The sequence below is a fragment of the Paroedura picta genome, chromosome 16 (assembly GCF_049243985.1).
Source record: "Paroedura picta isolate Pp20150507F chromosome 16, Ppicta_v3.0, whole genome shotgun sequence".
NCBI classification, from domain to species: Eukaryota; Metazoa; Chordata; class Lepidosauria; order Squamata; family Gekkonidae; genus Paroedura; species Paroedura picta.
The window spans coordinates 27,829,154-27,952,365 of record NC_135384.1 but is presented as its reverse complement, the minus strand read 5'-3'; the positions used below and the strand labels follow the sequence as shown (position 1 = coordinate 27,952,365).

Genomic DNA, 123,212 nt, shown 5'->3' with positions numbered 1-123,212 from the left:
GCACGCCTCTTGCGCGAGAAAAAAAAAGGGGGGGGGGCGATCCTGTCTTTTGCAAGGCGTCAAAGGCGCGTTGTCAATTTCACACGAGCTCCCCGTGTCCCAGCCCTTCGTCTATGCGAAAGGCCATCGGGCGATCCTAAGGAGGACGCAGAGCCCATCCAAGGGGCCCGGGGATCCGGCTTGTCGCAGGGGGTGGCCAAAGGAAGGAAAATATAACTACAGGGAGCACAAACACGCAAAACATATGTGTATAATTTAGTCGTGTCCAAAGGCACCTTTCGGACCAACAGGGTTACCCACCTGAACCCCCCCTTGGAGAGCCCCTCCATGGCCTGGACCAGTCTGACCTCTCTAAGGGCCTTCGCCTGTTATATTGTTTAAGATCACTGAAATTGTGTTATTTAAACTGTTGTTATTGTTCTATTTGTTTATGTTATATATTAATTTGTTCCATGTATCCCCCCATGTTGTTGTATGTAAACCGCCCTGAGCCATATGGAAGGGTGGTATAGAAATACAATAAAATCAATCAATAAATATAATTTAACAATACAGTCACAAGTGCTACAATATTTAATAACAACCAATGCCCATGAATGTACAGACAAGTTAAAAAGAGAACATAATGTCTCCCGCTGCTTATGCATCTTGGGTCTGGCTAGCCCCTCCTCGCAATTGATCCCCCCACCTATATGTAATGGTTGAGGCTATTCTGTTTCACTGTATCTAATAAACCAAATTTGGGTTCAGGGACGCCTTTATGACCAACAGTTTTATTCAAGGTGGGAGGTTTCATGCGCATGCATAGTTCCTCAGATGCAGCGTTGTGGAATGGGAGTCATCCATTCATACTTAGGCAAAGGTTCAAGTGGGTAACCCTGTAGCACAACAAAAATTGAGCCCAACATCACCTTGAAGACCAACAAAGCTTTATTCAAGGTGTGAGCTTTCGGGTGCAACTAATCTCCTTTAATTGTTTCTTTTCACAGCTGTGAAAATATCTGCACTTAATCACTTACCTTCCCCTTTGGGGAAAGGAAGACATAAAATGGTGAAGCCTTACACCAGCCCTGTGAGGTAGGCTAGCCTCAGCTTGGCCAGGTCACCCAACGAAGGTGGAATTTAAACCTGTGTTTCCCAGACGTCTTCGTTCCACTACAATAGCTTGGCATCAAAACCATGTCCCCAAAATGCGTAGCAAGTTCACTCCTCTGACCCAACTGCCCCTTTCAGTTCTCCAGGGCTGCACATTTTGCGTTTCCCTTGAGTATGAAAACTGAAGCCTCCATCCCAACCAAGAGGGACACCGAGACCCACTGAGAACATGGGCTCAAGCTTGGGAAAGAATCTGACCCATAGCTCCTGCCTGCTGCACAACTCTGGAGCAAACAAGGAGCGTGGCCCTTAGGTTGTGTGCGCATGCCTTTCTAGGCATCAAAAATTGTTGGTCTTAATATGCCGCTGGACTTAATGCATCTTGACGCTCATAAGACCCCCTTGAGGAAGTCCGTTTCAATGAATCTGAGGAAGAGTCCACGCACTTGAATGCTTCTCCCCAGAATCAAGCTTTGTTGGGCTCAAAGATGCCCTTGGACTCCCGCCTTTGTTCTGTTGCTTCAGACCAAACCGGGACCCACCTGAGTCCTGCCTCTTCCCTGTTCAACTTGAAAGCAAATTCACTTTTTCCAAATTGGGTGCGTTTCTGTTCCCTCTTGCAAATTTGCCCCTGCCCCCCCACTGGCAAGCCACAAGACCCTCCCCAAAAATTAGAAAGTAGGTCTTTTTCTTAGCAACCAACCATGTCCCTGATGGGGGCCTTCCCCCTTCTGGAGGGAGGAAAGGGGGGGCAGATCACCTGCTTTTTGAACAGCTGGTTTAATTTCCCCGGAGAGGAGGCGGAACCCAGGGGGAGGGGAAGGGTGCTCCAGCACCCGCCACAAGGTCACTGGGGAAGCCAATGGCTCATTCCCACCCCCACGCGCACCCTTCCTTCTCACCCCCTTCCTCAAAAAACATCTCCATCGGCTGAGGATAATTTATGGCTGTCTTCCCCCACAATTACAATGAAAAAAACAACTTTTTGGCTGTTCCTCTCAGCCTCCCAATGACTCTTCCCATCGCCCCTGTTTACTCACCCAGCAGAGTCACCGCGCCAGACGGACGGCTCTTCCAGGCAGGCATCAGCACCCCTCCTGCCGCTCTTCCCCATCCCTCCTCTGACCTTCACTCCACACACCCCACAGAGCCTGCCAGCCAGCCTGCCAGCCTCTCCAAGGGAGGGTCCGTTCCTGAAACCCCTGGCCAAAAAGAAAGGAGGGTGTGTGTTTGTGTGTGGAGGGGGGGGGAATCTTTGGCCAACTGCAATCAGAGACCCCCTCAAAGGCTTAGCAAGGTCAGAGTTTCCTTGTTCTCTTTTGGGGCTCGGTCTTTTCACCTTGAGCCTGGTTTGGAGCCAGAGGTTCCTCTTCTCTGCCGGTGCGGGTCTTTCTGGCTCACCGCCGGGCTGAACGGAACCGGGGCTGCTTCTTCAGCGCAGCCTCCAAAGGGACGGCTCAGGGCGGTTTGCAGAGGAGGGTGGGAATGCTCCACGGAGGCCCTGTTCGTTCTCTGACATCTTCTCCTCCGCCTGGCCAGCAAACACGGCAAGGACTTGTCCAGGTAGAGATGTGGCAGACCCAGGAGGGGACCTGAAGCGCCTTGCTGGAGGTGACAAGTTGAACTTATTGAGATATATTGTTCATGGAGAAGAGTTTCGCTCAGTTACAGAAGGATGAGTGCAGTAAACAAGTCTCCCAAGACGTACGTTGCCCCAACGTATATTATTCAGGTAGTACATTGATTCGTTTATTCAGGTACATCTAGTTCACATTCAGGCTTCTGTCAAAGGAGCAGAAGGAGGAGGTAGAAGAAGAGGAAGAGTTGGTTTTTATACCCCACTTTTCACTCCCTGAAGGAGCCTCCAAGTGGCACCAAACTGCCTTCCCTTCCTCTCCCCACAACAGACACCCTGTGAGGTAGGTAGGGCTGAGAGAACTCAGACAAAACTGCTCTGTGAGAACAGCTCTAACAGAACTCTCACTAGCCCAAGGTTACCTAGTTGGTTGCATAACCATTGCACCAAGAGAGAGATGCCTAATCTAAAAACTTTCCCCATCACAAATGGCCCTATGAGGGTATTGCCCCTACAGGACAAACCTGCAGTGATGTGTCTCCATGGAAGGCCATGTGCAGCAAGGGAGAGGGCAAGCACATCCACTTCGCGCTTAAAATTTAATTTCTGGTTCTCGCTTATGGGCTCCATAGGTGTACCAAAACATGTCGTATTCCTCACAGAATTCGTCTTCCTGAGGATCTCGACTTATTCTTTTGTGTACACCAAAAAGGTTCTAGTCCTCATGGCCAAAAAGACAGGCCTGAAAAGGGGCAGGCCGTGATTACTGTCCCGTAAGATCCCTGTGGCGGCAGATGGATGGCCATGTTTTGACTTGGCTCGCTGCCCCTCCCCACAAGGACTGGAGCCAGAATGCAAAACAGCAATAAAACTGCAGAATAATTTATGCAGAACAAGAGAAGTGATGCAGTTGCTCAATTTGCATTATGCATAGAGGTCACGAAAGCCAGCTTTTCTTGGCACAGAATTTGGATTGCCTGGATACAGAATTTAATTTTTCCCCCGCATATGCAGCCCTGACTCTGGCTTGGTGCCTTTGAGAAGGAAGCATCTCGGGGCCTCATTAACGGCCTTCTTGCAGAGGTTGGATCTACCTGTGCATTTTCTGGGAATGCGGGAGGAAGGGCAGATCTGCACAATCCGCCTAGCCTCAACCAAAGGCCAGGGAGACCTACAGAGCTCCGACAGGACCCTCAGTTCTTCTGGGAGCTCCTTCCACCAGGCTGGGGCTTGGCCAGTGTCACGGGGGCAGGGATCTCTGCAGTTCCCTGCACAGGGAGTCAAACGGTCCCTCAGGTGTACAGAATCATAGAATCATAGAATAAGTTGGAAGGGACCTCCTGGGTCATCTAGTCCAACCCCCTGCACTATGCAGGACACTCACATCCCAATCGCTCATCCACTGTCACCCGCTACCCCCTTGAGCCTTCACAGAATCTGCCACTCCGTCAGATGGCTCTCCATTTCCAAATTTCCGAAGATGGTGAACCCACCACCTCCCGAGGAAGCCTGTTCCACTGAGAAACCGCTCTGTCAGGAACTTCTTCCGGATGTTTACATCATAAGAATGTAAAAAACATCCCCCAAACTGTACATAGCCTGATTTCAAAGGGACAAGTGTCTCTTCAATGCTTCTGCTTCATAGGTTGATTGATAAAGAACGGCATCCAAAATGGAAAAGGGCAAAGATGGACTTCCGGGTGGCGTTTTGATACCCCTCCCTAGCTTGTTGCCAATTTTCGTCTTCAAACGAAGCATTGCAGGGTGTTGAAACCATTTCCTCACCTTCGTCTTCTGCAGGTTGTCCCCGCCTTCCAGCCGATGGGAGGGGATTCTGTCCCGGCATTTTATCCACTGCCTGGCAGGCGACGATAACACTCCCAAGAGTCCAGAGCAGCTGCAACATCCCCGTCGATCACCAGCGAAGTGATGCCTGAGGCAGGACGACATTCTGAGGTCTAGCAAAGACCGTTCTGTTCCCTCCAGAAGGCACAGTCTGTTTCCGGGGCTGCCCGGAGCCAAGCACCACTTACTCTGGAGGGTCAACAACTGGGCATAGAGGCCACGGCTTTCAGTAGAACATCAGATGGGCCCTGCTGGATCGGACCAGGGAAGGTCCATCTAGTCCAGCCTCCTGTCCCACACAGTGGCCAACCAGTTCCTCTGGAGGGCCAACAACAAGGCAGAGAGGCCTTCTCCGGATATCGCCTCCTGGCTCTAGAATTCAGAACATTTTAGTACCTCTGAGCACATTAGCCTCTTGTAACCCTGAAGGGCGAGGGACTTCTCAGTCCTAGAATGTGCCTTTCAGAAATGTTCATCTCTTATTCTCACTTTTGAAGTTAAACCTCAGCTTAAACGAGTGTTAAGCAGTCCCTGTTAAAAACGCACACCACCTGTGGGTCTGATTTGGGGCTGGGACATGTCACCTTTGCCCGGCAGGGGGCTGGTTCTTGCAGCTTCCTGAGACCAAAGGTGGGAAATCCTGTCAGGTTGAAACCATTCCACATGGATTGGATAATGCACCTTCAGAGTGCTTTGTGTCTCGATTTCCCTGCGCAAACTAGGAAAATCTGCTTCTAAAATACACTGAGAGTGTGTAATCCAACAGGTGCGGAACGAAAAGGTGCTCACGGGCTGTTTTCTGAGTCCGCCTTGGATCCTCCAAAACGGGCCGCTTCCATCTTGCATTGATTGCGAGGGAAGGAACACAGTCTAGAACAGAAAATGCACAATTCCCTTGCGATGCTATATTAATAGGCGGCAGAACGGGAGAGAAGGATTGGCTTTAAGTGTAAATTGAGGTTTTAAATTTCATGTTTAATGATTGATGGAACCCGCTCGGAGCCTCACGGACAGGGTGGGATAGAAAAACAAAGTTGTTATTGTTAACAGGCACAAGTGGGATTCCTGACCTGCAGTCTGAAGTGGTACGGTCCCTCCTACCACACAAGGGCTGTACCACCTCATTTCCATTCCAGAACGAGGGCAGAGATAATATCATTGGAAAAAGAGGGCTATCGAAACTCAGTGTGATTCTTCTGCGCTGCGGGTCTGAAAGGCATCCCTTTCCGGAGTGAATGAAAATTGGGGGGAATAAAATGGAAGTGGGGAATTCAACCGGAAAGGTCCCCCGCCCCCCACCAGCTGCATCCTGGCGTCTGGTTTGGAGCCTTTGAGATCTCTCTCCACAGACAAAAAAACCAGCTGGCTGGTGTGCGTTTGGTTTCCTAGCGTGTGCCATTTCATTTAATATGGATGAGGCTCCTCTTTAACCGCACGCAGCAGCGGTTCAATGGATAGAGAGGCCCAGCCCGGCATGGAGAGATAGAAAGGCAAAGGCGGGTGAAGGGAATGAAGATTGACGGGCAGCCCGAGAGACGAAGAGGGGCAGAGGGAAGAGATAAATACAGACATAGAGACAGCAGAGAGCAACAGGAAGGAGGAGGAAAAGTGGGGAAATGGGAAGGGAAAAGAGACAGAGGCAGAAGGGAAGGCTGGCAGGGGAGGGGAGGGAGGGAAGGAGGGAAGGAGGGCTTGCCGTGAGCTGCCAAAGCAGCTTCTGTGAAAAAAGACCAAATGGGGCACCCTGCGCATTGCAATTGTACAAAAGAAGGGAACCCGCTGCGTAGCAACAACACAACCAAGTAAGAGTTTATACGACACGGGGAAAGTTTACCCAGGGCTTTCAAAGCACAGGCACAACATTGTAATACTCCCAGGAGTGTGTAACTGTGGGAATGACACTGGGCATTCCCAATCCGAAGGAGGAACCGGTAAAGCCCGCCTTTCTCTTAGGGCTGCTTCCTTGGTGGACCCTAACGATGATGCAGAAAGGACAGACATGTTCACCCGGGCATCCCAGATCCAAAGGAAACATGTCTGCTTGTAGAATCACGGAGGTGGTCATTAGGACTTGAATGCCGACTTAGAGGCCTTTCGGGATTTGTGCAGTAAAGTTTCGGGTTGGGTAAGCTGCATTTCTGCATCTTTCCTTGCCCATAACGTTTGGCTACAACCCCCTGCGTACTTACATGGGAGGAAGTCCAAATGAAATGGGGGCTTATTTTGGAGTGAGTCACGCATACGCTCAAGCCTTTGTGGTGTTTTCTTTTGGACAAGGACCACAAAATCAGCGGTCTTTGCAGGCCCGTTCCTGGAGCGTTCTCAAGCATCGAGACAGGCAAAGCACGGATGGCGAGATTGTTCCCTCTCATTCTTCAGAAGGCAAAAGGGAAGGGGAAGGGGGGGGAGAGAACTGAACTGGGTCACGGAGCCTGAAATGTTTTGCTGAAAAAGCATCCGAAATGTTCCCAGCCACCCAGGTTGCTCCTCCTCCCTCCCTCCCTCCCTCCTCTCCCAGCCTGGGCAGGTGGGGCTGAGTCTACAAAGCATCCCACAGCTCTCCCCCAGCTATATTTAGCGGCTGCTTGTCATGCATGGATTTATGACCCACTGCTGAACAGCTGCAATGCAGCGAGCACCGGGAGGAGGCAGGTCTGGGGGTGGCTGCGGATGTGCAGGCTTGGGGACGGCAGGGGAGGGGGGCAGGGCAGGAGGAGAGCCCACCTGCAGGCAGCAGCAGCAGGGGTGGAAAATGGCTATTTTGAGCTGACAGACACCAGCAGAGCTCTCCAAGCTGCTGCTCACGTTATCCGCTGCCGCCTTATGATTTCGGCATTTTGTTGGCCTGGCAGCATCTTCCTCCGGGTGGCTGCAGAACAGACTCCAAGCTCTGAGGGGTGGGAATTTTGGCTGGTGGGCCAAGAGCCAAGGACCTGGGAAACCTGGGCTGGGGGGGAGAGAGGAATGCAGGGTCTAAGGATGAATATATCTGTATTTTTAATATGATATTAAATTTTGGAGATTAGAAGAAGAAGAAGAAGAGTTGGTTCTTATATGCCGCTTTTCCCTACCCGAAGGAGGCTCAAAGCGGCTTACAGTCGCCTTCCCATTCCTCTCCCAAGCAGTGGCTTGCAGCCAGGCTGGGATAGGTAGCCTTCTGCTAAACAAACAAACACGGGATTTTTGCAAGACAGTGTGGTGCTGTGGTTAGAGCAAAAAAAAGGTTTGTATGTACCCATCCGTACAACACGACAACACACTGGGAATCAAGAAAAGAATGCTAAGTCCTGTTTCTTATCCAGCCCTTGGAAAACCAAAAGACGAATTCTCGAATTCTCAGTAATGCGCCCTGAACAACCTCGTTATGCGTAAAACGGGAAATGAGAGCATTTTTGTGATTTTGTACTAATCCATGATAAAAATGTATGTATTAATGAGATTGCAAGGCATCTGGCTCACAGAGGATAAGTCTGCGACCAACCGTTTCTTGTTAACGACAGAGAGGATCAGCAGAGGCGGGAGAAATACCTCCTGCGGTCGCTTAGTAAGCATTTTATAGTCAAGATTAAAATTATTTCTAGAATATAGGTCGTAATCCCTGCCCCATCTTGGTTATAGGTTAAAAAGTGAGACACGAGACCCTGGGAGCCGGGTTCCATAGAGAGCGTATGTCTTGATATTTTGGTGAGTTTCATTTCGGCATATAACTTTACGCATAACGAGGCTTTGATCTGGCTATTTATGTCTTTAATGTTGTTGTTTTTTAACCTTCTTGCTAATGCTGCTGAAGAAAGTCATGAAACCGGCTTTGTTGTAGCGGGATCCTGTTTGACGTGCATAACTGAGAATTCTTCCTTTCATTTTCCAAGGATTGGATAATAAAGAGGACAAACAGAATTATTTTCTCGATTTACAATTCGTTGTATCGTTGTATTGTTTTGCACCCTGCTTTTTACTACCTGAAAGAATTTCAAAGCGGCTGACAATTGCTTTCCCTTCGTCTCCCTACAATTGACACCTTGTGAGGTAAGCGGGGGCTGAAAGAGCTCTGAGAGAACTGAGACTGGCCCAAGGTCACCCAGTTGTCTGCATGTGGAGGAGTGGGGACTCAAACCCGCCTCTCCATATTAGAGACTGTCAAACACGATGCCAAGCTTAACTCAAAGTTATGCCACTTCCACCAAATCAGCTACCACCAAGAACAAAGTTCGAGTCCAGGGGGATCTTTAAGACCGACGAGATTTTATTCTGTCTATAAGATTTTGTGCAAATGCACACTTCTTCAGATACAAGTCTGCACGCATGAGACAGCTTATACCCAAAATTAAACTTTGTTGGTCTTAAAGTTGCCCCTGAACTCAAACTTGTTCTCTTGCTCCAGACCAACCGAAATGGGTCGTCCATCCCAGTAAGAAGCTTTCCCCCAAATATAGCTCTTCTGTGACCTTAGCAAGGTCTTTAAATTCATCCTCTGATCCTCCCCATTTGCAGAATGACAGGACCATTGTAAGAAACATCCAAAACACTGCATAATCTAACCCATTCTTTTTCAACCTTTTGACTGTGAAGTAACCCCTGAAATATTCTTCAGGCTTCGAGTAGCCCCAGAAGTGATGTCAGCTGGCCACGCCTCCCTGCCACGCCTCTGGAAGTCACATGTTTACCGTGTGCACGGCATCACTCATAAAATAAACTGCTTGTTAAATAAGATGTTCGTTTCATTTTTGCGTGTGCAGTACCTTGCCTGGGCAAAACGAGAAAGCGTTCATCTCAGCGGTCATAAAGCCCACCATGCAAAGCAGCAATTCTCCTCAGGGGAAACGATCCGTGTGATTTGGAGATCGGGAGATCCCCAGGGAGATCTTTGGGAGATCTCCAGGCACCACCAGGAGGTGCTAAAGAGGACCGTTCCTTTCTTGTCCTTCAGGGGGTGCTGAAATCCCTAGGTTGCCAGAAAAGAAACAAGCAAGATTCACAGAGAATTCTTTCGGCCCCATTTCCTTGAGCAGCCCACAGCCCAGCTGTGAATCCCGTTTCTCTCCAAACAGCCGTTGGTGACGGGACCTAAGAAATGCATCTTCCTACCCCCTCAGCCTCCTCACTGTTATTATTCTGGCTTTATTGGGGTGTTTTTGTCTCTGTGTGTGGGTGGGGGGGGGGAGGAGGTTGACAGCTGAGCTTCTTTCATAATTCATTGAAGCACCAAAATGCCCTGTTGATCAAGGCAGGTAACAATCCCTTTGATATTCAGGGAGTCAATGTCTTATTAAAATTCATCAGGAGCAACCCTTTTGAATTCTGCTGCAGTTCCGGAATGGCGGTATGTATTGCGAACCCCCTCCGTGCCGATACACGGCCCCTGTACACGTGTCTGATAAATTTGGGGGGGACGGCGGCGATCGCAAGAGGGCTATTTGTTTATCCAACAGTGTCCAGAAAGCCGGGAAAGTGTGTCTCCAAAGTATAACAAATCCCCCTTATGGCACGGTTGGCCAAAGTGTAGCTCTCCAGAGGTCCGTGGACTACAATGACCATGAGCCCCTGCCAGCGGCAGGGGCTCATGGTCATTGTAGTCCACTGACCTCCGGAGAGTCACGCTTTGGCCACCCCTGCTGTATAGGATTACCAGCCCCGAGGTGGGGAATACCTGTACAGTAATGATGAATACGGCCTTAGACCAGCAAAGGAAAAATATACAAATCTAGTACATCCGTGGGTAAGCGGCAGGGATCAAAGGAGCAAGCCCTACATTAAAACAGCAAGAATTATTAAAATAAAACTGCTAGGTGGCCCATTGCTGATGTATTTTACAAGCGACGGCACCGAATCTCGCTGCTAGAAGCGTAGGGCAGCGTGGTGTGGCGGTTAAGAGCAGTGGATTCATTTTGAGAGCAAATCCCCAAATCTCCAGGAATTTCCAAACCCTCCTAACTCTTTCCAGTCACGTGGGCAGCTTTCCGCCAGCGAACGACTCTTCCCCTGTCCCGAGGAAACTTCCACCAAAGGTCTCCAGGTTTGGACATGCCTGGAGACTTTGGGGGCGGAGCCTGGAGGAGGCGGGGCTTGGGGGGAAGGGAGGGTCCTCAGCAGGGGCTAAAGCCACCATTTTCTCCAGGGGGCGCTGAACTTGGTCTCCCGGAGACCTCCAGGTGTCACCAGGTGTCTTTGCACAGCGGAAGGCTCCTGTTAAAGGAGTGCTCTGCACTGGATTGGGGGGCTTGGTAGCACACCGCCTGCTATCTCCTTTTTGGGTGTAAAAAAAACCCAAAAAGTATGTCCACGTCCTCTGGAAACGGCAGCGAAGTGTTAATTCTATTTTTAATGCCTCTCTTCCATCTGTGCTCCTCCGCCATCTATCTTTAATGTCCCCCCCCCCCCAAACACGCAGGGCGGGACTTGGAAGCGTCCCTGGCGCAGTGCGTGTAGCCGTGCTTACTGTAAACAGGCAGGAAGACCGGGCCATGTGTACACCGACAACAGCAGAGGGAAAGAACGGCTCGCCCCCCACGCCCTAGCCCTGCCGTCCTCGCCTCCTCCCCCTTTCACGGGAGGCTCTCCACGTTGACTCCAAGCGTGGTGAAGAGCGGCAGCTTCTAACCTGGTATGAGTCCCCGCTCGGCCACATGCAGCCAGCTGGGTGATCTTGGGCCAGTCACAGTCATGTTAGCACTGTTCTCACCGAGCCACTTTGCTCAGAGCATTCTCAGCCGCACCTACCTCGCAGGGAGAGTGTCGTGGGGAGAGGAAGGGACGGTGTTTGCAAGCTGCTTTGAGACTCCTTCGAGCAGTGAAAAGCGGGGTACAAAAACCAACTCTTCTTCCTTCCGGGGCCTGGGCAGGGGCAAAGGTGGAGAGGCGAAAGGGAAGCGAAACAGCTAAGAACCTTCATGGGGTGCTGTGAAGGGACCTTCTCCCAACACACATACAGCTGGGACTGAGGGTGGGTGGGGGGCAGGGCTCCCAGATCCAGATTGGGAAACTCCTGGAGATTTGGGGAGGGCAAGGACCTCAGTGGGGTCCAAGGGCATGGTGTCCCCCCTCCAAAGCATCCATTTTCTCGGTAGAGTGGTTCTCTGTAGTCTGGAGAAGAGCTGGCATTCCAGGGGATCCCCAGCCCCCATCTCTAGCCAGAGCAGGCCTTAGCAATCTGGTGCCACGGCTAGCTCAGCATTGGCTAAGAACATGAGAGGAAACCACATTGGATCAGGCCAGTGGCCCTCCCAGTCCAACACTCTGTGTCACCCAGTGGCCAAAACCCAGGTAGCATCAGGAGGTCCACCAGCAGGGCCAGAACTCCAGAAGCCCTCCCACTCTTGCCCCCTAAGTACCAAGGAGACAGAGCATCCCTGCCCCAGACATAAGAGAAGCCACGTTGGGCCAGGCCAGTAGCCCATTTGGTCTAACAAGGAGTTTCCCAACATGGATCTAGGAACTCAACCCCCTCCCCGTTCCCAACTGGTGCCCAGGGGCACCTGGCAGCCCTCCCGACCACCATCTCGAAAGCCCCCCCCCCCAATCTCTCTCTCTCTGAGCTCTTGCTGGTCTCCAGAGACGGATTCCTGCCTCTGCTTTCCGCACCCTTTCTAAGCCTTTGATCTCCAAATGTTTTGACATCAAACACGTGCAGGTTTTCTAGGACAGGGTGAGAGCCTCTGGGATTGTATGCAGTGTAAACAAGAGAAATAGGAGTGTGGGCGCATGGAGGGGGGGTGGGCGGGGGAGATCTACACCGCTTGCTTGTTTGCAGTTAAACTTCACTAGAGGTAGAAGCTCCTGAGGAATTGTGTGTGTGTGTGTGTGTGTGGGGGGGGAACACATTAAGACTCTGCAAGCAGATGGGAAATTCCACTTGTGGGACCTGGGTGTGTGTGTCGGGGGGGGGGGGAGCAGTGGCCAGCCTCACCTGCCGTACAAGCTCAGGAATGCTTGGCCTCTGCATGTGCTCAGACACCCTCTTATTTTTCATCTCTGGGGACGGGGACAGGGCAAATCCATGCGGAGATGAAGCCCTAGAGTGGGGGGTAACCCAGCCTTGTGGTGCCTTTGGAATTCTGGCTGGGCGCTTTGGGCGTAACCACAAAATGGCTGCCACAAAATGGCTGCCACTGGAGGCGGAGCCGGCCACCAAATGATTGCTGCGGCTGCCTTTCAGTCACCCAGGGAATCAAATCTCCGGTAGCCAGCTGAGGCCGCACCCATGATCTAAAAACTCTTGGTGGGCACCAAAAAGGTGTGAACTAGCGAGAAGGTATCGTTCGCCTATCCAGCCTCACCTTTACCATGTACATCTTGAGAACTATATTTCATTCGTTGTCTCCTCCCCTTTTGCTTTCGCTTTTTTAAAGAATGGGCATTGAGAAAGGACTCTTAAATTCATTTTAAAATTGTTTTGACTCTGTGCTTTTAAAATGTCGTGATCCGTCCTGAGCATTCAGAGAAGGATGGAACAGAAATCCAAACAATCTATCATGATTTTTGATCACTGATCCATCCATCCGCCATAGATGCCTGGATGCAAAGGTCCAAGCTGGGTTTAGAACACATAAGAGGAAGCCCTTCTTCACCCAAAGATAATGCACTTTCGGTGTGCTTTGGCAGCTGGATTCTCCTGTGTGGAACAGGAAAATCTACTTGTAAAGTGCATTGAAAGTGCATTATGTATTGTGTGCAGAAACGGACCCTGGGACACCAGCAGCTGGCCTCCACGGAATGCGCTTACCTTCTCCGGTGAACTAAAACCCTTTTCCCCAGCAAGCTATTTGGGAAAGAGCTGACATCTTGGAAGGGCTCTCAGGCCAGGATAAGTCCTTTTGCCAGGGGCTCTTTCCCAAACTTGGCTGCCGGTTTTCAAAACAATCCCTCTTCCCTTTTAAAAATGTTTGCTGTAAACCCAGGTTTTATATACACGGGACATTCCTTGCTAAAGTCACTTCCTTCTTCCCCCTCGCTTTGAACTCATTCTAGGGGGAAAGAGTCAAACCAAAAAACAGTAATTTAAAAAGAGCGTGCTCAAGGCTTCCAGGTCCAAGCAGTTGCCTCTTCCGTCCGGAATTAGACACACACAAGTGAATTAACTGGCCTATCTGCAGCGTCATTTGAACTCGAGGTAACGTGGGCTCCAGCACACGGTCAACAACAGGGCAGAGAGGCCGAGGCCTTCCTAAGAGCATCAGGAGAGCCCTGCTGGGTCAGACCAGGGGTCCATCCAGTCCAGCCTCCCGTCTCACACAGTGGCCAACCAGTTCCTCTGGGGGGGGGGTCAACAGCAGAGTACAGAGGTGGAGGCCTCCCTAAGAACATCAGAAGAGCCCTGCTGGATCGGACCAATGGTCCGTCTAGTCCAGCCCCATCTTGTCTCACACAGTGGCCGACTAAATCCTCTGGAGAGCCAACCACAAGGCAGAGAGGTCGAGGCCTTCCCCTGATATCACCTCCTGGCTCTGGGATTCAGAAGTTTCCTTCCTCTGAACCTCGGATGCAAATCCATGGTGCTTTATAAACATCTCCACCTCCTGCAGATACTAGAGATGCCAGATCCCAGGTGGGACCTGGGAATCCCCTGGAATTATAGCTCATCTCCAGGCAACGGAGATTAGTTCTCCCCTGGAGAAAATGGCTGCTTTGGGGGGGTGGACTCCCTAGCATCATACTCCACTGAGGTCCATCTCTACTCCCAATCCGGCTCACCCCTGCCTGCACCCCCTGAGTCTCCAGGCATTTCCCTAGCAGAAACTGGCTCAGCTGCAGTCACTGAACCCTTTGCAAAACTTGTGAATTCCTCAATGGCTGAAGACTCGCTTTGCCAGACTGCGAAGAGGAATCGGAACACAGAACAGCGGAAGAGCCTGACTTGAGCAAACAGGCCTACAACCATTCTCAGACTCTGGGTACCTTCAGAATTAGGACACAGGCGGTGGGCGCAGGGACAGAACGGCTGCCACGACTTACCTTCGGCCCCACAGCGGAACTCCTTGTGCCGTGATGTCAGGGGAAGCAAAAGCCGTGTGTTACGGAGAATCCGCAGAGCCAGTCAAGTCTCCATCGGCCCTCTGAGTCCTGCCCATCTTCCAAAAAGACCTGGGGGGCAATAGGACGGTTAGAGAGGTTCCCCAGTGGAGCAGGCTTCCTCGAGAGGTGGTGGGTTCTCTTTCTTTGGAAGTTTTTAAGCAGAGGCTGGAGAGCCCTCTGACGGAGAGGCTGATTCTGTGAACTTGGGCAGATGGTGAGTGGGTGGGCAGAAGGGCATCATCTGGGCATGGAATTGGGGTCCCTGTGGGTGGGCAGGTAGTTGTGGATTCCTTGCACCGTGCAAGGGGGTTGGACTAGATGACCCTGGAGGTCCCTTCCAACTCTATGATTCTACGCCTCGGGCAGATGCCACGGTCCCTGGGTTTACCACTTTGCAGATTCTTCAGCTTCTGCAGGTGGCTTGAAATGCAGGGCTCCCTCCATGCTCCTTGCGGCCTAGGCGCTGGGAGAATTTTTCTCGTCGGTTCTGTTCAAGGCACAGATATGAATCAGATTCCTCCCCTGGAATGGCTGCGTCCTTCGTGTGCCAGAACACACCCTCCCCCCCCCTCCACTTCTAACAGAAGCATCTACTTTGCCGGAGCGCAAAAACAGGAAAGTCGCACGATGCCAAAGCTCCGTGTGACACACAGGCGCACATGACTCACGCCCCGCCGAGCTCTCCCATCCCCTTGGCCCCGGCAGAAGCGCCGAGTGGCTGCGTAGGATGGAGAACGGCAGAGCCGATGCCTAAGAGGCTGTCAGCCCCCCGGAGCCGAGAAACGCTCTGTTCTAGACCCCCGGAATGAATCCTGCTTCTCAAGGTCTCTCCACCGCTGACAAGCGGCCTTTGTCAACCTGATTGGCTGGCCTCGAGGAAAACGGAGGTTCAAAGCCCTATGAAGCCAGGAGGTCTGCTCTCCACTGGCCCACGGGGCCCTTTTCCCACCCATGTGGCCCAGCTGGCGCCCACCATGGCGTCAACCCTCGGCCCACGGCGGAAAAGGGCAATTGCAAAAAGACCCGACTGCAGTCCATGTGGCAGAGGAAGAGTTAAGGGCATGACAGCTGGTTGGGGGGGGGGGACGGTGTGGCGCCTCCCTTCCCTCTGTGCCCTCAGCAAGTGCTTGTTTTGCTTCACGGTTAATCGAGGGTTGGTTGGGCATCAGCAGCGTGGCACTGGGCACTCGGAGGGGGGACGGGGCAAAACCCTGATAAACGCCCAGGCTCAGCCACTACTGCAAAGTGAACCCTCCACCTTGGGGCACCAGAGCACAGACCGTGGGGTTCGTGCCAAGCCGTGGGGCAAAGCTGTCGGGGCTTGGCTCAGGCCGGGCTGGGGCACCACGGGTCCGGGAGGGGAGGTCAGCCACCTTCTGTGGCATCTAAGGCAGAGAGCCCCCCTGCAGCTTTTCGACGTCGTCTCCGCCCCCCAGCTGCCACTCGGGTAGTTTGGCGCAGCCATGAACCGGCTGATCTCCCCGGGAAAGGATGGAAGGAAGGAAGCCGGGCTGGTTTGGGCCAGCTGGATCTGACAGAGACAATCAGCGATTGACGAAAAGCTCGATTGTCTTTTGGGACCTCAGCCGCTAAGAGAGCTACTTGTCTGAACCGACCCTGGTGCCCTGCAGCGGGAAGGATGGCAAAGGTTGAGGCTGCATAGCTATGGCCTACCCAATAAGGGTGTCAGCTCCTGGTTGGGAAACACTTGCAGGTTTGGGGGGGTGGAGCCTAAAGAGGGCGTGGTTTGTCAAGGGAGGGGCTCCCATGGGTAGCAATGCTATAGTGCCCACCTTCCCGAGCATCTGTTTTCGCCAGGGGGTGCATCTCTGCTGCTTGGAGGTCAGTTGTGATGCTGGGGGAGCGCCAGCTCCCACCTGGAGATTGGCAACCCTGCCACACAAGCAGGGGTTGCATTGGTGGATGCTCAAAATGCCTCCCTGCAAGTAGAAAACTAGCAGGGAAATCCTTGGGATGCTTCCCTGCAAGTCAGGTTGAACAGCCCTGAGAAGGATTTGGAATAGGTCAGGGGTGGCCAAACGGAGGCTCTCCAGAGGGCCATGGACTACCGTTCCCATGAGCCCAGGGCCTCTGGAGAGCCATTGTTCGGCCACCCCTGTTCTATGTGTTCTAGTCCAGCTTGTTCCCAGCATGAGCTCACTTTCCGCTTGCAGGGTGAAAAACATGACCCAGCACGTGCCGTCCAGAGTAGGACAGGCCTCCTTCTGCTTCGATTTAAACGTGATGTGGGAGAAGTCCGACCACCCAGCATCTGGGCTGGCACCTGTGCAAGTTGTAGGGATGCCAGCCTCCAGGGGGGACCTGGAGCTCTTCTCCAGACTACAGAGATCAGCAGTGGACCCCGTGACAATATGCCCTGCTGAGCTTCCCCCCCCCCCGCTTCTCCCCAGGCCCCATTCCCAAATCTCCAGGCGTTCCCTAGCCTGGATCTCTGTAATTTGAAGATGACCTGTAATTCTGGAGGATCCCCAGGCCCCACCTGGAGGTTGGCATCCCTGTGGGTCTCTGTGGGTGCAAATGCCCTCCCCTGCTGAGTTACGTGCCCACCCATTGTTGCTTGCGTGGGCCCTCCTGGTGGGGGCAGAAATGCCTGTTCCGACCACACCCGGACCTCCCTCCCCCCCCTGCCAGGGGAGATTGTTTTGGTGATGCTGGACGTGACGCTTCCAACCCCGGCGCCCCAGCAGGATTCATCCGGGAACAGGTGAGCAGGTAGCAAAGTCTGCCGTCCTGCCCTCCCCCGTCCCTCCCGGATGATGGACTGCAGGGCTTTATCGAATGATACATTTATAGCACTCTCCCCATAATACGGAAACGTTTCTTCGCCGACGTTGCCAAACAGCACAAAAGGAACCCATCCTCCCCTGCTGCGTCAGGCCATTCTCTGCCTTGACCTCCTGCACTCTCTCCAAGGCGCTGTGTGTGTTTTCACGGGGCTGGAGCAGTTAATTGCAGCGCCGCTGGGACAGTTAACCCCTCAAGAGCATAAGAGAAGTCCGGTTGGGTCAGGCCAGGGGCCCAGCCGGTCAGGCAGGGGCCATCAGGAGGTCCACCCCTGGGGCCGGAACTCCAGATGCCCACCCACCGTGGCCCCCCAAGCACCAAGAAGCCAGAGCATCCCTGCCCCAGGCAGAGTCTTCCATCTAGAAGAACATAAGAGGAGTCATGTTGGGTCAGACCAATGGCCCCTCCAGTCCAGCACTCTGGGTCACACAGTGGTCAAAACCCACGGGCCACCAGGAGGTCCACCAGCAGGGCCAGAACTCCAGGATCCCTCCCTCTGTTGCCCCCCAAGAACCAAGAATACAGAACATCCCTGCCCCAGACATAAGAACATAAAGGAAGGTCAGGTCAAAGGTCTGCCCCCTTCAGGCCCATCATTGGCCATATATGGCCATAGCACCCAATAAATGTCTAACATAAAAATATATATAAAAAATGAATTTTACAAAACCCTGGTTAAGAAAGCCTGTCTATGCCTTGTTTCTAATGCTGCCCTTCCTTCTAGGAATGCAGATCGGCATGCGTGGTTCTCCAGTCCTCCTTTTCTCCCCACAACAACCATCTTGCGAGGTAGGCTAGGCTGACAGGCCGAGTGACCCCCAGCTGGCCCGATGGGGATTCAAACCCTCATCTGGTCACCACAGTACCACACCGGCCCTCAGGGATACGCCGGCCCTGCGGGGATCCACTCCTGCCTGGCTTTTCCCTCTCGGTCTCCCGTGAGCATGACGGGATGCCAGGAATGACGTGTGTGTTGAATTTCCAACAAACGGGACGAAGAGGCAGCGGGGGGTCTCTAAAGGCAGAAAATCCCACCCGGAAAGATACTATTTGACCCTCGCTGACTCCTGTTCTGTCAAGCTATGCAGAAGAGGCCATCTCTCCCTGTGCATCCCTTCTTTTTAAAACTGCGATGGTTGTATTTAGAAGTAAAACCAAGCTGTTTAGGATCCAAAGCCAGGGGGCTGCCCCCATTTCCCCGTTCCATTCCAGATGCAAACAGGTCCTCCCTCCCCCCCTTCCTGGCATGTCTCTTAGAAACACCTTTTTTTTTATTTACCACAACATCACAAAGAACAACGCCCTGGAAGTCTCCCTGCCTTTTGGCCCGGCCAGGAGCACAGAATCCCCCAAGGCAGCATCTTGTCTGGTTTCCCAGCTTGCTTCTGAAAGATTTCTATGTCTGAAGCATCCACGCTGTCCCTTAGGGTCAGGGTGGCCTACGGAAATCGGTACGGACAAAAGCAAGGCGTGGAGACGCAGCGGGTGGCTACCAAGTCACGGCTCACGCTGGGCAGGATCGACGGAAAAGTAGCAAAACGGGCTTCCGGGAGCCTCCCAAACCCCAGGCAGAGATCAAGTTCTCTCCACTTCCTTGGGACGCCCGATCCAAAGAGGCCTGCATCCAATTCAGTGGGGTCTTCTGCTGTCTAATCTCTGAACGGCCCACCAGCCAGGGACGGCTCCTCTTCCGGGACTGTCCTCGTGGCCTTCAGCAAAACAAAACAAAAAAACATACACACAAATGCATTGGCGGGGCGGGGGGTCCCTGGCAGGGGCAGAGAGCAGGTGGTGGTAACAGCTCTATACATATCTGGCCGAGGGCAGGAGAGGAAAAGCTGCCCAAGGCAGTCCGGCTGTTATTGGAGAGGGCTCTCCCTCGGCCAATCAGAGGCCACCTCTCTGGGCACACCTCCACCTGGCCGGCAGGTGCTTAAAGACTACAGGGATGGCCCCGGTCGTCCAGAAGAGCAGCAGGCGACTGTGGGGCCCAGGCTGATCCTGGGGAAGTTTTCTTTTCTTTTTTGGTTTGGTGTTTGACCCCCTCTTTTCGGGATCCGTCAAGCATGCTGTTCTGGCACAGTCAACCGGACCATTACTGGCCGAGCCCAGGGGAGATGTACCCATGCTCCAGCAGCAACCTGATCAGGTGAGAGGCCTTCTTGTACCTGCCGCCGGTGGGGACTGGGGCGTGGGAAAGATTCAGACAGACGGGTCAGGAAGGGGCGCTCAGATGACTTAGACCTCCTGGGCAGGATCAGGGCCAGCCTAGCTCCCCCCCCCCCATCAGCAGCCAGGCCGATGAGGAGCAGAAGGTGAGGGATCTGCCTTGTGGTTGACGCTGGGTAGTATTAAGAGGTAGACTGCTTCTGCACATGAAGGCTCCATCAAGCCCTGGTGACGGAACTCTGAGATAAGGGCCATGTCTTGGGGCAATGAATTCCATAATGCAGGAACTTTGGGGATGAGGAAAAAATGAACCCTTAGCACCCAGCCAGCTGTGACACCCCAGGTCCCCCCCCCTTCTTGTCTCCTGGGAAAACTGTTTCTTTTTTCCCCACCTCTCCGTTTTCATCACAGAGTTGGAAGGGATCTCCAGGGTCATCTAGTCCAACCCCCCGCACAATACCTCTTTCCTCTTGAAGCACCCCCAGACCTCTTCTGGCAATGGCAACGCTCTCAGGTGCCCTCTTCCCACCTTCCCCCACCTCTGCTCCCTACGCCCTCTTCTGTCCGAGGGTCTCCTGCCTCGAGCCCTGCAAACTCAGCTTTGTATTCGTAGCACAGAGCCCAGAGCCCAAGGGGGGACGGCGGCTGAATCCTAATCAAAGCCCCAGGGCAATGCAAATCAGGCTTGCTCAAATCTAGTTGGACCCGGCTTTCCCACTGCACCAAGTGAGTGACCCTTTGGGGTGGCACAGGGAGAAAGACGCCAAAGTACTGCAAGGGGTCCAGCTCTCTCTGAGCCACCAGTGCCACCGGGGAGGGGGGGGGGTTGGTCAGGGTCCCCTCCTGGACCTTTGCTTCCAGCAGCCTTGACCCTGGAGGGGACGGCTGCACCTTCCTTCAGGGGACCCAACAGGGCCTGGCTTTATCCCTGCAGCCGCAGGCTGAGACATTTCCGCAAGACAGTCCCACTTAAGCACAGAGGGACAGAAGCCCCAGCGGCCTGTGGCATTGCTAAACCAAGGCTGTCCAGGGTGCAGGACAATGCGATAAAGAGGGCCTTCTCATGGGCAATAAATGTGTGTCTTTGTGGATCCTGATGGTCCAGAGCAGAAAAACCATTTCTTAGAAACGGGCAAACAGCCCTGGCTCACAGCCCTTCGATTTGACTTCCAAGCTGGCATCTGGCCCCTGCTGACTAGCGGGGGCAGGCCAGGAGCAGGTGGGCTCGTAAACTTCTTTGGAGGCCACTCACAGTTTTAAAAGGGGATGAACGTTCAAAGCCAGCCTCGAGTTGACATTCAAAGCGCATCTTCCTGCATTTGTGCACCGGTACGCAACCTGCTTGTGGACCAGCAGCCAGTGTGCGTGTTTTGCAGCCTGCCCATGCGCAAGGAAGCCACATCCGGGTCCAACGTACCTGCGCACCATGCAGCCAAACGCACCTGGGGATATATTTGCACACACCTTTCTACGTGCAGGTAGCGTGCAGAGGAATGCACCCCACGTGGGGACTTCTTAACTCGTGAACGATTCCACAGTTACTTGTCAAAACGGCTTGGGGGAATCTTCCCTATGCGCGCCCCATGAGCTGCCCCCGTCACAGCCCTGCCTTGGTCCCTGCAGGGAGCCTCTGCCGTTGCCGTTCCTGAAGCAGGAGGAGCCCAACAGCATCTCCACGTCGGCCGAGCAGCACTGCCCTTCCTTCCAGTACGTGCTGTGCGCCGCCACCTCCCCAGCAGTCAAGCAGCACGAAGAGACCCTCACCTACCTCAATCAAGGTAAGGTCCCGGCCGGGTGGAATCCCTGGGTTGGGCCTTGCCTCGATGCTGCCCCCCAGTGTTCAGCAGAAGGATGGTTCTCCGGACCACAAGCCAGAGAGATGCCTTTGGCCACGCTGTGCCTGAGCAGAGGGAAGATTGTAAGGACTTTCTTTGGGAAAGTAGGCTGCTCCAGGATAACACTCAGAGAGGAGTCTGTTTGTTTTTTTTTTTAATGGCTAAGAATGTCAATAGATCTGATGTATGTCAAACCTGCCCTGAACGGTTAGCTCCTTTGAATCATAGAGTTGGAAGGGACCTCCTGGGTCATCTAGTCCAACCCCCCACACTATGCAGGACATTCACATCCCTATCGCTCATCCACTGTAATCGGCCATCCCCTTGAACCATCACAGAATCGGCCTCTCTGTCAGATGGCTCTCCAGGCTCTGCTTAAAAATTTCCAAAGATGGAGAGCCCACCACCTCCTGAGGAAGCCTGTTCCACTTTGGTTTGAATCTGCAGGAAGCTACTGTTAAGAACATCAGAGGAGCCCTGCTGGGTCAGACCAGTGAGGGCCCGTCTAGTCCAGCCTCCCATCTCATAAAACCTAACCTGGAACGGGTCTGTGACAAAGGAAAGGGGGAGAATGCGCCCTTCCCACCCAGGGGAGAATATACAAGGCAAAAGGACAGGGAAGCAGATGTGCTAATCAATTAATAACGAATAAAGGAAACGCCACAAAATCCAGCGTGTTTTCACATTTCCGAGTTTCGAAATGTCATCCCAAAATGTGCCATTTAAATTTTGGCATCAGCGCCTGACATTTCCCCTGTTCCCTCCCCCCTCCCCCCCCCCCGCCCGCGCCTACTCAAGAGTAGTTAAAGGGATGAATGGGCATGAAAGGCCTGGCGTGTTGTTGGGGACTTACTACCAACTTCTGCCACTGCTGGAAAACATTCAGATGTCTAAGTCTGCCAGCAAAGAACAGGAGGTATTTGTTCTGCTGATTCAGACCCAGCCAGCTTCCCACCATATCCGCTCAAGAGAATGGGTTGAGATGACGGGTGGAAAGCTACAGGCTGGATATTAGGAAAAACATTTTGTACAAGCTCTAGTCAGAAGTGCTTCAGGCTGATTATGCAATGAGCAGGGGGTGGACTAGACAGCCTCTGTAGCCCCCTCCAACTCTATGATTTTTACCCGGAGAACTTGTCTCCAGCCTCTTGCGAAGCTCAGGGTACAGTTTGGGCCCACACGGGGGACATTCTGGGGACTCAATTCTCTACCGCCTGGAATTCCACCAGGAGAAAACAATGAAATGTAAGTGCCACAAATTCCTATCATGATAATAAAGATACATAGTAAGTAATACTCACCATGGAAAAGCATGGAGGAAATTAAAAATAACTTTTAGGGGCAAATTCATTTTGGCTCTATAAATAGTTGTGATGCATCTAATTTGGCAATACCACCACTGTTTCAGAATCAGAATTTATTTAATTCAGCATTTAGCTGAATTAAATGCTGAATTAAAACAGAATTTGCATGCATCGATTATCCATCACTGTTTTAATTTCAGAGAAATGCAAGTAAATGGCTGGTCCTTTCTATTAAGCTGAGTTTTTTTCTTATTCTAGTTTATTATGATAGAAGCTGGCTGATTCCCCCCTCCGCCGTTTTCCCATATAAAATGGGTTAATTTTAAAATTCATTTCCCCTCTTTGGCAACCGTCTTGTCACTATCACGTGAAGTTTTGCAGCCCAAAGATCCAAAAGCACCGAGATTTGAACAGCTTCATAACAGGCAAAAATCAACACAGGCCACGGCGAGAGGAAAATGCTACAACCAGTTGGTAAAACAGAAAAGGCAGGGGGGAGAGGTATTGATCTAAGGGCGCCCTTCTGCACACACATTTACTTGGGAGTAATTTGTGAGTAATAAATCCCAAAAGGGGGAGGGAGAGAGAGCCTGCTTGCGTGTCAAAGCTTACAAAAAGAGTCTTGCGGTGCCCGAAAGCCTAGCAGATTGACTGTGGCAGAAGTTTTTGTGAACGAGAGTCTACTTCACCAGCTGCATGAAATGTCTCCTGGGTTGACAGATATATGTAAGGACAGGGACAACAACGGTCAAAGTGAGACCCAGAGGCAAACAAAAGCAGGCTCATCTAGGGGCTGCCAGGTTTTTCTTTAACGTGAGCTTTTAGTGAGATGACAGATACTCCCCCCCTCCATGAATCTCCTGCCTAGTCTATGCCGAACTAGAAACGCACGTGATGAATTGCACAGTAGCCAGAAAGAGTCAAGCAGGTAATGCAGTTTTGTTCGCCTTGCTGAGCTGATTCAAGACTTGCAGTGTGGCGAATGGGGGCCTCCCCAGGATCACAGCTCCTCTCCAGTCTATGGAGGACAGTCTCCCTGGAGGGCAGAGATACTTTGGGGGGTGGACGGAGGCACTGCACCCCATTGAGGTCCCTGTCCTTCCCATACTGGAGCCGGCAACCTTGCCCTCCCATCCCACAGCTGGTCTGCTTTTCCTGGCTTGTTAAGTGGCCAGTCCGCTGGGAAGACCAAAGGAGTAATTCAGGAGACGGCCGTGTTCTTCCCACAAGACGCTCTTTGGATCGCCACATCGGCCGCGTCTCCCTTTCCCAGGCTCCAGTCATCCCAGCTCCGGAGGTGATAAATGAAACGTTCTGTCCGTGTTCAATTTCTGTCTTTTTAAAATTTCGTGGCCGCCCTTTCAGGCCACCGGGCAGGGAGTCCAAAGCAGCCATGTGAAGCACGCAAAAGATGCCATTGTCTCTTTGAAGCTGCTTGTTGACACAATAGGTCTCGCAAGGCCCATTCGTCACCGGTCACCGCCGGCCGGCCAGGAGCGGGTCACTCGGCCAGGCGGATCCGAACTGGGAGTCACACCCGGCTGCGCGGTGCCACTTCTCCGCCACCGGTTGCTCTTGGCCTTTTGGCCCACGATTTGCAAGGAATTTTCCTTCGTCACCTCTCTCTGTGCTCACGCAAGGGCTCTACCGTTCCCTGCATGGGGCCAAGAGGGCTTTCCGGCTACAGCAACTGTGCAGTCCTACCCAGACTTACTCCGGTCTGAGCCTGCTTGTTTCAATGGGCACAGATTCGAGTCACTCTGGACCGGATCGCTTTGCTGACGCAGCGGCCCAGCTGAAGGGAAGGGCTGTGCTTTGAGGATTTCTCCCTAGGCAGCTTCTAGCCCAGTTGAAGAGGTAGGATCCTAAAGAGAATCTGTTATTATAGCCTATGCCGGGGGGGGGGGCAAACCGTGGCTCTCCAGAGGTCCATGGACTACAATTCCCATGAGCCCCTGCCAGCATGCTGGCAGGGGCTCATGGGAATTGTAGTCCATGGACCTCTGGAGAGCCACGGTTTGGCTGCCCCTGGACTACACTCTGGCGTACTCCTGACTTTCACGCGTGCTAATTAACGCCATTTCAACCCACTTCAGCAAGTGGATGGGAAGTGCATTAATTGGGGCGTGTGAGATTGGTGATGAAGAAGCAGCTGCAGGAAGAGTTACCTGGCATTCCTGAGCATCCTCTCTTTCCCAGGGCAGTCGTACGAGATTCGGATGCTCTGTAACCCCAAGATGGGAGAATTCGCCGAAGGCCGCAAGATGCTAAAGGTGAGGGATGAGGACGGAAGCGTCCGGCGTCCTCTAAAACAAATCAGAGGTACCCACGATCCCTTGTTCCACCGTGCCTGATCAAACTTTGGGACGCCTGGCCACTGGAAAGTTTAACAGCCCTAAGGGCAAATAGGGCGTTGACAAGGATTCTCTGGCTGCCCCTCCTGTTCCTGATTCGCAGCACAGATATTTCCGTTCCTGGTTTTTTAAAAGCCAAAGATTGTCGGCTTTCCGAATTTATAGGGGTGCTCTTGGAGGTAGTTATTTAGTATTCAGTTTCGCTAACTGAATTGGAAATGACAGTCCCCAATGCCAGGTTCAGAAATTCCTGGAGATTTGGGGGGGGGGACTAGAGGGCTTGGGGAAGGACTCCATGGGTTTATAACGGCCTCGAATTTGCCCTCCAAACAGCCCTTGGCTCCAGGGGAGCTGATCCGGGTCACAAAAGCAAAAATTGGGGTACACAGGAAATGGAAGAGATCAGAAAAAAGGGGGGGTATATAATCATGCCTCTGAAACTATAGTAGACAATGCTTCCAAAATGGCAAAATAGTCGTTTATAAACTATCATAAAGACAATCATAGCACCCAAACAATACAGTAAATTCGTGTATCCGACGGGATCCTTCCCTGGGTCAAAGAGGACCCGTGATGCAGGAATAAGTCCTGCTGTTTCCCCTTTTATACAGTCCTTATAGTGAATGCATCTTTGTAATCAAATTACCTTTCATTATTTTTCATGATAGAATTAGTTCACTGTTTGGAGATTTCTTCTAAGGCGATTTGTTATTTATTCCCTTGATAATATTACGTCTGTTAGGTAAGGACAGTATCTATGTACATTACTATTTCAGAATTATAAATTGCAAATTCTCAAGATCTGTTATTATCACATTGTTTCACCTCAATTATTTAGGTCCATGGAAGATATTATTTTTTGTAGTATTGCACACAAAATTACAGTACTGTTTGGCTATTATGACTGTCTTGATGATACTTTATAAATGACTATTGTGCCCTTTTAGAAGCATTATCTGCTATAGTTTCGGAGTCACCATTAGACTGCCCCCCCCCCCCCCGTATTTACCACTTGGTAAATTTTTTCTGTGTTTACCATTTGGAAACTGGTGAGCCAGGTTTGATTCCCCACTCCTCCACATGCAGCCAGTTGGGTGCCCTTGGGCCGGTTGCAGTCCTGATAGTGCTGTTCTTTCAGAGCTCTCTCAGCCTCCCCTCCCTCACAGGGTGTCTGTTGTGGGGAGAGGAAAGGGAAGGCAAATGTTAAGTCAATTTGAGGCTCCTTCGGGTAGAGAAAAGCTGCATATAAGAACCAACTCTTCTTCTTCTTCTTCTGAATGGAATTGTGCTTTACCTGTGTGGGAGGATTGCTCCTTTCCTCTTCTCCTCCCCTTCCCTCTCAGAGCGTGGCCAGGGTGGTATTCCACGATCGGAGACTGCAGTACACGGAGCACCAACAGCTGGAAGGGTGGAGGTGGAACCGGCCGGGGGACCGCATCCTGGACATTGGTAAGGGACTGTTCCCTTTGCTTTAAGGGCCAACTCACAATTGCTGGGCCCTCAGGCTTGTCTGTCCAAATCGACCAGGACTTTTATGTTAAGTTTCTCCTCGCAGCCATAATATTGGCTTAAGAGCGTAACGCTTTCCTCCAAGTGAGATAGAAAACTCCCTGGCACAGCGGGGAGGCTGGGCCCATGAGGCCCTAGGCTAGCTACATTCACACCTACCCCCGGACAATAACAAAAGATCAAAACAGAGGCCACGAGGCTACAGATCAAAAGGCTACAAGAATGCCAGCGAGATGCATGCATAGATAACTGGCCAAGGCGTAGTAAGGACAGGAGCCTGGCTACAGGGCCAAAGCATCAAACACCTTAAACTTGACCCAGAATTCAACCTGCAACCGGTGCAGCTTTCGGAGGGCCGTAGGAAAAGACAGCGGTGCCCAGTTCTACACATCCCCTTAACCTCAAACTGACGCTATAGAAACACTCCCTCGTTTGGAGGAAGGTGGTCCCAGATTCCTGATTCCCCCAAATTCATTTGGGAGAAGATGGTCCCAAATTCCTAACCTTTTCCATCTTATGGCCTTCTGCAGATATCCCGATGTCCGTAGGCATCCTCGAGCCCCACATCCACCCTACGCTGCTCAACACCGTAGAATTCTTGTGGGACCCGACCAAGAGGACATCTGTCTTTGTCCAGGTGAGCGTACAAGGTGGAGAGAACCCTGGGCGTGGCTAACCTGGAGACTTTGGCAGTGAAGTCAAGAGTGGAGACTTTGGGCGGGGCTTGGGGAGGGGGCGGAGCTCCGCAGGGCCCACTCCCAGAGTGACTGCAATGCCAAGAGACCCCACGTGGGCTCAGCTCCGCCCCTCTTTTTCGTGCCTTAGGTCCACTGCATCAGCACTGAGTTCACCCTGCGGAAGGGCGGCGGGGAGAAAGGGGTTCCCTTCCGCATCCAGGTGGACACTTTCCGGCCCAACGAGAAGGACGAACACGTGGAACACTTACATTCAGCCAGCTGCCTGGTGAAAGTCTTTAAGGTACAGGGGCTTTGCCAGGTGGCAGCCGGGAATCGAACCCGGCCCCTGGGGGTTCCAGATACGTTGCACGAGAACCCGGGTGCGGTTCATTCCTCGTACATCCAGTTTCCTTGGGGGCGGGCACAGGAACAAACTAAAGCCACAGCGACTTACTTCTGTGTAAGTCAGGCCAGAAAGTTTGGAGCAACTGGACAGAACTTCCAAAGCTCAGAGGGATTAGAAGGGGCCATCTCTGGAAGGACAAACAATGTAAAAGGAGCTTCTGAATGACATTTTTTTCCTTTTAAAAAGCTGAGCTGACTCACTGAATTCACACCTCCACGGGACAGTTTCTTCCCTGTATAATTTCTCCCGCTGCCGGAGTGGTTAGCTCGGATTTAGGAAATACCTGGAGATTTTTTTGGGGGTGGGGAGCAGCCAGTTTTTCCAGGGGGGCTAATCTCTGTTGCCAACAGATCAGTTGTAATCTCAGGGGATCCCCCGTTCTGTTCAACCTGACTCCTTGGCTTCCGGGGCTCACAGTCCCCTGGGGGCGCCACTGGTTATCTGGAAAGGCTATGGGGGGGGGGTGTTCACCCCTACCCACCCCAGACTACCCCCCCCCCGCAATATATCCATCACAAAGCTCCAGAACAGGGAGGCATTTAAGCAGCACCACATCTGATTCCCTCCTCCGGCCACCTGCATGTTTCAGCCCAAAGGAGCAGACCGGAAACAGAAGACGGACCGGGAGAAGATTGAGAAACAGTCCCTCCAGGAGCGGGAGAAGTATCAGCCATCCTACGAGAGCACGGTGCTGACAGAGGTGAGCACCCCGCGGCTCCTGGTCTCGGGGCTGCCGGGTCCCCCTGGTCTCTGGCGGCAGGTATGCTTGCCAGATGCAGATTAGGAAACACCTGGATATTTGGCACCTGGGAAGACAGAGACCTCAGGGGCATTCAGTTCCCTAGCATGCGCCCTACAAAACATCCGTAGATCTCTGTAGCCTGGGGGTGAGATGAAATGCCAGGGGATGCCCAGGTCCCACCTGGAGGCTGGCTTCCCTCCCCGGGGCCTGTGAGATGCAGCTTGCAAATTCTAACGCTTCTCTCCTTTCTTCCCCTCGGCCTCCCCTTAGTGCCCCCCATGGCCGGAAGCCTCCGGCAACCTCCACAGTCCTCCGGCCACCCCCGGCCTTCTCTCTCCACACCCCTTCAAGCTGCAGGCTCCTGAAAGGTAAGACGCCCACCGCAGGCCTGCTTTCCTTCCTTCCTTCAGTGGCCCCTCAGAAGGTCGCTCAGCATAAGCCATGTCACCTGTTCTCCTTGGCAGAATCTGTTCCTCGCCCGGCTACGCCTCGGACAGCTCGTCAGAAAGCACGGCGGAGGTAGGACCCCCTGCCCCTCTCGGCTTGACTGACAGGTGCCTCAAGAGCGCTGAGATCTGAATAAGACCCTGCCCGGCCCATTAGTTAGCGTGTCGGGGAAACAACGCTAAAACAGAGGTTGGGCTGGATCCAACCTGTTTTTCCAGGGGTGGGAAAAACAAGGAGGGGGTCCCACCCATTGGAAAAGCAAGGGGGGATCCAACCCATCTTTCCAGGGGTGGGAAATGCAAAGAGAGATTCCCCTTGACCATCCCTCCAGAAAGTTTGCCAACAAACACAGCGCAAGAGTGCCCTCTTGTGGCAAAAGGCGGTTTTGGCACACATCCGTTTGCACATGTGGCCTGAATTGCTGAAAGATAAACAACATCTGGCAGTGCAAAACGTGAGTCCGACAGCACCTTTAAGACCAACAAATCTTTATTTTCTAGGGGTGAACTGTTGTGTGCAGGCACACTTCCTCAGGCAATAAAATAGGCATCACCAGAAGGTGCTGTTGGACTCAAATTTTGTTCTGCTACTTCAGACCAACACAGCTGCACACCTAAATACAACATCTGGCGAGGGCTTTTGCAGCCCCAGCCAAGGGGTTCCTAGCTTGTGGTCATCCATTAAGAAAGGAAGGGAAAGGCAGGAAGGGAAAGGCAAAGCCCCAGGAGTCCGTGGACCTCTCATTGGGAATCCTCAGCATAGAGCAGGGCTGGGCAAACTGTGGCCCTCCAGATGTCCATGGACTACAATTCCCATGAGCCCCAGCTGGCAGGGGCTCATGGGAATTGTAGTCCATGGACATCTGGAGGGCCACAGTTTGCCCAGCCCTGCCATAGAGTATCCACAATGTATAGGTCCACTCCAGGCCCCACGAGGAGGAGGTTGGCAACCCTAGCCAAAGAGCAGGTCTGTTGAAATCCAGAGCTGTTTCATAGACCAGTGTCTCTGTGTGTGAGTAAGCGTGGTCCATCCACAGGCGTCAGGGCCTGCTTAGGCAACCCCTTTTGCATCTTCCTTTCAGGCGCTGAGCCCAAATGCCTCCATCTTGGAAACTCAGCAGTGGCTGCACAAGAACAGGTTTTCCAGTTACTTCCGGGTTTTCGCCAGCTACACCGGTGAGGACTCTCCTCCTGCACGGAAGGGCTCCTTGTCATTCATGTATTTACTTCGCTTCATTCATTTTTCTATTCGTTATTTAATTCATTCCTACCTTGCTTTTCTCACCAATGATTCGGTGAGGACCCAGCACGGCCTCTCCATTTAATCCTTGCAACCAATCCGAGAGACGACGAGTGGGCCAAGGCTTCCCAGGCGGAGGGGGGGATTCGAACCTGGGTCTCCCGAGAGCTAGTCTATTACTGCATCTCTTTGAACTGGACTTAATAGGCAATTAAATTGTTCTTTAAGCTATTAGCCCTGTTTCTCTCCAAATCTATCACTGTTGTACAGATTAGACTTCTTGCGTCAAAATACACGCCTCTCCCCCCCCCCGCTCCCACCCCTGCAGCTCCAGTCATGAATTTCACAACATCAGCATGAATTCTAAACAAGGACGATTTTGCCCTTCCAACTGCTCTTTCCTCCTGCAGGCACAGACTTGTTAAAGCTCTCCCGCAGCGACCTCATACAGATCTGCGGAACAGCAGACGGGATTCGACTGTCCAACGCAATCAAAGCCAGGTATGGAACCAGGAGCGGAGATGACATTCCCGGGAAGAAGCATTTACTGTGCCAAGCCAGCACCCCTTCCCACTTTCCAGCGGGGTCACACGGCAAAATGTCACCCTGGATCAGCCGTGAAAAGGACCCCTTAAGCAGGCTTTCTTTCCATGCGCTCCGGTTTGTCTCCGTCCTTCTTCAAGGGCGGTGCCCAAAACCGAATGCAGAAGTCTCCTGGCTTCTCCAGTCCTCGTGCCTGGTTTAAGGAAGGTCCCCATCAAGAGCTGGTGCAGACTCAGTCGGTTTCCTCCGCCATTATGCAGACGACGCATGATGTGAACAAAAGTCAAAGTCTCTTTGAACCATGATGAGAGGTGACGCCGACAGCTGAGCTGAACCAAGTCCCGGGATATCCTTGTTTCAGTCGTATTTCATCAGCAGCCTGTACAGCCTTTGGTTCCTACTTAGAGCTGTTTTCTATGCTGAATAGGCATTTGCTGCTGCTGAAATACAACTGAAACAAGGATATCCCGGGACCTTGTTCAACTCAGCTGTCAGCATCACCTCTCATCATGGTTCAAAGAGACTTCAAAGGGACTTTATTTTCACCCTTTCTTGATTGCGCACCTAAGATCCAGAGGGCCACATGATTCGTTGTTTCTTTTGCTTGGCTATATTGTTTTCGTGTTTTCCCGTGGTGCTTCTGTTCTCTGGCAGACCCCCACTCAGTTCCCCCTCTGTCCCCTAGGAGCGTGCGTCCCCGGCTCATCCTCTACATCTCCAGGGAGGCGGAAGGGGGTGGAGACGACAGCCCCCAGACCACTGTGCCGGGTAAGTCCTCCCTCATCCCTGGTGGGATACCCGCTTGCCAACGGTCTGCAGGGGAGGCTGGTCATGCCCTTTGGGCAGCGGGGCTTGACAGGGAGAGACTGCTAGAGGCCTCTGGGCTGGGGTTGCCAACTCTAGGTTAGAGAACACCTGGAGATTTTGGAGGCGGGGCTTAAGGAGAGGAGAAAGTTCCATGGGATATAAGGCCAGAGGGCAGGCAGGTGAGCTGATTTCTGTCATCTGGAGTTGTAAATCATAGGAGATCTCCTAGAGCTGGGGGTGGTTAGGGAGAGACTGTGGCTCTCCAGATGCCCATGGACTACAAAACCCATGAGCCCCTGCTAGCTGCTGCAAGGAACTCATGAGGATTCATTGGGCTGGGCTTTTTAAAAAGACGCATACTTTTCAAAGGGCATTTCCCCCCCTTCCTTTCCCCTGCCCCCAAAGCCACTTACCAGGAGCTGTACTTGGAAGAACTCACTGCCATGGAGCTGACCAATAAGCTGGCCGACCTCCTCAGCCTCTCAGCCAATCAAATCCAGCAGGTTTCCAGACAGGGACCAGCAGGAATTCACATCCTCATCAGTGACCAGGTATGGAAGAACCCCAACCGGAGGTCAGGGAAGCTCTCCTCTTTCAAAGGGTCTGCAGCCAGAGTCGCAGGTGGTATGAGATCTATCAAGGTGGCTGCTGGTAAAGTGGATTGGGGAGGGGGGGGGAAGCAGCACTGCCCCACCTGTCAGCAACCTCACATGCCCCATCACCTTGAAGCTTGACTTCTTCGCGTCTCCTCCTTGATGAGGAGCTGGCAACCCAGAAGGAGATGGAGGCTGTCTCGATTCCTTTGCTTTCCTTTTGTCAACACCATTAACAGCCTGGATTTATGCTGAACAAGAGCCCCAAGGCCAGGCAGGATCTGACTGCCTAGAATTCCAAAGTTCCTCTTCCACAGTTCCTGGCTGCCGTCCTCCATCTTTGTACCACGTTGGGGGAGCCCTCTCCGCCTGGCCTTCCCTACTCACCTGCCCCCAGGACTCTTGCAGTGGTGGGGACAGAGGTGCATCTCCCACACCGCTGCTGCCCCTCCGTGGATTTGATGGTAGGGGTAAAAACAGGGGTCATCGCCTTCTTCTCTCCCACTAGCATTGCTGTTCATGCAGCAGAGCGGAGAGGGTGAGGGCTCATACCATTTCTGTCCCCACCTACACAACTATTATTTATGCAGCTAGGATGGTGGTGGTGGAGCTGGTATAATTTCCCATTCACCTGCCATTTGTGCCCACACTTAAATTCCCCCTCCATTAAAAAAGACCTTTTCAAGCTTCTTCTGCAAAACTGGGAGGAGAAAGATCTCCCCTTTTCTCTGCGTGGTCCCAATCTCTGGATTTAAGTATCCGCAGATGGGGCCAAGTTGAGAATGGTATATATTGGAGATACAGCCGTACGGTGACAGTTCTAATTGTCTTGGCAGCTTCAGGCCGGCGTGGTTACCCACCTGAATCTATCCACAAAATCTAAGGCAGTTTGTTTAAACAAACATGTGCATCATACTGGCTGTGACACCTGTTCTGCTCACAATACCAGCGGGTTTTATTACCCGAATAAAATCTCTTTGAGGCAGCATCGGCATCTGCCACCAAGGTCTCTCAGAATTCGGCAGTCCCAGGCCAAACGCTTTGGCTGGCGCTGAAATCTGTCTAACCTTGCGTTTACTCTCTTGTTCAATTCTCACAGATGGTCCGAAATCTCCCAGATGAGTCATGCTTTATGGCAGCTGTAACAAAAGGTAAGCATTAGCTCCCCATGAAAATAAGTAGGGTTCAAACAAGAGGCACAGAGCCAGCGTGGTGTATCGGTTAGGAGTAGAGGCTTCTAATCAGGCGAGCCGGGTTTGGCTCCCCGCTCCTCCACATGCAGCCAGCTCGGTGACCTTGGGCTCGTCACAGTCCTGATACTTCTATTCTCCCAGAGCAGTCCTGTCAGAGCTCTCTCAGCCCCCCTCCCTCACAGGAGAGGGAGGGAAGGCGACTGGAAGCCGCTTGGAAACTACAGGTAGAGCAAAGCGGGTATGAAATCAGCTGTCCTCCTTCGTCTAATGTGTGGGCCCCTCTGAAGTTTGTCAGTCCATAAAATGAGAAGTGGGGAAGACATTACAACAAACAGACGCGAAAGGGGTGGGGCGAGTTCCAAGGGAAACAGCTCCTGGCAGTGACTGCTTACCTCGTTGGGGAAGCACACCTGCAGCCCTCACTCGCAGGTGGCCTGCATGCTCTGAATTAAATCCCCTCTTGCTGCTTGTCCTTTTGGCTCGGTTCGAGCGTAGAATTAAATCCCCAACTGAGAGCTCCCGAAACACACGAGCAGGGCTGCTCCACTCACAGCCCCTTCACTAGTGACGGTCTTCTCCCTGTGTCTCACCGCAGCACAGAACTCAGAAGGTTACCACTTAATTCTCAAATAAGACTGGGATCTCCCGCTGGACCGGCTGCCGAAGCGCAAGAAGAACAGCGGCGCAAAGGACGGATCCAGCGGCCCTGGGCCAAGCTCACTGTGTCCCGAGATGCCCCCAAGGAGAGACTGTTTGACATCTGGAAGCGAAGCTGCTTCCCCTCACCCTCACCCTCCAAGGCGGGCCACGGACTTGTGGAACAGCTGTCCTCTGTCTAACTTGCCCCCTTGGCTCTGAATCTGGCACAGTTTGGGGAGGGGGGGGGTCAGCAAGGACAGCGTACTGCGAACATCCTGTTAGGGGACAGGAGTAGGAGGGAATTACTGTCGTTGTGCAGAAAGAAATCAAACGGGGTTCCAGGTCTCCTTTGCACAGAGCAGAATGTAGAGAGTTCTTTTAAAACAGCGTAGCCCCCCTTCCTTTTTTTAAAGCATTGAATCATCATTTTTTAAAATAATATGGAGCTTGGACTGCATTCAGGAGTCTCGATAAACTGCCAATTGTTCCAATGGGTGTTTTTATGACCTCTCAAACCTAAGGCACGAATCTTAGCTCGGAGGGAAGCCCCCCACTTGCCTGCTCCTTGCCTGCAAGAAAAAGGACCCGCCACGGTCAGCTGTCTCTGTGGCTAGTGCCGAATTTCTCAACCAGGGTTTCGTGATGGCCCCATAAGGGTTTCACTGACTGGGTGGGAGTTCAAAGAAGAGCAATCTGGTAACCTGCCCTGAGTGCAGGTATGGTTCCGTTCACAATCATCTGAAAAGATTTCTGTGCTGTCGGAGTGATGTCACATCCGGGGGCATGGCAGGAAGTGGTGGCCTGCGGGCATCACTTTGGGGGTTGCTCGAAACCTGGAGAGTGTTTCAGGGGTTTCTGGAGGGTAAAAAGATTGAGGGAGGCTGGGCTAGGTGCTCCCAAGGAAGGGAGCCGTCCAACGAACCTCTGAATCTGGACAACCTAACCAGCCGCTACTGATACCAACTGCGATGCCCAAACTGGCCGCAAATCCTAACCTTAAATCTCAGCAATGCCGTCCAACAGGCCTCGGGTGGCATTTTGGCATTGCAACTAACTGGGGTTTGGTTTCCCACGAGATCTGCATGAAGCCTCGCGCCCAAGGTTGGATCTTAGTTTACAAGATGCAGAAGAAAGCCATGGAAAAGGCCGGCCAAGCCATTTGCAGAGGTCCAAGACCCACAGGTTGGGAAACATAACTCCAGGCCATCAGCCCTGGGGGTGGCAGGGGGAAGTGTGGGGTTTCACTTTTAAGAAGCAGTCGGTAGGTGATGTTCTCACAGGAGATGCTGGATGGATCCTCTGCTGCCACCATGTACCAAGGAAGTAAGTGGAAGTCACACAACCAGGAAAGGGGGGAGAACCCCCACACCAATGGATTTCTTCAAACATCAAATGTGCCACATTTCTGCTAATTTCCAAAGCAGGCTGTCAATTGCACAGACTCCAAAAAACGCCCATTTCCTAGCTTCGCCAAATGCATTTTGGATTGCAGGATTTGGGAAGGTCAAGCTTCGCCAGTCTCTCCATCAAACCGCGAGAGACGGCGACTTCCTGAGCAACCGGGAGCTGAATCTCGCTTTACACCATGTGCCAAAGTTGAGCCGGGATGAAGAGTCAAAACCGAAGAAAGGAAACCGACCCAAACGCCGTTCTAGTCATGATCAAGACTCTCACAAGGCAAATAACCTCTTGTCTGTTCTTATTTACCATTCAATGTTTACAGCTCTTTAGGGTGGGTCGAGCCAAAATGGTATCTGGATAATTATACCCAAGTTTCTCTTCAGTGGCTTGTCCCTAAATAACGCCAGACAGATACTGCTGGGGCTTGACCCACCCGAATCAGCTGTGAACGCTGAACAATAAATAAGAACAGACAAAAGGATATTTGCCTCGTGGGCCGGTTTCCTTCCTTCGGTTATTACACCAGGTGCCTGCAGACACACACTACCCCCTCCCCACCCCTTCTACCACTTGAATCCTTTCCCCCATCGGTTAGTATTAACAACCACCTTTTGTTGGAAAAAATAATATATTTTGGTTTGGCTTTTGTTGTGCTTTATAGTAAAATGGTGAAGAGTGAAATACGCCTGTGTTTGACTGCCATCTGCTGGGTCGTTTTTTAAAAATTATTATTGGCTTCAAGCCGCTGAGCACCGCAGGGGAGCAGAAGAATAATTATAACCAGGAGGGTTCTATTTTTATGCCAGATGCACGTCATGCATTTGTGCAAACACAGACAAAAGGACATCTTTGGGGGCCTAGAACAAGGGGCCGGTTGACAATACACTCGCCTCTAGGAAACGCCCGGGTCGCGATCCAAAACGCGATCCACAGCTGGCAGATATATCTGCAACTTTGGAAATTTTTAAACAGAGGCTGGAGAGCCATCTGATAGAGAGGCTGATTCTGTGAAGGCTCAAGGGGGTGGCAGGTGACAGTGGATGAGCAAGAGGGTTGTGAGTGTCCTGCATTGTGGTTGGACTAGATGACACACGAGGTCCCTTCCATGATTCTATGATTCAAAGTAGCCCAGCAAGTAAACACTGAGGATGCTTCTAGCACATGCACACAACTGACCTGGCTGGACCACAGCTCCAGTCTTTTAACTTGCCTGGCATTGTGGAAGTGGCTGAAGGACCACTGCCCCGTTTATCTCACTTGCTGAGAGCATGCTGTTCAAAATATAAAGTGTGCATGAGGCAAATGTAGTGGGCAGTACGTTTGTTACAGAAGTGGGTTTGGCTACAGCTACCAGCCCGGTGTGTGCTCCGCAAGAAGCCCAGGTGCTGTGCGTAATGTGTGAAACAGGCTCCAGGATCACTCTGGCGAAGTCATGCGCAGATGTGCAAGTGTACAACACAGGTGTGCCTGGAAATGACACAGCTCAGCTTCCGGCATTAGATAAAACTGGTGACCCCAATTATGACCACAATCCCTTGCGCCATCACAAAAAGCCTGGTAATGGATTTTGGACGTTCGAAAACAAACATCACACGGTAACTAAGACCAAAACAAACCAGGAGACCAATTAAAAAAAAAAAAACTCATTGGTGGAGGGAGGGTGAGCCTGAGCTATCAAAGGAAATGTGGGCGTATGTGTTAAATCGGGTTGAGGGGGGGCCTTATTGAGCCTGTGGGCACATCTGGAATTCTGAGACAGTGTGATTGGTGGGTGCGGCATAGAATGGCTGCCCCAGGAGGCGGAGCCAGCCTGCAAAATGGCGGCTGCTGCTTACTTAGCAGTCACACGTGGTGGCAGCCCCTGCTGCCAAAGCAAGGTTTTAAAAAAAACACACACAGCCAATCAAATCTCCGGTGGCCAATCAGAAACACCCACCTGCTTTAGACAACCAGGAAATCGGATGATGCACTGTGCCACCCACAGGCACCCTGTGGAAGACCCCCATGCTAAATCAATAAAATACAGCACACCAGAGTGTGCCAGCTTTTGAGGTCTCCTGAACTCACTGAGCCTAACGTTTTAAAGGAGGGGCTGGAAGAGATCTCTCCCAGGACACGATCTTAAGACCTCTCTGTTAGGATCCCAAGCAGAAGGCTGGTTGACTCCCAAGGTCACCGGATGTGACTAGTACCAGGCTGTACCCCTGGCAAGCTAGGAAGAAGCCAAAAATAGAAGCCACCTAATTGAAAACATCACCCAGAGTTGATCAGATGTGCGATGCAAACAGAACACAAAAAGCCAGGTTTCGTTTCAAACAGGGCCAGAACCAGTCAACAAACAGCCAATTTTGATGCTTCCAATGGGGCGGCCTCCATCTCTCGCTCCTTGTTCTGGCGCGTTAATGGGGTGCTGCACCCCTTGCCCGCTTAAGTCACCAAAAGGCTTCGACTCCACGGCCAGAGAGATGTCTTTCTCTCCCTGCTCCCTTTCCAAAAAATATCCAGCCGGGTGAAGAGTTCTCTGGAACTGAAAAACATGGACATTTTGGGAGGCTTTGGTCTTTGAGATGTACGAATGGATCCCATTTTTTTAGGGTCCTAGGCACACCATTCTTGACCTTAGCGGTCTCCAGTCCAGTATTTCTCAAGGTTTTTTAACATTGAGAAACATCCATCAGGCTTTGAGTAACCCCAGATCATGCAGAATATGGTGGGGAAGCAGGGCTGTAGACACGCCCACCCGGGGCCCCTCCCTGTCTCCTCCAGGCCCATCATGGGCCATTTTGGGAGGGAGGGGTTAGCGCAGGGGTAGTCAAACTTCGGCCCTCCAGATGTCCATGGACTACAATTCCCAGAAGCCCCTGCCAGCATTCGCTGGCAGGGGCTTCTGGGAATTGTAGTCCATGGACATCTGGAGGGCCGCAGTTTGACTACCCCTGGAACGGGTCAACATGACCACATATTGGTTGAGAACGCCGGCTCTAGTCTAGTAAAGCATCTGCTAAAGAAATTGTTTTTGTGGCGCTGCTAGACCCCTGCTTACCACATGGCTTCCCTGCTGAAATACAGTGCTACTCCCAGGATACGTATCGTGTAGGAAACACTTCCCATAAAAATGGGTATTCTACATAACGTCTCTCCTTAGCTTTCGCTGCGACAGGTGACCAATTCTTTCGTCCCTTGAGTTCAGTCACCGAAAGGAGTAGCTAAACCTGATCCGGAACTACCTACCCATGGCCGTAAGAAATCCCAACGCCGTCCGTAGTCAATTCTGGCTTCTGCTTTCTGCTTTTCCACAGTCATTTGAAGGGCCTGGAATTGTCTTCTTCTTCTTCTTCTTTTTTTGTAACAGTTTCCCCACAATACAAATTTAGCCAAGATCACAACAACATTGTAACATGGACGGGGGAATAAAAAACCCAAGGTTGAGCTGCATATATACACTCATATTGAGAGTCTTGCTTCTAGTTAATTAGCTTCAGTATATCCACACGTGAGTGACAGGAGAGGGGAAAGCAGAGCGCATGGGGCCATTAAAATAATAATTCACAGACTTCTCCATGTAATATGTTGCTAAGGGGCTGAATGGTGATGTTCCCACTGGCATGTCCAACCTACCTGTCTGCAGAGAAATAGGAATCCAGGAATTAATTTTCTTAAAACCAGGGGTGGGCATAATGTGGCCCTCCGGATGTCCATGGACTACAATTCCCATGAGCCTCTGCCAGCCTTCACTCATGGGAATTGTAGTCCATGGACTTCTGGAGGGCCAGTTTGCCCACCCCTGCTCTTTACTCTCACCAACCCCAAGCACACAAGAATCACAGGCCGGCCACGTCTGCTATATTCAGGTCTTTCTTTTTTTTAGAAAGAGCTTAAGACAGTGTTTAAGTATAGGGCACAGACTCCCTTTGGGGATGGCTTCAATATTTTGACTTGTGGTTGTGTCGCAACTCAAGAACACACAAATCCTGCGGGCTCAGCCACTCTCTGCGAGCTCTTCTGACCACCCCACCTACAGGTGCATCTCCTTCACCTTTGCCCCACCTCGAGGGACATGGAGCGTGACCGTCAAGGACTAACCGTCTTCTAGGACGTCATAGGAGATGGTTGTTGATGGCCAGGCACACAGAGACAGAGCGAAGGCTTCCTTGCTCTGATTCAGGCACAAGGACGATACAGTTTTGGTGGGCTTTTCTCCCAACTTCTAATAAGCAAGGAAGGAAGAAAGGGGTGGCTGGGCTGACCAGTCACAATGATACGCATGAATGTTCTGTTGACTACAATACAGTGAAGGGGCAGCCAAAGTGTGGCTCTCCAGATGTCCATGGACTACGTCCCATGAGCCCCTGCTGTGAACATCTGGAGAGCCACAACTCGGCCACCCTGATATAGCGCGATCCAGAGTCAGTCACACCCTTCTAAGCCCATGGGAGTAAAATCTCTTGTGTAGGGTTGAGCTGCTAGAACTGACGGGAGAAGGGAAAACACAGCTTCGTTTTGGGCACCGCAGGCAAGAAGAGATATTGATCACGGGATACTAAGTTTTAAATCCCCCCCCCCCAGCTGGCTCGGCCCCCCTATCAATCTGGCAAGGACTTGTCTGTGAAGGCGGTCGAAGTTCTCATGCGTGCTCCCAGCAAGAAGGGCCTGCAGGGCCATGAAGCCCCCCCCCTGACCCCGTGCACATAAAGGGTGTAGCTATGTAGGAGACCACCAGGAATTGCTCCTCAGAGCAGCCAAGGGCTAGCACACGACATGCAGTCCAATGTGACTCATTCTTTTCAAGACCCATGCGCCGCTCCTGTTTCCATAGACCGTGGAGACGCCTCAATCGGAGGAGGGGGGCAGTGGACTGGCATGAGCAACCAGGGGGCGGGGGTTGGCGCTTGACCCACCCTCTGTGACACAGACCCCATCCAGCACCAAGAGCGTCTTATCCCATTCAGTCTCAAAAGCACCATTTCAGTGGCTTCCTAGCTTTTCCGGAAGGTGCCGCTTTAAGCCGATACCTGCTTTTGTCCTGAATAGCAGGGGTAGTCAACCTGTGGTCCTCCAGATGTTCATGGACTGCAATTCCCACGAGCCCCTGCCAGCGAATGCTGGCAGGGGCTCCTGGGAATTGTAGTCCATGAACATCTGGAGGACCACAGGTTGATAACCCCAGCTGAATAGGACGGATCTGGCGAGCGTCTACGTCGGTGCTTCCTTTGAGCGAAAAATGCACAAGACTGGCAAACGCTTCAGTTCACAAGACAGCCCCCCAATGACCCTGACGACGCAGGGGAACGACAGTTAGCAACAGTGCGCAGCTTATGCGCGGCAGGGCCTTCAGCTCGGGCATCCGCGGCCGCCTGGGGCGGTTTTGACAAACGGAAAATCGTCTCTACAAAAAGCTTCCGATTTTATAACTTCAACTCATTTCACAACTGGGTGGTCAAAGCGTGGCTCTGCGGTAAAAGACACCCCCTCCTTCCCCCCCCCCCTCTTTTCTGGATTTAGGGAGAAAAAAAAAAAAGGAACTCGACATATATTTCAACGTTCAGTAATTTCATACAATTTCAGAATTAGACATTAAAAAAAAGAAAGAAAGAAAGAAAAAGAAAAGGAGCCTGACAATTCCGAGGGAGGGAGGAGGAACGGGAAACCGAAAATAAAATCAGACCTGACGTTACAGATTTCTAGCTTTATCGTCACAACGATCTAGGAAGCCTCTGAGCCGAATGCTACGGACACGAAGAGAAGCCGGCGAACCTTCGAGGTGAGCATGCTCTGTGTTTGGGCCGGCACGGAAAACGAGGAATTACAGAAGCGCGGGAATCAATGTCTCACAATGGCGGCTGCTTGAACGTTCCCTTACACGAGGATGATTTCGTTTTTGTTTGTTTTTTTTTAAGTAAAAAATATAACCACGGGGTTCTCTCGTCTGCTTGCTTGTTTTTAAACTTGTTCTTCTTCCCCTTCTGGACAGTGGATGCAGGATTTTCAGAGTTTCTCATTAGGGTTCCCTTCCCTCAGTAATCACTCCCCGATCCTTACGCTTGTGGGCTCGAGGCTGCCCATCTTGCCGTCTCCGGTATCGGGGGGGAAAAACCATACCCCCACCCCTCCGAGCCGCAGCAGTTCTTCAGATGTGTGTGACGATCCCCCCTCCCCCCTTCTCTGCTCTCCCTGCCCACCCCCATGATTTCTTCTGAGCATGCCCAGTAGGAATGGTTCATAATTCTATCAATCCACCTAAAAGAGGGGGGTGGGGGGAGAGGAAGGATCTCACTGACCCGGTTTCCCAGGCCCAGGGTCCTTGTTGTTGGGCCGGGACACGTAGGCAGGTCGATGTGCACTTGTGTATGCATGTGTACTTGTGTGTGTGTGTGAGAGAGACAGAGAGAAAGAGAAAGAAAGAGCGCTCACATGTGTGTGCATACACACTATGACATGTAGTTGAGTGTGGAGCTATACGGCAAAAGGGAGGGGCCCAGTTCTGCAACCAGTCCCTCCCCCCCTCCGCCCCGCCACACACACCCTGCTTTGCTTTCTTTTCCAGCAAACCCCGGCAAAGGGGCCCTCGGCATCACTCTTCCACGGAGAGACTGGTGTGTCTGCGGTGGCTTCTAGGAGGGCAATTTAAATACTCAGTTATTCTTTTTCTGCGCACAGTAAACCGGCCCCCACGTCATAGGATGATGCAGCATCTGCAGAAGCGTTGTCTGCTGCCCCCCACGGATGGCGGCGGGGTCACGGGGGCGAAGTAGGCGTGGACCTTGATATTGGGTAAGTGAGTCTGAAAAGACAAACAACGAGGCATTTCTTGTTGTGGTTTGGGGAACCGTCCGGAAAGCTTGACACAATAAGCACCAAAGAGCTGGATGCGTCTAGAGGAGGGCTGGGAAACAGGAAATGATTGGCAACACCCACTGCTTCCAGGAGATTTCCTAGCCCCATTTTTAGGGGCAAAAGGCATGTGAGTTTCTGGCTGCTTCCACACAGGGATGGTCCTCTGTGTAGCTCTCGTTCCAGATGTGAATGCAGAGGCATACAACGTAGCCACGAAGTAGCAGCAGATTTCCCCCTCTTTCCCTGGCAGCCTCTGAGGCTACCATTCTTGCTTCTCTGCCGTGGGACTTTAAAAACAACAATGAGAATTGCTAGATTGGTACTGTGCTATCATATACCTGTCTACTACCACATGATTGTTTCCTGTTTCCTTTTTTTTTTTTTAATGTATGTATCTAGACCGGTTTATTGCAGAGTTATAAGGTGAAATGCGCAGCCTGCACTGTCCCCCTTATAACTGCACAAAGAAAAGGGCTAAACTTTAATGGACTGTGGCAGTAGCTGTTTATTTTATTTATTTATGAGACTTTTAGGCCATCTCTTTCCAAAGTGGTCTCGGGGCAGCTTACATGAGGATATAAAACAAGCTAATAAAAAACATCTAAAAAATAGCTACATACTAAAAAACAACATTTTAACATTACTGTAGTTCCACGGCCCACCTGAGGGCCCCTACCCGCTGACCTAATCAGTTGCTTTCCACACGGACAACTGGAAGCTCAAAGAATTGCAAGATCATCCACATAATTTTTAATGCAAGTGATTTTACCCTGAGTCTCTTGATTCCTGCCCGTGTGATTTGCTGGCAGTCGTACAGCTCTATCCTCTCCAGGCTGTGGCAGCTCTTGAGATGTTCCAAGGAGGCGTCAGTGATCAGGGGGCAGTTGTCCAGCTCGATCACCTCCAGGCGGTCGTGAGCACAGGCCCCGTTGCCCAAGTGGCGGATCCCGTCGTCGGTGATCAGCTCGCAGTGGGACAGACTCTGACAACCCAAAGGAAAACCAGGAAGGGGAATCAGCTAGTGGTGCGTGCAACATCCCTTTCGCTCAGCTTATGAGGGGGGTGGAGGGGGAATGGGGGCTCTTCCCACCAAGCAAGGTGGAGCTTAAAAATCCAGCTAAAAGAACCTCTAGCTGTCGTGTCCCTTTCCGATTTCCCCCCCAGTAACCTTTGCAAATCTTGGATCACTCGATTTCGGGGATTTCCAGATGCGAAGCAGATGGCACAGAGACAGGCTTCTCTGCCAACGAGTTCCATTATTTCTTTCTCTTAACCCCAAGCGGCATCTTGGGCATCACGCTGACCCCTGTGCTTCTCAATGAATCTCTCCTCTCCCTCCTCCTCCACCCACTCCAAGGTGATACAGGCTTGTCTGTTTTGCTCATGGCCAATCACACACACAAAGAGTCAGACCCTTGGGTCATCCAAGATAGTACTGTCGACTCAGACTCACTGTGGCTCTCCAGGGTCTCAGGCAGAGCTTTTTCCTGTCACCTCCTGCCTAGTGGTTTTTAACTAGAGGCAGGCTGCAGGTGATTTAACTTTGGACCTTCTGCATGCCAAGCAGAGGCTCTTCCATTGAGCCACTGCTCCTGTTCCTGTAACTCCCATGCCCTTGCTACTCTACCCTTTCCCTCTACTTCTGGCTTTCCCAGCCAGGGTTTCGTAGACCCTGGAGCAGACCTAGTCAACCTGTGGTCCTCCAGATGTCCATGGACATCTGGAGGACCACAGGTTGACTACCCCTGCCCTGGAGTTTCTTGATGTTCCTGAAAGGATTTCCCAAATGAGTGGGGAGTTATTTTTTAATATATTTTTTAATCTCCTTTATCAGGTGATGTGACAGGGGCTCACGGGAATTGTCGTTATAGAATCATGGAGTTGGAAGGGATCTGCGGGGTCATCTAGTCCAACCCCCCGCACAATGCAAGAAACAATGCACGGACACCTGGAGAGGGACAGTTTGGCCTGCCATATTGGTCATGTTGACCCGCTCCCCCTTCCAAAATGGCCCATGATGGGTCCGGAGGGTGTGTCCACAGCTCTGCTTCCCTGCCATATTCTGCACGATCTGCCACTTCCGAGGTATCTCGAATCTTTAAGAACGTTTCAGGGGATTTTCAACAGTAAAAAAAGTTGAGAGTGGCCGCTCTACTTCCATCTCATCGGCATTATTAGGGCTGTGATACCACCAGCTAGCCCCACTTAACATTGATGCAGTGCATTTCCCAGGCAACGGAATCGTGGGAATCCTTACAACAGGCTGGAAAGAGAGATCAATATCCTTCTATCCGCACTGTCGTGGCCGCAGGGGGCTAAAGCCAAGAAACGGGAGCTTGTACCAGTATGCCTAAGGAGGTGATCGCTGGGGGAAGGTCCGAACTGGGAGCCCTCGGAGAGGAGGACGAACTGCACGTCCACACCTGATCTGAACAGGCTGGGCCGGGCTCCCTGCTTAACTTAAGCTACTGCAGCTCTCACCCCCCTACTCGGCTCCGACCCGGCAGGAAGACCTACCTTGCAGGACTGGTTTGAAGGAGGGCAAAGCCAAGACTGAGACGGAAAGATTCTTCCCACACCAGAAGTGTTATTGGGGCGCGTTATTTAGGTTATGCTGATTTACAGCATAGGGGCCACCTCATTGTTTTCTTCTCCAACCATTCAAGCTCCTTCGAAATCCAATTGACAGAACTGCTAAAGCCCGGTCGGGATGCACAAGGGAGCCCCTCCAAGACTCACCAAAACCTGGAGCCGCGGACAGTGTATCGAGAGCTGGATTAACGTGCTGTCTGTTATCTGGAAAAGACGAGAACGGCAGGGCCGGTTTTGAGAACGAGTGCTCTGGCCCCGGGGAAGAGCCCCAAAAGAAAGCGCTCGGTGTAATATTCTATGAAGCAAGGGGGCACAGAGTCTCTGGAACACAGACCAATTCTGTCCTGAAAGATCCAGGCAATACATGATTGTTCCCCATTTTTCACATTACAGAGAGGGGGAGGAATCACAGAGTTGGAAGGGGCCTTAAGGGTCATCTAGTCCAACCCCCTGTGGAATATTTCTCTCAGCAGCTTAAGGCAGTGCTGGGACACCCTTGCTGGGACACCCTTGGGCTAAAAGCTTGGCCCTTTTGCCTACCGTACGGACATTTTTCATTTTAAACCGAAAAAGGTACAATTACCTGGACGCATTCTTCCAGATCCATTTTTTCTAGCTCATGACAATTCTGGAGATAATAAAGGCACACAAAGAGAGACAGAACTAAGCATTCACCAGGTTTTTAAAAGCACAGGCCAGAGCCACTTAAACCCCTGGTTTCTACTCCCCGCTGCCCAGCGGTTTTTTGTGAAGCAGTTGTCTTCAAGAACTGCTATGAACTGCTTTAAAATTTGCGGAAGTTCGTGGCCGCTCTTCAGTTCACGAACCAGCCAAAATTTTGTCACAATTTTTGTTTTGTGAGCCAGTTTGTGCCCATCCTGATAACTTAACCAACTGAAAAGGCGAACCTGCTGGCCTTCCCTGCCCCCTCCCTGTCCCAACCAGGGTTCTGAGATGTACAAGACTGTGAGATCTGAAAAGATACTTACAAACACCTTTTCAGCCAGCTTGGCCTGGATGCCCTGCTGAGGCTGGCTCCTTCCCTGCCCATTCCCTGGCCACTCAAACCCGACCATCCACCCCCGTGGCTGCTAGACCCACTCTTTTATCCTCTCTTGGTGAACTTTGCTCCCATGCCCCATTGTCTGGCCTGCACTCCGTTTCCAATCTTGGAAGGCTACTTCTGTCACTCACTCACAATGGTTTTACAACACACCATGCCCGCCCCTGGCAAATCGTGTGAGATTCCACGCTTGCTTCTCTTCCATCTCACCCCACACCCCACTGCTCCTGAGCAGCCTAAATATGCAAGGGTAACACTGCCGCCCGCCTCCCCAAATTCACCACATCAGAAAGCAAATGCCTGCAGTCAGAGGGCGGCCTGAACACACACTGGCAAGCCCCCAGGAAGCAAACCGTGCAGCCAGGCGCTTACCCGCGCCAGCGTGGTAAAGCCCACATCTGTAAGCTGAGAACATCGGGCCACTTCCAATATTCTGCACGGGAAACAAAACACGGTAAATATAAACACAACGGCCAACGTCTGATGCTTGGCAGAGCCCGTTTCTGACATTCCACATCGGAACAGCGCTTCAGCTGTCAGTGCCAGGTCGTGATTTCTCGCCTGCTGTATCTTGGGGGCTCCCTTTCTCTACCAGCAAGAAGAAGAAGTAGTTGGTTCTTATATGCCACTTTTCTCTACCTGAAGGAGGCTCAAAGGGGCTTCCAATTGCCTTCCCTTTCCTCTCCCCCCTACAGACACCCCGTGAGGGAGGTGAGGCTGAGAGAGCCCTGAGATTACTGAAGAAGAAGAAGAGTTGGTTCTTATATGCCGCTTTTCTCTACCCGAAGGAGGCTCAAAGGGGCTTACAATCCCCTTCCCTTTCCTCTCCCCACAACAGACACCCTGTGGGGTGGGTGAGGCTGAGAGAGCCCTGATATCACTGCTCGGTCAGAACAGTTTTATCAGTGCCGTGGCGAGCCCAAGGTCGCCCAGATGGCTGCATGTGGCGGAGCGAGGAATTGAACCCGGCATGCCAGATTAGAAGTCCGCACTCCTAACCACGACACCAAACAGGCTTTCCGGACTCACATAGAAAGGATAAGCAGCATCCCACAGCATGCCCGGAAACCGGCCACGCCTCTATTTGTTTCAAAGATTTTGTTAACTCTGCTTCCCAAAACAACTCTGGAACGCGTGTCAAGAGGTAAGAGCAGAAAAAAATCCAATACTCCGCCCTTCCAATTTTTCGCCTGTCCAGCTGGTTGCCAGGTTGTGCCTCGTCTGAAATCCTAACTGCTGCGCACGTCCAACTCGTGCCCTTGGAGAGCGAATGCCACTTACCTAAGTCTTGGGCAGTTTTGCCCTAAAGCATTCAAGATGGCGTCGGTGATGTTGGAGCAGCCGGAGGCACACAGGGACTGCAGCTTGTGGCACCCCCTGCAGATTGTGATCAAGCCGTCGTCTGTAATTTGCTGTCAGGAAAGAGAGAGAGAGAAGTCAAAGTCACCAGTAAAAAAGATATTTTTATTCCCCTTTCCTTGGAGAGGAACCGGCTCAAAAGATATGATTTGCACATCAAATAGACACGTGTGTGCTTATGATATATATTTATTCACGCATGTAACACCTACAGATAGACACAGATATTGAGCTTTCAATCCCTTTTGGCAGGGAAGCAAGAGCTCACTGGGAAATGCCAGGCCAAAAGCGGGATGCCAACTATGTATGCCAACTATGTATGGCCTCTCAAAACCAGCTCCTTTTTTGGGCTGGACGTTTCATTTTTGGCAGGGACCACAAATTGGTACACAGGATATTTTCTTGCAGGATAAAAATGTGCTTCCTGGTCCAACTTAAAAAAAGAAAAAGGAAAAACCCACACAAAACAAAACAAAAACCACGCAAGCAACTGTATTTTTAAGACGTATTAAAAAAAAGTTAAGCTTGGAGGGAAGACCCTCCAGACCAACAGGAGAATCGTCAGGGCAGTTCTTGGGAGTGTGGGTGTCACGCCACGTGGTTCAGTCCGCAAGGCCTCTGCCGGCTTGGAGAAAAGAAAACACTGCATGGAGATTCACAGGGAGGGATGACTTACCAAGCAGGTCTGCAGGTTCAGAGTCACCAGCTCAGGAGAGTGAGCTCCGATGTATTTGAGGGCTTCGTCCTCCAGCTGCAAATATAAATTCACAAATTCTCAACTTTTTCAGTTGAGAAACCCCAGAATATGGTTGGGAAGCACAGCTGTGTCCATACACCCCCCTCCCGCCTCCCCCCTTTCTCATCCCCTCCCAGCCCATCATTGTCCATTTTGGGAGGGGGTGTGGGTCGACATGACCGTATATGCTTAATAATCGCATTATAAAAGTTAAGAAAATTTTTAAAACATTAAAAAATTGATTCACTCCCACCCATTTAGGAAACCCATCCAGGACCCCCTGGTTGAGAACGCCTGATCTATGGAGAAGACAAAGGAGGAAGAGTTTTTTTCACCCCACTTTTCTCTACCCTTAGGGAGTGTCCAAGCGGCCTACAATCGCCTTCCTCTCCCCACAACAGGAGGCCTGGGAGGCAGGTGGCGAGGGGAGAGCTTTGAGAGATCTGTGACAGGCCCAAATTCACCTGGCAGGGGGATCAAAGCCGGTTCTCCGGTTGAGTCTGCCATTCTTAGCCACGACACCCTGCCGGCTCTCCCTTGCTGGCAGAAGCACCCTTTGTGGGGTGGCAGCCCCAGAAGTTCCTTGATAGAACCTTCAAAATACTCGGCCTTGTCATGGAGATATTCAAAAATACTGGAGAATCGTTGCTCACCTGCGATTCCTCTGAGCCTGCTCGGATTGGCAGGTGTGAGTTTTATTGACTTATTTCTAGCCTGCTTCTTTGTTTCAAGTGAGCATGCTTCAGGGTGGGGGGGGGGGCGTTAAGCATTAAATTTTTGAAAAGGGAAAAACAAAGGTGGTTTCTGCCACTAAAAAATGTTACCGAATGTCCCTGAATCCAGGAGAACAGATGGCAAGCTACTGAGAACCAGGGCCATATCCCCACCGATATTGATTCCCCGGAGAGTTCCATAAATAAGACAAAAACTTAAGCTATTTTTAAAAGTAGCCTGGATTCTAAAATTAAGCCCACATTCGCTCAAACGCCTAACTGGGGCTTCTTTCTTTGCAGGTCGCCATTATCTTCTCTGAGCAACTGCAAACCCGCTTTTCTTTCTCTGCCGTAGAGGCTTTCTCCACCTTAGACTGATCAAAACACACCGGTGTCACAAGCAACATAAGAGAAGCCCTGTCGGATCAGGCCAAGGGCCCCTCCAGTCCAACACGCAGTGGCCCAAACTCAGGGGCCCCCAGTGGACCCCCCAAGGGAGACAACACATGCAAGCCACCTTCTGTGCTTGAGCACCCTTGCCTGCCCCGGAGAGGAGTACCTGTGTGCAGCCTTTAAGGAACAGGGCTTTGAGTCCACCGCAGCCTCTCACCAGAGCCTGGATGCCATCTTTTGTCACTTGGTCACACCAGGAGATGTTGAGCTGCTCCAGCAGAGGGCAGCCCTCGCTTGGGAGGCGAAAGGGGAAGGAGGGAAGGGAAAGGAGGCAGGAAAGTCAGGGAGGAAAATCCAGCTTTCCAGATGAGAGAGTTTTAACCCCTTCCCTGCCAGAGCCTGTGAACAGCTGATGCCCCTTGCTCAGAGCAGACTCCAGGGCAGCTTTTTCCAACTTTTTGACCATTGAGAAACCCCGGAGACATTCCTCAGGCTTTGTGAAACCCCAGAAGTGGCACGACTGTGCAGAATATGACTGAGAAGCAGAGCTGTGGACATGCCCACCCAGGGCCCCTCCCCTTCCTACCCCCTCCAGGCCCATCTTTGGCCATTTGGGGAGGGAGCGGGTAGGGTTGACGTGATCATATATGGCAGGGGTGGCCCAACTGTGGCTCTCCAGATGTCCCTGGACTACAATTCCCATGAGCCCCTGCCAACGCATGCTGGCAGGGGCTCATGGGAATTGTAGTCCACGGATATTTGGAGAGCCACAGTTGGGCCACCCCTGTTATATGGTCATGTCACCTGATACACATTTAACACGAATTTTAAAAATACATTAAAAATTCACTAACTCCTACCCCATTCAGGAAACGCTTCCAGGGCCATCAAGAAACCCCGGTTGAGCTCAAGGGCTGCCACCAAATGCAAGCACTGTTACAATGATTGGCAAGTGGTGGGGGTGTGAGGGGGCCGGAAAGCCCATGGGGAACCCTGCTGGGAAAAAGGGACAGGTGCCTTTGTGCACCCTACATGATGTCTCCAGCAGGTCCTGGGGGCAGTGAACAGAGTCGCCGCCTTGTGACTGCCCAGGTCTTGTTAACTTTGCCCAGTGTGAATGGAAAGCCTGCTTTGTCCCCTCCTACTTCGGCATGCCAGGTGGGGCCTGGGGATCCCACCGAATTTCAGCTCATCTCCAGACGATAAAGATCACTTGCCCTGGAGAAAAAGGATGCTTTGGAGGACGGACTCTGTGGCAGTGTTCTCCCTCCCACCTCCAGGAGGTTCCCCAGTCTGGAGCTGACAAACCTATACCCCCCACTCTCTCCCCAGTGGCCTAGCTACTCTACTCCAAAGGGGGACCTTTCAGACTGAGAGCCAAGCCAAGGGAACATTTACGGGTCCTTCTCAGGTCCCTTGAATCCGCTCCATGAGACCCACAAGGAAAGAGAAAGGGGTCCTTTCCCTTAAATTACAGCTCTGGGTGGCCCTTCTGCCGGCAGGCACTGAAGAGCCGAAGCAAGGCAAGATTAAAGGAAGGGGAGCGTGCGCCTCCGTCACAGAGGTATGCAACTTCTGTTGTTTTCCAAACCAACAAGCCCTTGCGAGGGCTGCACATTGAGAAATCCAAGGTGAAAAGGCCCAATCGCCGGAGCTGCAAATCACTCACCTCAGAGCTTTGAGGGACAGGTTGGTGATTGAGGTGCAAGAAGCCAGATCGAGATGCCGGAGTTTGGAGCAGAACTTGCTAAGGCTTGTACAGGTACTGGAGGAGGGGAACAGACAACACGGAGCATCAGCGTTACGACTGCCAGGGACTGGTTCCCCCCCCCCCCCAGCAGGGCCAAAGAGACTGGCTATTTTCAACAATATGGGGCAGGGGTAGTCAAACTGCGGCACTCCAGATGTCCATGGACTACAATTCCCATGAGCCCCTGCCAGCGTTCGCTGGCAGGGGCTCATGGGAATTGTAGTCCATGGATATCTGAAGGGCCACAGTTTGACTACCCTGAAGTGACATATATATATAATTTTCTCTTAACACAAACTGGGAGGAACATTTGGAAGGCAGGAGCAATTTTATTATTTTTTTAAATATGAGCGAATAGAAAGAAGTAGACGCTTTTTATCCGTTCTGTGTGCGCACGCATCAGTGTTTTAAAGAGAATTAACCGTGTGCATAGTTTTGAAAATAAAACAGGCTTCTGTCTCTGGAACCCCACATGGAAGATTCTTGCAGGGGGGGGGGGGATATGATATAGTACAGCTATTCTGTGCAAGCTACACGGCACCTCGGGCTCTGTGCTCCTGCCTGTCCAAAACAGGGTGGGGTTGACATGATCATATACGGCAGGCTTGTGAAGACAGAAGGGATTTTGAAGTAGACCTTCAAGAGTTAGTGGTCCAGGGGCCTGTTTTCTTCCCTAATCACCCTCCTCCGAAAAGGTGACGGGGGAAGAGGGGCATGTTTCTGTGGCTGGAAAGCATCGAGGGGACAAGAAGAAAACCCACCTGCTGTCTAAGCTGTTCCCCTGCCTTTGAGATGGAAGGTGGTTTGTGTGCCTCCCACGGACTGAAAGCTCCAAGTAATTAGTCCTGGGCAGGAACACGGCCCAGTGATAACGACTTATCACCAAGGAATAAAGGGAACCCTCTCCGTACGTACGATCCCCAAACAGCTACTGAATTGATGACCCTTCCTCTCCCCACAAGCGGGAGCCACCTCTTCCACTCCTGCACCTACAGCCCACCAGTCCTGTCTTGCACAGGATACTCTCCCCAGTAGTATTAGAGTCAAATGCCAGGTCCACTTACGCATCTGTGATCTTGGTGCAGCCGTTGAGGTTCAACACTTCAATATTCCTGCAGTTCTGGGCGAACGTCCTTCAGAGCAGAGAGAAAAGGGGAACGTTTTACTGCAACGTGCATTTTATATTGGCGGCATCTGCTTGTCAAAACTCTTCCGCTCACTGGGGGCAACGCAGGCACGGGGCTCTGTGGCTGAGTATGGTAGGTATGTAAGGAAGCTTCACCAGTGCCCTGGAGTCTGTCACTGTTTCTCAGCCTAATGTTCCTCAGCAGGGTATTGTGAGAATAGATAAAAGGGAGGGGGGGGCACACACCATCTACTCTGCCCTGACATCCTAGGAAAAAGGGCAAGACACAAATAGAACAGAAAGATCCCAGGCTGTTTTCTAAACACCCTGTCCAAGTCCCGGGGCACCTTAAAACTAACAACGTTTATCTCAGGTGGGTCGCCGGGTTGGTCTGAAGCGACAGGACAAAATCTGAGATCAGAGCAACACAGTTTCATTCAAGGTACAGTTCGGGGAGGTGATGATAATCTCTGCTGTTAGACCTGAATAAATCTGTGGGTTGATACGCCACCGGCCCCTACGTAAGCACGCTCCAGATGTCGTTTGGCGATGAAAAGAAATCCTTTGCTGCGGAAAACAAACATGGAAACCGGAGCTGTTTACCTTAATGCGTTGTCTCCGACGCCTTGGCATCCGCGCAAGCTCAGCTTCCGCAAGAAACCCCCGCATCTTTTGGAAATGTTCTCTACTACCCGTCCCTGGAATCGGATCAGAAAGAGAAAGCCCTTGATACGACGCTCCAAAATAATTGGCAGGACTGAGAGCACAGCTCAGAACTCTCCAGGCAGAAAGTCCCCCTCCCCCTCTCGAATCTCACTTTTTTTGGTAAAAACCTCAATGACCATCTTTCCTTCCTTATCCTCTTCCTGCCCCCTTTCACCAACCGCTGCTGCCTCCTTCACCTTTCCCCTGTCCAGATAAGCTGCATTTTCTCAACCAAGGGTTTGTGAAACCCTGGGGTTTTTTGACATCCCTGGAAGGGTTTCCGGAATGGGTGGGAGTTAATTAATTGTTTATATATATATATTTAAAAACACTTATCGGTGGATATGACCATATTTGGTCACGTCGACACCTCTCCCTGAATGGCCAATGGTGAGCCTGGAGGGGTCGGAAGGGGAGGGGGCTCAGGTAGGTCTGTACACAGCTCTGCTTCCCCACCATGTTCTGCACAATCACACCATGAAGAATGCTTCAGCGGTTTCTCAACAGTAAAACACTCGAGAAAGGCCGATCTAAACTTACACATGGTTGGTATTCTGCAGAATACCAGGCATGCGACTGACACAACAAAACAGGTAGATCTAAGACCCCCTCACCCAATTTCTGTGCTGGCAGGGTTTATTTTGGATCACCCGCAAGGGCACAAATAAAAAGTTGCAATGTCTCGTTCGATGACATGGGTGTGAGCACTGAAGCATGGAAATGGGCCGACTTTGGCCAAGATGACCAAGGAAATACATTCTTATCAGCCCAGGCCCCGGTTTATTGCTAGGCAGCTTCCTAGCAATGGCTGCTAGAGCGGGTCATGGCTCAGTGGTGAAGCATCTGCTTAGCACACAGAAGGCCCCAGGTTCAAACCTCAGCATCTCAAGGATCGGGTGGTAGGTGATGAGAAAGACCTGCAGAGTTTTGGAAGGCGGATGGTTTGATTCCGTTTCATGTGTTCTGAGCTCAGAAAGGGTGCGAGACATTTTGATGCCTGAAGCCGGCTGCCCGGACCACACGTTCCTTCCCACCCCAGTAGTAAAGACGTCACCGTTATCCAAATAACGGATCCTTTCCAAACCTTCAAGGGCATCCTGCCAGAATCAGGCTGCCACGCCTGGCCGAATTGCACCGTGTCTCTTAACGGCACAACGTTTGTGAAGTTATGCTCCGAAAACTAATTTTTACCACCGTGCCAGAGCACATGGATGAACATGCCCCCTTCCCTACAGAACGACCAAATGTAGTTCTAGCATCTGAAACGGCTGCCACAGCTGTATAGGCTCCCTGGAGCTAGGAACTAAAAATTAATTATTCCCGTCTCTGGGGAAGAGCCGCAAAAGGTTACGCGGGTTGTTATTAATCTTACGCAGGGCCGTAATTACGGTTTAACAAGAGAAATGGCTTTTTTGCCCGTCACTTAATTATACCTCTATGTCCCTCTGGAAATCAAACAGGTCAATGCGTTGCCAGTTGCTACCGTCCAGGGCCAGGACGTTCCAGGCCTGCGGAGAAAGAGAAGGGGAGACAAGTCAGCAGTGAAATTAGGGGGAGGGGGACAGGCAAAAGGCATCTTTGGTCAGATTCAGATCCGTGCTATCGGCTGCTGGTGGGGTGCTTGCCACGCGAGGCAGAGACCCCTGCAAGGCAGGGCCTTCTGAATGGCAACCAGACTACAGTGCAATGGTTGGACTCAATTGCTGGTTGTTCTGTTGGCTATTTCAGACGTCAGCTAAAAAAAGCCCGCAGGCAGCTTTGGTACAGCCATCAAAAAAAACCTTTGGCATGCCCCAGATAGGGAAAGCTATGATTTATGCACAAATGCTGGGGCTACACAACCTTTACACAGACCACCGGAAAAAGTCTGCACGGTTGCTTCACGGCTGCTATGATTCAGGCAGCAAGGCCCTGTGAGAGCCAGACGGCAGGTTTCCTTGGGAAAGTCAGGGGGGCGGGGAGACCCACAGCCCACCTAGTAAAACGTCCTGTTTTCAACAATGACCTCCCACGAACAGAGCCTTAACTATTCCAAAATACTTATTTCTTTTTAATGCTGAGGCTTCATTTGCTAAGACCCATCACTTGTGCAAAACTAACGACCCTGAACACACCGTATGTCGTCTTTCCCCCCATCTTGATTTTCCTGTCCGTTCCATCGGATGACCCCAAGTCGGAAAGAGAGCAAAACTTATCTAACCCCTTTCTCTTGACATCAGTTCATCATTTTACAGACCTCTTAGCATGTTCCGTTTCATTTGGTCTCCCCCCCAAAAAAGGAAGGAAGGAAGGAAGGAAGGAAGGAAGGAAGGAAGGAAGGAAGGAAGGAAGGAAGGAAGGAGGAAGGAAGGAAGGAAGGAAGGAAGGAAGGAAGGAAGGAAGGAAGGAAGGAAGGAAGGAAGGAAGGAAGGAAGGAAGGAAGGAAGGAAGGAAGGAAGGAAGGAAGGAAGGAAGGAAGGAAGGAAAGGACCCAAACGCTCTAGCCTTCCCCCAGGGAAAGTACTTGAAGTCTTTGAATACTTTGGTATTTTTAAAACATGGGACAAATATGAAGCTATAGGGTGGTTGGCACATGGAACAGTGTCTACAACTATACTTGGGAATCCGTACAGGACTGCCAGGGGATTAGGACTACTTGAAAAAGGATGGTGATAAGCAGAAAGGCTTAAATCAGCAGTGGCCAAACTGTGGCTCTCCAGATGCCCATGGACTACAATTCCCATGAGCCCCTGGCAACACACCCTGGACATCTGGAGAGCTACCGTTTGGACACCCTTGAGACTTCAGACTCAGATGGGATACCTCTCCAAGAGTGCTGGTATGTGAGAGGAGATGGAGGCGTCTCCAAATTAAATGCATTTCATCATACTGTTTACACTGTCCTGTGGATCCTTCGGGATGAGAAGTGGGGCAGAATGCGTAATGCATGAGTGGTCCTCTGGGCATCTGGCAATGCCGTATTGGAGACACGCAGTAAGCGTGACGTCATGCCTCACCAATGCCCACCGCACTCATCACAGGTTGTGACAACTTTGTTTCCTCCCCCTCACCCACCCCGATGAAGCCATGACATATTTTTGGGACAGATACACAGCCAAGCTGTGGTCTCTATGAACGCGCAAGAATGCCCACTTCCTTTGCATCACCCACTTGTGCTTGTCTGCGTAAGACAAGAAATGAATGGCAAAGCGAATGGACAAAAGGCTCGTTTCATGTTGACACCTTCCCTGCTTTTGAAACCAGCAGGCCGACTGGAGGTGGGCAAGACACAAGCAGTTGAAACCTCACCGGTCCTGGCATGCAAGCAGTCTTACCCTGGAGACCTGAGCACAACGGCACAGCGTGACCACATCCAGGAAGGAGAATATTCTGTCAACAAACAAACAGATACAAATAACTAAGTGCGGGAACTTTCACCCCATTTGCCCCCAACGTTGCCTGCATCAGGGCTACCGTCGCCCAAGAGGGCAATTTTTTCCCAGTCCGGGGGTTCGACCCTGAAACCTTCCTAGTGGACCGGTGCCGGCCGCTTGACTAGCGCAGATCGAAGACACGATGAACTGGCCGGTCAATTATTTAAAGAATTTCAACTGATACTGGTTGTTGGGACAGCAAAACACGTTCCTTCAGTTATTAGTCACATTGACATATGATGAGCGGCAAGGATTGCAAAGTTCTTTTTGGAAACGCTGCTATTTCTATTCTGTGGGGGACGTACAAGGATAGAATCGACACGTCCTACGCAATCCCACCCAGTGGAACATGGTGCAACGTTCGGTTAGGCGGATGCAGCTCTTTTGCCGATCTACAAACACGGGGACCCCTCTCCCGAATCTAGCGCTTGATCTGTACGAGGACTGCTAGCGTCAGGTGGAGACATGGCTATTGGGATAGAAGGCAGGTGTCCAGCGCAAGAAAAACCCTACATTTCGTATCTACAAGAAGTACCAGAGAAGATAAATCAGTCCTTCACAGGCATGGCTACTTGGCATCTTCTTAGCATATACATCTGATGAAGCAGTCTGTAGCTTACGCATGGTTATGCTACAATGAACCAGGGGTGGCCAAACCCTGGCTCTCCAGATGATGTCTTGTGGTGTAAAATCCAGATTTAGGATTAGTTGTGGACACGTATTTAAAAAGCAACATTGGGGTGTCCACCAAGTCTCTGAGAAAGTTATTTGAAAGCAAATCTGGACCTTGGGGACCCGTTTTGACTGACCTCAGACTTCCACTTTGTTGGAATAAAGAGGTGGCCTTTGCCAGGTTAGTCTTCCTTTCTCTATTATTTTTTTAAAATGAAAGCCAAAACACTCTGGAAACCGAGTCCTTGATTGAGTATCACCATTCTGTAGTTTTCCGGTGCTTGTAAAGAAATGGAGCAAGCACATTCCTGCCCTCAGTTTCCCGCCCTGACACAGCTTGCCCTCTTGCCGATACAGAATACTACTGGTTTGCCCATTACTTTTACAATCCAAAATTCCCTTTTTTGAGTACAATAGTTCTTGGAACTTCCCATTATCCCCCCTCCCGTAGGCACGCAAATGCCAAGAAGCCGTGCTATACCAAAGCCATAGAAAAGCAGTGACAGGAAGTCAAATGGACAGCAAGTGCTGAATGCGTGTTCATAGCCATGGCCAGGCACGACGGGATTAACTAACGCTGTCTCTCCCAAGGAGCCTTTTGGTTAAGGAACCGCGCAAACCTTCCAAGAATAGGCGCCTTTCCACAACTAAAAACAGCGCTCAAAGCTTACTAAAAGCTCAGTGCGAACGCTCTCTTAGCCGTGTCAGAGCAGCTTATGGACTGTCTGTAGCCAGACCAGACGAGGCAGCCACATGCCCCGGAGGAGTAGGGAGCTCATGACGCAGGGCTTCTCCTTGTCAGTCTGAACCAGAGGTTGGAAAGAGAGAGCGGCTCTAAGGAGCCGGCCTATAAACAGTCCCCAACAGAAATGCCCCCCTTCCTTGAAAACCCACAATGAACTGACGTAAGTCTTGTCACGCATGTTGTTGAGTATCGTTCATACCTCCCCCTCCCAACGTCCTGAATTCTACCCACCATCAAAAATGTGGTCAAGGGGAGGGTGATAAGGAGCAAGGGGGGGGAGAGCAAGAATCCAGGAGCCCCTTAAAGACTAATAAACTGTATGGTAGGGGATAAACTTTCACAAGGACCACCAATCATAGAATCATAGCTGGAAGGGACCACCAGGGTCATCTAGTCCAACCCCCTGCAGATAGCAGGAAATGGCCACAAGAACCAAGCAGTCTCAAATGCTCCCTTCTGCCACCCACTCACAATCTGCCTAAGTTCATGGAATCAGCATCTCTGTCTAATGCGCAGTACCACAGGGCACGACACCTTTATGTGCCCTCCTGCCCAGCTGGTCAGGGAGTGTGGACTTGGGTCTCCCCAATATTTATGTATGTATTTATTATATTATATTTAATATATTTATATACTGCCCTCCCCGAAGGTTCAGGGCGGCTTACATATGTAGATGACATCCAGCTATACCTATTAATGAGTGGCCAGCTGAATACCCCACCCGATTCCTTGGACAGGGGTCTGGAAACCCTGACAGAATGGCTCCAGCAAAGACAGAGGTCCTATGGCTGGGAAGGAAGAGACCAGAGGAGAAAGGGTGCCTCCCCTGTCTTGGGGTGCAGCTACCACCTGTGCAGACTGTAAGGAACTTGGAGTTGACCTTCGATGCCTTCTTTACCATGGAGTGCAGGTCACAAAAGTAGCTTGGGAGGCATTTATCCACCCTTGCCAGGCACCGTACCTGGACCGAAAACACCTAGCCACAGTGATCCATGCGACAGTCATCTCCAGGCTAGATTACTATAACTTATTTTATGCGGGCCTACCCTTGTCCCTGACCCGGAAATTACAAGTCCAGAAGTCCTCACAAAGACCCTGTGGAGAGCTAATATTCAACCTGTCCTCTTAGCAGCTGCACTGGCTGTTGGTCGAGTTCCAGATCATAAAAGCCACACAGATACTGTGTTCAGCCTGAGCACGCTCTTCTTCACTGCTGCAATTTTAGGCTTGATTTATACATAATCTTCAAGAGTCATGTTCCGATCACCATTACTCATCTAGGCAATGGCTATATTCTGAAGGCATGTGATAGAGGGCCTGCAAGCACATTGGGGCAGAGGCCACTGAGATAAATCTAGACACACAAAATACAAACCAAGCCAGTTTCATTTGTGTTCCCATAACGCAGAAATTATAAACATGTAGGTTCTCACTTTCCTGAGTGATGACAAGTTTGCAACCACTATCAAGTTCGGTGGAATTCAGAGGAGAGCAGTCGGGAGACTTCATGACATTTTTGTAATATTTACTTTATTTACAAATATGAAGTCTAAATGGAGACCCAGGGGGAGGGGGGGATTTCTTGACATGACCATATTTGGTCATATCACCCCATAAAAACAGGGAGCAAGAATCCTAGCCACTCAATTGGATTTGCCTTTAAAAAACGCAGCTGGGCATAAGTCAGGATCGGGAGCCTTATGAATTTAATTTAACTTTGATATTGCTCTAGAAGTAACTGGATGCCACCTTGGGGCCACCAGTCTATTGGGTACCTTTGAGTCGACAACGATGGGTTCAAAAAACAATTGACAAAAACGATATTCCCACACTAAAGGAGCAAGGCAACACAAACTTTCCTCTTCACTCTGCAGCCTCCTTTATCCGTTTCCAAAAGACATTTGAGTTGGCTGACGGATCCTTCCTGCAGCGGTTCCCGGCCCATCGATGTATCTTCTTTTTGGTTGACCAGTTTTTATAAAGGTCTTTTTAAAAATCCCAATAACTCTAATAGATCCCGTTTGAGGTCATACTGACACAATCTTTGCGGCCTTCTTAGCAATCTGCAATCGTTATCAAACCGTCAACTTCCTCTGGTTCTTTGAATAAGCTTGTTTGAAAAGAATAGATTTGAAATTTTTCAAAAAGACCCCCCAGTCTTATTCTACTTTTGCAACACCGAAGACTCATCCCTTATTTGTTTTGCCATATTTAGGCACAGAGCTGAAAACACGGTCACCCACACTTCCCTTTCAGATCAACTGGCCACAGTTTTGCTTTCACTTTCAGATCTCTCTGTATCAAAGGATCCTAGGATGAGTTAGGAAAAACACAGATCTATAGAGTGAATTTCCAACAGCAAGGGTAGATAATCACTCCCCGTAAAGTCGCCCACAGTTAGTTAGTTAATATATAATCAAATAATGATCCCACCCAAATTAATACATGTAAAATCTCCAGAATCATTAATTGCCAGGCTGGCCATTTATGATCATTAATAATCTGTTGCTTGACCCTAAATTCAGCAACCTGCAGAATTTGTTTACTTGTCTTTTGTAGAGCTTTCCACAACCACACTGTTTATCTAATCAAATCCATCCACTTGTAGATGCTCTGCTTGAGCAATATCACTCAATCTTGCATTAAAATTGCCAGCGATAATTAAATTGGTCCTAGGAAATTCACGGCATATATTTTCTATACAGGTTTCTACTGCCATCCAATTTCGATTTAGTTAAATTATACTGAGGGATGAGGGAATATGCAGTACGATGACTAGAAAAGTACTGTTTCCTGTCCAGATTTTCAATGCCATAGCATTCAGTGCCGTGAATACATTTTCAGCCTTGATCCATTTACCGTTAGGTGGAGGAAACAAAACATGCCGAGTCATCACTAGCTCTCATTTTTTGACTTATTTACCGATAAGCAAAAGGAGACCTAACCAGAGAGAAAACCATCCTTGGTAGTCGATGTTTCTTGTTAGTGTATAATACTGAATTGAGTTAGACATTGTCTAACCTCAAAGGAACTGAAGAATAGCCTACTCCACAATGTTCTATGAGCACATCCTTAGTATGAATTTAGGTTGATTTGGGAGGAATACATCTAAGGGGACAATATTATGACCAAGGAGAATGTTAATATTGGAGACTATTCTGGGTTTCCCCCCACAGTTTTCCCGTGCTTGAATTTGGATCAACAGCTCTCTTGATCTAATTAACTTGGGCAGTATGTACAAATAAATTGTTTTTTGTTTTTTAAGAATTTCCATTAATATTATTATAACTTTGCCTAATCCCTGCAAGTTTTCCTAATTTGTGTTCAGTATGGTGCTGTTCCTCCACTGGAAGTTGGCTGAAGAGAGTCAGCAGAGAGCACCCCTCTCTGTCTCTGTCTCAAAGTCGATTGATGGGGTTCTTTTATTCATCAGTATTTTGCCAATGAGACTCTACAGAAAGTTACACCAGTAAACTTGGGAGAACTGATCACTTAAGTACTTGGATTACGCAGAGGCTACTGAATAATCCAGGATTTAGCAGTTTCCTCAGCAGGGACAGAAAGGCTATTTTATTCCTTTGGACTAATTCATTCAAAGCAGAGAAGCTGTTCGGGAACTCAAAAAAGCAGCAGGAATGCTTCTCTTGATTTTCAAGACAACAAAGACAAACCAAGAGTTAGCTGCCTAACCTGCTACGTTCAACTCCTTGTCTTGACCTGTTTGACGTGGTTTATTTAATTGGCGTTTGCTGATTTTAGGTAAATAAAATGATGCAAATGCCTGTTTGGTGATGGTTATTGTCCTCCTGATACAGTACAGTAAAAATAATGCCCAAATGTTGTCCATAATCAACCGGTTGAATGAGAGAGAGAGTTCATTTCCCAAATGTCTACCTTCCTGGAGCGGTTGTTCTAACCTAGGCGTAGTCAAACTGCAGCCCTCCAGATGTCCATGGACTACAATTCCCATGAGCCCCTGCCAGCAAACGCTGGCAGGGGCTCATGGGAACTGTAGTCCACGGACATCTGGAGGGCCGCAGTTTGACTACCCCTGTTCTAACCCCTTTGCCCTGCTTAATGACAGCGGGCAGCCTCTGGATTTTCAGCTATTGTGTGCAACCCTTTGTGGTCCGCGCCCATCAGTGGCTCCTTCACTTTATGGAGCTCCTCAGTCACTTTGGATTACGCTGCTCTCCATCCGAGCTCCAGGGTCTTCTTCTGACACCTTCCAGCAGTTAATCAAACAATGTGCTCATCTCCTTCCTTGCTGCCTGCTGACATTTCAGATGGTCCTTCGGTGCTGCTCTCTGGAACTCTATAAACTCCTCCGATCTACCATCGATTCTACCATCGATTCAATCTGCCATCGATTCTACCATCGATTCAATCTGCCATCGATTCTACCATCGATTCAATCTACCAGCGATTCTGCTGGGCTGCTGCCGTCCCTCCATACTGATTCACAGCAGCCCTTCATTTCTCTCAATGCAATGAAACCCCAGGGCTCATTCCAGGGTCGTGTGGTCTCTGCTTCCCGGAGGGGTGAGAAGTTTCACGGGGCAAAGGGATCTGGTTTCCTTGGCCGAGAGCGCGCTGGAGATTTATCGCTCTCATTCATGTTTCATCAGCTGCCCATTCTCGACGGCAGGCCCAAAAGGAACGAGAGGCCACTAATTATGACATTGTTTGCTGCCAGCTGGGAAGACCATGCTTCTCTCTGAAATTCTCCTCTTCTCCTGCAGAACGTTTCCCTTTCTAGGGATGTGACCCCACCATGCCGCTTCCTAAAATCACGTAAAACTCTGGTGACTGATCTAATGTCATGATGGGGGGGGGGGGCATTCGGCTATTCCGAGCTTGGGAGGGGATTAAGCCGATTACAGATCAGAGAATCTGATCGGGTACCAATATAACTTAGTCTGAATAAAAGGCGAATTCTTCAGCTGTTAGTTGGAGATACTCAGTTATATTCAGGGCGGTGGGAGATGACCGCCCTATGCTATCTCAGCTGGGGCCGGCTCCTATTGCAGCTCGGTTTAAACTGCGCTAGAAGAGAAGCCAGCTCAAGATCAGCTGGGGCAGGGGTAGTTGAGAGCGCCTTGAACTTGATCCGGAACTCTACATATTTGTTCAATTTCTCAAAGAACTCCAAAGGTTGCCGTTTTCTCCCTTATCACTGTAGTCCCCACCCATTACGTGTAGGGCCTGAGAATAATTTCCCATGGGTCAGAGGAACTGCAGATTATTTTACCCTTCAAGATTCCAAAGAGGGACGGATTGGCAATTGTAAAGCTCTGTCCTTATAGAGCTCTTTCCAAGAATACAGACAGATAAACCACCTTAACCACGGCCTGGTCTCAGCACACATAATGCTCAACTACGGCCGGCACAAACCGCGGTTTGCAAACCCGGCTCAGATCATGATTTCAGATGCCGATCTGTGTCTGTTCTCTCACTGTTTAGCTATTCAGATCTTGTGATGAACCGCGGCTGAGGAAAACAAACCATGCTCAAGTGTTCGGCCTGCAGATGGCCCAGCTTTTGGAGTCGCTGCGCTGTTTCAGTTGGCACCAGCTTCCTTGATATTTGGTTCCTATTACAGAAGGCTCGTGGCTCGTACGACTCAATAGCTGTTTTATTCTAGGTCTCTGCCTGGAACCCGATCCTCATCCTAAGCCCATCTGGCCACCCTCTCTTCTTTTAATCTCTTCTTCTTCAGAAATAATTCTTCAGTGCCTCCCTTGAGCCAATGGTCTAGACATGAAGGCAAAATCCATTCCGACGCTCACACTGCTCTTCCTGGCTGCGTTTATCATATCCTTCTGGCCTAGGTCTCACTGAAATGGTAAAAACCTGGAATCCCAGATATATCAATTCAGACTGCAAGTGTCTGAGTGTGGACATACCCCGCCCAGCCTCTGTAGAAACTAGAGAGTTAAAGGAAAGGATCGGCTAGAACTTTCCCCTCAAATCTCTTGCTTTATACAGGGAGAGAACTCTTTCTGACAGGGGAGCCCATGAGTGAAACGGTGAGGAGAGGGACCATCTCTCTCTTAGCTAACTTAGCTGGATGCAGAACTTTACATGTATCCTGGTGTGAAATAGAATGCCAAGTCACAGTCTTATCTGCAATCTCTCTGCCCATTGCAGAATGAAACTGGCTATTTCCTTGGGAAGAGCAATAATTCCTCCCAGGCAAACAGCCTACTACTCAAGTGGTCACATTACTCCTAGATATGTGAAGGAGGAGGAGGAAGTTTTTATACTACACCTTTCTCTGCCCTAAGGCAGGGGTGGGCAAACTGTGGCCCTCCAGATGTCCATGGACTACAATTGCCATGACCCCTGCCAGTGTTTGCTCATGGGAATTGTAGTCCATGGACATCTGGAGGGCCACAGTTTGCCCACCCCTGCCCTAAGGAGTCTCAGATCAGCTGACCATCTCCTTCTCTTCATCTCCCCACAAGAGGCGACCTTGTGAGGGAGGCAGAAACGAGGGAGTCCCGAGAGAACTGTGCCTGGCCCAGGGTCACCCCGCAGGCTTTGTGGGGAGGAGTGGTGAATCAAACCCGGATCTCCAGATTAGAGTCTGCCGTTCTTAAATTCCGTGCATCTATCCCTGCTCAGGACAGTGCTGGCAGGGTAACTCCTGCCCTAGTTCTCCCCTCTGCCTTCTTCTGGGGTTTCCGACACACGATGAAGTGGCTTCAGAAGGGGAAAACAAGCCTGCAGTGTCAGGCAGGAGCAATTTCAATTAGTAGCCACCCGTCGTCCACGGCACCACGACTGAATGGGAGGAAAATAATGCTTTTCACTCGACACCCGCGGACACGAGACGTCAAGACCTTCCTTGGGGCGAGGGGGCGAGAACCGCACACAGCAGCACTGTGTGAAGACACACCGGCCTTTGTCTTGCAGAATCTGATGCCCATTTACAAGACCGTCCGCTCGATAAGGCTCTCTTTCAGAGACGACCCTGCCCAACTGCGTTCATGCGTTTCCACGGGACGCACTCCATAAAGCCTCCATCTCTCAGAACTGTTACTTCTAACAGTACTTCTAAGCCCTTCCACGCTTATTAAGCTTGGCTTTATGGGTCTGCAAAAGCAGAGCTGGGCTAAGCCCCGAAGGCGCAAATCAGTTCCAGGAGGGGAACGCAGGAGACGTTCCAGGAGGGGGAAAATGCGAGTCCGCACATGTAAGGAGGTTAAAAAAAAGAGAGAGAGAAGATACTCTCCTCTTTGCATTCCCCTCCAAGCCCATCATTGGCCATAAAGGGGGGGGGGGGCAGGTCGACATAACCATATATGGTCATATCACCCAATAATTTTTTTAAAAGATATATAAAATTAACTCCCACCCTAGCAGGGAGACCCTTCTGGGACCCTCAAGAAACCCAGTTGAGAAAGCCTGCACCAGATTAATAAACTTCCAGCAATGGAGACACAGATTCCTATTATTTGCCCCGCAACGGCTTTGGATATAACGTTATGCACTTATCTAATCCTCAAAGGAACCCTGTGACAGTCAGCTGACAGAGTCTGATGGCCCAGGGCTAGCGCAGCTTGCGTCACCGCGAAAAAGATCCCCCACACCCCAAAGCAGAACTTCCCTTTCCCCACCATCCTAGACTGCAAATGTGGGGTAAAGTGCAAGAAGCCAAAGAACTCAGAATTTGTTTACTACGGTGGACGCGAAAAGTGTGTGTGTGTGTGTGAGAACTGAAATTCTGAGGAACTAGCACCAGTCATTTAGGACAGGGGTAGTCAACCTGTGGTCCTCCAGATGTTCATGGACTACAATTCCCATGAGCTCCTGCCAGCGTAAACAAATTCTGAGTTTGCTGGCAGGGGCTCATGGGAATTGTAGTCCATGAACATCTGGAGGACCACAGGTTGACTACCCCTGATTTAGGAGACAGAAACAAAATCTTCCAAATCAAGCAAACAAGCTTACAAGCAAGAGATGACTTTCCAGTCCAGCTGATGCTCTATCCAAAAGCCAGTATAATGTAGAGCCCTCAACCTTTTTGACGCACCTCTGGCATTCTGAGCCTGCGTGGTGGGCGTCGCCACAAAATGGCTGATGCAGGGGGTGGAGTCAGCCCCTCTGGCCCTGCCCACTTTCAAAAAACCCGTGGCAGGCAGCAAGGAGACCAATTCCTTGTCTCCATCAGGAGGCCTTTCTGAATCTACGAGGAGTGCTTAACTTGTATTGTTTCCAGGACCTGAGCTAACTAGATTGGTAAACTTGTCTTACTGGCTCCCGGACTCTCTTTCCAGACAGAAGCATCTGCCACTGGCACCTGAGCAGGCCAGGCTGCTGTTTGCCGGAATACCGATGCAAGCCACCCCGCAGGAACTGCTGACATTCAGTCAGGGAAGGTAAACGAACTGGTATAACTTGCAAGTCTGGAGTAGAAAGATGGCAAAGTGAGCGTAGGAGCCCAGGAATACATTCTATCGGCATCCTCGGTTTCATCATGACATGGTATTTGGGGAAGGCTCAGGTGAATCTCGCCCGGCGCTAGAAAAACACGCTCAGTTTCTGGGTTTCAAAATGACAGGTTGCTGAGGCCAACCCTGAGACTTAAAAAGAAGAAAAGCCCTGATCCCGTATTAAAAATATAGAACAGAATTAATTCTATTTCTCACAGTCTCTGAAATCTAGATATCAAGATTCAAGAGACTGACTTAGCTTAGTTTGTCTATTCTGTGGAAGCATCTGGGATTTTGCAAAGTGGAAAGATCGGGGCCCGGCCGGAGCTGGCACCGTTCCGCAGGGCCTGCAAAACGGAGCTCTTCCGTCAGGAATTCCAGTTGAGGCCAGTGACAATTTCTATTGCGCCCCCAGAATCCCCTCCCACTTAGATATGCCCACAGGTTGTAATGTTACCTGTGAACAAATATTCTACTGTTGCTTATGTTATGGTTACTGTTGATGATGCCTCATTGTTGATGATATCATTACTGAGCCTATATTGCATTCTGTTACGCGATTCATGATCTTTGGGAAGCGGCCCGAGCTGCAAAGGAAGGCTGCATTTAAACGTAACAAACAAACAATCCAGGTTTCATTTCCTTTGCCCTTACCGACAGAGCACTCGGCTCATTTAAAGCACCTTTAATGCCACCGTTCTGCTAAGATACCCCAGGCTATTAAAGACAAAATAGAAACTTAGGGGGAAAAAACGTAATTTGGAACGTTTTTCTTTCTGCAAACAATTTTGGGCTCCTCTGGGGAGAAAAGCAGCCAACGATGTTTGGAAATAAACGCGTAGAAAAAAAATAAATGGCCAAAACAACAAAAGGAACGCCACGCTAGAGTCAAACATCATAATAAAAACAATCCATTTTTAAAAAGCGACACAAAAAGCAGCAGGGATATTAAATAAACAGTGTTAAGGCCAAGCAGCGACTGAGCTCCGGAATGCCGACAACAGGGGTGGTCAAACTGCGGCCCTCCAAATGTCCATGGGCTACAATTCCCATGAGCCCCTGCCAGTGTTTTCTGGCAGGGGCTCATGGGAATTGTAGTCCATGGACATCTAGAGGGCTGCAGTTTGACTACCCCTGGCCTACAAGAACAACAGCTTCTCCCCGGCTGCTGACAAGCAAGCTGTGATGGAGATAAATGGACTTATGGGGAAAAGAGTCTAGAGGGCAGAGGCAATGATTGAAAAAGGTACTCTGCCTAACACAGGTGACAGAGGAAGGTGAAGCATGGCCTCAGGTGAAAGCCAGGCTGAATGAGGTATGCCCTCGCCGGAAGACGTAGATCTCCTGGGCCCAGGGAATCTAGGGCTTTAAAGATCAAAATCAGCACTTCGACTTGGCCCAGGAAATAAACAGGAAATCAGTGAAGATGGTCCAATGCTGGTATCTCTCTTGCATCAACTGTGGTTTCCAAACAGCTGGGAAGGATTACCAATGGATTATCAAGGACCCACCAAAAAGAACATTAATGTCCCTTCAAAGCTAGAAATCTCTCCCCTGCCTTACACACACGCACCCCCCCACACACACCCCTTTGGAAGGCAACCCCCTTCAGCTGGTGGAAGAGGCACACAAACGCTTGGTAAGCCTGAGGATTTTGAGCTGCGGCGGCTGGCTGAAGGTGAAAACCCATAAGCGGCCAAAAGGCAAAGGTACACCCGTTTGATGTGCGCTCCAGTCTCGCTGGCTTTAACAGCCCTGCTTGCTTCCAACGAACTCTTGTTATTTTTTTCGTTGCAAACAAATAACAAAGGCGTCAAAAATCTCTGGGGCTTTCCCTAATCCAAAGAAAGCAAAACACCATAATGGTCTTCTTATCACCTGTGCAACTGAGGGGCACAGAACTGTGCTATTTTGGGAAATGTCAATGCATTGCGCTGAGGTGCTGAAAAATGTTACAGAATCCAAGCACACTGACCCAACTCATGGCTCGAGACTGTCAGGATTTGTACAACTTTGCTTGCCAAGTTGCAAAATACGGGGATTTTTTAATTTTTGCAGCAAACCAAGGCCTCCCCGTTCATGCTGACGTTGCCTAAAAAAAAAAAAAAACCCACACACACAGACTAGCATTAAACAAACCAGAAGGCAGCTTACCGAAGCAGGAGTTCTTTGGGGAGTTTTTTATTGATCGCGGCCTCATCGTTATTTGAGAACATCTGCAAGGGTAAGAAAAAGCAATAAAACACATTTAGCCTTTTGCACGACCATTACGGATCATTACTCCTGATAAAAAACAGGTTAATGTGACGCAGGGGAGGTTTTAGCACAAGCAAATCCGAAGAAGCAGAAGCAAAACTTTACAGGCGGGAGGGGGAGAGATTTGGGGAACCTGAATGAGTGGCGTTTAAAGTCTGCTAAACCTTACCCTGGGTCACCCCTCTCAGAGGGCTTTTAAACTTGGTTTTAAACTTGGTTTCAAATGTATTGTAAGCTACAGTGTTCGTTTTGCATTCTGTAGATGTCAGTTCCGTTGTATGGCGTAAAGCCAAAAGCCATCGCAAACAAGAACAAATGTGAAACAGCAACAGGTAAACAAAACACGAAATCCATACTGATACCAAGCCCTGTTACAAGTTATTTCCATAACAGCAATTAAAGTTCATCATTTAATAAAAGCGATCCTTTGTTTAGTGGTCCAGCTGGGTATAGAAAAGGATACCATTTTGCTGGCCTAGTCTTCGGGTACTAATTTGGATCAAATTTTCTTGGCTGCAAGGGCAAACTTTGTGGGAGATTACTGGTTCCTCATTGTGATGCCTAGGACCAAGCTCACTAGCAATCCTTGGGGCCTTTTCTGCTTTCCTGACAATCTTATTCTGACTTTTGATTTTTACCTGCTCTCTCTCTCTGGCTGAAGGGAAAGTGGAACTTGGCTTGGGTCAGGAAGCATATCTGACAGCACAAGGAGTAGTTTATACACAAATGACATCACAGGCTTGTTTTTTTTTTTTTTTTTAAACGATATCGTCATATTTCGACTCGTCTCTTTGGGACTTCAAGCAGAAGTCTTCCTTAGAAGTACCAAAGCTAAAAAATGACAGAGGCACTCAGACTTGGGCTTCCGTGACGGAAGCGGCTACATAAAACAAAACCCCATATGCCAAATGAAGATCTTAGTATCAGGTTTACAATTCATGCATTTCCTTTAAAAGCAACTTTCTCGCCCTTTCCCCTGTCCTTGAAAGTGGGGTGTCAACAGCCACTGAAATCAGACAGATTACAGAGGGAGCAGGTAAAGAAAGATTTCTGCCAGCAAGGAGGCAGAACATCTCGCCCTCCCTAGCCCATCCCAAAACGAGAAGCAGAATGTAAAAATCTGCAAAAATGAATTCATGGAAGTTGGTAGAATTTATTCTAGCCGCAGAATAAGAGCTTTACTTGTGCATCCCCTGTTCCTCTCAGAGTAGAATAGTCCACAGGATGGTATGTCCATACCTACCCATGCTAAAGGCTAACATGGCAAATGGATTGTACTTTTAGCAGAACAAAAACATAAGAAGCTCTCTGACATAAATAATGCCATCGTTCTACTCTGAGAGGAACAGGGGATGCACATGTAAGGAGAGAGAAAGAGAGGGGAACATGCAGGGATATACTTGGGAATTATGTCTGCATTGGATATTTATTTATTTATTTATTGATAATGTTTATATACCGCCCTCTCCTGAGGCTCACTTTGTTTGGACTTTTAGGAGATTAAGCATCGCACAGATTTCAGCAGAATGTTGTCTGTGAATTTCATCTTATGCACACAAACTGCATACGCTGACTGGTGAGACAGGGCTTGTGAATGTGTTTTGAGTAGAAAATGTTAATGCATGTAGCTTTTTATATAAACAAGGCACCTGATGCACATATTTTTAAAAAATCTCATCCTCAATAAGGAACTAATACATCAGCCTACGGCCAGGAAGCTCATCACATTCTGCTTCGTACAAAAACAAATTCCTGGCGTGCACGAGAACTTTTCTTCGCATATTTGATTTTCTAGGTGCGTTTGAAACGCACTGCACTTGGAGGCACATTCTGCCTCCTTGCAATCTGCAAGGGCACAGCTCAGACATTTGTGTGCCGCCTCTGGGATTGCCAGCCATGGCCTGCATAATGACCGCTGCGGCTAGCCAGAAATGGAGTCGGCTGCTGGAGAGATCAAGGGGTTTGCAACTTCCTTGACATTTCTTTCCAGCCTGCGCTCCAAGGATAGTTGGCAGAACTTGTGGAAGTTTGCTAGTTGTATATCAGAGAACAGCTCCCTTTTTCTGTATGCCCCCTCCACCCACACTGATAATTCATTAGACTAGAGCAGATTCTTTTCAGACTTTTGACTGTAGAGGAGCCCCTGAAATAAAGCTTCAAGCTTCGAGGGGCCCCGGAAGTGATGTCAGCTGGCCACACCTCCCGGTCACGCCCCCTAGAGGTGAGATGTCACCGGAAGTGACATCACCGCCTGTACTTTTCGCCCTCGTTTCAAGAATGCAGGAGCTGAGAAGATGGCTCAGATCTCTCATACCATGTCACAACCAACTCTCCCCCCTTTGATTTTTACACCCATGGCCTACCCACCAAGCCCCCTGGGCAGAGGCAGCCAGTTCCGCAGCTTGTGACCAAGTCGATTAAGGTCGGAGGGGAAAGGCCACGGACCCCCTCTGGAGCTCACAGGGGTCCAGAGACCCCTGGTTGGGAATTCCTGGACTAGAGAGATCTCCAAAGCTATCATAACTGACAATACAGCAAGGCAGGATTTCTACCCAGAGATACATACCCGCAATTTGAAAAGGTGGAAGGGAAAACAAGGATATGACACGGACTCAAAAAGAACTGAAAATGCAAGGCAGCCAGTGCGATTTCACAACTCAGGAATTTTTCTGTTCCTAAGTCGACATTCAGTCAAACATACATACAGTGTCTGCCAGCAAGGGGGGGAAACGACTAGTCAGCTCAGGTTTTCCCTCACTTAGAATCCTAGAGTTGGAAGGGACCTCCTGGATCATCTAGTCCAACCCCCTGCACTATGCAGGACACTCACTTACATGCAAATGTTTGAGCACGCAGATACTAGGGATCAGATGCTGTTTAACTATCGCTTGTTTAACTACAAGCACAAACAAATGAAAGGTTCCGTTAGCATAGAGGTAAGCTACAGTGGAACGGGTTATAAGCATTTCCTGGAAGGCTAAAAAAGTAACACAAGCCTGTGCAATTGTCTCAAAACTTGACACTGACTCCTAAAAAGGATGATTGGATTTTGACCCCAGACCTGCGTGCACTTTTTGGCTCTCTTGTCTAGACTGTGCCACGGAGACGACCATCATATACCACAGCGTCACGCTATTCCTTCAGTCTGGTTTAAACTGGGCTGCGGGAGAAGCCGGCCCCAGAAATTCCCGCGCTGCAGGGAGCAATCTGCTAGCTTCTTTTCTGATGCACATGAGATACACTCTCAGCACAGAATTATATAATAGCGAAGAGTGGTGAGCCTAGCCACATATCATAGGAGGTGGTCTCCAAAAAGGATAAAATTTACATATATTGGTTGGGAGCCATAATGTACAGATCCCATTCAACCACTCAGCTACACTTTATAAAGATATTTTTTATATAGAGTGTATTATTCACAGTTCTGACACTGAGGAAGACCCAGTAGGGTCGAAACGTGTTTGGTCTTATGTGCTGTTAGTTCTGTATAGTTTTTATGAAGTTTTTGTTCTGTTTTTAATTGTGCACTATAATAAATCAACAAGTTTTGCATTATTTTATTGTACAGCTCAACTCCTGAGTTCTTAAACCCTAGCTGAGCTTGCGGGGAGAATCTTCCCTCTAGGGTCAGCTCCCCCGGCAGACTGTGTGGGGCAGTCGAGTCTAAGTCGGTCTAAAAACAGATGTAGAGGCATTTCTCGGTCTAGTAAATTTCTACGGAAGATTTGTCGGTTAGCCTTTAAGCAACTACTGGACTTTTGCTCTCTTCGGCAGAAACAAAAACTAAGAGACATTATGCAAGTGTGCACAAGCATCGGTGGCGAGCATATTTATCCCTCCCCCAATTTATGGCACAGTTTATACAAACCTAGTTAGGAAATTGCCTGTAAGGAAAGAGAATACAGGAGGGGCTAGGACCTTAGATCCCCCCCCCAAATAAGGCCAAATATATAGAACTAACCCACTTTAATCCTTTATTCCCAGAATTACCTGTCATACCATATGTCTAATTCGGCCACAGTGGTTTTAAACCCCTGGGGAACACCAAGGGCTAAACATCTAGTCCAGGGGTAATCAAACTGCGGCCCTCCAGATGTCCATGGACTACAATTCCCAGGAGCCCCTGCCAGCTAGCAGGGGCTCCTGGGAATTGTAGTCCATGGACATCTGGAGGGCCGCAGTTTGACTACCCCTGATCTAGTCTGTTAAAAGAAGGCAGGGAACGAAGAATTCTTCAGGGTTGATAAACCACCGACCCGGGTGTCATCCTCATTTTGGAAAGAGAGTTAATGAAGTAACTGATTTTGGTTCTCGGCTCTCCACAAAGTCAGTGTTGTGCTGTGATCAGAGTGCAAGGCAAGGATCCGGGTGACTCAGGGGCGAATCATTACTCTGCCACGGGGAGTTGTTGGGTGAGCCATGCCCGCTCAACTCGGCCTACCTCAAAGGGCTGTTGCAAAGACAAAACAAGAGGAGAACAGAACAAAGTAAGCCTCTCTGCATCCCCACTGAAGGAGAAGGACAAGGGGGGAATTATTTCATGTAAATAATAATTAAAAAAATAGATACCCTTACCAAGTACTTAAAGCAACAGCTCCCATTCCTATATTTATCTGAACAACTTTCACACCCTGGAGTATAAGGGAAAGCGACACGCAGGCAAACAAATGATAATGTCAAATTCCTACGGACAACACTGCCCAGATTGTGTTGTGTTCAATCGCAAACCAGTTTGGCACAACAGCGGACAGAAGAACGGGGAGGTTCACAGCCCTGCCTGAGCAAGGTCAGAACAGATACTGACTTGTTGGCAAACACAGCGGCTTCTCAGCTGAGAATGCACTAGGGCTTTTGTCTTTAAAAACAAAAACCCACAACTTATGGAGGCCTGTGAGGATTACGAGGACCGGTGCCAAAAGCAGCAACCAGAGAAGCTACCAGCTTGGAACGAGGACCTCGACCACATCACACCACGAAGCACAAGACTGCAAAGAGAGGCTCCCTTTGCTTGGAGCTGAAGCCGTGTCCTTCCTTCGGCCTTGTCCTGAAACATTCGGACCTGGATCTGAAGAATTGTGCATGCACACCAAAGTTTATACCCTGAATAAAAATGTCTTCGTCATAAAGGTGGCCCAGGACCTAACATTTGTTCTGTTGCTTTAGGCCAACATGGCGACCCACCTGACTCTACACTCAGACCTATGGGACCAATTTTGAGTCCAGCAGCCCCTTCAAGACCTAGAAATTTTTATGCGAGGCCCGTGCTTTCGTGCGCACGCACGCCGGACTCTAAATTTGCTTTGCTGCTTCGGACCAACACGGCTACCCACTTGAATCTATTCAGACCTACAGTTCTCACCTGGGGGGAAATGTTGTCCTTTTTTTGAATTTAAGAAGAATATGGCGGAACGTCCCCAAGTTCCATACGCCTGAACTATCGAAAATATCGAAAATGTCATGAAATGAAAGGCACTATCGTCCGAACTGGAATGAGAGAGGGATTAGTCCACTGCAGGCAAATCCACGGGTCAGGACCAGACACGAGGCCAAACTGAGAGTGGTAATAAGGGAATGCGTCTCAGGTTCACGCGCTCCTTTCTCTCGGCGCTCCAGTGTGCAGTGCTCCCCTCTCATTTCACCGCAAGCCGCAGTTCACGCCCAGACCAAGAAACCGTGGCTTGCCTCGCTCTGCAAACCACTGGCCTTTCCGGTTGTCAGTGCAAGCGTGAATCCGTTTGGGTGCAATCGCATGCCGCGGTTTTCCAACAAAAGGGAGAGAGCTGGAGCATGGGAGGAGCAGAGGAGCCTGGCCCGTGTGCCACAAGCGCACAACTTGTCAATATGTCTTCATGCCTATAGGCAGGGGGGAAGTGTGCGGGGAGGGGGGCGGGGACAGCTGCACTTCAGTTTCAAATAAGCGTGCAATGTTGGTGGAATTGAAGTGGATCCCTGAAGACACGGCAGGACGAACAAGAGGGAAGTTTCGGTAACTGCTTCCCACGAAGCTCTCAACAATTTACAGGCTCGGAGGCCAACCTTCTGCAAACCGCACAGCAATAAGAACTCCACACATTTGTAAATTCTGCTTCCAGCAGTGGTATTCGTCTGGGATAAGCCGTACACAGCCTGTGATTCACGGCAAATTTATTGATAAATAATAAATACAGTTCAGGCCAGGAGTTCCCGGCTGTCCTCGGACTTTCTCCTGCATCCATATCCTTTTTTGCAGCTCACTTTAGGAAGGGGAGGCCAGACTCCGAGGGGGGGGGGGGGGGGCTGGGGAGCTCCTGGAGTGACAGCTCATCTCCAAATAAGAGATCGGTCTGGAGACAACGGCGGCTTTGATGGGTGCACCCCAATGAAGCCCCTGCCTTCCCTAAGCTCCGTCCCTAAATCTCCACGAGTTTCCCAAACTGGATCTGTCAACTCTCCTTTATAATCTGCATATTAAATCTCCCTGGGAAATGGCTGCCTGCAGCCTAATGCAGCCGCCGCTGGTGTGCTCTGTCATTAGCGGCCTCTCTTGTTTGCTCCGAGTACCGGCATCAGCAGGGCCTGGGGAACAGAACACAGATGATTATGCACACCAAGCACTTTTGCCCTAACACCCACCAGCTCCCGGCATGTATGGAAGAGCAGCCGCTACGTTCTCGGAGAGGTCAGAAAATGCTGATGGAAAAGCGGGTGGGGGGGGGGGTCAAAGGAGAAGCTTGTTGCTCCTTTATGACCACCCCACTCCATCCCCATGGTGTAGTTAGTAGATCAAACAATCTGATCAGAGAGACCAGGATCCCGATCTCCAGCTCAGCCCCAACCCTCGCTGGAGGACTGTGAGTCAGTCGCTGCCTTCCTGCCTAGCCTGCCTCGCAGGGTCGTTGCGACGCTAAATGAGTAGGGAGAGCTTTGTAAGCACGGGGAGAGAGCCAGCGTGGTGCCGTAGTTAAGAAGGGTGGTTTCCAATCTGGCGAGCTGGGTTGGATTCCCCGCTCCTCCACATGCAGCCAGCTGGCTGACCTTGGACTCATCACAGTCCTGATAGTTCTGTTCTGAGCGAGCAGTCCCGCCAGGGCTCTCGCAGCCTCACCTCCCTCACAGGTTGTCTGTTGTGGGGAGAGGGAGGAAAGGAAGCCGATTTGAGACTCCTTTGGGTAGAGAAAAGCAGGATACAAAACTCAACTGTCCTTCGAGCCACACAGAACCCCTTAAAAGGAGGATGGGTTGCAATAAATGACCTTAATTGTTAGCAAGAAAAGAACACTAGGATGCATTCTAGGACTTGGTCGTCCTACGCTGCTGAATCACAGCAGGCAAAGAAAGAAAAAAGGAAAGGGAGCAGGCTTGGGCAGCAGGTCACCCCTCTGTGGGCAGATAATGCCCGCCTGGACCATGCCAACCCAAAGTATGTTTTATTCATGTTAAATGTGCGGGCCAACGCAATCATGCTGGGAGACTAATAATGGAGGCTCCCATTCCGGTTACCAGGCAGAAAGGCAAGGCGGCTTGATTTAAAATTAATAGCGCCCGCCTCCTTCTGCCTTCGCAGTTTATATCCATAAACATTTCAATGCCTGAAAAAAGTTCACAGCAGAGTACAGATTGCAGAAACGTAAAAGCAAAGTAAGTCCAATTGGTCTACCTCTTCCGAGTTTGCGTGCAGAATTGGAGATGTGAAGAACACGTAATGTACAAAGACGGCCAAGCTCTCTTGGAAGGCTAAACTTTCCGAGCTAGCGTTAAGCACAACAAAACGTGTACAACGCATCGCACGGAAGTCCAGTGAGAAAGCATGATCCGTTTTTCCTCCCAAATATCATCTGTTGCGGAGGCTTTAATTAAATCCTGACCCTGCTGTGAATTGGACTAATGCAAACTGCTATTAATAAGAGTTTGGAAACATAGGTTGAAGTGTTTTGCTGCTTACTGAGAAATCGCTGTTTGTTCTCAGAGAAGATTTAGGGCAAAACTTCCAACTCCCTGTTCTGGGCAACGCGGAACAAAAGGCCAGACGACGAGACGGACAAGAGGTTGTTCCAACTTCTTTCTTGCTCCCATTCAGCCGGGCTCATTGGTAAAGTCAGCACTGCTGCCTAACTTTGGAAGGACCTTTTCTGTGGCCACACTGTGGTTCTGCAGATGTCCACGGACTACAAAGCCATCTCATCATGCAAGAGTGCTTTGAGCGGCTTTGCCGGACCGTATTTGACCACCTCGATAAGGAGAGAGTCTCGTGAACAGATATTTTGAGCACAAGGAGGTCTTCTTTAGTTGTTGTCTTGCAAGTATGGCTTTCGGTTTCCCAGCCATTAGAGTCCGGAACAGTGGACTCCTTAAGGCAGGGGTAGTCAACGTGTGGTCCTCCAGATGTCCATGGACTACAATTCCCATGAGCCCCTGCCAGCATTTGCAAATGCTGGCAGGGGCTCCTGGGAATTGTAGTCCATGGACATCTGGAGGGCCGCAGTTTGACGATCCCTGCCTTAAATTAAAGAAAATGGGATCTAACGACCAACTGTCCTTCAATCAGTTTGCTATTCAGACCCAAACCCGATTAGCTTCTGCAAAGTGCTCTCCTCCAAACTCTGGGACAAAAGCCACTGACTTCTTCAGACCATGTGCTAAGTCTTGATTTGGCATAGATTTCTTGATTGGGCATACAATTAACAGGTGGAAAGAGGAACTGGTTGGCCACTGTGTGAGGCAGGAGGCTGGACTAGATGGACCACTAGTCAGATCCAGCAGGAGTCTTCCAATGCTCGTAGGAAGGCCTCGGCCTCTCTGCCCTGTTGCTGGCCCTCCAGGGGAACTGTCTGGCCACTGGGTGAGACAGGAGGCTGGACTAGATGGACCCTCCCTGGTCTGACCAATATTGCAGCATCACTGTTGTTAATTTTATCAAGCAGTGACTCCTCAGAAGCAGAACATTTTCCACTGGAACATTTCCTGTTCATCTCTGGGCCTAATGCATCAGAAAGGTCATATTCTGGATTTAATTTTGCACAGAGGAGAGATATGAACCTTTGTGCCCTTCAGACCTCTTCTGATTGTTTCTTCCTTTCAATCTATTAGATCTCCTGTGCCTCAAACACGGTCATTCTTGGGCTGCAGCCTGCCCAAGAGGGTAGGAGGACTTTTACTGTATTAAAAGGTGTAGAGCAGGCTTTCTCAGCCAGAGTTTTGAATCCAGGGCTGGTGTGAGCACCTGGGCGTTGCCAGCTATGCCCCCTCTCCTCCCCGGTAGTGGGTATTAGTCTTATGCACGGGGCTTGTGTTATTTCGCCTGTTCGATTTGTATTTTCATATTGTATCAGTATGTCCTTTTAATGGGGGGGTTTTAATGGGATTTTTAATGAGGACCTTGTGACCCACCACAAGCCATTGTATGGGAGTGGTGGGATATAAAACACATAAATAATTAAAAAAAAAACCCTGGGGGTTTCCTGATGAGCCTGGAAGGGTTTCCGGAATGGGCGAGAGTTCGTTAATTAAATATGTGGTCATGCCGACCCCCCCAATGGCCAATGATGGTCCAGGAGGGGGCAGAAAGGGGAGGGCCCCTGGGTGGGCTTGTACATGGCTATGCTTCCCAACCACATCCTGCACAATCGCAACACTTCTGGGCTTTCTCGATGCTTGAAGAATTGTTTCTCAGCAGTAAAAAACCTCAGAAAGGCTGGCGTAGAGATATGGGCTTCTCACAGCTGCAAGAGGATATGTAGGAGCTCTTCTATGAAGAGAAAGTTAGTTCTTTATTTCAGGTGCCCAAAAAAAGGCTTCTAGAAAATAGCTGGCCCCTTCAGGTAAAGGTAAAAAAAAAAAAAGAAATCTCCCTAGGTAAGCTTGAAATTTATTTATTCATTATATTATATTTATATTTATTTTATTATATTTATATACTGCCCTCCCCGGAGGCTCAGGGTGGTTTTCATAGAACATAAGAACAATACATGACTGTACAATATTAATAACTAAGAGTTGTAACAATATAACAGTATAACAATATAACAGTATAAACAATGCAACAGTGCAACCAAGTCCAGAGCGCTCTGGCGGAACTCTGAGGGGGGGGAGCGGGGGCCCCTTCAGTCACTGTTGATTATGCCTGGTCTCAACCAAATGCCTGGCGGAACAGCTCCTTTTTGCAGGCCCTGGCTTTCAGCATTTGGGGGTAGGACGGTCTTGCATGGGCCATGAATTCTGTACTGAGTGTATTATTTAATTCCCAGGCAATGGCAGGATAACAGTCCTTAAACAAACCCAAACCAACCTAATCCGTTTCAGAAACACAGCACAGTGAGTTAGCCTCTGAACCACAAGGCCTCCTGAGACACGATGCAACGGAGATATTTTGTTTAGATTATTTTTAGGGAGACTGATCTAGATCTCACCAGCTCAACCCCTTGCTGGGTGCGTACAGTTCATTTGCTTTGTCTTCAGGGTCTGCATCGGGGAGGCGTCCTTCCTCCAGCGGCCAAAAAGGGATCTGGCAATAAACTGGAATTAATTTTTAATCTCTGAAGCAGTAGCACGTCCTGAACTCTCCCTCTGCCTGGGTCAACCAGAAGGAAAAATAAATAAATCGGTAACCAGTTATGTCAAGGGGGAAACCCACAGCACACAGATGTTGGATTAAGACTCTAAGCCACCGGGACTCACTCCATGGCTTGGGCAGGGCCAGATCTGCAGTTGGCCTCAATGAAAAGAGCCATGTTCACTTCCATTCTTGCAGCTTGGGTGTATTCCTCCAGTGGAGGCTATTTCAAGGTAGGATCCGCTAACCGCAAGCCCCACCAGGCAACCCCCTTGCCTGCTTTCCCTGACGCACTGGAGAACGTTCAGAAGAGCCAAATGTGCTTTCCAACCTACAGAGCTTCACTGGTCTAAATGAAGACTACACAGGAAATGAACTGAAATAAAAAGCTTTAACATACAATTCTAGGGTTCTGAAAAGCCACGTGACTCAGGAGCAAAAATAAAAGCTCCGGGAAAGTTTTAAACTAAGAGTGAACGTAGGCAGAAGGGATTGTGTCTGAGCTCGGCTCTTGTGGCCCGTTCCTGCTTGCCCAGGGAAATGCTGATCGACACTTTGGGGTCAAAAGGCAAATTTCCTCCAGACCAGACTGACCAGGGATTCAGGGGGGTTTTCTTGGGGGGGGGGGAACGACGACATGGAATTGGGGTCACTGTGGGTGGATAGGTAGTTGTGAATTTCCTGCATTCTCAGTGCTTCTCAACCTTCCTAATGCCACGACCCGTTAATCCAGTTCCTCATGTTATGGTGACCCCAACCATAAAATAATACAAGGGTTCTTTTACAGAAATGAAACCAAAACTGACCCATGGCGTGAAAGTCCATTGTCTATGATTGTATATAAATTGTTTTTTTCCATTTTCTCAGTTCAGTTCTGCCTCTTGTCCCACCATGCTGATCTCGCTCTTTTCCGCTGCTCCCGACGGATGAATGCTCTATCTCGATCTACCTTGCAAGGCTGTTGCGTGGATGGTGCCCCCCCCCGGCCAAGCTGCTTGCCCTGCTGGGACCCCTGTGAAAGGGTCCAACCCCTCCAAACGGTCCTGACCCCCAGGTTGAGAACCACTGCTACAGGGGGTTGGACTAGATGACCCTGGAGGTCCCTTCCAACTCTATGATTCTATGATTCCAGGAAGAGTCACAACTGTGTGTGGGGGAAATCACAACAGTACTCTTCAAACAGCTTGAATAAATGCCACTGACATTTGGAAGAGAAAGGCATGGTGATATAAATATGTCCCTGCTGGCATTTGCAAGGTTATTAACGCTAGGTGGTTAAGTAACAATGACTGTATGTGAAAAACCTCCCATAGTAAAGCCCAATTGTGTAAATATATACAGAACTCTTCCTCCATAGAAACCTGCTGCTTTGGCCCAACCCGCTGGACACTGCTCTGCCCCAAGGGTATTGTGTGGCTCAACACACTTGCAAAGACCATCAACCCAAAGGAACACCGTAACTGGAAACAGCAGGAGTTCACTAGCAACGTAAACGCAAACAAAACATGTGGCAAAGTGTGAGCTTTTGTGAGTCACTGCTCACTTCATCGGATACAGTTAGAAATTGTAAGCCCAACTACCCTTACACCCTGGAGAGAAATCTTTTGAGGGCTTAGAATCCTAGAGTTGGAAGGGACCTCATGGGTCATCTAGTCCAACCCCCTGCACTATTCAGGACACTCACAACCCCATCGCTCATCCACTGTCACCTGCCACCCCCTTGAACCTTCACAGAATCATCCTCTCTGTCAGATGGCTCTCCAGCCTCTGTTTAAAAATTTCCAAAGATCAGTGGCAGCATTTCCTGTGGTGTTATCAGGCGTGATGCTTCTAATGGCTTGTAATCCATCCTTAGGGGCGATGTCAGCGTACAAAGACTTAACATCCCGGACAGAGGGCCCTGACGGGGCTCTTGCAGTTCCACAGAGCTCTTCCACCAGGTCTACAGTTGAGGCAGGGGCCTTTAAGATCTGGGCTCCCCCCTGCTGGGCAAGTAAGACCTGACTACCCCCATTAGCCCCCTGAGGCCTCTTACGTCCTTTACATTCTTTGTGAACAGGGATGTGGATGGGCTCTTAACCCACGTCCAATTTTCTGGGTTTTTATTTTTTGGATTTTTGCTTTTGGGGGTATTTTACTGTGGGGTTTCATCTACTGTTAGCCACCACGAGCCGGTTACGACAGTGGCAGGGTATAAATTAAATTATAAATAAATAAATAAATCCACAGCGGTTGGAATGCTGCTGTCAGGCAGAGAGTTAACTGACTGCAGTGCCTGGCTGAAGTCCTTGGGGTGTGTACAAATTTGCCCCTGCATGCCTGTGGATAATTTCTTCGTAATTTTGCAGAGTTCTTACTAATATTCCTGTGCGCGGTACGAGGATAGCAGCCTACAGAAGCTGGCATTTGGAGTGGATATGTGGTTTTAGTTGTCCATTATTTCAATGGCTTCTCCCCCTGTCAGTTTGTTTTATAATACCCACATTGTTTTTCAGCCTGCTTATGGCATTCTTCTCTGTGGGGCTTGAGACTGGGTCTTGGACAGGGCTTTTGTCGACCGTTTCCGCTTGGGCCTGGCGGCAGAAGCACCTTCTCTATGAGTTGAGTGTGGCATTGTAGCCATTGGGGGGTCCAGGTGGAGTCCCCCTTTCTAGGGTGTTGAGTAGGAGGTCATGCTTGTATTGTTCGCCGGACGAAGGGTGAGGGGGTGGCTGTTTGGCAGTAGGGTACTGAGGCCGTGAGGAGCTGTCTGTCCGAGGGTGCTCTGTTCTGCGATGAAAGTATCCCTTTAAACGTAGGCAGCGGGAAAAAGACTCCAGGCCTCCACAGAGCCGCGCGGTCTGTGTGGGTTTAGTGGGGCAGAAGGATAATCCTCTTGAACGGACAGATTCTTCTGCTAAGCTGAGGGTATCCTGGGAAAGGTTAACGATATTGTCGGCACAGCTACAGTCGCGACGAGTCAAAGGCTGGGAAGCTTTCGGTCCTACTGCTTCAGGACAGAAGTGAGTTGCCTGTTGTAAATCTCCTCTGAGAAGGGCCCATGGAATCCAGTGAGCTGTTCTTTGATTGTTTTCTGTTTGTGGCACAAGATGCTAATCCAAATTTCAGGAGTTTCTTGGAGAGCGCAGGACACAAATGCTCCCCATAGCAGATTGCAGTGGGGTTTTTATTCTCAGTCCCTTTGGGTTAATGTTCAGTCTCCTGCGCTTGGGGAGAAGGATTACGTCTGTCTATGCCCGTGGAAGTTACTTCACAAGGCGAAGGGATTTCCATTCTGTACTGCTAAATGGGGTGTCTGCCATGGAGACGGATCAAGAAGGGCAGCCGTGTTGTCTGTCTGTAGCAGCCAAAAACAGCAAGACGGCAATATATGTTCAAAGGGAATTTAGCGACTGGCTACCTGTTTAATATTGCGATGTGCCAAGACGGGTCGCCCTGTTAACTCTTTTCTGTAGCAGTAGAAAAGAGCATAAGACCAGCGGCACATTAAAGACTAACAACATTTGTGGCAAGGGATGAGCTTCTGTGAGTCACTGCTCACTTCTTCAGATACTGCTGGAGTGTGAATCCATCTGGCATCTTGGGAGAGTGGAATGACTTCAGATGCTGAATGACAACTGCAGGCAAATGACTAGCCATCATGACTCGATGAGGTGTGATATGCAGGGGGCCAGGAGGCACGGAGAGATCAGCATCGGCAATGAGACGGGAAACTGAAATACCGACAGATCAGCCAACGTATCTGCCGAGCCCTACAATGAGCTCAAATCTGCTCCATCCCCTCTGACAGGAATACTCACTTGAAGGATGTACAGCAGCCACTTTTGCAACTACCGATATGTTGTGAAAGATCACTGGAAAGGCAAGAGATTAGAAAGAGAGACAATAATGAACTGATAATGAAGGTCGAGACAATGCAGCCTCCGGGACTGAACAGAGACACCGGCTTCCTGTCTCACTGCCGATGCCTGCCCCCCTGCCTGCATAGCACACCTGATCCAATCCCATCTGCTGTTGTCATTCGAGATCTGAGATTACTCCACCTTCAAGATATAAGGACAGATGGACTCACATTCCAGCTGTATCTGAAGAAGTGGGAGAAGACTCATGAAAGCTCATACCCTGACACCGTTTTTAAGTCTTTAATGCGCCGTTGGTCTTCTGCTCTTTTCCTACTGCTACAGAAAGACTAACATGGCAAGCCATCTTGGCACATCACAATACTAAACATGTAAACTGGAGCTAAATTACCTTTGAATATAGATTGTTGTTTCTGCTCAAGACTCCTGAACCTTGGGGAGCTCGGATGAAGGGATTCCCTTCTGTGCCTTCCCATTCTCTCCCCAATCTGAGGCACAGCGAGTCAGGTGAGAGAGTCAGATGGCCAAGGTGCACAGCAAAACAATAAAAACCAGTATGACCCCATTAAAACCCATTAAAATTAACATTGACACTAAGCATTAAAAGATTGCGATACAGAGTTCTAACCTCCCCCCCCCACCCCCTGTCCAACTATAGACAGTCAAGAGCTCTTCCTCGTTGGGGGTGAGGGTCCAGATGCGGAGAGATCTACTGATGGAAACTCAGGGACTCACATATATTTCCCAAAACAGCAAATGTTTCTAAATTCCTCTGGAACCGGATTCATGTCCCAGCATCGCCCATATCTAGATTAGCCAAACGGATTGCCCGCAGTGACCAAGCCCACCCACCATCTAAAAAGGAATCTACGCTCTTGTTCTTCATTATTATAAGCCAACCTGGGCTGTACAGAAGCCAAATCATTAAGGAATTTACACACGTTTGTTCACCTGGGTTAACTCTGGGAGCATGGCCCTTTTCACTATCACAAGCGGATGGAAATCATTTGCAAAGCCCTGGAGTCCTACTTATTTTATACGAAGGCCCCTAACCCAGTCAAAAGGGTAAGGAGGCAGCCTAGTGAGACATTCTCTCTGCCTTGTTTGCTTAACTGCAGCCAAAGTGACTATTTTCTCCGTAGGAGCCACACCTTCGGGACAGACATTCTTCACATATGCTCTCACTGTGGCACAGAAATCAGCCAGCTCCTGCCGCCACAAAAAGGGCTTTCGTTTGCAGTGAAACGGCGACACGTGAAGGGAAAGAAGGAAAACAATATTTAATGAACAGTCCATATGTTATCAAGTGTGTCGCGATACAAAAACAGGCAATTTCCCAGCATATTCCCCCCACACACACACAAAAAAAAGCATTTCGGAAAGCCATCTGCAGTTTAAAAGATTATTTATTGCGTTTGACAATCGTTTAGGAACACAAATCTCATTAGATGGGGAAGGGATTTGTGTCTCCAGCTCCGCAGCTCTCAAAACTTAAAGCAGGCTGCACCGGGGAGCCAGACTCGGTGGCAAAGGCTCATACGTAAGGCAAGTTGAAAGGGTCAGTCCACAATAAGACAATGCGCCCTAATGAGTCACAGGCCTGAAGACTGACTCTTGCTTTTAGCAAGGGCTGGGCACGTATACAGTGCTTTGACAAAGCAAAGGCAAACTCTGCTTGAAGCAAGCTGAACCTAGAAAAGATGATATTCCAGCTTGAGGTGGGTTAGTCTCTTGAGTGAGGCACAGAATAAGGACCTCAGGAGAGCCCTGCTGGATCAGACCAAGGAAGGTTCATCTTAGTCTACCCTCTTGTCTTACAGAAAGGCCAACCAGTTCCTCTGGAGGGTCAGCAACAGGGCAGAGAGGCTGGGGCCTTCCTAAGAACATCAGGAGAGCCCTGCTGGTTCAGACCAGGGAGGGTCCATCTAGTCCAGCCTCCCAACTTGCACAGTGACCAAACAGCTCCTTAGGCGGCTAACAAGAGGGCATAGAGGCTAAGGCCTTCCCCCTGATGTTGCCTGCTGGCACTGAGTTCAGAGGTTTAGTGCCTCTGAATATGGAGGTTTCCTTTAACCACCATGTCTAATCACCACTAATAGACCACTCCTCCATTAATTTATCTAATGGCCTTTTAAAGCTGTCTATGCCTGTGGCCATCACTATGTCATCTGGTAGGGAATTCCACATTTTAACCACTTGCTGGCTAGGGAAGTGTTTCCTCTTATCCATCCTGAACCTACTGCCCATCAGCTTCACGGGACTCCCTCAAGTTCCAGCATTTTGGAAGAGGGAGAAATAGTCCTTTGTCAACCCTTGCCACCCCATGCCAAATTTTAGAAACCTCTTAATCGTCTGTTTTCTACACTTAAAAATCCCAGACGTGTTGGCTTGACCGGATCTGCAGCCAGGCTCCAGAAGCCTGCTGCTTGCCCCTGACAATTTCCAACCTTTGTGTGTTTTGAGCTCCATTCTCTCTCGATTTTGAAAAGTTCAGTTAGGCAAGCCGGAGAAATGCTGACTTACTTGAGCCAGGACTAGAATAGCCTTGAAACACCGTCCACGTCATTGCCGTTGGGACCTCAAGGGTTATTTAACTGGCTGAAGTGCCATGCGCATATATTGAACAACTTCTGAACAACTTATGTTTTCCATTGGTTTGCCCCCAGCATATACTTCAGGCAGCCAAAAAAAAGAAGTGTGTGAAGAGTTTACTGTATTCCTTTGGAATACGGAAGAATGGAGAATGTCTGCTAATGGGGCAGACAAGCCCTCGAGTTCTCCCGTTATTCTAAAAGAAGAAAAAACAAGAGAAAGGAAAATTGTAACATTAATCAGCTTTATTCACAGTTTTGTAACACTCCATTGTTTGGAGAAACAGCAATCCCTGCCAAGGGACCGATTCAACACTCTTGAGACACACAATCTCTACTAAAGTCAGCAGGAATGTTGCACTAGGAAGGAGATGCTTAAGGTCTTCTTTAACGGACACGAATGCCACCAAATCAGCGTTCGAGGCATTTTCCACGGCGGTCCCAAACGGTAATGCTGCATTACTTTAAAGATAAACCTCTAAGAAGTTTTAGCAGCGGCGCTCCTTGATTCAGAAGTGCAACGCCGTTCCTCGCAAGCTGCTCCTTTTGCAACACGTCACACGTAATTATCCTTCCCCAAAACCCAGATCTTCAAACTAATGTACTATGGATTTCCTACAGTCTGCCAGGCACAACAGAGCAAACCAGATCACATGAAAGACAGAGGACCTGCAGTCTGATTTTGTCGGGCAGAAAGCGGCAGGCATGCCAGGTGCCATCCCACACCTTCAAACTAAACACTCTGCAATGAGAACAGGGGCCACGCATTACGCAAACAAACTCCAAAAGGTCCGTGTGAACTCGGCTACGCGGCTAACTAATGTTAGGCATATCGTGTACTTTCGAAAAGAATATTACAACTGATGACAAGGCTTCCTCGGGAGGTGGTGGGTTCTCCATCTTTGGAGATTTTTAAGCAGAGGCTGGAGAGCCATCTGACGGAGAGGCTGATTCTGTGAAGGTTCAAAGGGGTGGCAGGTGACAAGTGGATGAGCGAGAGTGTTGTGAGTGTCCTGCACAGTTCAGGGGGTTGGACTAGATGACCCAGGAGGTCCCTTCTATGATTCTAATTGCTACCTAGACAAGGGTGAACCGTCAGCGTGGCTCTTTCAAGCCAATAAAAATGCACACAACCATTAACGCACTGTTATCTTTCTCTTAAGTCTTTGTTACTGTATTATCTGCTGTGTACCTTTTCGTTTCCACACTAGATGCTTCGTGACAGGTTGCAAGCTGGAGTTTGAACCAGGGCAGGTTGCCCCGCCTCTTCCTGCTCCCGCACGGAAGAGCATTTGGCCTGGTGCATCTCGTCTGCCCGGGATCTGTACTCCCACACGGGAGCTGGAGCAGTGAAGTTCCCAGTGTGGGAACAGTCACATACATATCTATGACAATTATAATATTCTTGTTGAAAATACACTATATGTCCAAAATTATTTAGTTAGGTAGCTGAGTTTACACCAACCTTATGGTATTTGTTAACCCCCACCTTCGAGCAAGACAAGCTGGCTACACTTACTGTCCAAGGCCCTTGCTGTGCTTCTTTGAATATTATCAAGCAGATGCTGACCCTGGGCATGTATCACTGTTACCCCTCTTTTTACTTTCAACAATATGGTGTAGGGGTGGCTCTCCAGATGTCCATGGACTACAGTTCCCATGAGCCCCAGCCAGCATTATAGTCCATGGACATCTGAGAGCCACTGTTCGGCCACCCCTGGTGTAGTGGTTAGCGTGTCAGACTAAAATCAGGTTCAAGTCTCCACTTGGTCATGGACACTTGCTGGGTGACCTTGGGCCAGGCACACACTCTCAGCCTAGCTTACCTCGCAAGGTTGTTGTTAGAATCAAATGGAGAAAAGGAGAACAGCACACAGCATTTCAGAGTCCCCACAGGGGACAAAGGTGGATGCAAAAATAATATATATATTTATAGATGACTCAAAAACATTCGTTGTGTATTCTGAAAGGAAGCGGCTGCAATAATAAAAAAAGATCTCGCTCTGCAATTTTCTTCTACTTATGGGCTGTCATAGATGTATCATACTCCAAACACTAACAGAGGTGCAACCAGTCAGAGCAAAATGAAAACGCTCGAACCCTGACACCCCTTTCTCAACCACAGCCTGGCGTCATTTGACTACTGCTAACAATGGGTAAGTGTACTTCTTAATGACGGACAATTATGCTCAGTGTGCAGGGAGCACTGTGGCTGCACCCGCCCCGTGACCCTGCTCTAATTAAGAAATTGAGCATCTTTTGCTGGAGTAGAAATCTTGGCTCACAGCAACAGCAGACAGAGTCTCTCGGCTCGATATGGACTGAGCAACGTGGCCATTAAGCCACCATGCACTTGGGCTGCAGCTATTTGCGCGGAGACGGCCTCTCTCAGTACAGGCTGGCAACCTTGTTGGTCGTACGAGAGGAGTCCTGTGTAATTCAGACCAGAACAGTCCTTGTACGGCTGCCGGTACACCAGAAAGCGATCACCTCACGTACTTCGGTAACTCATCTTGATTGTGAAACCATTTTCACAGTTTCCGTCTTTTTATATCATAGGCACATTTCCCAAACTGGCATGCATTTCCTTCTCCCTCCAAAGGAGTCTGCAATCAACACACACACACACACACAAAGACACAAGGACTTGTTTTTCTCCTTCCTGTGATAGCTTCAAGCCTGTACATCATACAGGCACTGTTTTTTCAGGGGGGGGGGAGACTTTATTGCTATCTCCGCCTCATCAAAAAAGAAGCCCGCCAATATGCAGCCGTATAATTCATTCACAAGTTAAAAACAAAACCAGCCAGGGAAGCCTCATCACAAGGAATCCTTCCCGGCATCTGACGATTCCTCACTTCTAGCTTCACCGTCTTTCCTACAAATCTGAATGCAATATTTTTGTGTGCGTCCCCCTTTCTAACTGCTCTGCTAGCTGGAGTGCTCAACTGATCAGTTTCTCCGTATTGCTGTTTCTACACCGGCTTACGTGCTATTGTGCTCTGTAATCCAAACACACACACACCCCCACCCTTCTCAGCCTCTTTAGTTTGATGTTTGTTAAACAACTGCTGGTGTTTCTACGAAACTGGAGAACAAAGGCAAAACACAGTTTCTACCTGTCTCAATCCTCCGGACAGTTTCTGGATTAAGGCATTCCTTTTCTTCATCCTGCAGGGCTATCACCCTCTGCCAGATGGAATCCAAGTCTGATTTGCACTCAGCTCACACTGGGGTTTCTCCTCTTCAGGCTACAATGCAGGGAAGCAACCAGGTCCAGGGTTTGATCCCTTATTCAAGCAATCCTTGGGTCATTCAGGTGAATGACTACCCTCAGACTACCCTCATTGGTGCTCGCCATGATGCCTCCCCACCATTCCCTTTTACTTAAGAAAGAAAGAATACAGCTGTTACAACAACGAATTGGAGCGAACTCTTCCTTGATAGGATGCTTCTGTGTGGTCCCAGATCATGCAGATTACGCACCATACTTTCCTGAATAGCTCTCATTGTTTACCCTGTGCTTGCATTTCCTTTGGCGTCTCCACCCCTCGAGCTCCCCAATATCCAAATTCCCCTCCGCATAAAGCAAAGGACTCTTATCTTTTGTGCTGTTTGAAGTCAACCACATACACTGCTACATTTCCATATTTCTTGCTAAACTACCTTCAACATCAATTCTGAGAAGAAAAGCTGGGTTTTATAATCAGCAGTTCACTGCCTGAAGGCGTCTCCCCACAGCAGACCCCCTGTGAGGTAGATGGGGCTGAGAGAGCTCTAACAAGAACAGCTGCGTGAGAACAGGCCTGTGACCGGACCCAGGTAATCCAGCTGGCTACCTGTGGAAAAATCAAACCTGGCTCTCCAGATTAGACGCCGCTGTTCTTAACCACTTCACCAAACTGGCTCTAATAATGCCTACAGCACCTCACACTAAAAACAGTCGCCCAGCCAAAGCAGTAAAATCTCTGGAATCAACACGCGTGTTCTTTGTAAGCTTTTATCAATGAGCACACCACTGGCTAAAACCTATGCACATAATTACAGTGAACACACATGTCTGGGGCATATGCCTCTTGTGCTTTTTATCAAAAGAGTAGATGTTCCACACCCCTATATCCGTGAATTTCCCATCACTGCACAAAAAGGTAACCATTTCCACATATCTGCATGTGATGCTTCAGTCTTCACTGTTTTGCCTTTAAAAAAAAAAAAAAAGCAAAACAATGCCACAACGCCAGGGTCCTCCTTCATCCAATCAAAACACATAACCAACAGGAAACATTTACTCTCCATGCGTGCATGCTTGTGTCTTTGTCGCCTATTTGAGCAGGAAGGACCCACACCTTCCCGGCCAGCAGCAGGCAAGACCGGCCCCCCAGCATCATTAAGATTAGTCATCACCCCAATCATGTTTTTCAGGACCAGCCCCCCCCCACCATTCACTGTATCATCTCCCACCTAACCCCACTCAGCAATCTGCTAGGCCTCTCCTTCTGCACGACGCCCCTTCCAATACTCCCACGGGAAGCCTTACCCTGAGAAAAATATACCCCCCTTGGCTTTTGCACAGACAAGTGCTTAACATGCCTTGAATTTATATTTTCCCACTTGGAAGTGCCCAACTTCCTACCGGAGCACCTCCCGCAATCTCGACCCTTCCCCACCTCTACCACCCCACAATTCCAACGTGATCACATGCACAATCTCCCGCCATCCTAAACACACCAAAAATAAACATTTAATGAACAACTGGCATCTCCACTCTTGGCAATATGTCCCCCCACCACACACCATGGTTAACTCTTCCTGTAATTTCTCACTGGAGTTCCCTCCCTTCCCTCAGTGCAGGCTGTCCCTCCTGGCCCAATAATGCCCCCCCCCAAACCCCTAGGGAATGTGCAGAATTCATGGGGGGTTTTTTTTAGGGCTTTTCTTAATGCGCGCTCTCTAAACATTCATTTATTCTCCTGTAGCTCACAAAACACAATCTCATGCTCACAAATATACCAGTCACCTATTCAATCTCTCTTTGCTCATGGCCACAGGACTTCCTTTCAGTGGTGGGGTGGTTAAAAAAAATAACTACCTCGATGCAGTGCAATCCATCTACAATCCTTAAGAGAGAAATCCTATGTAGACTCACTCCACTCTAAGCCAATTGATTTCAACAGGCTCAAACTGGGATAACTCAGCACAGGACTGCTCCACAATATTCCCTGCACCTCCTGTTAGCCTCCCCATCATATGTCCTCTCTTCCTAAGATTCAGGGATCCCATAGATCCCATAGGGACCAACATTATACAGTTTGACCCTCCCCCCCAAAAGCCCCACACATCTGCAGATAATGTGTCTCACTCATGCACACATACAAAGCTCAGGCCTTTCGCCTCCCTGCCCCCATCTTGGGGGAATTGTGTCATAAGCCTCATATGTGTGAGGAGAGAGGGAGAGTTAGACAGGCGGTCTGCACAAGAAGCCAAAAGGGGAGCAAATATCTTTCAGTCCAGTCTCATCTATACCCCACCCCCAATTGTCTGAGCCACTCAAAGGACCACCGGGAAAACCCCAACAACCCTACATACAGCCCTTTCCCTCCCCAGTTCCTAAGAAAGGAAATATCTCAATCCGCCTCTGACAACAGCTGATCTTACAGGAAGTGCTAAAACTAGGGACGGCCCTGGCCCACAGGGCATTATGCAGACCACGCTCGCCCATAGGGAACAATAGAAAGAATGCTTCCCCATAGGGCATTATGCAGACCATGCTCACCCATAGGGCCTAATGGAAAGAATGCTTCCCCATAGTGCAAGCAACCACCACGCATTCTGTAGGGGCAACCATGCAAGCTCCATGTGCACCCTCTGTCCTTAGCCTGCTAGAAATGGGACCCTTCGCCCCTCCTTGACCTTCTTTCCGACTCATGGTCGAGGGTTTTAACACCCCAAAGCCGCAACTCGTGACCCCTCCGGTCGCCACCGTCCCGTTTCTTCTTTGTGCACTCGTCCCATGCCCAGAAACCCTCCTCCCAAGGCGAGATCGCCAACCCCAGCCTAATGCAACCCCCCATGTCGCCCCGGAAGCCTAATGCAACCCCCCATGTTGACTAGAGGGGTGTCCCCGAGGAGGCTCCCGGGGCGCAACGGGAGAGCGGCCAGAGAGCCTCCCCGTCTCCCGGGCCTGCCGGGAGGCTGGCACCCGCGCCCCCTCCCCCCCCCCCGCTCACCTCAAAGCGGCTCTTGGTCACGCCGTTCATCTCCCTCCTCATGGTGGACGCCCGGCGGGGGTCGGCTCGGGGGAGGCCCGGCCAGGCCAAGCCGGGCCAGGCCTGGCCGCCCCTCCTCCTCCTCCGGGGCGGCGTCAGCAGCGGCGGCGGCGGCGGCCGGGGAGAGCGAGGGCGGCCCACTGCTGATGGGGCTGCGGCGGCGGCGGCTGCTACGGCCCGTCCGCCTGGGCCTGGCCTGGCCCGGCCGCTGCAGAGAGGGCAGAGGGCGGGCGCCGAGCCCTTCGCGGCCACCGTACCCGTGCCGCCGCGACAGCCCCTCCGGCTTCGGCTTCTGCTTCGGCGGCGGCGGCGGCTCCGACCCAAAACAAAAACACTCCGCACCTGCCAGCAACAGCGCCGCTCATTGGCCGAGCCCGGCGCAGGCCGGGGGAGGGAGCGAGCCGCCGAGGCGCATGCGCGCGGCCGCCGAGGGAAATAGGGGGGTAAAGAGGAACCCGACCGGCGCGGGACTGGGCGGGGTGAATGCGCGCGCACACCTGCCTGCCTCGGCTGCCTCGGGAGGGGTTGCCAACCTCCAGGAGGGGGCGGGAGGTCGGCTTCTCCTGGGGGAATGGGTGGGTTGCGAAGGTGGGTGCGGGAAGAGACCTCCCAATGAGGGTCCATCTAGCCCAGCATCCCCCAGTTTCTCAGGAGGGGCAGCCACAGGGCAGAGAGGCCAAGGCCTTCCCCTGCTGTTGCCTCTTGGCTCTGGGATTCAGAGGTTTAATGCCTCTGAATGTGGAGGCTCTGCTCAGGCATTGTGGCTGGTAGCTGATCCTCCATGCATTTGTTTAATCCCCTCCTAAAGTTGCAGTCCTCACTAAAGGAGGAGGCAAGAAGAGTCCTGCTGGGTCGGACTAAGGGGCCACGGAGTCCAGCATCTGGCCTCACACGGTGGCCAGCCAGAACAACTTCTGAGTCCAGTCGGGCACCTGCCCGACCAACAGAGTTTCATTCAAGGTATGAGCCTTCGGTTGCACGAACCCGTACTCGGATACAATGTGACGAAATGAAAGTAATCAGTTCATACTTATAGGGTAAATTGGAAAAAAAATCAGGTTGGGTTTGTTTGTATTCACATGGCAACCAGTTCCCCTGAAGGGCCAACAGCAGGGTATAGAGGCTGGGGCCTTCCCCATCAGGAGAACCCTGCTGGGTCAGACCAGTGAGGGCCCATCTAGTCCAGCATCCTGCCTCACACAGGGGCCAATTTAGGAAGGCCAGCCAGCATGACGCATACATTGGACCAGCTTCTGCATGTTCCACAGTCCTTCATCCGCTGCGGTAGGATTGTGTGGGGAAGACAAAGGCTTCTGTGACAGCCTCTGGAACCACATCCTGTGTAGGATGCTTAGCAAGCGCCCCCACCCCAATCCTCATCTGAAGTCATAAGAACACAGGAGTGGGGCACTCTCAGTAATCCTGCTGGGGTTGCCTGCCTTATCTCCAGACTGCAGAGATCCGTTCCCCCAGAGGAAATGGCAGTTTTATCAGGGCTGGCCAAACTGTAGCTCTCCAGATGTCCATAGACTACAATTCCCAAGAGCCCCTGCCAGTTACACAGGACTCGTCTTTAGATTTTTTGGGGGAGGGGGTTATTTTAACACTATAATAGGTGTTTGCTGAGCCCCCGGGGAGGGCAGTATATAAATATAATAAATAAATGAAATTGTGTGCTAGAGAATGCTGTTTTACCCCGCTATCCTGTCCACAAAAGCTATTTTGCTATTGTGAACCATTTAGTTCACAAAACTAATTTTATTAATTGTCTAAGAAAACTAGTTTTACTAATAACTACTTCAACGTTAGGCACCTTTAAAATACTGACATGATTTGCTATTTGCCAGTTCTGCTTCATGTACTGCAAGGTGTTTGATGGTTTATCACGGCCACACACCCCAATGTAAAACAGCCATTTCTTTTGTGGGAAAAGACTGGCTTGTTACAAGACCCCAAAGGCCAATTCCTTCAAGGATCCAGTTTTTGAAACACCTGTAATTGGGGGAACATGCAAAGGAACACAAAAATCCTGCTTCCATAGCGTACCACTCCCAGAACCTCATCACCATTTTAAATCAAGGCAGCACACCCAAGCAAGCTTGAAACCAGACTACTGTTTTAGAAATCAAATTTCAGCATTTTAGTGATGCGCTCCCTCTCACTGACAGTCTTCAAGCACCGGCTGGACAGATACTTATCTTGGATGTTTTAGGCTGATCCTGCCTTGAATGGGGGTGGGGTGGGGTGGCGGGTGGAACTAGATGGCCTGCATGGCCCCTTCCCACTCTAGGATTTGATGATTGCACTATGCAATGCATGTCGGTACGCTTAAGAAATCCACACGGCTTGGGAGAAAGGGAAGCAAAACACAGCCACTTCAGCGGATCCGTTGTTGTATCCCACAGATTCAGGCATTCATCTCCTCGTCCTTACTTTCCTCCCCAAAAATATCCAATCCTATGTGTGATTAAAGTGCCCTCAAGTTACAGGTGACTTATGATGAAGCTGTATGGCAGGGGGGGGGCAAAAAGGGGCACCTGAAAATTGTAGTCCACAGATGGGAGCCACAGTTGAGCCACCCCTGTAGTTTCCAGGGGTTCCCCTGCTTTGGAAGGTGGCCCCCCGTGGCATTGTTCCCCACAGAACATAAGAGATGCCCTGTTGGATCAGGCCAGTGGCCCATCCAGACCATGACTCTGAGTCACACAGTGGCCAAACCCCAGGGGTCATCAGAAGATACACCAGCAGGGCAAGAACTCCTCCCACTTTTGTTCCCCCAAGCTCCAAGACAGAGCATCCTTGCCCCAGTCCTTTGTCCCCAAGTCTCCACGAGTCCCCCGACCAGGAGCTGGCAACCCACGACATTAGCCTTGCTTTCGGGGAGGACTAGAAGCAACAGACGTAGCTCTGAAGGGCAGCCTTTGCCAGACCCACACGAAGCCCTCCCCGCAGTGCGCTCGAGGACCAGCATTTCTCGCGCCACCTCCCTCCCTGGCTGCGAAGCTTCCGCTTTCCTTCCCCTCCGCTTCCGATCGGAAGCTGCGGAGGCCAATCAGCGTGCAGGCATCTCTTTCTTGTGCGGCTGACGTCACACTGGCGGGGGAAATCAAAGGCGGCGGGGCCTTTAAAGGAGGCGCAGGCGTTCGAACGGCTCGCGCGCAGGCGCAGCGTGCCTGCGGGCAGCCGGCGATCAAGAGGACGCGCTTCCCGACTGACGGCTTTAAGAGAGCGGTCGCCCGGCCAGGTCTCCTTTGGAGGAGGCCTCCGGTCGAAGCTGGGAGCAATGCTACCGGCTAGGAACTCCCCCCAAGAGAGAGGACTGCCGCCCATTTGTTATATATTTATTGCATTTGTATGCCACCCTCCCCTAATGCTCCGGGCGGTTCTTATAGAACGTAACAGGAACAACAGTTCAAACTTGGTGATTACAAGAAGGAAGCTAACAGTATTAATAGCAAGGGTAATTGCAATAAACCGAGATGGCATTTTAACAGGGTAAACAATCTAAAGGGCCCATGGTTGGCCAGATCCATTGCATGGGTTCATAAATGGGGGCATAGGGCCGGTAAATGCTGTTTAGTTTTGGTCAACCACAACCAAATGCCTGGTGGAGGAGCTCCCATTTGCAGGCCCTGCGGAACTGTTTTAGTTGTCAGCTCTGGAACCCCAAAAAGGATGAACACCCCCCCCCCCAAAAAAAGGTAGGTAATCCTATCAATAAAAGCAGGCCATCAATAGTTTTTATTGGCAAAATCTGCTATCTAGTGGCCTACGGCTGACGAAAAATAGCAAATAACAAAGGAAACTTTGACCGAAAACCGGAAGTTCCTTATACTTCAAGAGTCTACTACATATTGTAATATCAACTTACAGCATGCCAACCTTGTCCTTCCGGGTTGAAGATTAAACTGCTCTGAGTCAGGCGACAAATTCTTCTTAACTTAAAAAACTGGGTTTATTTAAACATGGCAATATCCGTTTATATATAGTGGTTGGCAGCTGAGGAATAATAGCAAATACTAAAGGGAAATTTAGACCAAAGGGCAGAAGTTTCTTATACTTCAAGAGTTCTTGATTTAAAAAAAGAGAGAGCGGGAGAATGCTCATTCTCATACCAGATTGACCCTCTCACTTAGCTCACCACTCCTGGGATTTGGTAAGGAGAGGGGCTGATTCTAGAGCTGCCATCTCCTCTGTGGCAGGGGCTCATGGGAATTGTAGTCCATGGACATCTGGAGAGCCACAGTTTGGCCACCACAGGCCTAGGCTGACTTGGAAGGAAGCCTGTTTTTTGCAGCTGCATTAACTTGTGCAAGGGATCACTGACAACTATGGATCTTGTGCACAGAAGCACTAGCCCAAGACGAATCGAGGGAAAGGGACTTTGTCCTTTCTGTCACCAGTATGACCTCTATGGCACAGTGGGTGCTAAATTAACAGAGTAGAAATCTGCATGCACCTCAAAGCTTCTTCCCACAGTTAAACTGTTGTTGGTCTGACAGGTGCGCCTGGACTCAAACGCTGCTCTGTTGCTTCAGACCAACACAGCTACCCCCCAAAATCAACCGCAATCATGCCAGGAGGCCATTTTCGGCCTTGCACATGTTTTAAAAGCCAACATTTCTATGGTCCCAATTTTGACAATGAGAACTTCCGCCAAGGTAGAAGCAGACGATGTTTACGTTCAATAATTCAGCCAACCCTTCTGTTTGTTTTTTTTAACCAAACACATTTATTTGCTTGTAAAACCAACATGTCATTTGAAGTACTTCCCCAAAAGTAAAAGTTCATATCATGCTCAATCATCAGATACAGCAGTTAGCTATACAATTGGTGAGAGAGAGAAAGAAAGAGAGAGAAGGGCATATTATTTACAGCAGGGGTAGTCAACCTGTAGTCCTCCAGATGTCCATAGACTACAATTCCCTCATGGGAATTGTAGTCCATGGACATCTGGAGGACCACAGATTGACTACCCCTGATTTACAGGTTAAGGGAAGAACTAACGTTTTCACCCCAGTGTACGAGGCTCTTTCCTGTCATCTATTGTTTACTTTTACGGCTTAACACTGAACAATGTTGAATATTGGGAACCAGCAAATAAATTTTAAAAAAGGAGAATATGAAATAAAGAAGAGTGCTTGGATACTGGTGTGTGCACACAACTTCTAATCAACAGAACTCTTCTTCATACGCAGGTCTCTAACCTCTAGTTTCTGGTAACCGTCTGGCATTGCGGACCCATCGGGGACGGGGCGGGGCTCTGTTAAGACTGACAGGGAACCTGGTGGGTGCCATGAACAAACACTTTGCATCCCAGGCCATTAGGAGAAATAGAGGGGCGCAGCATGGAGAACGCCTGTGTACTAATAGGGTCTTGGGGGAGGAGAGAGAACAGAACTCTTTATAAAGGTTCCGTCACGAGAGAACCGGTCAGCAGAGCAGCAGTTATTAAGCCCACCCAGCAGCTTTTTTGAAAGGTGGACGTCTGCAACTGAGCTAGAAGTTATTTGCTCATTAGTCTTTGGCACAGAACTGGTCTGATCCTCCCCACAATCTGTAGCAGGATCAGGACCAAGGAGCCAATACCTATTTTTCAATTTTTAGATACTACCTGTAATTGAAGGACCGGCTAGATCCCTTTGCAGCTCAGCCTTCATCCTGGACACCAACTCTTGACAAGGGGCGAGAGAAGCTATGAAACGTCCCCAGCCATGAAAACACTCCTCAGAAGCTGTGGAGCTTTCCGGAGGTCCTGAAAAGTGGACACCTTCGGCTTAGAGAGTTCTTCCGCACACACAGCACACCCTCCAAAAAGTACCACCCTGTGGCAAATTTAGCAGGCCACAAACCCCATAGCCTGACCAGACGCGCAATTCTATTTCAAGATGTGGCTGCCTTTGCATCCAACAGCACAATTTGGCATTCCAGAGGATGTAGGGCACCTAGTCGTATCCTGAACATTTCCCCTACATCTGAAACATGGGAAGTGGGAGGGCAAGTCGGGAGAGAACCGGCAGCGCCTTGGTGTCCGCATCCCTGAAACCTGAGAGATTCTCAGTTGCTGAGAAAGCGCAGTGAGTCAGGTGTATCCCAGACTAACCTGCATGGGAATAAACAGCTTTGGTTGCCTGGTTAGGTACCAGACTGCCCAGGGCTCACTGCCACACTCAAGAGGCACGTGTAATCAAGGCGCTCTGGGGAAGGAGCCACCCTGTTCTTGTGATAACAGCTCACTGAAGAACACTGGAGAATGAGGCCCTGGCCATTCACTCCGAACTTTGTAGGTGGCACTGGAAGCCACCCGAGTGTTAACTCAAGGCCTGAGGCGGAATACAGCTAGGTAAATTCCAAAGGAGATCCTTAATCCACTGGGGCAGAGGGAGCCAAACTGTGGCTCTCCAGTTGTCCATGGACTGCAATTCCCACAAACCCCTGCCAGCATCCAAGGACATGCCAGCTAGCAGGGGCTCATGGAATGGACATCTGGAGAGCTACCGTTTGGCCACCCCTGCTCAACATCATACAATTATAAAGCAGAAGAAAGCCAGCAGGGCTTATGCAGCACATCTGATCAATGGAAATGAGTTGAATCAAACTACCTCAAAGGTAAGTAACACAGAGATGCCAAAATACTTAACAATTTGGGTGAGGGCTAAATAAAATGGTGCTACCCTTTAAACACGCAGAGTCCAGGAGACGGCAGTCAGCACCCTGGGGGGAATCCAGCAGGTGTCGGGCCCTAAATTATTTTTTTTAAGAATGTTTTTTTTCTTCCTCTTTTGCCGAATGTGGAAAACAAAGCCCACGCCGGCTGTTAAAAACTCTACAAAAGAGGCACCAAAATGGAAACATTCCTAAAAAGTTGTGGTGAGGGAGAAAAAAATGTGATCCCGACTGTTTAAAAAAATAAACAAGAGAAAGGTTCTTTCGAACATTTGCCTGAATTTCAGTTGTGTTGTGCTAGAGAGCAACCATTCCTCTAGCTGCAACTCTCTTTTGTGTGTGTGTATGTATGGTGATGACATTTCCCAAGGGCTTAAAACTATTTCTGGTGAGCTACACTCCCATCCGTGGATGTTCTGCTTGTCTGTTCGCTTTAGAACCCGTTTGGGTGCTCCACATGGCCCAGGCTTAAAAAAATACCCTTAAAGAAACAAAATGACACCCCCCCCTCCCCACCCCGGCAAAAATATGATTAATTTCTTATCAGGGCAACATCCATCAGATCGTCATCTTCCTCCCCAAGCAAAAAATCAGGGCTGGGCCGAGACGGCCTCTCGGGGGCGGGAATGGCACTGCCGGACATAGACAGAGACGTTTCGGAGGAGACGGGGGCCTTGGACCAACTCTCCGGCTTCAGGCTGTGAGTTTTCTTTTTGTCCCTTTCTCTGTCCCGGTCCTTATCCTTCACTTTCTTCTTCTCCTTTTTGTGCTTCTTGTGTTTTTCCGAGCTGTATTCCGGAAGAGGCCTAATCCCGTCGTCGGAGCTGGGGCTGTTCTGATAGGATTTCTCGGCGATGGAGGACCCGGATTCACTCTCGCTATCGAGGTTTTGCGGCGTGTAGGCCGGGGATTTGCTGTGGCTGGGAGAACAGCGTTCGTGCTTCGGGGTGGAGCCGCTGATCAAGGGCGAGCCGTAGCTTTTGGAAGACGTCATCTGAGGCCGCAAGCCGTCTCCGCCTCCTTCTCCGGGCTTCTGCAGGGTCACCTTGGCTTTGATGCTGGGAGAGCCGCCGTCGTGCTTGCTGATGATGATCTTCGCCACGCCGGTGCTCCCGACGTTCTTGCCGTCCGACGACTTCTTGGACGCGTCGGAGGAGCCTCCCGACACGGAGAGTTTGGATTTCTCTTTGTCGCTGCGCTCCCGCTTCCCCTGCGACTCGCCTCCGGACAAGTTGTGTTTGGAGGACGCGGAGTGGCTCGAGGAGCCGGAGCTTTGGACCCCCTGGCCGTCCGTCGGGTCTTCCCCGCCGGGGCCTCCGGTGACGACCCCGTGCTTCAGCTTGTCGATGACGGCCGTCAAAGATGGCTTCTTGTTCCGGCTTGGGGACTTGCCTTTGGAACTGCCGTGCTGGTTCTGAGAGGAGGACGCGGAAGAGCTGCCCGACGAGAAGGAAGCGGAGGAGGCGGCCGAGGAGTTTGAAGAAGGGGGCGGCTTCTGGGACACGGAACCGGAGGACCCCATTCCCGAAGAGGACTTCATGCTTGAGCTGGATCCAGTGCCAGACATGTGTGAGCCTCCAGAACTGGAACTAATGGGGGACTTTGCTTTGGACGACGGGGGAGTACCTGGAACGGGTTTCATCGGAGAGGCCAGCTTGTCAGAACCGCCCGAGGGTCTAGAATGAGAAGGAGAAATGTTTGGTTTACTCATGGAAGGGTTCATAAGCGATGACGGCTTCCCTTGAGGTTTGATCTTGGTGCCTCCGGAGCCGCTGCTGAGGCCGTGTTTGGTGATGGGGGAGGACCCGGGCTTGCCCACAGACTGGGCGGAGCTTTTGGACTGACCTGATCCAGAGCCGCCTTGGCCCGAGTAGAGGCTGCCGCTCATCTTGGACCCGGAAGAACCGTCCGACTTGCTGCTCTTTATTTTGCCCGAGGCCGAGGAGGAGGAGGAGGACGAGGACGAGGACGATGACGACGAGGAGGAAGAAGAGGAGGAGGAGGAATGACTGTGGTGACTTTTGCTGCTCAAAGAGGAGACCGAGCCACTGCTTGTGTACTGCCCGTGGGAAGGTTTGCCAACAGTCACGGTTCCCTTGGGAATCTGGATGGTGATTTTGGGGATGGGAGGAGTGGCCACCCCGGGGGGAGTCTGCGACCTGCCCGAACTTCCGGGAGATTTCGAGCCGCCCGTGCTGGCTGGTGGGGTGAAAGGCCTAGTGGACGAACTATGAGAAGGAGATTTGCCTTCTGGCTCCACCTTCCTCCGCTTCTGGACCTTTTCTTTACTCTTCCCATCGCTGGATGGGGTGCGGCTGCGTTTTCCTCCCTTGCCATCCAGCCCCGGGCCTGTTAAGGAACTCCCGGATCCATTACCCTCCTTGACCCGCTTCTGCGGTTTCTCCTTCCCCAACTCCCCCGTGCTCAACAAGGGGCTCTGGCTTCCGCTATGATGCTCCATGACATCAGAGGCTCCCAGCGCCTTGCTGGCAGCGGTGATAATGCTAAAGTCGACCGTGTCCGCTTGGCTGCTCGACTTGAACTTACTCTCCCCGCCATCTCCCCCCAGCACTTGCACCCCCAGAGTACTTATCGTTTGCGGCGCAAAGCCCCTGAAGTCGTCGGCGTCTCCGCTCTGGCTGCTATCGTCAAAGTACTCCTCTCCAAAACCGCTTTGGCTCTGGCTGTTCAGGAGGTCGGGGTTGAAATCTACTCCGTCGGGGAAAAACTGGTTGGAAGAGTCGCTGTTTGGGCTGACGGTGGCGTCGGCAATCAGGTCGGCCGGGTCGGTGTAGGGGTTGTCGCCGTTGTTCGACTGGAAGACGTCTGGGTCGAAGAGGGCGCTCTGGGAGTGCCCGGAACTGGACGAGTCCCTGACCGGCGTCCCAACAGGAGGGCAGTCTTCGCTGGTGCTTGGCAGCTTGGACGCTTCTTCCGCTATGTCGGAGAGGATATCCGTGACGTCGGCGCCGATGCTGTCCGAACTAGAGAGCCGGACCATCCTCTGAATGCCGGGCTGGGCGTGAGGCAAGGACTGCGGATAGGTTGTGGGTGGCGTGCTGCACTGGCTGGGGGCGGGAGTGATATGGGGGGTGTCCAAGGTATCAGCGGTCATGTTGACGTCAAAGATGGGGTTCTGGGAATCCACGTCCATGGAGAAGAGTTCTCGCTGGAAGTCGTCTTCCGTCTGGTGCTTGGGCTTGTCCGCCGGGAGGCGTGACTTCTTCTTCTTTTGCTTGTTGCCCCCGGGCCCCATTTCCATCCTCGGGGAGCCAGAGGAGGAGTTCTGCCTCTCCAGCGGGCTGCTCCCGTAGAGGGTGGAGAAGTCTTGGGTCGGATTGTCCTTCAGCAGGTTCATGAGCATGGGGTGGTTCTTGGTGTTGCTTGCTGGGGACGACACTGGGGGAGGGGTGTGGTGAGGCGGCGTGGGGCTGGAGCCGATGGTGGAGCCCACGTTGCCCGTGATCTGCAGCAAGCTTGTGAGAATGGGGTTCTGAGACACTTTGCTGAAATCCTCTCCGTGGCCCACGGAGTCGTGCCGCTCTTTGATGCCCATGCCCATGCTGAAGAGGGTGGAGATGGGCCCTCCGGGGAAGGTGCTGGTGGGCGTGGTGGTGCCACTCATCGGGTTGCTGCAGGTCGTCATGCCGTAACCGGGGCTGCTGGCCGGGGGCAAATTCTTCTTCACCATGTCTTCGACAGTCTCGGCAATGAGGGACAAGGCCGGCGTGTCGGCTTGGATCGTCTCGGCTTTCCTGCGGATGGCTCGCATGGTCACGGGAATGGACATGCATCTGGAAGACATAAGTGGGCAGAAAGGTTGGTGGGATAAGCCACACCCTCTGGATGACCTCCCCCTCCTCAAGGGGAATCATGTTCAGCAAATACACATGAAATGACCCTTTAGTCTTCTTTCTACAAAGGAAGAAAAGGCAGTGGCATTCTGGGAAATCTGGAGGTGTCCTCTGCTCTTCACAGAGTCTTAGGACGAAGTAGGGACACACCGTCTTATTAGAGATGCTCCCTCCTTCCCCTCATTGCTTCAGTTCTTTGTTTTATGAATAGGATTGAGGCATACTACAGATTTGCAGAACAGAAGTTATTCGAGTGAATATGGGGTAAGGCAGGCTTTCTCAACCAGGGTTTTGTCCTTGACGGATCTGGGAGAGTTTCCCAAATGGGTGGGAGAATTAATTTTTTTATACTGGGATTGTTATTATATTGTTATTATATATTGTTAATTGTTATTATATTATAATTGTGGTTTTGTAATCTTTTGATGTTTTTTAAAGTGGTTTTGATGTTATAGTCTACATAATGTTTCATGTAAGTTATAATGTTCTGTGTAAACCGCCCAGAGCTGCAAAGAAATGGGCGGTATAGAAATCTAAATAAATAAAATTAATAATATTTTAAAAAATTTGTTAAGCATTCATCAGGTGATATGATCATATACAGTCATGTTGACCTACCCCCCAAATTGGCAAATGATGGGCCTGAAGGGGGTAGGAAAAGGAGGGGTCCCGGACTTCCCAACCACATTCTACACAATCACACAACTTCTGGGGTTTCTCAATCCATTCCACAAGTGACGTTCTACAAGGCTCCAGTATAGGTCAAGCTGTGCACAATGGGTCACGATCCAGAAAGTGCAAAGAGCGCTTGTCTCTTTCTCGGGGTGGACATGTTATCTGGATTTGTGAAAGTATCGTTTTACCTTGACTTTTTACATATCTCCAGTCAGGGAGATGGGAACCTCTGAATCACCCCTCCTCTATCTTTCTCAAGGTTTTTAGTCAGCCTGGTACATACAGCTGTGTATGATAATTTGGGCTGGACAATTACGAAGTACCACAGCAGGGAGCTGAAAGTTAAAGTTGTTGGAACAACATTCCCTTCGCAGAAGGGAGGGGGAGATAGGGAAGGGGGGAGCTGGTTGCCATGGAAGTTCGTGATGAAATTTGGGCTTAACCGTATGCATCAATGAGATTCTTTAGTTGGCATTGACCAGCTGCATTTTGTAGGCTCTCTTTCATCCTCTGAGCCATGTACAAAAAATATTATCATTGGCGCTGCTTCTGATGCACTGCTTGCAAGCTTGGCCTTTCTGCAGCACTGCAAAAAGAAACTAAGTTCTTTTCCACACTGGCATTGGCTGTTTGGGTTTTTTCTAATGCCAGCCAACCAGCCTGATCCATCACATGGTTAGCATCAGACAAACACTGGACAGCTGCAGTCAAACACACACACAGCGAAACAGGAAACGAATGCTCACATGTTTTCTCCTACAGGTCCCCCATCATAACAACATCATAATACCCCTTGAGGCCTTCCCAAGAATATCTAGGGGAGAGATGCAGCCAATTGGAGTGGGCAGCTGCTTGATTTTGAGGGTTTTAAATGTTGGATACTGTGAAATGTGTTATATATGATGTTCACCACCCTGAACCACATACACATTTTAAAAAATAATGGGAGGAAGAATCCCCAAAGGGCTACTTGGTATTCTACTGCTGGTCCATAACTAGGAAGCTAGTTCAGAGCATTGCTGCTAGGGAAGAGATACTTCTCCTTGCACCACCAGGGGAAAACAGCGAAAAAACAGCGAAAAAACAGCAGAGCCTTTTCCTCACTCAGGACCACCAGGCAGTCTCAGAGCAATCTTTTTTTTTTCAGTACAGAGGCTGATCTCTCAGGGCTCACAGCTGGAAGGAGCCTTTTAAGACAAGGCACACCGTCCGCAAAGGCAAGGGACGAATTGGTGGGGAAGCAGGATCTCCAGTGAGGCTTCCCAAAGCCGGTCACAACCCAAATTACTTTTTTACGGAGGGGGAGCAAGAAGAAAACAAGTGAAGCCTGAACTCGCTGCAGCGCTATAGATCTGAATGTGTATTTCTGGATGGGGAAGACTCAGGGACGTACCTTTGGACAACTTTTGCGATGAAGTCGTCTGTGCAAATGAGCGCATCAGAGAGCCCCTTGTACAGTTTACAGTTCACGTGGGCAGAATCTTGCACGTCCATGACCACTGGAAGACAAAACGGGATCGAAGCTGGGCGTTAAAACTGGGATTGCAGCAGGCCCGTTTCGGTCCAACGCCTGTCTGAACACACCCCGGGTTGCTCTTGTCCCCCCAACTCACCACAGACTAAGGAGTCATTCACAGGATGCTGAAACGACACGCTGAAGCATGAGTCAGACAGGGGACAGACCTCAAACTGCAGGATCCCTGGGGAATCTGGAAAGACAGAAGAGACCTGGTTGGAACAGGAAGTGCACCCACAGACCGGAAGCGACGGCCCTTTAAGCCTGTAGGTAGGCACTTCGCCCTGAAGCTGAATTCAGAGAAATATAAAAGACAAGTCCCAGATTTTGCCCTGCACCTCAGGTAAGATACACAAAATTGGGATCAAGAGGGGGAAGTATTTGATAAGAGAACTGCTTGTGTCTCCCCAAGACATCATGCACCCAGCTCCCTAAGGAGATCAATGATAAAGCTTCAGAGGTTGGCCTCAGACCCCGCTTGTAAAGAATGAAGGGCATAAAGCAGTCTTAAAATTTAGTTTAATGATGCACATGTCTTGTACCCCCCAGGGAGACAGAATGAAGACGCTGAAGATTTTGCAAAATGGTTTCCCTTTCCCATGGATCTGCCCATCGTCTGAATAATAATAATAAAAAATAATAACAATATTTTATAGCTATACCCTGCCCTTACTGTTTGGTTCAGGGCAGGTAACAGGCATGTGCATGCAATAAGGTTGCATTAATAACGGTTGAAAACAATTTAACTCTCAAAATTAAATTTAAAAATTAAAATGAGCACTGGCATATCTTTGCTTCTTAAACACATTCTTGGAGCACACAATCTTTTTGCTATTTGATTTACGGATCTGACTAAAAAAGCCCCAATTTCCTGGGTCGGCGACAAACTCCAAGACTCCCTGACTGCTTCCTTTGCTTCCCTAGCGCTGTGCTTACACCCGAGCCAATCTGTTCCCGAGCAACAGAACAAGGTGCCAAGACAGGTTTTGCATTGGCCTTGGCACCACTGTAGTTCCTGCAGAAGTAATGGATGCTGCCCCTGTAAAACACTTTGTTTTATCTCCTTCCCCTCTCCATTCTCTAGGACAATCAGGTCAGCGTCATCAAGACTGTGACATCAATCATGAGGACTAGCATCCTTGAAATACGCTTGCCATGAAGAGCACCCACCTTCTTTCAAGACCGTCCGCTTGACGCAGCTGCCTATCAGGGTGTTGTACGCCACCTGGTGCCTGATCAAGTTCAGGAGGAGAGGCACCCGGCTGGGGTGGTGGAAAGGGATTTTGGTGAGCAGAGTCCCCTGAAGGCTCCGTCCGTCTGGCAGGGGGGCGTCTTTATTGAGGAAGTAGCAGTGCTGCTGTCCTGGCAGAGCCTGAGAGGGAGGGAAAAACTGGCTCACGTTAACCCACCACTGTGATGGCCCAGGTGGGCCCAACCTCATCAGACTTTGGAAGCTAAGCAGCGGGCAGCCCTGGTTAGGACTGGGATGGGAGATCACCAAGGGGGGGCTCATGGTTGCTATTCAGAGGCAGGGAATGGCAAATGACCCCTGGTTGTTTCTGGTCTTGATGGAAGCTATCAAAGCCGTGTACTGCTGGGGTATGTAAACGAAGCCATCATTTCTGAATAAGGGACAAGGTGCTCTAAATTAGCGATCCCCAACCTGTGGGCCGCGGACCACATGTGGTCCGTCGACTAATTGGGAGGTGGGCCGCAAAGGATGCCTTCTCCCCCCCCCTGGCCCTTTACTTCATCCCCCCCCCGGCCCTTTACAACACACTTCGGGTGTCATTGTCTCCCATCACTCCCAGATGGGACTATCTCGTTGCAGAGAAACAAGCTCAGGGTTCCCATTGATTTGTCATTGTCATGAGTTAAAATTTCCATGAAAATAAAATGTTCCTTATGTTTATTGTTGTGGCGTGTCTGTATCTTATTTTGAAGGGATGTTTACACATTACCATAGCGATTACCATAAACAATACCATATTACTATGAATGGTTCCACCTCCCTGGCAGCTGTTTTGGGGTTGCACCCACCATCCTGCGTCAGCATCCCAAAGGGATCCTTTGGCTCAAAGGTGTGGAGGCCACTGCCTGAAGCTTTTACTATCCCTACTTGGTTGAGAAGCACCCTGGGCTACTACTTTGACTTAGCACAAAACCAAATCACCTGGCAGTGGCATTAAAATAGATACCTTTCTGTGATCTCTTCATCCTTGGGTCAGTAATGCTTTGAAAACGTACTGATTGTGGCATCTTAATCATTTCACCCCCCAGAAGATAGCCTAAACATATTTTTCAATGTGTATGACAGCTTTTCTCAACTTTCTTACCATCGAGAAACCCCTGAAACATTCTTCAGGCTTCAAGAAACCCCAGAAGTGGTGCGACTGTGTAGAATAAGGCTGGGCTGGCCAGCATAGCTGTGTACTTGCCCACCCAGGGTCCCTCCTCATCCCACCACCTCCAAGCCCAGTATTGGCCATTTTGGCATGAAGTGGATCAACATGACTATATGGTCATATCCCCCAGTAAACATTTAACCAACTTAATTCACTCCCACCCATTCAGGAAATCCTTCCAGGGCCATCAAGAAACCCCAGGGTTTCACAAAACCCTGGTTGAAAAAGCCTGGTATAAAGACTCTAGAAAAATTCAGAAATTAACTCTTTTGCCAATCAGGCTTAACGTCAACCTGTGGGGGCCTCTTGGATATAGAAGTGTCCCTTTCATTGAAATAATTTAAACCAACAGCATGGGGGAAGTTGTGCTAGACTGGGAGGGGTGACCTGCAATGCCCATACAGCTGGGCGACCTCAGGCCAGCCACACATTCTTCCCTAGCCCACCTCACAGGGTTACTGTGAGGATAAAATGGATGAGAGCACAGTACTGTGAGATACTCTGGATTCCCATGGAGGAGAAAGCAAAGTGAGAATTATCTAAATCGATCAATCCAAGCCCTCTCCCACAATGGAAGATGGATGTAAGTACATTTGGCCCACTCTTGTTGAAGTCTCGGGATAAACTACAGCAGAAGGGACCCTGCAGATACAAAGGAACCAATCAGAGTCTAGTACTCTAGATCAGGGATAGTCAACCTGTGGTCCTCCAGATGTCCATGGACTACAATTCCCTTGAGCCCCTGCCAGCGCTTGCTGGCAGGGGCTCATGGGAATTGTAGCCCATGGACATCTGGAGGACCACAGGTTGACTACCCCTGATCTAGATAGTTCAGTTTGCAGAACTCAAGCTTTCCAATGCCAAAACCTATCCAATCATGGCTGAAAAAAACCACAGCCAATGTTTCTTGCCTCGTACCGATGCATTTTCCCACCACCCCCAAATCCATCTGAACCCATTCGGTGACATACTGCATAGAAGCGCATATTGTGGTTCAGCGGTCCGGGCTCCTCGTCTTTGGACAGCTCAAACTGCGTGATGAGCTCGTATAAAGGAACGTACGTTGGGGGGGTGTCGAACAATGGGATGCCTGGGAATGGAAAGAAAAAGACCATGACTGCTCAAGCTCAGAGACGGTGCCACGGGAGCCATGGATGGCTGTTACCTACAACTAATTTGCAAAAGGGGACCACGAGAGTTTTCAGCCCAATTCTGAGATTCCTCAGATGGGAGATGCTCGGTGCCCTGCGGGACTGATGCTAACCGCTCAGAAGAGACAGAGATTTCACGGATGAACACAGAATCCAGTCAACCCCGTGGACCTCTAAGTTCCATCTACAAAGTCATCAACTTGGGTCCCAGCATAGTCCTACTATGTGGCCCCAGGAAACAGGCAGGTTCTTGCCGAGACTCCTCATTGCCCCACTGCCAAAAATGCTATCCTGTCCCAAAATCTCAATTCTGGAAGCAACTAAACTAGGAATGGTGACTTCAAAAGAGACACGCGTCACTTAGAATTTCATGCCACGGGAATCCACGTATTCCACCCACAGCAAAATAGGTAAATTGTGTGTTTTCCCCGTGTTTATTTGTCTTGCACATCTGTTTTACTACCACGATCAGGGTCCAAGGGAATTAATTAATTTATCTTATGTACAATCTGACTTTTTCACTGAAACTCAAAGTGTATTACAAAGTACAGGAAAAAGGGGGGCATCTAATCATACATTCTAAGACTGGAGGTTAATTTTGCATGACCTGTGGGGGGACTTGAACCCCATAAACTGTACTCAGCCCTACTCTGGCTTATCCAGCCTTAGTTCCAGAAAGGCTCTGCAAGGAACCCACAAGGAATCCAAAACCAAACAGATGCTGCCCTCTTCAACCTCTTCAAACCAAGAGCTGATTGGTGACTGACCTGTGCAGTTCTGCAGTTTCTGAATGAAGGCCCTAGATACCGGAATCGGCCGTGGGAACTTCAGGAAGAAGCACGCGGGCAAATCGACGCTGTTGGCACTGGTGACGGAGGAGAAGGAGGGTGTTCTGGAAGGGAGAATAAAAAAGTGACCTTTGCATATTATCTCTGTTACTGAGGTAGGGCTGTAGCTTTGGGAGTTCCCTCGGGATGGAGGCCTGCTTCGGCATTGTGCTCTTGTAGCCTGAGGCAGGCTCTGATCATGTTTCGATTTTTGCAGGCCTTTGGCCAGAGGAAGTTAACTTATACACAGCGGATCGGTTAATGCTACTTTGGGCAGGGAGACATGACCCTGAACTGCGCTGAAATGCTCTGTGGGGTGGAAAGTAGAGATCCAATCAACAAACTCATACAGATGGCGACTTGTGGGGAAGTCCGTGTTTTATCCTCGTTCCCTACCCTGGTGTGTTGTGTGCCCATGACTATCTTGTTGCAAGGGAAACACTGGCAACCCAGATTACCACCAAGTTAGCTGACTTCTTCCTTTCAATCATATCATGAGCACAACCTAGGAAGAAAACAACTAAGGATTGGCCATTGCTGATGGACTTCTTTGCTAAAGTAATATTGTCCTAGTGCTGATGGGCAGAATGTCTGCTTAAGGACATTAGAGAAGCCATGTTGGATCAGGGCAACAGCCCAGCTGGCCCAACACCCTGTGTCACACGGTGGCCAAACCCTACATGCCATCAGGAGGTCCACCAGCAAGGCCAGGACTCTAGTGGCCCTCCCACAGCTGCTCCCCATCCCGAGCACCCCTGCCCCAGACCCTATGCTCAGTCTACAACTTGTGGCTTAACAGCCACTGATAAACCTCTGCTCTATATGCTTATCCAATTCTCTCTTGAAACTGTGCTTTTAGCCACCACCACTTCTGGCAGCAACGAATTCCATGCGTTAATTCCACTTTGGATGAAGAAGGACTTCCTTGGATCTGTTCTTTGCGAACGGCTCGTTAGTTTTATTGCGTGGCCGTGACTTCTTGTGAGAACGGGAGAAGAGTACCGCTTTCTCCACCCTCTCTGTCCCATGCTTACCCTTTGTTGTCCACAGGATGAGACCCCATTATCAGAGGGGCAATTGGAAGCTTGTTCATAGTCAAGGTTCCTTCGATCGTAACGCACACGTTCATACCCAGGTGTCGAGGAACTGAAAAGACAGAAGAGCGATCCTTTCAGGTAGCTGCAGTTTAAACAAAATCAATAATCCCTCTGCAGGGGAAAGACTGGCCCGCCACAAGCGATTTCCTTGTTCTTTGAACAACAGGAGCACCCAAACAAGTTAACAGCAACAAAATACACACCGCGCCTGCAAACACACTATTTGCCTCTGTTGTGATCCCGAACTTTGTGGAACAGCCTGCCTGAGGTCAGGAAGCTCCCACACTTTTGCCGTTCAGCAACCAATACCAATTAGTAGTTCAGGAGGGCCTTTCTATAAAGGGAACAGGGTGGTACTATAAGAGAATTGTTCAGGAAGCTGCTTTACCAAGGAAATGGGCCTGCACACTGTGTCTATTCTCTGCTCAGCTTAAACCATTGTCACTGCAACGTTTTTTACTAATGTAATATCATTTTTCTGCACAGTATCCGCACTGTGCACTATGCCTTACAGTGCTTATTCAGGCTTCTGTAATCTTAGCCCTAGTGCACTGATTATTAGACATCTCTCCATAATATTTTACACGGTGAAATCCACTTTGAGCCTTGAGTGAGAAAAGAAGATTATACACGTAGTAAATAAAGAAGACAAAACTCTTTGCAACAAGCAAGCTGGAAACTACAAGGACAAGGGCTAATACGCAAGACAGATGTTGAGAGCAGATGCCTGGAAAAGCAGCTTTAAAATAGGCACTTGGGCTTGATCGGGGGGCAGGCAAGCCCATGCACCTGTGCCAAACCAATGAGGGTGCAAGAACATTTTGGTCATTTCAGCCCAAGCTCCTGAGGGGCCAGCAGCACCTCCAGACCAGCACGAGAGAAAGTAACGGGCTAAACTGAAGCCTGCCACTGCTTGCCTCCTTGACCCATGGCCAGTTGGGCACCAGGAGAGACTTTGGTCTGCACCACTACGCCTCAACTTGCTCTTGGTGTGCCCAGCAAAGTACCACCCTTGCCCCAGCTCTCATTCCATTTGCCAACATCTTCACTGGTGGCGTTGCTGTCGTTTGGCGCTGCCTACCCCTGGGCTACATGATCTTCCCGGTCTCTCTGTCGAAACTCCAGTAGAAACTATCAAGAGGAATAGCTGGTGGAATTACAAGGCGATGCTTCGTACCGGCAACCTGCGTCTCACAAACTGTTCATGGCTTATTTATTATAGTGATCTGAATTCTCTGCATCCAGGAAGTGCATGCAGCGCTACTGCCAGTGAGGCAAGACGCTTCCAAACACAATGTAAGGCTTCTTTTAGAGGCACGAAAGGATGGGAATTGGCCTGCATGAAGAACATACCATTGTTCTCAGTGAGCACGACAGGCGCACCGGTGCCTTCTTCAATCAAATCATAGGGGGAAATGTAATACTTCAGATTCATCAGGTGACCTGGAGGATGAGAGGTTGTTAAGGAAAGGAAGGACATCAGAGGACTGGGGAGGGGCAGGACCAAAGCTTCCAGACTTGGCCTTAATGAACTGGGAGAGGTAATATAAAGCTTCGCGAAGTTTCTGTGCTCCCCAGTGGGTGAAATCCCACCGCTTCCCAAACCTTGCGCTTCTATTGCTTGTGTAATTGGAACAGATCATGCCTTAGCTAAGATATTCTGCTTGCCCCGTTAACTTTCTCCTTTGCAAGACACCTTGGCGAAACAATTAAATGTTAGAAGCCATTCAGGCAAAGGGGTCATTTCCCCTCACTTGGGGCTTCATAGGTCAGAAAGCAGGTCTGCAGATCCTTTGACACTTCCACATCATGCCCTTCTCTCAGGGAGGGCACGCAAGGCAGTATTTTGGTACAAGTCAAGAAGCAGTGTTCTTCTTGTCCTTACAACAACCCTGAGAGGGAGGAAGGTTTGGCAGCAAGACAGTTAAGTCATCTACTCAATGTCTTAACTGAACATCTGAACCTGGGTTTCCCTTAGCCAAGCCAAGCCATTGTTCTATTTGGGTACTTTAAGTACCTGGAAAGGACATTGACCAGATGATGCACATGTCATTTATCACATGGGTATTCGGAAGCAAACTATTTATTGATTTTAATGATTCAATTGCTGCTCTGCCGTGTCTCGGGTGACTCAGGGCAGATTACAACATATTTACATTCCATAAAATATTAAAACTCAATGTAAAAACCAATTTGATGTGAACGTTTCAGAATAAATTAATTCCAACCATTTAGCCTGCTAAGAGTTTTCTCAGGGGCATTATTCATTTCAAACATTTTTTATGTGTCTGCTTACGTGCCCTGAATGACACAGGTTGATCCAGGGGGGGTGGATGTTACGCAGATGGGTTTTGACTAGACCAGGAATTCCCAGCCAGGGGTCCCCAGGAGCTCTGAAGGAGGTCCATGGGAGTTCTGAAGTGTCATGGCCCAGGGGTGGTTTGGGCTGAATTTTCAGATCCTCTCCTTCCTTCCAGCCTACAGAAGGCAAAGCCACCACGGTAGTAGTAAAGGCGGGGAGAGGGAGCAAAAGGAGGTCTAAGGGTGTGGGTAGTAATGTCACTTCTGGGGGTGTGGCCAGCTGACATCACTTCCGGGGCTCCTTGTAGTCCGCAAAATTATTTCAGGGGCTCCTCCACAGTCAAAAGGTTGAAAAAGGCTGGACTAGATGGTCCTTCCTAATGATATTAAGCAATCAAGCATGAACCATTTCACTAATTACCTTCCCCCCCCCCAGCACAACCATATATCTTAAAGCAGGGGTAGTCAACGTGTGGTCCTCCAGATGTCCATGGACTACAATTCCCATGAGCCCCTGCCAGCTAACGCTGGCAGGGGCTCATGGGAATTGTAGTCCATGGACATCTGGAGGACCACACGTTGACTACCCCTGTCTTAAAGGACAGGTCAGGAAACCAGCGGGGAGCACCAGTTAAGTGCATCATATTACAATGGACACTCTGCTCATGCCCGTGACATCCAAACAGCAAGGAACTCACTTACCGCCACTCCTCGGGGTGAGATAACCCACAGTGCCATGCAAAATCTTGTCCAAAGGGCTGGCGTTGGTGGCTTGCCTGCAAAATAGACACAGCTGCAGAGACCCATCGCCCTGCCTCTGCAATAGGCTTATTCGCCCCTTCAAGACACAGCTGGAGAGTCAGAGTCTGTGGCCACAATGTCATAGCACCGGACGGTTGCGGCAGAAACCTTTGGGAGACCTGAATTTGAGTCAGACCTCTGCCATGGCCTGCCACCATTATTTAGGACACCTATCCTCATTAAAACCAATCCACTGTCAAGCAGGGTAGGACGCATGGATGGCAAAGACTCAACTGAAGTAGGCCAGCTGCCTGGTGGATCACAATCACCCAAAGGACACCCCGTCCCCCCAAAAAAAGAACAGTCTTGCATGCCCAGTGTAACCTAGGGAGGCCCTACAAGACATGCATCTATTTGGAAACGTTGGCTCCAGAAGACCGGGCAGGGAGGGGTGGGGGTATAGGGACTAAGACAGAGACCAAAACCAGAGTTCTTATATATGCAAAACCTCTACAATGGGGTTTTAAAATGTTACTTTAACATCTTCAAATGTACAGTTGAAGTACATTTGATATTTTGTATTTTGGCACTACATTTTGACTGTTTTTTTTGTCTCCCCCTTATATGGTTCCCTTCCTTCTGTAGGGATATTCCCCCCCCCCCCCCACCAGTCAGGGGCCACTACTGAGAAAGCCCTCAACTTTGTTGACACGAGACAAACAGTTCAGCCATGATTTGAGACTACGGTCCTGTCGATTACATTGAGGGTGTGTGTAATCCATTATGTTGTAGTGAGGAAGGCAAACTTGGAACAAGGTAAATAAAACAAAACACACGGCAGCTTGACAAAGGCTATCCAGTAGATCCACGGCTCAGGTGTCATTTGCATCTGGCCTCCCACTGGGCCCCATGCACCATCTTCTCCTCAAGGCTGTTGTAGTTCACAGGTAAATGCTAAGCAGGTGGCGGAAAACAACTCTTACCAGTACATCCCCGCCATCTTTGAGAGGTCCAGCTCCAAGGACTGAAGAGCCAGGTACATTTTAGTTTTGAGTTTGCTGAAATGACAAAGAAAAAAAGATAATGCCCCCCTGAAAAATAATACAGAAAGAGCATATACATGAAAATGCCTCCGAGTCTACCGGACCTATTAGTATAATATTTCAAAGGAGTTTTTTTCTCCCGAGACTTGCTGAACTGTCAAAAGATCGGGTGGAGGGGAAACCCTGGGGGATAAGAAACAAAAAGTAGACCCCCCTCCCCGCACACTGTTCCATTTTTTCCCCCCCTGGGCTTTCACATCTCTGCCTCCAAAACACAGGAACAAGCTATACCCGAAGAAATATAGGTTTTTTTTCCCCCTAGTTTTATTCAGTGCTCTTTTCTGAGTTGGGAACAGTTCTGAACCTCAGTTGAAAATGCTGTTTCAGGTAGAGACTGGCCAGGTAATGCAGGAAAGAGAAGAAGGTGGCACAGGTTGTAAAGAAAAGGAAAATGCAGGCTTTTCATGCAAGTCTATATTAATCGATACCTGCAATACCATGAATCTATGCACAGTATACTTTGCTTTACAACAAAACAGAATATCGCGTCATGAAGTGCTTACTTGTCACCGGGCAATTTATACAGATTGACCAGGCCCTTCAGATGCTTAGAAAATTCATCAAAGTTTCTCTCACTAGGAGGGAGAAAAAAAAAGAACACATCACATCAAAAGAATCTGGGGGAAATCATACATGCTAAAGACCCTAATATTTAGATCTACTCAAGTCTTAATATCACAGCTTCTGGCGTATTCCTCATTGTGATGCTCTGTCACAACTTCTCAAGGCTCACAAGAATGGGTGCTCCTTTCCCCAAAACTCTCTTTTGGTCTCCTTCCTCTCACCGGTGATGGCCAAGGTTGCCTACCAACAGCCAAATGCCCTCCCAAGTCTTATATCCTGCCAGATCGGACCCACAGTCCTTCAGTGCAAGGGACCTTCTTGGCCCCTGACTGATAGAACCCCCCCTTCCCCCCCAAATGGCTATCCTCTCTCTCACACAATTATTTGGGACAGGGGAGAGAATCCCTTTCTAATGTCACAAGAAGCACAAGCGTGAACTTCTCATGATTGCCTTTCTTATTGGAGGAAAGAAAGGGTGCATGCAGATTTCATCACTGAAATTTTTTCCACCCACTCTTTGCACAAGGTACAACAGCTGAGCACTTCTGAGTCCAGAATTCTAGAGAATCCCAAATTTTGAGAGATTAAAAACAAACAAACCCAAATATTGTATCTAAAAATAAAAGACGTGGGAGGGCTTACAGCACAAGACCGAGCGGTGACCCATGTTGAAAAAGTGTAACTACGCAACGTAATTGTGACTCAGTGCAAGGACAACTAATCTTGCGAGCAATGAAAGGCAGACAGCACTCACCTGAGGTGCTGCACCAGCTCTGGGCAGCTCTGAAAAGAAAAAGAAACAAACAGCGTGTGTGTCTCAGGAGCAACGGAAGCGGATGTGACTATCAGCTACTATCACCTGCATAAAGTTTATGCTGCCAACAAATGAGACTGTATCCTCTCCCCCATATAGAGGCTCCCAATTTACCCCTGAGTAATTTGTGTAATGCCCTGAACAGGGAGCTGCCTACTATTTCTAGCAGACTTTCTCCATTCTTGGACAGTACGCTCCACCAACAAAGCTTCAGTCCCTCACAAAGCCATCCAGAATGGCTGCAAGCTTCAGTTTGGCCCTATGACAAACTCCAGGTACTAACTGGGAAATGACAGATGTAGGATTCAAAGCAAAACTGATGGGAGCATCCTGTGCCAAGGTAAGCAGTAAACAACAAGTTACGCACAAACAAAAAGGTGAGGGACGCTCCACATAAAGTGACAGATGGATACTACCTGGTTGGCAAACTGCCACTCGCTTGAGTGCTGGGGGGGGGGGGAGTCATTAACTAGGAAGGAGCAAAAACTGGAAAAGCCAGCAACCTCTCCTAAAGGGCAGGGCTAAGGAAGAGGGAAAGGAATTGGTTGAAATAACGGCTTCAGCTATGGAGCAGCTAGCCGTGGAAGTAAGAATAAAGGTATATGAACAACGGGGCTGGATTTAAAGATGCCTTGTTTTGAACTCCCGTGACCTTTTGAATAAGACAGGCCCAACACACATCCTTCCCACAGAATAGGAGACGGAGGCAGCTGGATGTGACTCTACGTACCACGGGCTGCTCGCCATGATGGGCCACCTTGACATCACACAGCTGCCCTGCAGGATCCAGGTGCACTTCTACGTAGAACATGTCCGAAGTTATGTAACACTCGGTGCCGTTGGGGTTAAGGTGCGATCCGAGGCTTCAGGAGGAGGAAAAGAAACACAAAAGCAAAACACTCAGTCATGCCGGGCAATGCCCAGCACCTCAAGGAAGACACATGTAGGTTGGCTTATATATGGTGGAGGAAGGTGACTGTTAATCCCTTGGGGGATCAAACACACAAGCCAACTACGGTGGTTCTGAGGAATGAAAGCAACTTAAGCAAGCCACATACTTGCAAGGAAACAAAGGGAACCACAAAGTCCTTAGCAAGACAGTCAATTCTGGGCAGTTAGACTGAAGGTGAAACTCACATGGAAGCAGCACCCAGGCTAAAATGCCTGGCAGAAGCCTTTTGAAAGAGAGTGACAGAATACTAATCATCATAATAAATTTCATTTTTATAGCCAGCTCTCCTCAGTTGGCTCAGAGACTCACCCGTTCTGTCGAGCAATGGACTCCAAGCGATCCGTCATGGCAGGCAGGGATGTCACTAGAAAGGAAAGGCCAGGGATGGTTTAGATTCAAGAACCTATCCGGTCCCATGTCAAGCAGGTTTATGTAGAAGCAAATGGAACCTGAACACTGTACATTGCAGTGCTGTTGCAATCATGGGTTACTACAGGCCTTTAAAACCCGTTAGCTTGGTCTGTTTAGCCTGGAGAGGAGGCGACTGAGAGGGGATCTGATCACCATCTTCAACTATTTAAAAGGCTGCCATGGAGAGGATCGCATGAGGCTTAGGCGGGCCAAACCCTTTTTGTTCATCTTCACTTTATGGGGAGGAATGCGTTTGCTTTGCACTGATGCTGCCTATTCCAAAGTGCTGACATTTACCATTTACTCCAATGCTTACTTGCCCGGCCGCTCCGGGAAAAGTGCAGGCTAAAAACCTAGAAATGCATTCCATCAGCCAACCTTGGGGTCCATATCATTCCACTTTTTGTGACTGAGCGGGGGACACACACCAGCTAGAGGCGATCCTGGCAGTTCACCATGCTGAAAGGGCTGAGAGATGCTTCTGATGTGAACGGCATACTGGCAACATGCCCAGAGCTTTCACTCTGCTCCTGGCTTACTTCCCTACAGCTTCTGTCCTTGAATATTCTCCTACAGTTCACTCTATAGATGCACCCTATAGCTTTCATAAGGGTTCAGTGTTTTGCAATTGAAAAAGAAGAGCTGGTTCTTGTATGCCGCTTTTCTCTACCCAGGGGCTTACATTCGCCTTCCCTTTCCTCTCCCCACAACAGACACCCTGTGAGGGAGATGAAGCTGAGAGAACCCTGATTTTCCTGCTTGAACAAAACAGCTTTATCAGTGCTGTGGCGAGCCCAAAAACACCCAGCAGGCTGCCAGTGGGGGAGTGGAGAATCAAACCCAGGGCGTCAGATTAGAAACTGCTGCTCTTAACCATACCCAGCGGGAAGTTATTAGAGGACAGACAACTGGTAATCTTGTAGCGTCCACATGCCCTTACTATCTAGAGAAGCTTCTTCCCAAACTGCAGGTACCGAGATAGCTGATGAACTCGTTATGAATTCAGTACGCTTGGCTGAGGTTTGTGGTCTCACTTCCTGTCTCAGTACTGACTGGGTGAGGATTGTGATCTTAATTCCTGACTCTGTGTTGATTGGCTGAGGCTTGTGGGCTCACTTCCTGTCTCAGTGCTGTTTGGGTGAGGATTGTGATCTTACTTCCTGACTCTCTGTTGACTGGCTGAAGCCTGTGGGCTCACTTCCTGACTCAATGTTAATTGGCTGAAGTTTGTGATCTCATTTCCTTTCTCAGTGCTCGTTGGGTTAGACCTGTTATCTTACTTCCTGACTCAGTGTTGATTGTCTGTGACTTGTGATCTCACTTCCTGTCTCTGCGCTGATTCGCTGAAGCTTGTGGGCTCACTTTTTGACTCTCTGTTGATTGGCTGAAGCCTGTGGGCTAACTTCTTGTCTCAGTGCTGATTGGTTGAAGTTTGTGATCTCACCTCCTGTCTCAGTGCTGATTGGGTGAGGATTGTGTTCTTACTTCTTGACTCTGTGTTGATTCACTGAAGTTTGTGATCTCACTTCCTGACTCAATGTTGATTGGCTGAACTTTGTGATCTCACTTCCTGTCTCAGTGCTGATTGGGTGAGAACTGTTATCTTACTTCCTGACTCAATAATGATTGGCTGAAGTTTGTGATTTCACTTCATGTTGATTGGCTGAAGCTTATGGGCTCACTTCCTGACTCAAAGTTGATTGGCTGAAGCCTGTGGGCTCACTTCCTGACTCAATGTTGATTGGCTGAAGCCTGTGGGCTCAATTCCTGACTCTCTGTTGATTGGTTGAAGTTTGTGATCTCACTTCCTGACTCTGCATTGATTGGCTGAAGCTTATGGGCTCACTTCCTGACTCAATGTTGATTGGCTGAAGCCTGTGGGCTCACTTCCTGACTCAATGTTGATTGGCTGCAGTTTGTGATCTCACTTCCTGAGTCTGTGTTGATTGGTTGAAGCTTGTGGGCTCACTTCCTGACTCTGTTAATTGGCTGAAGCCTGTGGGCTCAATTCCTGAATCAATGTTGATTGGCTGAAGCCTGTGGGCTCACTTCCTGACTCAATGTTGATTGGCTGAATCCTGTGGGCTTACTTCCTGACTCAGTGCTGATTGGGTGAGGATTGTGATATTACTTCCTGACTCTGTGTTGATTGGCTGAACCCTGTGGGCTCACTTCCTGACTCAATGTTGATTGGCTGAAGTTTGTGATCTCACTTCCTTTCTCAGTGCTGATTGGGTGAGACCTGTTATCTTACTTCCTGACTCTGCGTTGATTGGCTGAAGCCTGTGGCCTCACTTCCTGACTCAGTGATCATTGGGTAAGAATTGTTATCTCGCTTCCTGTCTCAGTGCTGATTGGGTGTGGATTGTGATCTTACTTCCTGACTCTGTGATGATTGGCTAGGGCTTGTGGGCTCACTTCCTGACTTAATGTTGATTGGCTGAAGTTTGTGATCTCACTTCCTGTCTCAGTATTGATTGGCTGAGGCTTGTGGTCCCACTTCCTGTTTCAGTGCTGATTGGACGAGACCTGTTATCTTACTTCCTGACTCAGTGTTGATTGGCTGAGACTTGTAAACTCACTTCCTGACTCAATTTTGATTCACTGAAGTTTGTGATCTCACTTCCTGTTTCAGTGTTGATTGGCTTAGGCTTGTGTTCTCACTTCAGATTCGAAGTTGTCACTCTTAACCATGACACTCCCACAATTGCAGAACATCCTACCCAAGGTGGCTGGAAAGGCTTCCACACTTCCAACATTCCGCAGAAGGTGCAGAATACTTATATTCAAGTGTTAAAAAATTAAAATAAAGCAGGACTGTAGAACGGGAAGGTTTAAAAAATGCTACCAACCTTTTAAGGCCTTCTGCAAAGTTTCCAAGCAGCTGACAAGATGCTGGTGCCCTCCTGAATTCATGACAATTCGCTTTTCCTGTGTTAAAGGAAAGTGAAGGGGAAAATGCTGATGCCACATCCAGTGAAAACATGATAGAAAGGTGATCACAAAACTGAGCTATATCCCCAGAACCTTTGAGTTACTTGTCCTTGCTCCTGACCTCCACAGGGCAGAGTAAACAGAGACCTCCCCCCGCCCTATTTATACACTATTCACTTGAATTGTACCCCCCCTTTCTCCTCAGTGGGAGTCCAGGGCAGCATCAATTTCCCCTAATCCTCCATTATAATCCTCACAACAAACCTGTGAGCTAGATTAGGCTAAGAGATCACGATGGCCTAAGGTCACCCAGCAATTGTTCATGGTAGAGATTTGAAGCTGGGCCCTGCAGATCCTATTCTGACAATCTTACCCAGCTTTTCTCAACTTTTTTTTTACTGTTCAGAAACCCCTGAAACATTCTTCAGGCTTCTAGAAACCCCATAAGTGGCATGATCATGCAGAATACGCTTGGGAAACAGCTGTGTACACACCTATCTGGGGCACCTCCCCTTTCCTCCAGGACCATCACTGGCCATGGGGGGAGGGAGTCAACATGACCGTACATGGTCATATGACCCAATAAATGGTTAACACATTTCAAAAATATATTAAAAATTAATTAACTCCCACCCATTCAGGAAACCCTTCCAGGGCTGTCAAGAAACCCCAGGGTTTCACAAAACCCTGAATAAGAAAGCTCAATCTAATAACAAAATTCCCAATGGAATGACAGAAACCGACAAGGATTGTAATTTAAAGAGAATTTTAATTTAAGGAGACTTTCAGACTATAAGTGACTTTCACCCTGACCAGTCCTTGCATCAGAGAACCTCAGAGCTCCAAGCCGCTTCCTTGGAAGAGACGTTATTCTAATCTCTTTCCTTGCAGCCCAACAGATACAAAGGGTGCAAACCAACAAGCTGCTATGGACAGTGTTCCTAGAAAGGGGGGGGGGATGGATTCTGAATACCGCTGCTGCAAAAGAATGTTCTTAAGGGATGTTTGTCCAACACTGCTACACAAAACTTGCTCACCATGACTTGCCGGACGAGCTTCATGGTTTCTGTCCATGGTCTGCTGTTCGGATTAAACTTGACATGAAGCCTTTCTAAAAGGGAACTCATCTTATTCCGTTTCTCCAATTCTGCGAGGAAAAAACACAGGTCAAACAAATCATACCCTTCAACTGTGAGAAACAAAGTCCCTGACTGCCTTCCTCCATAATGTCCTAAAACAGTCATACTAATATGTGTTAATTGACCCCATATATCTACAAATATATCTGTATTACAACAATGGTCAAAACTACCTACTGTATCAGATCTTAATAAGTCCATAAGACAATAATAATTATTTGAGCAACACCACGGAAATGAATGGAGCCAACAAGACCTGTTTTGTCTTATTTAGTCTCAGCACTGCTTCCAGTTTAGAGATGCAAAGCCCGTCGTTCTAAAAATGGAGAAGCTTAAAGCAGCCTTAAATTTGGGGAGACATTGAGGAAGGGTAGTATACCTCAGAACACCAATAGAAGTGTCTTCTTGCCTAGATTTACTACTTCCTGTCTTATCTGTATAGACCAGTTTGCTCTCTACCACACGTAATTTCCCTTTCCCAATAATTTTTCCTCTGCCTCCTTCTCAAGGGCTAGGTACTTGGACCTACATCTATAACTCTTATAGCATGGCTGGCCCTGAATTGCTATTTCCCCCACTCACGTATGGGGACTGGTGCACTTGCTGTGATGGTTTATACAGTTAGAACTTTTTAAACACACGAGACTGATATGGCACCATGCACGCTGACAATTTACAAAAGGGCAGATTCACAAGCTGAAATTAACAAAAGCTTTTGTGCTATCTGACTGCATCTTAGTGCCATCACTTTTAAGACCCATTATTTCAGAGACTTATGAAAAAAGCAGACTGGGCAATGAGAATTACAAATTCAAATGACTAAAAGTTGTGTGTAGGCAGACAGGCTCCCAAGCTTTCATGGCCTTGCTTCCAAGGCTATCTTAGAGCAATGGCATTCAAGCTTTCTATTTTTAGGGAACCAATGGCACCCTGATTTAGACATGAGTCTAATGTGGGACAGCCACACACTGTTGAAGATCTGGGGCATGTTCAAGAGATCATGTTAGATTCATATAAGCAGCAATGAGGCCTGCTTAAATACACACAATAGTCTCTTATAGCTAAACACTGGATTAGTATTTCTGGGCAAGATCTCTAACACAGCTTGAAAAGTTTGAAAGAAGTAGCAAAATTATTTGTATGTAAATATAAGGAGTGTGTGTGTAATTCCACCATCTCAGCAATAATTGTTGTTATAATATTGTTACTCAATTTTGGTTCTCACCGTTGTGGTGATTGTTATAATGACTGCAATGTATATCCCTATGTTTTATGTAAACCGCCCTGAGCCTTATCGGAGGGTGGTACAGAAATAGACTTAATTAATTTCGCAGGCCTTGCAAAAGGGAGCTCCTCCACCAGGCGTTTGCTTGAGGTCAACCAGCCCCAAAACAGCCACTTTCCCTCCCTTGACTGAAGACTCTGACCAACCCAAAGCTGTTTCCTGTTCCTGTTTTAAATATTCTTCTGGTTGATATTTTATGACTGTTATATTTGTTGCAATATTCTGTGTAATTACCCCATGATGTTATACTTATTTATTTTTCACATTTATATGTAAAACCACCCAGAGCCAGATGGAAGGGTGGTATAAAAATCTTCTAAAACATGGGTAGTCAAACTGCGGCCCTCCAGATGTCCACGGACTACAATTCCCATGAGCCCCTGCCAGCAAATAGTAGTCCACGGACACCTGGAGGGACACCTGGAGGGCCGCACTTTGACTACCCCTGTTCTAAAATAAATAAATAAATAACTGGTTTCTCAATCTCCAAGTGGCACCTGGAGATCTCCTGCTATCACAGTTGGTCTCCAGATGACCAAAATCCACCCCCCTGGAGAAAATGGTTGCTTTGGAGAATGGCCCCTATTGCAGCATACCTTGCTCGAGGTCAAACTGGCTCTCCAGGTGTTCATGGAGTACAACTGGCAGGGGATCATGGGAGTTGTAGTCCAAGGACCCCTGGAAAGCCACAGTTGTGCCACCCGTGACTCTAGGTAGCTAATCCTCCCCCCCCCCCATATCCCTTTTCAACCCAGAAAAGGAGACCCCCTCCCCCCACTCACCCTCGGCTCCCCCCTGCGCCGCCTTCATCCCTCAGGAGGGCGAGGAGGGGAAGGGGCCGGCCGCCCCCCTCCACTCTCCCTCATGGGGGGGGGGGTCAAGCCGCTGGCGGAGTCGGCCCCGCGCGAGCTACGCCGCCGCAGCCGCCATTCCGGAGCCACCAGGCCGCGCGAGACTTACCCCCTCTTCTCGCGAGAGGCCGAAGAGGAATGGACGACACGGGTCCGGAAGTTCCGCCAAGGCCTGGCCAATGGGAGACGGGGGGGGAAGCTCTCGCGAGATTTGGACACGCTTTTCTGTTTCGAAGGGCGCAGGCGCGAGGTTTGTTCCAGCCCCGGCGCTAGATCGTTGTTCGGAGACGATGGCTTTGAAATGTTAGGCTTCTGGCAAGGACTCATGGGAATTATAGTCCATGGCCTTCTAGACTACAGGTTGGCTTTCCCTGTTAGAGTCTCCAGGTGTCTTTTGGTGAAAGTGTTCTCCTTTGGGTTGGAAGGTTAGGAATATTCCTAGTTAGAAGCCATTGCCACAGCTTTCTTGCTTATATAAATATAATAAATGTATTTATTTGTTTCTTCTAATTTGCATCATTTACCCACCTTAAAAACCAGTCACTAATATCAATTATATTCAGAAACAAAAGAAAAATAGAAAAATGTCTGTACCAAAAAAGCCCAAAAAGTCTCTTGGTCAATTCCTCTGGAATTGCCATGCAGAGGAGGAAAATGGCAAACCACCTCTGAACATCTCTTGCCCAGAAGGTTCTGTGG

At 49.7% G+C, this 123,212-nt stretch overlaps 3 protein-coding genes and 1 long non-coding RNA gene across 7 annotated transcripts; 2 read left to right on the top strand and 2 right to left on the bottom strand.

Moving 5' to 3' along the window:
• The first annotated feature begins 19,279 nt into the window (after positions 1-19,279).
• On the top strand, positions 19,280-35,891 carry LOC143826250 (transcription factor CP2-like). Of its 2 annotated transcripts, XM_077314955.1 has the most exons (15): positions 19,280-19,478; positions 21,122-21,276; positions 24,837-24,910; positions 26,335-26,440; positions 27,031-27,137; positions 27,326-27,478; positions 28,173-28,283; positions 28,596-28,693; positions 28,790-28,844; positions 29,854-29,947; positions 30,422-30,512; positions 31,240-31,322; positions 31,767-31,912; positions 33,054-33,105; positions 33,743-35,891. In XM_077314955.1, exons 1-15 carry the CDS (start codon positions 19,396-19,398, stop codon positions 33,778-33,780), a joined length of 1,446 nt encoding a protein of 481 aa, XP_077171070.1. In that variant the 5' UTR covers positions 19,280-19,395; the 3' UTR covers positions 33,781-35,891. The 2 variants fall into 2 exon arrangements, with proteins under 2 accessions (XP_077171070.1, XP_077171071.1); XM_077314956.1 differs by lacking the exon at positions 19,280-19,478 and having other exon boundaries at positions 24,842-24,910.
• A 4,809-nt stretch (positions 35,892-40,700) lies between these two features.
• Positions 40,701-91,814, bottom strand: FBXL20 (F-box and leucine rich repeat protein 20). 2 transcript variants are annotated; one of them, XM_077315198.1, is made up of 15 exons: positions 91,189-91,814; positions 67,881-67,942; positions 55,773-55,827; positions 53,892-53,966; positions 52,357-52,451; positions 51,692-51,760; positions 50,547-50,642; positions 49,044-49,170; positions 47,712-47,786; positions 46,958-47,088; positions 46,049-46,109; positions 45,197-45,241; positions 44,761-44,817; positions 42,791-43,003; positions 40,701-41,968 (listed from the first exon to the last, which is right to left on the bottom strand). In XM_077315198.1, exons 1-15 carry the CDS (start codon positions 91,228-91,230, stop codon positions 41,861-41,863), a joined length of 1,311 nt encoding a protein of 436 aa, XP_077171313.1. In that variant the 5' UTR covers positions 91,231-91,814; the 3' UTR covers positions 40,701-41,860. The 2 variants fall into 2 exon arrangements, with proteins under 2 accessions (XP_077171313.1, XP_077171312.1); XM_077315197.1 differs by lacking the exon at positions 91,189-91,814 and adding an exon at positions 88,081-88,279.
• On the top strand, positions 91,647-105,169 carry LOC143826412 (uncharacterized). 2 transcript variants are annotated; one of them, XR_013227059.1, is made up of 4 exons: positions 91,647-91,706; positions 92,036-92,187; positions 103,575-104,281; positions 105,023-105,169. It is a non-coding gene; the product is annotated as an uncharacterized LOC143826412 (long non-coding RNA). The 2 variants fall into 2 exon arrangements; XR_013227058.1 differs by having other exon boundaries at positions 103,570-104,281.
• Positions 95,932-122,630, bottom strand: MED1 (mediator complex subunit 1). Its single transcript, XM_077315196.1, has 17 exons — positions 122,445-122,630; positions 120,276-120,385; positions 119,157-119,235; positions 116,203-116,257; positions 115,672-115,804; positions 114,882-114,910; positions 114,067-114,138; positions 113,444-113,518; positions 112,422-112,495; positions 110,772-110,861; positions 109,356-109,467; positions 108,262-108,386; positions 107,315-107,433; positions 105,109-105,310; positions 104,036-104,131; positions 103,816-103,921; positions 95,932-101,687 (listed from the first exon to the last, which is right to left on the bottom strand). The coding sequence occupies exons 1-17, from the start codon at positions 122,470-122,472 to the stop codon at positions 98,426-98,428; spliced, it is 4,767 nt and encodes a 1,588-aa protein (XP_077171311.1). The 5' UTR covers positions 122,473-122,630; the 3' UTR covers positions 95,932-98,425.
• Positions 122,631-123,212: the final 582 nt, after the last annotated feature.

Excerpts from the sequence above, each read along its gene's own strand:
- MED1 (XM_077315196.1), bottom strand. The coding sequence starts at position 122,472 with ATGAAGGCGGCGCAGGGGGGAGCCGAGG. Across the intron at positions 112,496-113,443 it reads AAGATGGCGGGGATGTACTG|GCAAGCCACCAACGCCAGCC; the intron begins GTAAGAGTTGTT and ends TCTATTTTGCAG. Across the intron at positions 103,922-104,035 it reads GAATGACTCCTTAGTCTGTG|TGGTCATGGACGTGCAAGAT; the intron begins GTGAGTTGGGGG and ends TTTGTCTTCCAG.
- FBXL20 (XM_077315197.1), bottom strand. The coding sequence starts at position 88,131 with ATGAAGAAAAGGAATGCCTTAATCCAGAAACTGTCCGGAGGATTGAGA. Across the intron at positions 53,967-55,772 it reads GTTGTGCTCAGGTCTCCAGG|GCCTGGAACGTCCTGGCCCT; the intron begins GTAAGACTGCTT and ends CTTTCTCCGCAG. Across the intron at positions 41,969-42,790 it reads CAGGAATCAAGAGACTCAGG|ACTCACTTACCCAATATCAA; the intron begins GTAAAATCACTT and ends TTGTCTTTTCAG.
- LOC143826250 (XM_077314955.1), top strand. The coding sequence starts at position 19,396 with ATGCTGTTCTGGCACAGTCAACCGGACCATTACTGGCCGAGCCCAGGG. Across the intron at positions 30,513-31,239 it reads TCCAACGCAATCAAAGCCAG|GAGCGTGCGTCCCCGGCTCA; the intron begins GTATGGAACCAG and ends TCTGTCCCCTAG. Across the intron at positions 33,106-33,742 it reads TATGGCAGCTGTAACAAAAG|CACAGAACTCAGAAGGTTAC; the intron begins GTAAGCATTAGC and ends GTCTCACCGCAG.